Below are 105,397 nucleotides of genomic sequence, written 5' to 3' on the forward strand. Positions count from 1 at the left end.
TATCGCAGCCCATCCATATCCCTAACCCAATCCCAATCCCGATCCCATCCGCACCTCCGCCAGTCCCCCAGAAACAATTCCAGTCTTGTGGGAATCGGGGTCACGCATGAAGTTGCGGACGTGGAAAGTCTGGAGGATGGCAGCCGGACCGCGGGAGATTAAAGACCCCGATGAGGTACTCGGAGCCGAGTTATGGCCAAGACAAAGTAACTGCAATGATGCTTAATGGCAAGTACTTAAGGCGGAATTTGCACTGTATTAAGGATAATACTAATAGGTGGGGTTGAATCAAAGTTGGAATCAAACGAAATGGCTTACATTAAATGGTGGGCTATTAAAAGTATGTTACGATCGGCATTATTATTAATAGCTAGCCCATAGATAAGCTCATTGTCGGTATAGTTACTCGTTTAAAGAAAAAGGCTTTTTTTTTGGAGAAATTTAATTTAATGGAAAAATGTTAGTTCTTATAAGATGTTCTATTTAAATTACAGCATTTAAAGCATAGCATTTAAGTATTTATAAAATTACGTTTATACACTCAATTAATAAAAAAGCATACATCAAATTTTACTCAATATTACTTAATTAAATCCATCCTACTTCCATCTCAATACTTCCCCGAAAGATCTCCATCTCTGCCTATCAACGAGTTCATAAATTTCCCACCCGCTCCCGTGGACAAAGTCTAGAGTTAGCGACAAATTTATTCAGATTGTTTCTGCTAACATTTAGTGGAGACCAAGAGGAAGTTAAAGGAGCTGGAGGAGGGGCACCACTTGGCCACCCATGTACGCAGTTTACCGCGAGATTCGTCCGGGCTGAAAGAGAAAATTTATTGTGTTAGCTGCGGCACGAGTTTGCATTTGCTGTTGCTGCCGTTGTTGCAACTAATGTTGCTGCTGTGCCTGTGGCTGTTTTTGTTGCTGCTTTTTGGCACTTGGCATTGTCCCCTTTTCGCGAGTGCTGCAGAATTTGTGACACGACCTTTAACGAGATTTTTCCTCTCCACTTGGCGCATCATCACGCGACTATCCAGCTGCAGTCGGTTGCCGATTTGTTGCAACACATGTTGCAGAAGCCGCCAACAGCAACAGCAAACATTTGTTGGGGAATTAGCAAGCGACAGACAGCGACTCCAGTCTGCAGCTTGAAGCTTGGGGCCTGGAGACTCCGGCTTCGTTATGATGGGAAGGCTGGGGAGCATCATCAACGTCATTTGAGGCCACAGATGCTCCTCCTCAGCTTCATCCTCATCCTCCTCCACCCCGAAATGCCAGGCTGCTTCTGCTTGGGGCATTGCATGCACATTGAATTCCAATTGGGTTTGGCAGAGTGGCGCAAACTTAATTGTCAAGGTTCGTTAGTTCTTTTTCCTTTGCAGCGTTTGCAGCTCAGCTCTTAGACGTCTTCTGCTAATGTTCGTTTCTAATGGTCGGTTTGAGTTACGGCTATGCCACATCCAAGACTCAGACCCAGACTCTAACCGAGATGGAGTCCCCGTCGAAGTCGCGGCTAAGGAATTCTCAATATTTCCATTACTTTGTGGCCAACGTCTGGGATTTGTTGCGTTTTTAGCGGCATTTGAGCTCTCTGTCGCCTCTCTTTTGGCCAACTATTTAATTCACATTGGTGGAAACTCGATTGTGCTGCTGGCCCGTTGCTCTCGCCCCTGGCCCACCAGTTCCATCTGCCCCACCTGCCCCATCTGCCCCACCTGCACCACAGCCATGCAACCACACAAAATGAGCAGCAACGCAGAACGTTGCATTTCTTCCACACTTTGTTGTGCGCTACATGGAGGTATTTTGGGTTCCTCGGTTTCCTAAGAGGTTCCATAAATAATGTCAATGGAGGATCAACACAAAGTATGGGAGTTATGACGTGGAGAGAATTTATTCTGGTTTTCCAGTTGAATTATGTCAAAGAAGACGTTTAATACACACTCAGGACTTAATCACTTGCGATATCTTCCCATGATTTTGTAATATTTTTTTGATAGAAAAACAGTAGATCCCAAAATAATCAGTATCAAATTAAGTTACTAGAATTTTTCAATAAGGGAATATATCTAACTGAAAAACCGTTTGAAAAACACTGGGCAAACTAACATAACTTCTAAGAGATCTCTTCTTTTCTCTTCCAAATGCTAACAATAGCAACTGTTACCCGAGATCTCCAATCTTTTGTCTTCCATCACTCTTATAGGGTGGTCCCCCCCCATTCGAGCGCCACTTTCTTTGGGACCTTATAGATTGATCTTGAATTCAGGCGGGTTTCCTCCGTTTCTTTTGTCTTACGCAAGCGAAGTTCATTTGGTGGCTCCGGGAAAGCTATTGATTCATTGGGAAGGCCCGAGATCTATTGAGTGGCCGCCTTGTAGAGCATTTCTCCGGACGGCCACAGCCCAAGCCATAAATTCTGCACACAGTTCGGTTCGGTTTGGCTTAGTTTTTTGTTGTGCTTGTATCATTCGGTTTTATTTATTTTGTGAGTAAGCCGCGACTCGGGTTGGGAATGCAGTTCGCTGCCGACGTGGACGCCGCAGTCGAAGTCTGCGCCAGCGCCGGCATTCTCCACTTGACTTTCAGTTGAAATGCGTCCGATCAATGGCGATCGAGTTAGTTTTGTTAAGATCTCGTCCAGGCGAAGAGTTAAGTGCAGCCGGCCGGTACTCGTATCTGTGCAGTATCTGCGTCTAGTGTATCTGTATATCTTCTGTTCGATTCTGTGCGTGTGTGCGAAGGATCCCATCCCAAGCAGGATGCGAATGTCGCGATCGCTAACGGTTCTCCAGCGGCGCTTTTAACCCGGTTCGGGTCTTTCTGTCCCCGGTCTGGAAGGCCTGGAAGTCTGGAAGTGTGCTAATGTGATAAGCCGCTTTAACCGCAAACTGCCTTTGGCTGACACTCGCAGCCAGCTTGGAGTTCATTGTGGGCCAACAATTGCGGCCCCACCTGACGATCACTTTCTGGTATGTATCGGACACGAACTCTGCGGTTTGTAAAGCTGCGATCAATCAAAGTTTTGGCCGAACTTGTAGGCAGGTGTTTTTTTTTTATAGATTCTACATTCTTAAGTGTAGTGATTTTCCATCTTCCTGTGGTTGTAGAAATGCCATACCAACAAAATGAAAATCTTATGTTGAAATATTCTTTTGAGACCCATATATTATATTTGTGAATAATTGTTGGATTTTAAGGATACTGTTTTTATATGGGAATACAAAATTATTGTTCTTAGAAAATAAAAATCAATTTACTTTTCGCTTATAGTTTCCTAAAGTTATTAAACCTGATAACTATTTGTTTATGTCGGTTTTAAACCCTCATCACTCGATATTTTTTTATATTTTTTTATCTCCTTAAGGTGTTATTTATCTATCCCTGCTGTTTCTATGCATAAACTGACATACTGCTGAGAACTCAGAGAAGAAAGTAATTCACCGCGAGAATGTTGAGAGTAAATTCATTCTTCGGAAAGTCGGTAATTACAGAACTGCAGCTTCCGTTCGGAATATCTTTCGCCTGCTGCTTTTATGGGAAGTTTGGCAGAGGTGCTCAGGGAACCGCAGTCACTCACACTCATTGCGACCCCGTGACAGTGTGTATGTTCCATCCCATCTACCCATCTACCCATCTACCCATCTGCCCATCTTCCCGTTGTCGGAGTACGCATATTTAAGGCCCGATATCATTTTCTTTCGCAGGAATGAGCAATGACACTTAATGGCATTTCGTGGCCAGCTTCTCGACTCGGTGCTGAAGTTCCAACTCCACGTTTTGGCTCCGTTTTATGGCCAACTTCCCCGAGCACGGTGCATTGCATACCCTAGGTCTCAGACAGCCACGACATTGCCTTGTTAAGTGTTAACGTTAAGTGCCTTGTTACTTAATTCGCCTCTCTTTTATCTCCTCGTACATTTTTACCCACTCTAATTCCATGTGTGTGCGCGAAGGAGAGACAGTGGCAGCAAAAACAAAAGCAGAAAAGGAAGCAACAAAAAATGCTTTTACTCTGCGATGATCTTATTATACCCTATCACTGGGTATATGATTTTATAAACCAATTAGCGAAATAGTGTCCCTCACAGTCACAATTTAATTTACATATGCTCAACAGTTTACACTAAATTACCAATGTTCTCTGTATTGGATACCTCACTTAAGTTGTACACTATAATTACAGCAATTAATTGTTTTAAGTAGTTAACAATTCTTAACTTGGACCTATACTCATCTAAGCTATAAAAATTAAAGTAGAAGTAGTAAGTTAGTAAGTTCATTTCCGACCCTATATATTCATAATCAACATCAACTGTCCGTCTGTCCGTTCCCAAACTGGTCTCTCAGTTTTGATGCTACCTGTAAGAAACTTTTCGGCAAGGGTATATAACCTTCGACCTGCGGAAGTTAGCTTCCTTTCCTTAAAAAAAAACATAGAATTAAGTAACTTTTATAAAGTGTCACCTATTGGTTTGGGTATCCCCCGCTTCGGCTTTCCACCAAGTCTCGCTTTGCAGTGTCGCGTTGAGTGCCAGAGAAGATCTGCACGATTATCACACGCGACATTAAGTGCAGCCATAATGTTAGCGAGCATTTTCTTTAATTTACAGTTAATTGAGTCTTATGGGGTAATTATGCAAGCAGCCGGATCCATCGACCAGCCCCTCAGCACTCTTAATTGTGGCACTCTCCATCTCACTGTCCCCGTCTCGAGGCGGTTTGCAGGCGTAAATCAATCAAAGTGCTTTAGTTTGGGCCTTAATTAAGTCTCGCGGGGTCATTAAGCCGCGTTGCGTGCGTGCGAGTCCTCCGTCGTCCAGCCTCCTCGCTTCCTGGCATAACTCTACTTGTTGAGGTCCACTCTAACAGCGGGAATCGGCACCACCGGCAGCAGCCGCGCAAACAAATTGCACAGGTGCGATAAGCCGGCTCCACTGACAATAAGCGAGTGGCCAATCAATCTGGGACTGGCGGCCGTAGAAGCCACACGCAAACGTGCTGCTGCCCAGCCACAGTATAGCCCCGAGGAGGACGAATCAAAAAGGGTAAAAGATATAATTAAATTTCAAAAAACGATTTCCCACACATAAAAAACACATTATTATAAAACAAAAAATTTATTACTTATCCGTAGTGTTGACTTTGCTTGTTTATTTTGTGAAAAGAAACCATTATTCTAAAAAGTTATTAGTGCCTATTATTATTTAATTTTTATACCCTTGCAGAGGGTATTATAATTTTGGTCAAAAGTGTGCAACGCAGTGAAGGAGACATCTCCGACCATATAAAGTATATATATTCTTGATCAGGATCGCCTCCTGAGTTGATATAAGCATGTCCGTCTGTCCGTCTGTCCGTCTGTCCGTCTGTCCGTCTGTCCGTCTGTCTGTCCGTCTGTCTGTTTCTACGCGAACTAGTCTCTCAGTTTTAAAGATATCGAATTGAAACTTTGCACACACCCTTCTTTCCTTTGCACGCAGTATATAAGTCGGAACGGCCGGGATCGGCCGACTATATCCTATAGCTGCCATACAACTGATTGATAGGAAATGCCATAACTTAAGTGCTTGTAAAGTTAGGGAGTTGAGATTTTCTATGGGTTTTATTTTTGGCCAATCAATTCGACCTAGCAAATTTTATAAGGATCGGCCGACTATATCCTATAGCTGCCATATAACTGAACGATCGGAAATGCCATAACTTTGGTGTTTGTAATATTAGGAAGTTGGGATTTTCTATGGGTTTTATTTTTGGCCAATCAATCCGACCTACCAAATTTCATAAGGATCGGCAGACTATATCCTATAGCTACCATATAACTGAACGATCGTAAATGCCATAACTTTGGTGTTTGTAATATTAGGAAGTTGGGATTTTCTATGGGTTTTATTTTTGGCCAATCAATCCGACCTACCAAATTTCAAAAAGATCGGCCGACTATATCCTATAGCTGCCATATAACGGAACAATCGGAAATGTCATAACATTGGTGTTTTTTAAAGTTAGGAAATTGGGATTTTGTATGGGTTTTTTATTTGGCCAATCATCCGACATACCAAATTTCGTCAGGATCTTTTCAGATTTACCTTTAAACCTAATTTAGAATTGTTATTGAGCTTCTGGTACATATAAGAAAATTTGTACTTAGTCATAGAATATGTCATAGAATATGGCTATCATAGCTATCATCATCAATAAAATCAATCAATAAAATTCAACCCCCTCGAACTTTTCCTTATTGGCATTAATATAGAAATAGATTTATTAAATATTATTTTGAATCTGTCGGTGATCCATCTTTTTATACCCTTGCAGAGGGTATTATAATTTTGGTCAAAAGTGTGCAACGCAGTGAAGGAGACATCTCCGACCATATAAAGTATATATATTCTTGATCAGGATCGCCTCCTGAGTTGATATAAGCATGTCCGTCTGTCCGTCTGTCCGTCTGTCCGTCTGTCCGTCTGTCTGTCCGTCTGTCTGTTTCTACGCGAACTAGTCTCTCAGTTTTAAAGATATCGAATTGAAACTTTGCACACACCCTTCTTTCCTTTGCACGCAGTATATAAGTCGGAACGGCCGGGATCGGCCGACTATATCCTATAGCTGCCATACAACTGATTGATAGGAAATGCCATAACTTAAGTGCTTGTAAAGTTAGGGAGTTGAGATTTTCTATGGGTTTTATTTTTGGCCAATCAATTCGACCTAGCAAATTTTATAAGGATCGGCCGACTATATCCTATAGCTGCCATATAACTGAACGATCGGAAATGCCATAACTTTGGTGTTTGTAATATTAGGAAGTTGGGATTTTCTATGGGTTTTATTTTTGGCCAATCAATCCGACCTACCAAATTTCATAAGGATCGGCAGACTATATCCTATAGCTACCATATAACTGAACGATCGTAAATGCCATAACTTTGGTGTTTGTAATATTAGGAAGTTGGGATTTTCTATGGGTTTTATTTTTGGCCAATCAATCCGACCTACCAAATTTCAAAAAGATCGGCCGACTATATCCTATAGCTGCCATATAACGGAACAATCGGAAATGTCATAACATTGGTGTTTTTAAAGTTAGGAAATTGGGATTTTGTATGGGTTTTTTATTTGGCCAATCATCCGACATACCAAATTTCGTCAGGATCTTTTCAGATTTACCTTTAAACCTATTATACCCTTGCAGAGGGTATTATAATTTTGGTCAAAAGTGTGCAACGCAGTGAAGGAGACATCTCCGACCATATAAAGTATATATATTCTTGATCAGGATCACCTCCTGAGTTGATATAGCCATGTCCGTCTGTCCGTCTGTCCGTCTGTCTGTCCGTCTGTCTGTTTCTACGCGAACTAGTCTCTCAGTTTTAAAGATATCGAATTGAAACTTTGCACACACCCTTCTTTCCTTTGCACGCAGTATATAAGTCGGAACGGCCGGGATCGGCCGACTATATCCTATAGCTGCCATATAACTGAATGATCGGAAATGCCATAACTTTGGTGTTTGTAAAGTTAGGAAGTTGGGATTTTCTATGGGTTTTGTATTTGGCTAATCAATCCGACATGCCGAATTTCATAAGGATCGGCCGACTATATCCTATAGCTTCCATATAACTGATTGATCGGAAATGCCATAACTTTGGTGTTTGTAAAGTTAGAATGTTGGGATTTTCTATGGGTTTTATATTTGGCTAATCAATCCGACATGCCGAATTTCATAAGGATCGGCCGACTATATCCTATAGCTGCCATATAACTGATTGATCGGAAATGCCATAACTTTGGTGTTTGTAAAGTTAGGAAGTTGGCATTTTCTATGGGTGTTATATTTGGCTAATCAATCCGACATGCCGAATTTCATAAGGATCGGCCGACTATATCCTGTAGCTTCCATATAACTGATTGATCGGAAATGCCATAACTTTGGTGTTTGTAAAGTTAGAATGTTGGGATTTTCTATGGGTTTTATATTTGGCTAATCAATCCGACCTACCAAATTTCATAAGGATCGGCCGACTATATCCTATAGCTGCCATATAACTGAACGATTGGAAATGTCATAACTTTGGTGTTTATACCCGTTACTCGTAGAGTAAAAGGGTATATTGTATTCGTGCAAAAGTATGTAACAGCTAGAAGGAAGCGTTTCCGACCCTATAAAGTATATATATTCTTGATCAGGATCACTAGCCGAGTCGATCTAGCCATGTCCGTCTGTCCGTCTGTCCGTCTGTCCGTCTGTCTGTCCGTCTGTCTGTCTGTCTGTCTGTCTGTCTGTCTGTCCGTATGAACGCTGAGATCTCGGAAACTATAAAAGCTAGAAGATTGGCATTTTGCATGTAGATTTAAGAAGTTCCTACGCAGCGCAAGTTTGTTTCAAAATGGTGCCACGCCCCTTTAACGCCCACAATCGCTTATATACGATTTTAAAAATTTAAATATTTCGGAAAAGTAAAAATGCAGTTTTATTGTGTTTATCAATACCTATCGAAATGTAGAAGAAATTTTTCAAATCGGACCATTCGTTAAAAAGTTATGCGTAATCAAAGTTTCTATCTCCATCTCCCTCGCACTCCCTTTACCTGAGTAACGGGTATCTGATAGTCGAGGCACCCGACTATAGCGTTCTCTCTTGTTTTAAAGTTAGGAAGTTGGGATTTTTTATGAGTATTAAGAATGCATCATATGAATAATTTTGGAGAATATAATTTACAGAGTATTCTGCAAGGGTATATCAACTTCGGCTCCGCCCGAAGTTAGCTTTCCTTTCTTGTTTAGAATTGTTATTGAGCTTCTGGTACATATAAGAAAATTTGTACTTAGTCATAGAATATGTCATAGAATATGGCTATCATAGCTATCATCATCAATAAAATCAATCAATAAAATTCAACCCCCTCGAACTTTTCCTTATTGGCATTAATATAGAAATAGATTTATTAAATATTATTTTGAATCTGTCGGTGATCCATCTTTTTTTTTTATGAACTAGTTAAAACAAAGGATTGATGCTGGTTTCCGTGATATTTATTATGAATCCTCACATACTCAGCCCCCTCACCACGACAAGGTCTCAAGCCACGAGAGGGAAATATTATAATCTTAATCTATATTGCACTTTATAAAAAAAAATTATCACAATCTTGAAACAATATAATAATATATTTCTATTTTACCTAAATATATACAATTCAAATAAATAAATAAGTTAATAAATTAATAGATAAATTAATAAATAAATTAATAAACTAATCATAATATCTATATTTAAAAAAAATTCCATCATGGCAAGCCCTGTGTTTCAGAGGTTTTCATATTTTGAGCATATCTTAACGTGTTTTCTCTGTTTCGTGTAGATATGTTCGCAGTTTTCACTGTATCAACAGCAGTGGAAACCAATTCCTCCGTCCCAATTCGCGCTAGTTTTAGGGAATTGTAATTGTTAACTTCTTCGTTAGAAGAAAATAAATGAATGGCATCATCAGGAACTTCGCTGGGTGAAACAACTCTTTGTTTAAGGAGCTCCATATCTGCTATTGTCATGCAAGCCTCAGATAAATGATTTAGGGCTTGAGCAAATGCATGGTCGCCTCTTTGGCGCATTATTTCAGTAAGCTCAAAATACTTAAAGTTGTTCCATAAGCTATTTCCTGCTAAAACGCTATAAGGATTAATTGTCCTCTCCGAAAATATCCAACTGTCTCCAACTGGGGAAAGTTGCTTTAGATCTCCAAAAACTATAATTGATTTTCCACCAAAACTTAAGTCAGGGCTTCGGAATATTTGACGAAGCCGTTGATCCAAAAATGAAAGCATTTTAGAACCAACCATAGAAATTTCATCAATTATAATCAGTTGGAGATCAATCAACTTGCAATGAATTGTATTTAAACTATCATTGCTTAACGGTCTTAAGGGACCTGAAGCCTGATTAATTGGAAGAGAAAACACTGAATGCAGAGTCAGTCCTCCAATTCCAAAAGCAGCTTTTCCAGTCGGAGCACATAATAAAACCTTTGCTGAATCCGTAGCACCAGGAACCTTATTTGCTCGCCAAGTCACAGACTGATAGATGGTAGAAATCAGTCTGCTTTTTCCTACACCGGCCCCTCCACCAACATATTCGTAAAAAATATTTTTACAAACAACATTATGCATCACATGTGCATAATATAGTCTTTGTTTGTAGTTGAGGGACCGAGTTAGCGAGCAAAGGTCATCATTGGAAACTAACGGGGGGAGTCTAATTAATTGAAGTTCGCCGTCTTCTTCAGGGTTGTTTATCGCATTGTCATCCTGAAGAATATTTACGTTTCGCTCTATATTTGGTACAGCCAAAGCTCTAAACTCTTCGTCTAAAAATTGGGAGGCAGGTTCTTCCGCATCAGGAGCATTATCTCCCCTATCCTCTTGCAAATCTTCCAGAACTCTCTCTAACTCCATATCATCAAACACATCATAGTTCCTTTTCATTATCTTAATGGCTTCATGGTTTACTCGGAATGTGTTTGCAATGTCGTTGGAAAGAAGTTCAGCTTCTTCATTTCGCCAAGGATAAAAGAGCATTAAATGCTCTCGGAAATAATCGGAAGGTGAAGAGTTTATGCTAAAGCGAACCCACCTTAGAATCAGGGGATGCCTACGTTTCTTAACGCAACCAGACCCATCCAACAGTGGATAACTTTGCTCAGCAACTTCATCTTCGTCATCTACCTCCACATCATTTGCTTCATCATAGTCTTCCCTATGATTAGCGGCAGATCGTGCAATCCGCTTGACAAATCTGTACCAAGCTGCGAAATCTGCTAAACAAATTCCTTCCAACTGCTCATGCCTTTGCACATATCGGTCAAGAATATTACGCTCAAAATATCCACCGAGTTGTTTGGAAGTCGCTCTAATTCTTCATTTGAGCGAGCCAATCGAACTCGTTTGTCTGGATGGCAAGTGTTTACAAAAATAGTACCTTCACTTGCCTCCGACATATGCAGCCCCAAAATATTGTAAGCTGCTTCTTGGGCCGATATTTCTGTAGCGTTAATAAACTTATTCCCTATGTGCTGTAATTTCCTTTTAATAGAAATATTCCCATGGCTTATTTCTGCCATGGCTTCACGGAGCAACTGCGATACGCCTCTGTTTGACTTGTTTATGTAGTTAATGATATAACTACAACAGGCGTACGCATCTAGGATAAATTGAATATCCATATTAGCTCTGTGTAAGCTTAGAATATCTCTATTATAAGCATTGAGCAGTCGGTCGGAGAATTGTCTGCGAAGAAAATTTGTGGCTTTTTTAAGCTGGAACGTAAGGCTAGCTTGTAGGCTTCAAAATTAGTTTCAAGGTGGGACAGAAAATTATCAAAATTGTTAAACAAAGCTGCGTCTTCATTTGAAATAGTCCTTAAAGCTTCCTTAATTTTTTTTAAACAAAGTTTTATGATCTTCAATATTGACTTCGTTTTCTTCTATTGGATGCAAAATAAGCGTTTCGGGCATAGGAGGATATGGCATATTGAATCGGCAGAACTCCTGTCCGCGTAACTCTCTTAGGCAAGAAGCACTATGCTTATGGCGTTGATACTGAATTACTTCTTGTAGTTCAGTATCGTCTCCATTTGTAGTAATAAACCTATCAATAAAGTTTATTACTTGCTCGGTATTTTCGGCGTCTTCGAGCTTAGGAGCACCAGCAAGCCAGTACATGCCATGAGAATGCGGAGATCCTCTGTGCTGGAACTCGATTCTCCAATAAAAATGAGAAAGATTAAATTCCCCAAAAATATCGGTTTTGAACAATTTCATTAATTGTCGCAACCTGTAATCGAAGTATCGAGAGCACGTCACTGGATCAGATCGGATTAACCGAGCCTTTTCGGAGCTGGAAAGAGCTGCCGCTTCTTCCTCGCTTATAGCCCTATTATCCAATAGAAGAGACAGGATAACTAAAAGTTCATTCCACTTAGTTTCAGCAGCGGAAAGAGTTATGAAAAACGTTGGCAGCCCAAATTGTCGAATCATGGCTATAACTTTTTTTTTCTCAGCCTCCCAATGAGCTGGTGCAGACCGTAAGCCTTTTAGGATGTGGTAGCCATCATCATGTTGCACAAGACGGTCAACAAATGATTCATCCCGCAGATTACCAGCGGTAACCGCTCCCGACTTTTTGCGTAAAGCAATTGAAATTGAATTTTGTATGCGCTGCATTTCGTAAAATTTATACATGTATAAAACTTTTGGAACTACAGCGCAACGACGGTCGTAAAAACGGATTTGGGATCTGGCTTTTTTCGCATAGGTTGTATTTCCTTTAAATATTTCTCCGCAAGAAATAGTTGGAAAGGAAAGTTCCTCTGCGTCTTCGTCAAGCGTTAAGCTTGTTGGCCGGCGGCCTTCACCCGGTGCCAATGCAATGCGCTGAATTGCAGTATCATTATTTTCCAATAATGTTTCATGGCCTCCGGGATTTAAATTGTCTTCGAGCTCTGCAGCATTTTGGGAGTGGTGTTGCTGGTGAAGAAGTTGCTCTACTGCTTCGCGATCAGATTCGTCAGCAATAAAAGGAATTTCATTAATTCCTTGAAGTTCTGTTAGCCAGGATTCGTTTAGTGAAATGTTGTGCTTTCTGTAGAGCTCGGTATTCACTAAGTACCGTACAGCTTCAAGAACCCGAGCGGGTCTAATAGTTTCAGTCATGAAATTGTGAGCGTACTCTAGTCTCCTTTTTTAAATGGACTTGGATGACATGGGTAGAGTCGAAAGAGCGTGGAAGCGCAGTCACAATATCGGGAACTGAAATTGGAACATTCACCACTGCCCCTCTGATTCCACATTGCCTTTCATAGCCGAGGGAAATAATCCTCATAAAAGGGATTCTCGGTGAAATAAGGCGTTCTTCGAGGCAGGTGAGTCCATTTAAGCACTCAGGGATTTCTGGGAAATCGAACCCATTAGAAAGGCAGAGTGATGGGAGTTTGCCAAGAGAAATGGCACGACGACAAGTGTGGCAAAAGTTATATTTGCCGGACGGATTTGGAAATTTTCTTGACAAATAAAAGGCGTTGCCAACGTTTAGGAGAGGAAATTTAGAGGAGATAGCCAAGATGGATAATCCACTTACCTGCGAACGGAACCATGTTCCTCCACAGCAAATACAAATAGCCGTTGGGCCTTCCTTAATGTTCCTGTGGTACAAATCCCTCGCTGATGATCGAATCCTATTTCGCTGTTGTCCTCGTTCCTGTTCCAGTTCATCCTCCGAAAGTTGAGCTCTTGCGTCCATGTTTCTTTGCGACTGCCTTTGGGAGGCATCGAGTCGATTTTGTGAGTCCATCCTAAAGTTTAATAACCGATCCTCTGCCATTTGCCGAATTTGTTCTTCCCGAATCCTCCGCTGTTGTCGTGTTTCCCGGCGTTGTGATGTGTTTATCCGTTGCTCCTGTGATCTAGCGATGGGATTTCTCCTGGTTGCTCTCCTGTTATCGGCGTCCCTTTCCCGTTCTCGCTGCCTGTCTTCCATATCCCTTCGTCGCTGTCGGTGCTCTCCAGTGTTCCTTTCCTGTTCCCTTGCACGTTCCTCTGGGTCCTCGCGATGAGCAGCTCGTGCTGCGGCATCCCGAATTCGCTCTGAAATTCGAAATTCGGGATTGTTCCTCCGAGAGGCATGGTCAGCAGTATTTTGCACCTGCTCTTGTCGCCGTTCCTCGGTGACCTCTCGACGAATAGCACGCGCTCCGGCGTCCCGTACCCGTTCAGGATTTCGGTACTCCGGAATAGTCCTCCGAGTAGAGTGCTCAGCAGTGTTTCGCAACTGCTCTCGTCGTCGCTCCTCGGGGTCCTCTCGACGGATCGCGTGTGCATCCATGTCCCGAACCCGTTCAGGATTTCGGTACTCCGGAATAGTCCTCCGAGTAGAGTGCTCAGCAGTGTTTCGCAACTGCTCTCGTCGTCGCTCCTCGGGGTCCTCTCGACGGATCGCGTGTTCATCCATGTCCCGAACCCGTTCAGGATTTCGGTACTCCGGAATAGTCCTCCGAGTAGAGTGCTCAGCAGTGTTTCGCAACTGCTCTCGTCGTCGCTCCTCGGGGTCCTCTCGACGGATCGCGTGTGCATCCATGTCCCGAACCCGTTCAGGATTTCGGTACTCCGGAATAGTCCTCCGAGTAGAGTGCTCAGCAGTGTTTCGCAACTGCTCGTCGTCGCTCCTCGGGGTCCTCTCGACGGATCGCGTGTGCATCCATGTCCCGAACCCGTTCAGGATTTCGGTTCTCCGGAATAGTCCTCCGAGTAGAGTGCTCAGCAGTGTTTCGCAACTGCTCTCGTCGTCGCTCCTCGGGGTCCTCTCGACGGATCGCGTGTGCATCCATGTCCCGAACCCGTTCAGGATTTCGGTTCTCCGGAATAGTCCTCCGAGTAGAGTGCTCAGCAGTGTTTCGCAACTGCTCTCGTCGTCGCTCCTCAGAGTCCTGTCGACGGGTTGCACGTGCCTCCATATCCCGAGCCCGCTCAGAAACACGATAGTCCAGGTCCTGTCGACGATTCGAATGTCTTGCAGCATCCTGAATACGCTCCTCAGAACGGATTTCTGGGTTAGTCCTCCGAGATGCATGCTCAGCAGTGTTTCGCAACTGCTCTTGTCTTCGCTCCTCAGAGTCCTCCCGACGAGTTAAATGCGCTTGTGCGTCCCGAATCCGTTCAAGGTTGCGAACCCTTTCGCTTCTTCTCCGCTGCGCGCGTGCAGTGGAATCCTGAGCACGACTTTCCTCCCGAAAGTTAGGGTTATTGCCTCGAACATTGGCGATATGTTCGAGCTCTTATTTGGGACGCATTCCTTTCATAGCGGGCTCTACTGCGGCTTAAAGCTGCTTGGCGGCGTTGCTCCTGGGACAAGCGTGTTACACGTGGCATTTTTTATAGCGCTGCATGAAAAAATAGAAATTATGGAATGATAGCATATAAAATCACCTACATGGAATGCCGTCCACGGGTATAATAGGATTTTAGGAGTTAAAAAGTTGTTAGCGAAATATACTTACCAAAGTTTGTGTTTCAAATATTACTCGAAAACAATTTTTTAATTTTACCACTGATACAAATTACTTTCTCACACTTTTGCAATGTTAAAAAATACTTCCGCTCTCTTTAAATTTTTGCACTTGAAAAAATACTTTTCACTTACTGGCAGAGTAACGTCGTCATCGAATGATCTACGAATTATAGGATTTCTGAATATATAATCAAGTTAGGTAATATCCCAAATAAAAATGAATTGTCCCATGACCCTTTTAAGGTTCTCTAGTTTGACCCTTTTCAAAAAGGCAATGAAAATGCATTTTTTATGTACCTGTCTACCTGTTGTGCAATTTAGGTCATAATTTGTAGTGCTATTTTTTCCGATTCGACCATCAAAAAAGGTTATACCTGATATTGTACAGTTACAAAGCCACTCCATAAATTACACTCATACCTGCGTTACCGGTTGCGCAATTCAGGTCCTTTGCACAATTCTTGCCCCTTGCACGTGTTCATTGAACCAATTAAGGGTTTGCCAAATTATACCTGCTTATAATGGAAAAATCCCGTGGATTTCTTTGAATGAAATGTCTCTGTTATCTAAAAAGTAAAGGGTTGTAAACTTAAGCGTTACTGTCACTCCTTTGCATTATAAAAGAGGCTGAAAGGGTAGATATGTTAGAATGCATCATATGAATAATTTTGGAGAATATAATTTACAGTATGTTCTGCAAGGGTATATCAACTTCGGCTCCGCCCGAAGTTAGCTTTCTTTTCTTGTTCTTAGATTATTTAGTAGTCATTTAAATGGTTATTACTCATACGAAGTGTTGCCTCGTTTTTTACTGCGATTTATTGGGAATTTTTTTTATAATTTAAAACTTTTTTTTTATTTTTATATTATTTTAAAATAAAGCTATAGTTTATTTCAGTTTGTATAATTCATAAGTACGAATCTTAATAATTTGTTTTTGATAGAAAACTTACTTGTCCTACAATTTGTTTTTTATATTACGAATCCATCGCTCTTCACCTGACTGTGCTGCAGATGAAGTGCGTCGAGTTCTGCAATTTGAAGAGAGTGCCGTCGACTTGGGCGTTGCATTGGTAACCGCTGGCTTCCTTTCCGCAGCCGCAATCGAAACTGCGGCAAGTGTCTGTGGAACCGTTAGCAGTCATTAGCAATGGAATCAATTGGCGGCCCATATCCAAGTGGCCGGTGGTTAGTCGTACTTAAGGTGGTAAGGTGGCCAAGGTTCGTGGATGTGGATATCGGTGGCCATGCGGTTGCAGTAGATGAAGCCACAGGCACGCAGGAAGTTCAAACCGATTGTGTGAGCCGGCTATTGATGGATGATTTTATATATTCGATTTGCCATTGTGGTAGGAAATCAAGATGGAAATTTCGGATTGCGTTTGGAAGTCTATTTCCCATCACTAGTCCAAGTAAAGATATTTTTTATATATTTTAACTTATTATAGGCGTTAACTATATTTAATTGAATCTAATCCAATTGCTGCCTGGATTTCACAAAATCATTCGAGACTTTTAGAGATCAGAGCCCTATCCTTATAATACCATTATTGTTGAGGCTGATCAGATCGTGTGCCTTCCAATCTACAGAATAATTTTGGTTTTCTTGGGGAAGGCCTTTATTATCTCCGGTCGGTAGCTTCCTTTAACTGCTCTGCTTCGCCATAGATATTTTTCGTTCTATGAGGGCCGTGCCCCATCGCTGATTACCCATGCTAATACCCACACAGAGCGAGAGCCACTTGGCACTTGGCTATCATTCCTTTCCGCACTCTCACTCCAGGGGCAATCAGGTAGCTCGTTTTGGTAGCGGACCCCGGCCCAACTGCTGATTATCTCCGGGAGCGGCTGGAGGAGCACTCAAAATGTTTGCCCAGACTAGGGGAATGATTTGGCGAACGAATTGAGCTGGAAGGAAATTGCGTGCAATAAAAGATAGATATGTTTGGGGGCCAGGCTATCAGCCGTTGATCATCAGCAAGAGCGAAGAGCAGCGGGAATACGTATAAATATTGGCATACGCTCTGCTTATCTTGGCCAATTTATTGCCACGTTCTTTGCGCACCCCAGCAGAGGATACTTTCATTTAGGACAAAGTATAATTGGCACTTAAAAACCTACTAAAGAAGTTTTATTTCGTGAAATTCTTAGAAATAGAGGGGCTTTAATTTATTTGTGTGTTTTATTTTATTTAGTTTTCCTGTCTAAGGTACTTAAGCTGGTATATAAATTATCTTTAATAGACTTAACAGTCCTTCAGAAACTAATACCAAATAAAATACATTTTAAATGGACTTTAAATGAAATGGGTATATTGTTGAAGTCCCCTATACTCGGTATGGAAAATTCGATGCCCCCGAAGACAGCTTTTCTTGTTTTCTTTTTTGTGCTGCCAAATGACTCAATAGTCGTTGCTGGTGGAACTAGTTCTGCTGCACGCACTCGTCACGAATCTAATGTAATTCTCAATTACGAAACGAGTTATGCCACAAATTAAGCGACAGAGATGGCGATAGGATGGGCGACTGGGAGCGCTTGGCTAACTGGACTTTGTGGCCAAAACTCCATGCTAACAAGCAAGAATGGCAGAATGGTAAGTCCAATACGAAATCGAGCCAGAAAAGGGCGTCAACATTGGGGCGCCACCCCAAATTAGGAGCACCTGCCGCAGTTGGAGGGAAAAGTGGGGCCCAGACAAAGGTGTTTCGCTGTTATTAATTAACAACAATTCGATTTGTGGCCACACTTTGAGGCACGGCCCAACTGGCCATATGCAACTGGTCCAAGACGGGAGTGGGACTGCGTCTGGGGACTGTGGACTGCGACTGGGACTGGGACTAAGACTGGACTTGGTCGCTCGTGTGGTCAACCAAGCACTAGGCATAAAACAGCAAATAGCAAACAGCAAACACGTTTCCGCGGAACGAGTTCGAGTGGCGATCTGCCGAGCTCCATGGTGCAACAGCAACATGCCTCCAGACCCGTTCCACCCTTTATGTTCTCCACCGCAACGGCGATGAGGAAGCATCCGTTAAACTGCGCTGTGGGCCATTGTCCAACTTAGCCCGCTTAGCATTGGGTCAACCGCGAGTGGTTTCGCTGGGAAATGGGACCACGCATGGCCCAGACAACTGAGTGCAGCGCACCACCAAAGTCCACGGCAGGCCCAAGTCCACTCGACAAGTGGTGGCGACACCGACACGGACCCGATCCCATCCGATCCTAAATCTGAGTCTGTGGCTTATTTGAATAGAGGTGTTGCTGCCTCCGCTGATGGCCGTTGTTAAGAGGCTCTCATGACAGGTGTCTCTCCAGCTCGTAACCGTTTTGTGTGTTCCAGCGGTTTGGGTTTAGGTTTGGGTTTGGGTTTTCTTGGATTGGATTGGGGTCTTGCCGTCTTGCCATCCGTCCCAGTCTCTTTTGCTGCCTCTTCTCGTGGCGGGCTTATTTTATTAGTTTTCCTGCTGCCTTTGGCCAAATTGCCAGGCTAATAAAAATAGATGCCTACCACAGCGGAAAATGAAGTTGTTGCCATTGCCAAGTTACTTTTAAATGCGGCTGTGCTTAAGGTTTGCTTAAATGTATGAAGTTTACTAAGGGAGTTCTTGTAATGATGATCTAAGTCTCTGAATTTTAAAAGACTTGTTAAGATTTTGTTTTAAAAATTATTAAAAGTTTTAAAAGTAGCTAATGCTAACTAACTTTATTTTCTAGACAAAACTAGTTTTTGATTCTTATTTTATACCTCAAAAATTAACGTTGGTTTTTTGAAGATTTTATAAATTTACCTTGGTCTGCAAGTATGGACACAAAGTAAAATTTCCATATTAATAAAAATACAACACTGATTGGATCCAACTATTATTACCAAAACTTTCTAACTACAAATTACAAAGAAAATAATTCAGTCCGTGGGACCGTTGGTTATTTGTTCATGTTAAAATTAAACAGCCAATTTAGTTGAAAGAACCTGTCTAAAAAGTTAGGAATATTTCCCAATAATCAGATCCACATACTAGTGCAGAATATCCGAAAAATGCCGAACAGGAAATGAGCGATCAAGTGTAAGCGGCCTGGATCAACTTTTCCGAGAGGCATTCGCCCGATGACCAAATCGCTCGCCAAGCCCATCCCCATTTGGACAATGGTACCACTGGCGAGTGTTGAATTTCACTCGGCTAATTGCCCAGAGTGGCGTTGAGTGATGGGACCAACATGGATATGGGGCCATATATTCATACCTGTGTTTATGGCAGCTCCCCGGCTGAGCTTCGTGCTGGAGGCGCCTCCACAATCCAGAAGCGGGCCCAGGAGAGTTCAGGAGTTGGTTGTTAATGGGTTGCGATGCTGTAAACTTATGCATATGCCAGTGCCACTTAATTTGAAGTAATGGCCTTGCACTTGGACTAAGGATCGGGACGGGGAAAGGGGAAAGGGAAAGAGGAAAAGGGGAATAAGGATCCGGCACACCAGCGGATGCTTCAAACGATGGGAATTGGATTTGGGTGAGCCATCGCCTGGGATCTTTCCTCTTTGACCATAAATTCTGTAAATTCAAAGCGCGAAGGAATGCCAGTGGCCAATTATTAGAGAATGTCAGCTTGTCGCTGATATCTTGGCCATGTTTGTATTGACGATCTCAACTCTGGCTTCAACCGAGCGACAGAGAGAGAACGCTCCACTTATCGCTGCCTCATATCTAATATAGACAAGCAAACAGGTTCCCCACTTGCAGTTCAATCACGTCCGTCTTTTGCAGTTCGCCTCAGCCTCAGCCTCAAGTTCCCAGTATCCCAACATCCCAACATCCCAGCATCCCAACATCCCAGTTCGAATCCCAGTGCTGGACTCTCTTCTATTTCTTTTTTAATTGCTGCACTGCATCTGCCGGTCGGTCGGTCCATTGGTCGGCTCGTTGCTGGGCAAAACGTTTGACAAATGCCAATGCCAACAATTACACGAGCAGCGATATCTCATGGATGCAACTGTGATTTGAACTCATTACGCTGCCCCGCCGCCATCCCCATCATCATAATCATCATCATCAACAACATTATCATCATTATGAGCGGCGAAAAGGAGATGGCAATGAAGATGTATCCGGGCAGGTTTTCCCGTGCCAAAACATCTCTCCTCTGGCCCAGAACATCTTCATCTCGCCGCACAGCTGACCTTGTGCCACTTGATGTGGCTGGCTGCGACCCAGACACAAGTGAAAACAAAATCCCTATTCAAATCGCTCCCTCCATAAACCCATCGTACCCCAACCTCCCCGCCCCCTCTCCGCGCCCCCGAAAAGTGGCCTGGCCCGAACCTGAACTTGAAGTGCGGAACCAGATGCATGTAAGTAACGGTCCTGCGGCAGATGCCGCGTCTGCCTCGTGAGAAATCAAACTGTAAAGTGCGACGCGGTCTCTGACTCCAACTCTCCAGCCTTAGCCCCATCTCCAGCTTTGGCTCCATCTGCGGCTCCATGGCCTAAACAGGTTGCTGTGGTCGTATACCATTTTCGGTTTGCTGCGCTTCCTCACACATGCATCTGCAGCAGCAGCAGCAGCAGCCGCATCTGCAGCATCAGCATCATACAAGTTGGCCGGGCGGTTGGCTTCTCCTTGTGCCTGGCATTAGCCCAAAACCAATTGCACAATTTGTAACAGCTTTTGACGCTTGCTGCCCCTGCCCCCGTGGCACCTTCCGTTTTGCCTTCAGCCGGGAGCTGCAACTGGAACTGCCACCGAACCACGCCCTTCCCTTTTGTTCCCGCCCTGGCCAAAACCCATTTCCAATGGGCTGCTCCTGCTCTGATAGTGATGTGTCACCTTTGGGCCTGGTGGGTGTTGCTTTGGCTGTTTTTTGTGGCACGTGGAATGCGGTTCTAGACATGAGAATACTTTCTGCAAGAGGAAGTCTTTGAGTATGAATTTGAAAGGGGCTAGATTCTCTGCAATCAACTCTCACAACACTCATTCAGATTTATCCAGCGCATTTTTCACCAAAAGAAATAAATACAAATATTGATCCAATGTAACAACTTAAAAATGTATTTAAAACTTGATTTCGTACTTTTAGATCACAATCATCCGATAAAGATCGAAATACCTATCCAAGAAGCCTGTTAGAGCTTTCAAAAACTCATATATCTCAGATCTGCCACTATTTCTCACAGCGTGTACAACCTTCAATCAACTCTATCATCAATCTAAGTGCGCTGATAGATACTTCTAAGAAGAAGTCTTAAGAAGTCTTACATGCAGATTCTCTTAAGTATTTCTAATTACCACTAATAGAAATTAAATATGTAAAATTACGGGCTTACGATACGGGGCTATCTGATTATCTTTACAACTAGCCTTCATGGCTCCGTAAAGTTCTATGTTGGCCATTAGAGATAGAAGTTGGGAATTCAGCAGACTTGCTGGGCACATTTAAAAAAAAAGCAATGCCTGCCCAGGCATCCCTTCGCTGCCTGTTAACTTTCAATCAACTCTATCATCAGTCATCAGCTGCCCCCTCCGCCGGTCGAAAACTGGGCGTTCACCCAATTGCATCAGTGTTCTCCCTCAACTGGAGCTGTAGCGTGGGGATCGGAGTCGGGATCGGGATCGGGATCGGGATCTCATCCGACTTCACACCTTTCGCGCCGGCCACCACACACCACACACACCTGTAATTTTCACCCGACTCCAAAACACGGATCGCGACGATGGCAATTTGTAGGACCCTCTGGGGCTGAATAAGACCAGCTGATTCGGGCAAACTGATTGCGATTTCTAACTGCAACACACCACACGCTGCAATAATTTCGTAATTTCTCACTCACTTAATTTAGCACAATTAATCTCAATTTCAGACGTCAACCGGAGAAGGAACCTGGCAGCGCTCCACTTCAGGTTGGATCTGGTTGGGGCGCACGCATGACGATGCGGGGCAGTGGGAAGATTCCCATAAATATTGGACTGCCGTTAGAAACTCATGTGTAATTTGTCACCTGAAATTAATCTGCGTCCAACGCCAATCCGCCGCACTCTTGTCCGGGGTGTTGGGTGATTTGTTTGAGTCTCTGTTCGGTCTGACACCCAAATTGAAACGCATGCCAAAGCGCTGACTGCTGACTCCGTCTTCCCTGACATGACCTGGCTTTAATCTAACCCATCTATCTGCTCTAACCCGGTCTCACCACTCCTCCTTCTCTATCCTCTATATTCGCTGGGACCGTCTTTGTTTATTATATCATCAAAACGCCAACTGTTAACTGACTGTGACCGTACGCCTCTGACTAAGAGTTCACCAAGAGAGTCACTGCCCCGGCGGTTATACTCTGGCAGTTCGGCCTCCGATCTGGGGGTCTGGCCCATGGGATGGGGGTTCTGCAGAGAGAGGTGGTCTTATCAGAACTAGAACAGCCTGGATGTAATTAATATACCTTACTGTTGGACATTAATCATAGGGTTGCGTAAGGAAAAGATACTTGCGTAAGAATCTTTAGCGGTCTTTCCTAACTTCAAATATGTTATTTTAAGTTTTCTATATAATTAATATGGGCTACATTTATGATATGCTTTAAATCTATTATAAAAGATGTAAACAGATATTATATAGTTTTATTTCATTTTTACTTTAGGCACTTTTATTTAGAAGCACTGGTTAGGGCATCCACTCGTCGTTTTCTTCCACTTCCACTTTGTCTTCCTGTTGTCATTCCCATTTGGATGCTTATTCCCTCGCATTGCCACACATTTTGGGCCTTTTGTATTCTTTTTGGCCATTAGACAATGTTTAGGGTTACATTTGTGAGTGCTTTTAATTTAATTTGCCTCCAGAGTTCCCTGCCATTTTATTGTTGTTATTGTTCTTTTTATTGTTTCTGCTGCTGCTGGTTTTCCACATTGTATGTTTTTTTTGTATTTTTGCCACATTTTGCGGTTTTGGCTTATGTTTTCAACATTTCTCTGCTGCGGTTTAACAAATTTTCTAGAGATGTGGCTTGGCCTGGCCTGGGTCTTGTCTTGGTCTTGGTTTTGGTCTTGGTCTTGGTCTTGTCTCTCCATACAGGTTCTCCCCGTCTCTTTTGCGCTGCCAGTGTTTTTCCTGGGCCGCCGTACACTTGCTTAGATATAGATATGGTCTTGAAACGTTAGCAAACTCGCACACACACCGGAGGGGGGTCGCTGTTGGTGGATAGGTGGGTTCGTTTCGTTTGCAGCGAGGCTCCATAGCCACAGCCACAGCTACAGCTACAGCTCCAACTACAGCTCCAGCTCCAGCTCATGTCCCGGCTCCATCCCATGTCCATCTCCATTCCGTCCACATTTATGGCAGTTGGCAGCCACAGCCGCAGCCGCAGCAAGGTGTTATTTTCATTTCTGGGTTACTGACCCATGTCACATGTGTGTGCGGAAAATTCAATATTGCTGTGAAAAATACTTACACAACTATTAAATAAAGACATGGCCAAGACGGCCAAGAGAGGACGGCGGTGGGGGCTTAGTGCCCAGCTGCCTGGCTTGTACTTAATAATTACGCTCATTTCATGCATGCAATGTTTGGATTCTCGGGAATCGACCGCCCACCATGTCCCACCCTTCGTCGCCCTATCGCTGCGAAGCTTCGTGGCTTTTCCAGCTGGAAATGAAAGAAAAATTCTTCGACGGCTGACGTTGGCAGTTCCTGCTTTTGGCTTAATTAATTACCGCATTCCATTGACTTTAGCCATCGCGCCATCCGACGATCCGTTTCTCTATTTGCGGAACCCAAACGAAAGACTCAAGGCACAAACTCGCCTCGCTTTCCACTTCCTACTCGATAATCGATTGAGTTCGTACATGTCATTTGCAGCGCTTTTGTGGCATTGTTGACAGCACAAAACGATTCCGAATGAAAATGACATGATGTGCACGCCAAGATCGGGCTTAACCAGAGCACCGTCTTCTATCGACCATAAGACCGACTGGAGACTGGAGACTGGAGTGGAGTGGAGTGAGGCCTCATTGGCATGACAAATTGCGACCCATTAATCTTGACACGGACTTTCACTTTGCCCCAGCCCAGACCCAAAGCCCGTAGTTCACACACGGCTCACGAGATCTTCCGTGGGTTCATATTATGCAAATGTCAATCAGAGAAGCGTTGACAGGATGCTAAAAGCCAAAGCCTACACTTTGATCAAAACTAGACTACAACTTTTTCAGTTAATTTTTATTTTTGTCCAATAAGGTAAAACTTGACTATTTGATAAAAAGGTATCAATAATGTATTTGTGTTTGTATTAATATTTTTGGAAATGTATTTCCTTAAATTTGTCTTAATTTCAAAAATTAGCAATTATTTTTTTAAATGTAATGCAAACTTTGTCTGCATCGTTGGGAGCCAGCATAATTGGCAAAAATATTGGCAGCACTTTGTTCCCAACTCCGTCCATTGTGTTACCCATTTAAATTAACGATTCGAGATTTGATTCACGTGTAAACGATTAATCAAGTCCCAAACAGCGATTCCAACTGGCTCTGCACCATCTCCTGCCTCCTGCCTCTTGCCTTCTGCCTCTTGCCACTGGCCACCACCTCTTTGCCAGTCGAAGAGTGCCACTTGCTGCGTTTTGTTAGCCAGCCGCGGGGTTGAGGAGCTGGCTAAATGGGTCAGTAAGGTGGAATTCGATTTTCGGCTTACATCGAACGCTTAGAGCCAAATTAAATATTGGTAAAAAAAAAGATGTCATGGGGAGTTTTTATGGCAGAATTGAGATATTTTAGTTTCGGGCTAAATTGGCAGACCCATAACAGTTGGAATTATAAAATGGCAAAATGTGGGTAGAAAGAAAGAGCGTAAAACCAGACCCATTAAACTGGATAAGCTAAATTAGTAGTCGATAAGTTTATAAGTTAACAATATATATACATATATTTTGTTTAATTACTAAATGGAACGATTAAAAATCTGTTAAAGATTGCCGTAAAATGCCGGAGCTAAAAAATTAAGTTTTTTTAAAGAACTTTTCAAATCCTCAATTATATAAACTTTCGCTCCTTTCTTTCCCGAAACGCAATCTCTTATTTTCACTGATCACCCTTGATTACCTCTTATAAACAACTTTATTCTCAGCTGATTTATGATCGTTTAGCGATGACAGTGTTAAATGATCTTGCCTCAATCGATGTCTGAGTAATTCAGTAGTAGGATCCCAGCAATCGCCATGGATCCACGATCCCCAGTTCGTCGACGATCAACGATCAGTGTGGAGTATTCTGTCATTGAACTGCTCTGCTGTGCAGGAATCCACTCGAAGATCCATTTATCAGAGCGCAGTCAGGCATGAATGAATGTTTTTCTTCATTTCGCCAAGATCAGCGATCGAGAACCCATCTACGTTCGTTGAACTGCACTAAGCTGATCGCTAGGCCATTTAAAACGTTCGAGTGTTAATTTTTCAAGCCGGTTAGCTGATTGTGGGCAATTTGAGCTAAATTTGATAGGAATGGGCCGATACCATCATGCAAATTGTATTAGTTCGCAGTAATCTGGAATGATCAGCGATCTGTTTGAAAACATAAACATCGGCTTGTTGGACTAGCGATTACTAATTACCTATGCTTTTGATTAACTGAATCCGAACCTTAAAGGTGTTGCGACTTAGTATTTATTTATTGATTAGCTTTGAAGGGAAAATGATTATATAAACAGTGTAGTTATTCAGAAAGACAAATCCTAACTAACTAAGACGAATTTTCTTTTATCTGTTCCTTGGAAAACGCATTAAAGTCTCCAGTGATGGATGATCCACAACAAACACATATATTTGCTTTAATGTATTTTGCTACCAATATTTCAGCATCCACGCGTGAATCGAACTGAATCATCGGTTCGAACGTTTTTGGCATCCCCCGTAAAACGACAACAATGGGCTGCACTCAGTGTTATGTAACAGTTATACTGATAACTCATAAAAATTCCCAGCAAATGCGGGGCAAAATATCTTTAACACTGACCCACTTTCAAGAGTCGGTGAGTCAATAAAGAAACCGCACACGGGTCGAAAATAAAAGAGCTTGCGCTAATACGGAGATTAAATAATCGCCGGTCCATGAATCACTATCCAGAAGATGAGGGGGTGAGCTTTTCGAGGCGGTCACTACTCAGTGACAATGTCTGGGAATGGGCGGGAAAGTGGCCAAAAGCATTCGGGGCAAAAAATTGATGGCCAAATGTGTGTGTGCGCACGGCTATTTGTTTACCTAGCCAGCCTAGGGGGTCGAGGTCGACGCGGCCGTAAACATTTGTGCACTTATCAATTTGCCAGCCAAAGAGCTCGCAATCAGCTGTTCAAACGAAAGACTTAAGGCACAAACTTGTCCGTCATAAATCTCTCTTTGGAGTCTAAGACCCGTCTTCGGTTCTCTATCTTGGCTTCTCTTTTTCCGACGCTCTTCGAGCGGGCTTTTCTCTTGGCACCTGGCGCAGTTTTATGCGCTGGCTGATGCTTTGCCGGCCGCAGTTTGGTTTTCACAGCGCTCGAGTGCGGTTCAGATCGGTTTCCGATTCGGATTCGGTTTCGATTTCGCTGTTTGCTGTTCGCTTTTCGGTTCGCACACTTGCAGTTCCATTCTACGACAAAAAAAGCAGAAACCAGAAGAAATACACAAAAAGGTGCCTAATTTTGTTACACACTTTAACATTCAGCCCAGAGGCTAGAAACCAAAAAAAAAAAAACAAGAAAAAAAAAAAAAAATCAAGAAACAAAAAAAGAAGTAACCGAAACCGACAAGACATTTCAATCAATCAAAAAGACGCAAAACCTAATCGAAATTGTTAATCGAAAATTACACAAAATGGAAAAAACTGTTAGGACATAAAGCCATAAGCTCGAGCCGTCGAAAAAGTGAGAGTTTTCCACGTTCGTGCCCATGTTCGAAGTAATTTTGCCGTAGTTTCTTCATCTTGTGCTCCCTCTTCTCGATGCTTAAACAAACTTGCGACTCAATCACGACTAATTGCGCATGCGAGGCCGCTTTGTGCGTATTTAAAGCGCCGCCTCGTATACATACTCGCATATTACAAAACCGGAGCTCCGGAGTCTGCTTAATATGCGTGTCACGTTGCCAGCCATCAAGTTCAAATTGCATTCGCTGTCAACGCATTGCAGCAGCACCAACAGCAGCAGCAACTTCTGCTTGCGGCACGCGTTGAGATTTTGAAATTAACACCCCGAGGGGGCTCAAACTGGAGCACCACTGGCTGCTAATTAAGAAATAAAGCCTTATCAGCCGCAGCAAATGTTGACAGCAGGATAACAGCCTAGCCAGGATAATGACCCCTGTTCGGCTGCCAGTCGATAACTTTTGGCAGGCGACATGAGCACTAATTAGTCGCAGCCCCTGTTGCAGTTTGCATTGCAATCGCCGCTCAACTTGGCACTTGTTGGCCAGCACACAAAAAAAATAAAAATCACGAAGCGAGAACAACGAAAAACGCTTCGGCTTTTCAGCTGCAAATGCAAAGTGAGTTAATGCCGCGGCAGCCAGTTTTTCCTGCTCCCGACACTGTCAAATGCCAACTCGCGGGCTGGGCGACTTGCTCGTGGGGCATTTAACTGCCAAGCTAATGCACTCACTCACAGATACTCACCAACACACTCGCAGGTGGCCGGACAGGGATCTAATACAAGTGCAGTTAATTAATTTCTTTGTTGTTCTCTACGGTAAATCATGCCGTGTGTGTTGGCTCTTTGGTTCTTCGCCAGAAGTTTCGCACAGAGAGCACGAGTGGCATCAGGAAAAAATGTTAATGTTTTCAAGTCTGTTTGATATTTTTCTATTCGTAAATGGTTCATAGGAAAATATCGAATTAGAGTAAAAAATACTTTTTTTTAAATGTTTTGACGTTAATATATGTGTTGATTTTTAATTGGCACTCTACAATCATTAAGAGTGTACAATTATTAGGAAGTTATTAAAATTCAAAAACAAAATAGCAGTTCCAATTTGTTTGGTTACAATTGTCGTTAGAGCATTTCGAATTCGATTAAAACAATAATTTCTTTATACTTTTTCATAGACTCATAATTGGTAGACACTTGCAGAATTTGAAAAGAAATTAAATAATGTTGGTTTGTTTGTTTTCACATATTAAAAAATGGGCTTAGAACATATTATATTATTTTATTCTATAAAATATTATCCCATTTTTTGCTGTGCAGCAAAAGCAGAAGAACTCAGATCAGAACTCTGCCCACTTTCCAGTGTTTATTGAAGACTTTTCCACCACCGAAGCTGGTGCCGTGAATTTTCCACCAGGGACTTTACTCCAACGTCTTTGACTTTGTCTTTTGTTGCAGCTACTTGAACTGCATTTGCATATAAATTAGTTTTGATAGCGCTCCACGGAGTCCCCAGCAGCAGCTAGCAGTTTGATGTTTGTTCTGCGAATGCGTTGCGAAAAATCAACTTGCGGCTGCAACTGGCTAACGGGATTCATTAAGTGAAGTACAACACGGCAGAGGCAGTGGAGAAGTGCGAGGGCAGGGGGGAAATCAAGCGATAAGTCGGCAATAAAAATTGGCAGCACTTTGGCACAATTAAGGCAAGGGGCTGGCAACAAAAGATCTGGCCATGGCCGAGAGCTAACTGGCCATCAGCGAGTCGGCTGGGCTCTGCACCAGTTAATTGTTGGCCGTTGACAACTTCCACTCGTCGTCGTCGTCGTGCCACAAGGAAGCATACCATTAAGCGGCAAAGAAGTGCAAATTCACATTTAATGAGCCACTGGCTCGGGGGGGCGGGGAAAAGGGGAGTGTGGGGCAGGAAGCTGCGGTCTGAGCCAGCTGAAAGTGATTCTTGTGGTGTCTTGGAGCTGGGGAATGTCAGCGGTCGCAAGTGCAATTGCCAAAGAGAAAAGATAAACAAGGGAAATAAGTGGTAAACTGCAAATTATTATTATGAAGAAAATTAATCATTTTAAAAAAATTCCATTTTACCGATGCTTTTTTACCGTTTTATTATCTTTAATACTTCTCTTGTCTAAGATGCAATTATAAAAATAGAATAAGCATACAACTAATTATTCAGCTCATCAGAATAAAGTACCATCGATTTGTTTTGATTAAAATGGAAAAGTATTATAAATTAACATTTAAAATCCAGTTCCTTTACGCTCAGTTACTGGGCTTTAGTTAACGTCAATTTGAAATTAATTGAATGGAACAAGATAATTTATGTTAAAGTAAATAACACGAAACCATATTTTTGTAAAATTAAAAACATTACAATAAACTTTCCACCTATATACTATCTCACCTAAACATAACTTATACCTAATTCACCATTAAGTTTATTTGGGTTAGAGTTTTGATTGCTCTTTGTGAACCCCACACATTTTCCCAAAATAAATCAAGTTTGTTTTTTTCTGTTGCTTTTATTTAGACTAATTTCCCCAACTCAGAGAAAACTCAATTTGTTAGCCCAATTACTGGTGTGATAATGTTCCTCTCACCCAGTTAAGCATCTTTGAATTTAAAGACCATCAATTGGGAGGGGACCCCCTTTGGTTGTCACTTTCGAATCACAGATCCGAAATTATAAACACGAAACATTAATTCGTTAAATCGTCGTCGCTTTCAACTGTCAAGTTTGAGTGGTCCGCGAATGTAAAATGCAATTTCCATTTCCATAACGCCTCATAACTCAAGATAGCCGTCAATTTGGGTCTTTGGCTAACTGGCCGATTGGCAGCCTGGGCAGTGCCAACCTGTTCGGTAGATCGGACTCCCCACTAACTGATATGCATCGATTTTTGGCAATTCCGTTCGGCTACCAACGGATCGAATGCAAATAGGGTCCGCTGAGCGGAGCGTGTTTGGCCTAATCACATGGCTGTCGAGGGCTTTTTGCATAAATTTCGGCAGGCCAAGAGTGAAGCCGAAAATCGATGCTGGTCATGCGGTTTCTATTTCGATCGTTGGCCCATTTCCACTAACAGCTCTACTTCTGTTTTGTTTTACAGCCCACAAACGCCCACGTGTGAAAGGTGCTGAGAAAATAAAAAGAAATCAAACGAAACAAAAGTGAAAAACAATAAAGGCAAAGGAAAATCGCGGTGCAATAAAAGCTTAACCTAATCACAGGCGAATTAAATATTTTCAGTTCGAGCCGCAACAATAAAGAAACAAATAAAGCCCGAAAGAAAAAAAGGTCTCAGCAACAATTAATTAAGACCGTGCCCGCGATTGTTGTTGGAGCTATAATAAAAAAAACGCGCTCACATATATTTACAACAGTTTTTTTACGGCTTCGAAGTGAAATGCAAATCAATTAAACACATTATTGTTAAAACAAAAAGAGAAACAAAAAATCCGAAAACAAAAACGAAATTTTCGTTCAAATTGGATTTGCCATTACCAGAGTTAATGTGTTTTATTGACCATGAAAACGATGAAAAGTCAGCGACTGTAAAAAAAGAGAAATATTAAACAAGAATTCTCCAAACTGTGCGTGCAAATATTTAAAACAAAAGCAAGAAGAGATAAATCGTAATTGGAAAAACCGCCAAGTGTCCAAAATGGCAAAGAGTGAAAATCAAATTTAATAACCCATCAAAAGTTGGCCGTTTCATATAGATAATTAAGCAATAAACAGACTCTTTAAAGAAAACGCAAGTTTAACGATCGCAGCCAGATAGCACAACCGAAACTGAGCAGAAAGCCTAGTAAGTAGAATTATCAATTATTTTTATTGTCTAAGCTTTCACCTGAAGCCAAAATTAACAAAACTTTTCTCTCGATAAGAAAAAATGTATTTTAATTTAACCAGAAAACATATTTTAAAGAAAATTCATGTATCACCTGGACTAATATTTTCCAAACCTCTCTTCGAAAATCGTATCTTACTGTTCTTTTCCCAGGCGAATATTTTAATGACCCCTTCTATTTTTTCTAGCCGCTTAATTTGGGAATAGTCCGTTAGGTCGGATACCTATTTTACGAACAATTCTCGAGACTGTTGGCTCTTAAGAACCCCCTAAATATATGTATTTACCCCGAAATTAACATCAACATTTGTTTTATGAACTTCCCAAATGGTTGGCACCTTTAGGAGGTGTAATTTTCCCAACTAATTTGATAGTGCTGTTGGCCTCGTTTAATTCGCCCAGCCATTCTAATTTCGCAATAGTTGCCGCATCAAGACATGTCTGTAAATCAGAGGCCCCCAGATTGCAGGCGATTATACGGCGCGGAGTGTTATAAAATCCCCAGTCGAAGTCATCTCCAGCTCCACCAAGTCTGGGTTGTGTCAACCTCGGGCCGTCTTCTGCCGCACCGAGAGTCGTTTTATTAGCGAAAGTCATCGAGCAGAATAATTGTTGCAATGTGGATGTCTTCCCCCTGCGGCTCCACAGTATCCATCCCATACAGTCCCATAACATCCCATACCATCAAGCAGCAATCAAAGCACGCTCGTAAAGCGCAATTCACTTGCGCGGAAAACCAAATTTGTCCTCTTGCTCTTAACCAATTTCGGAATCTATGGGCCTTTCGGCCCAGTGTTGGCAAGTAGCAAGCAACAGTCAGCAGTCAACAAACTGTGACCGTCTTTCGGCTGCTTCCAGCGGTTATATAATTTTCCGAACCCATTATTTCATTTGTACAACTTCAGGCGCAAAATTATTTAAATGCGTCAAACATTTCTGTCGCTTTTGGGAAATGGTGAAATAATATCAGTGCGATAGTTTAATTTCTGATTATTACGGTGATTGTGAAAGACCTTGGCTTTAGGGGCAGTTATACAATAAAAGTGCAGTGGCCTTAGGTCGCAATTGGCTAAAATGATTGTTTGCTTTTTAAATGGATATAAGAAAAAAAAGAAAATGGCAGAAACAGCCTTCGTTAACTTTCATAAAACAAAAATAAATTGTGTGCTTTAAAGAAAATCTTGTTTATAAAATGTAGTTCTAAAGCAATTGAGCAAACAATCTTTATGACTATCATTTATGGGAGACAATATAGTTGTCCGCATATATTTCCCATCATATATTTCGTTTCTACAACTTATCCATGTCATGCTCAAATTAAATCCAAGTGAAATTCAGAACTTAACATATATGAGGCAATCGTTGCGGCACTCTGCCCTTGAGCATAATAAGGGGGATATTATTCAAGAGTTAACCAAGATATTCCCACCAAAACAATGAAAGTATAATCAGGGTCAAGAGAAATTCCCCCCTTTGATAATTATCTAAGTGACTCCATTGTTACTCCATAAATGTCGTTCGCAGTCAATCAATAAACGAGAACAACAAAAGAATTCAACAGACTTGGGTAACATAGAAACACATATCACAGTCGCTCCAAATCGAACATAACTCTGGCCTTCGATTAATATTCATTAAGCTGATTTTATAACATCAACATAGATTCAGTTTACAGCTATAGACCGCAATTAAAGTCTAGACAACGAATGCAATCGCTGAATAAATCATTGGCCAACCGAGCGGCTGAATAAGTGGCAAAAGATGGGAGTAAATGAATGAATGAACGAACGGACGGGCTGTGATTATGAATGGCAAACATTCAGCGGCAGATGTGTAATTAATTTGGCATTAATTGCAGACACAGCAATTAACACTCTTCGCCGGGCCAGAAATCTAGTTTAAATGAGTCTGGAGGGGAGAATGGATCCATCGGTTCAATTGATGTGATGGCACTCCTTCTTCAGCACCTTCCACTCTATTTTCGACACTTTTCTTTTCTAACTTTCTGCAGCTCATCTGCCCGGAGGCCTTTTTGCTGCCACTCGAGTTGTCATCTGCGAATGGGACAAGTGAATGCTGATTGACCCACTGCGTCCACATCCATGGGACTTCGCTCGGGGCGTGCTCAAAGTGATGGCAACGTGCACTTCATGCAAATTAACGATAAGGCCACAGCCATCCCTTTACCAGCACTTAGGGACATTTACTTCGAGCTCTTTTCACTTTCAATCTGTCAAATTGTCACACACCGAACTGAAGCTAAAAAGTGATTGCGCTTGCACGACTTTGGTTCAAAACATTTTTAGCCAGGTATTTCGCTGGCCGAAAGTGTTACGATTGCGCTGCAGAGACTGTTACTTTTTCGCCTCGATTGGGGCCCTCATTTACGGCCAAATCGGAGCGTTACGGTTACGCACGTGTTGCCGTAACTTCCTCAAGGGACTGGAATTGGGACCGATCCCATGATCGTGCCCGAAATGAGGTCTTTCAATTTACCAATCCATTCAACTTGCGAGCCCCCAGCGACCGTTATGAAATCGAAAATGAAGCTATTTAGAATAGGTGCTGGGAGAAAAGCAAACTGGAAATGAAAAACCGAATTAATTATGCCGAGGAGTGGAAAATAAATTACGAGAAGTCACTTTAGAACCCGACCTCAAAAGCGGCAGCGTCATGCCGCTTGAGCCTGGGCCAAGACAAAGTAAATATTTGGACAATGGGCCAGATCACCCCCTTTTTCTCGTTGGCAGCGGGAAAGCCCACAAAAGCGAAGAAAGGAAGGAAAACAAATAAACAAACAAACAGACCAAACGGACAAAACAACAATAACAGCTGGGGGCCCTCTGCGGTCAGTCAGTCAGTCAGAGGTGCAAGTGCAGCAGAGAGGCAGCCACAGGTTGCATAGCACTTGACCATGCCCACTGGCCATTGGCCACTAGGTTTCAACCATTAGCCATTAACCGCGCGAGGTTAATAAACCAGCCAAAGCAAGCCAAGCCAAGCCCGCTCTGGCGGTGATTTATGTTTGTGGCCCAGTCTCGGACACTTAACAGGTTGGAAACGTGTTGGTTTTATTTAGGCCCGAACGACTAAAGCCGAAATTAATGCCCCGGCAAATGCCAAGCCGTAGGATGCGTTCCACATTGCGTATGCGTAATGCTCTATCAGGCTGCAACGCAATTAATTAACGCTCTCCGCTAGCAAATGTTTTCAATCAGCCAACAGGCGCCAGGCCATAAACTTAGTGCTGACGGGTTGAATACAAAAAGAAAGTTGAGATATAAACAGCATCCTGCAATATTTACCACTTGTTAATGAAATAATTTTAGGAAAATCGTGAAAAAAAGCGAGAAAATGCAAAACTAAAATTTTATAACTCAATTAGAAAGTCCTCAGGGGCAATAATTTATGCCTTTAAACTACGATGTTAAGTCAAAATTTCTTAGTAAAAGTAATGCCATGTTTATTGATCCATTAATATATGTATGTTGTGTTCCACTGATGTGAGCATACTCATAAAATCTGCATTTTTCCATTAAAGTTAATAATCTTTGTAAAAGATAATTTTAGTTTAGTTTACGGTCCCATTACTGCGTACAAGTTAGCATATATAAATAGCCGTGCCTATTAATAATACTCACTTAGAACTTTTTCTTGGCGCGTAAAACGGTTTCTGGCCATTAATCCCTATATCAAATGAATGCCATTTATCATGCTGGACTATAGCTCCATATTTCCTACAGCTTTTCCCAGTTATAACGAGATTTTAAACACTTCTTTCAATTTACTGCGCTGCTTCCGCTGTTTGAGACTCGTTCGCTTAGCTCTTTTGATTTTCACATTGATAAGCGGTCGGCTCAGGTGCAGCGACTTTTCCCCCTCACTGTTCTCAGTACTCACACGTCGCACTTCCAGAGATTCTCTTACTGGTATTCCCAGTCCGAGGTTGTAGTCGCAGCATCGAGTGACCGCCTCCAGGTATGGATGGAATGGATTTCACATGGTCGGACCACTCAAAATATGTGTTTGCGTTACGCGCAGTGATTATAACAAGCTCCGAGCCCCTTCTTCACTTTTTCTCGCTCACTATCCCTCTTTCACTATCTCAAACGATGCCGCCAGCCCCAGCTTCATCTGGAGTTATCCCCTGCCCCTTCGAAAGAAGCCCTTCTCATCTTCACTGAGACAAAAGCAGGGCCATTATTTCTAAATGTCAATATAAAAGCCAACATTGTTCAGCATTCTTCTTAAAACAAATTTATAATTAAATGGCTTTATTATTCAGTGTATCAGAATATATACGCAATTTTAAAACCGTTTATGTTTTTAATAGAAGATTTAGTTATATTACAATATTTTATATTATGGAAAAAATGTATCAGCTTTTTGACATGATTGCATAGTTTTAAACATATAAAATATCAATTAAATTATGTGAAACTATAATTTTTGGACCGTGTATCATTGGCTGCGTGTCAGGCTGTTTAAGTGGCTCGTGGCTTGTGTGATCCAGTTGTTTATCTTTTTCATTAGCCTGGGCGGCCTGTCATCTGTGCCGTCGCCTGTCGATCGCCAGCGGATTGACAAAACGCCTACCGGGCAGGGGTCTTCCATCCTCATCCCCATCCTCCAAAGCCGATACCCGATGCTGCAGCTAGATGCCGATGCCCCCAGCCGGGAGTGCTCTTAACTAAACGGGCTGAGACTTTTCCTCACTTTACCACACGCCAACAGCGGTGGAAAAAGGGCAGGAGGGGGTGTGGGGGGGAGGGGCGGAGGAAGTTAAGTGACTGACGCAAATTGCGCAATTGTTATTACAATTACTCTCTTCCACTAAGTTGGCTGCTGCAGGCCCAGCTTTAAGTTCAGCTCAGCACGTACTTCCACTGAGCGAAAAGTTTAGTACTACTAAAAAGGGCAGACAAATAGTCGATATTTTCTTAAGTCTGATATCTTTTAATACCAAAGAGTTTCTGTTAACTATTACATAAACTAGGTTTATTTTTAATAGAAGTCACATAATATTTATAAAGTAAGTTGAATCCAGCTTGAATATTAAAAAAAAAAGTTTTGAACTTTCTTGTTTTCAGTTAAAAATTTTATTAAGTTAGAATAAAAAGTTCGTTAAGTAAAAAATCCGTTAAAAAATATTTGAAAGTGAAAACCAGAGCAGAACCAATTATCAACAGCTACTTGTAAATAATATTTGAAGAAACTCCCGCTTGCGCTTCAATGCTGATTAAAAAAACAAAGAAATCTAGTTAAAAGTCTTAGTTGTTAGATCCACCATTTTCACTTCTTACTTTTAATTATCAAAACGTAGATAGACCATTTTTGGCAGTGAGCATGACTGAGTTCTTAAACTCAAGCCGAAACCCAGCCAAGTTGGGCTAACATTTTTCTAATAGTTGTAGCGTTTTGCTGGAAAATTATTTGGCCTCTGGCTGGATTTGAGTCTTTGTCTGTCTAGGCCTGAGTCGATGTCTGGCCATTTGACTGTTTGTCAGACCGCTGCTGCTACCCGTCTTTGGCTCGTTTTGGGCTCCTAAAGATAGTCATTAGCACGAGAGATTGCTGTTGCTACTTCGACTTGCTACTTTTTCCCCTGCTTCTGTTTTGGGGTAATTACATTTTGGGTATTTTTCGACCGACTCTCTTGCGAAAAAACCAAGCCCAAAAGTACAGAAGGCAAAAAAGTCGAGAAGAAGTAAAAACTAGATGCTGCTGCTGCTGCTGCCGCTTTCGTTGAGGAAATGAAAACGTAACGAAATCGATTTCGAACGGTTCAAGCGTTGAATGGATCGCTATGTAGCAGGCGTGTGGCAGGGGCAAGCACATCTTTACCCCCGCTTCCAATTGGAAATAGAGTTATTAGGAGTGAGCGCTAGCGTTAACGTTTCGTTTGCGTTTCTGGCTCAATGGAGTCCATTGAGCAGTCGCAGTCCCAGTCTCAGCCGGGCTGGTCAATTGATGAATCGATTCGAGAGGCTCACGGAGAACTCGGCACGAAGTCGGCCATGATGTGGGGAATATGTTCGGGGCCAAAGCTGAAATTAATCTCGAGGCACATGTTCATCCGCGGCACAGCAACCGCCACATAGACATATACATCCACATCAACTCCAACTCTAACATCAATATCAATTTCGGTTTCAATCAACATGGACATGAAGCGTTTTCCAAGCCAATGATGTGCACAAAGTATTTGGTATCAAATTGCATTCAAACGATTTGTAATTATAATCAACATTAAGATGATTAGGCGATAAACGGGATTTGGTTGGGGCCTGCTTTGACTACCTCTTGTATGAGTTAATCTTGTATGTGTGTCTCGAATTAAATCTTTTTGTGTTATGCTCTTTGAAGTAAACGTGGGATGAATACCATTAAATTGTTGATTACAGTTTGGGGTAATCGAAATGGATAAGTGATGTTTATCAAAATTGCCACCATGATACATTTTACTAATAGAGAAATTAACAATAAGTGTTGATTCTTTAAATTAATGTTTTTTAAGAACATGAATAAGATCAGTAGGTATAAAATATTGCAAAACAAACAAAAGAAAATATAATTGGCCTAAAAATACATTAAAATGTAGAATTTTAAATTCCAATATTCATAACATTTTGCAAAGTATCTTCGAATTTCAATCCTGGAAATGTATTTTCCGTCATAACATCACCTATCACTTAATTTAGCTTTCTAGATGAAACCATCAGTGTCGATAAGACCATTTAAATATGATTCTGTTAATCACTAACCACTTACTCCCCCGACAACCACTTTCCAGTATCGCAGCTTTCATGAATAGCATAATACCCCCAAGTGTCGCATAATTGCCCTGATCCCGCCCCCAAAGTATGGTCCGCACATCCACGGAGGCCCCAACTCCTGACACATTTCCTTCCGCGAAACCCCCATTATCATCTTCACGTACATAAGGATATGACCATCAGCGTGATGATGGCGATCTTGTGATTACGATCTGTTGCCGGCTAATACCGCAATCTCGTGAGTGTGGGTTGTCTGGTGGGTGGGCCGGCTGCACCACCAGCCAGTGCATCACCGAATCCACCGGCACCACGGTATGCATGACCGCATATGGTTAGATATCTCACTAATTACAGCTGGGCACATTCCGCCCGGCATTCTCGACAGCATAAAGCACAGCCAGCCTGGCACAATAAAAAAGCATACGATTTAATAACAACCGACTTCTGCTAACCATACTGATTATTACTATTCTCCGTGCTATCCATTGCAGACATGCGCCCGGCACGTTACCGATGAAGCAAGCAACTTTAATCAGCCCCAGACTCAGACACAGGTGAGTTGACAACCCGAGCAGGAGGGGGTTGTGGGGCTGGTGCAACAGAAGGCAGCGATGTGTGCTACCAGTTTAGGCTACAAACCATAAAGGCAAACATCTAATTTGGCCAGCAATGGATTGGCTAAACTTTAATTAAATTTGTTAAAAAAAGAAAAAAAAAAAACAAAAAACGAACACAACGATTCCGCTTTGATGAGCTGCAGCTGGAAAGAGAAGGGGTGGGGCAGCAGTGCACTTGCTTTTGGGACAAGAAATTATTAATTGTAGCATGTGTCGTTAGACGTCGTCGTCGTCGTCGTGCGATCGCAATAAATTTTTTCAAGTCTTGTTCAACAATAAAACAAGACAACAGCCACGAAAAAAACTGATTATGAAGCAAAAGTGAAAAGTTGTAATTAAACCAGTCACTGACTGCACAGCAGAAGCACACAAAAACAAACTGCAGCGACAGCAGCAACATCTGCAACAGCAACAGCAACAGCAACAGCAGCAGCAACAGCAGCAGCAGCAACAATCATAAAGAGTAGAAATCGCTGCCTGACTTTGGCTTTTTTTGTTGCCACTTTTTGTTGCGACAAGTGCGCTTAATTAGTGGGGGGCCAAGCGGCGGGGGGTGGGGGGCCCAAACAGGGTTCTGGTGGATGGGTTCCGGCAGGCGAAACAAGACTAATGTCCGAAAACTGTCATGCCCGTTCCTTGCAGAAGAAGCACAGCAGCGGCAGCCACCAAGATGTGTCCCAAACGGCATTGGCTAGTCAACAACAACAGAGCAGCGGGCTCCGGAGGATCTGGAGGAGCTGCGGCGAGGAGGAGCAGGCGCAGTCTAGACCAAATAGTAGAAGTATTAGTAGCCTTAATCTTAGTCAATTGCCTGGCCACGGCGGCAGCGGCGCTGATCACACCGCCCGACAGCCTCGAGTCGCTATCGCTGGCCGACTCCTCCTTCTCCTCCCCCGCTGACGAGGACGACGACATGGCCGGCGGCTTCTACCGCAGCCCGCACCGCCTGGAGGGTTATCCCCAAATGCAGCAGCTGCAGCGCGGCCAGAACTTCAAGATCAGCCCCAAGCCCTGCTCCTTCGGCCGCGTCGAGGGCACCTGCATGTTCGTGTGGGAGTGCATCAAGTCCGAGGGCCGGCACGTGGGCATGTGCGTCGACTCCTTCATGTTCGGCTCCTGCTGCACGCACAACTACACGGACAACATCGTCCTGCCGCAAACAGCATTCTCCTACACGAGACCCACCAAGCCGCTCACGCTACGCCCGCGACCTCCTTCGCCCTACAAGCCCATGATCAGGTGAGCAATCAGATAATTGAAGGAAAAAATAGCAATTAATTTATAATATTATCAAATGATATTTATAAAGAGTTAAGTAATTCTGATAAATACTTGTAAATGTCGATAAGCAAATGTTTTTATGCATTTAATACTTGTATAACATACATATGTTATAAGCTAACTTTCTTGTTGATTCAAAATATTATAAATGCAATTATTTTAAATTAAAAACAAATGTATAAAAGGAAACACATATTTTATGATTTAACATTCATCATATATTCACAATAAGTGTCCACTTTCAATACTATTTACAACTATTACTATTTTTATCAGTTCCATTTAAAAATATCTATCTATTAAATAAAAAACATTATTATAACCATTTGTAATAGTGAAGAGTTGATAAGAAAAATGGACAAATAACTAATATGTGTCTTTTCTATGTTCCGTTAAATCACCTGCAGCGGTATGACCACCATAGAGCGTCCCCATGGCGCTGGCACCCTCGTGATTCGTCCTTCGGGTCCGCACCACCAGGGAACTCTGGCACGTCCGCATCCGCCGCCCTACCAGAGCAAGCCCACCACGGCCTCGGATCTGCTGAGTTCCGCCTCGCATCCCAGCTCCAGTTCCAGCTCCAGTTCGAATCCCAGTGAGTGGAAATAGGGATGGGAAGGGGACCTGGCGCCCCCGCCCAGCGGTGGTGCATTGTTAGCAGGAATTGTAACAAACAAATACCATCCGCAGATAGCATTTGGCATACATCGACCCAGCAGCAGCAGCAGCAGCAGCATCAGCAGAATCAGCAGAACCACTGGCAGATGACCACCGAGCCGAGCTTTATTACCAAGCCGCGACCCACCGGCTGGACCAAGCCCGGCATAGTCAATTTGCCAATGCCCGCGCGACCCTCCAAGCCGTCGAAGCCCACAAAGAAACCGATTGTCTACGAGCGGACACCGCCGCCTCCGTCCGCCGCGCCGTCCACCTCGACGACATCAACGTCGCTGATTTGGCCGGGCCAGACGCATCCCCCCAGCCGCATCGCCCCACCAGGCCGCAGGTATGTAAATACGAGTACAGGTCCAGGCTCGGGTTCAGTTTCACGTTCATGTTCAGGCTGAGGTTCAGGTTCTGGGTCTCAGTCTCAGTCTCAGTCTCAGTCTCAGTCTTAGTCTGGGTGATGCATTGATGTCGAAAGCGAAACAAACGAGCCACGAGGTCATTTACTCCTCGACTGGGACTGGGCCTCGGCCGCAGCCCCATAATGGCAGGCCACAGCCTTGGGGGACATTTTATTGTTTGCACAATGCGGAGCCGGAGCCAAAAGTTGATGTAAGATTCGCCTGCCGCTCTCAGGGGTGTGTGTGGAATTTAGGACTCTTCCAGGAAAGGGTACCTCGAGCAGACCATGCCACTTGCTAATGTGAAGTCCGGGAAAGGATTAAGTTCGGTTTCGAAGAACGCACTTAAAGCAATAAAATTTTACTGTATTAGTTACCCATTAAGTTACTTACTCAGGATTAATGACAACCCTTTTAGCGTACTACAATGTTTTATAAAAATATAAATGAAACCGTTCTGCATTTTTATTGAAGGTAATAATCATAATAATAAATGGTTTTAAGCATGTGCATGTCTAAGAGATACAGAGAACCTAAAAATAAAATGGTTTCTGTCAATTAATTTAAATAAATGCCGAAATTGAATTTTTTAGACCGATAGCCAATAAAATGTAGGCAAGTTAGAGCATCCAGACTTCAATTGAAACCTTTCGAAAGTTTCCCACTTAATGCAGATTTAGCGGCGAAATGAAAAATTGATTCTTTGTGTGGAATGGGAATGTAAATGGGGAATGAGGAACGGGAATGGAGAATGATTTGCCGCTCCAGCCCATTCGAGTATTTTAGCATAATGTTTACCACTTTGGCCTGCCTTGCAGCTGTCGCCGGGCACATCATTAGCCGGATCCTCGTCCTCGGCTTGGCCATCGCCAACCACCTCGACGACAACCACAACAACGACAACCACCACTCGTCGGACAACCACACCGGCGAGCACAACAAGGAGAACCACGACAAGCAAGCCCACAAGGCCCTACCAGCGGCCCACCACGGCGATCTCCAGCTCCACTTCGGGCCAGACACCCACCACGACCAGGCCGATCCCCAGCAGTTCCAGCAGCAGCAGCGGAATCGTCACCAGCAGCACCAGCCAACGGCCAACGCAGCCCACGCACCGACCGCCGGTCCTGGCCACCTCCGGCATCGAGACCAACGAGATAACGGACTCCTCCTCCAGCCCCGACTCCGGAGCTCTCGGTCATGTGAAGACCATTTCGGCGGCGCGAAGTGGTAAGTGACAAGCCCCTGCACTCACAAAAATCACACACAGTTCCCATAAATATCTTAAATGATAATTCTGATAAAATACTTAATCGTTTCGGAAATAGTATTCTCTGCCGAACTTCAGAATAGTCTGTTATTTAAAATTCAGTTGCATTATTTTATATCGGGGCAAGCTTAATAATAGTCCCAAACACAACAATAAACGTAGAATTTACTTTGAAGGGCTCTGGTCTAAACCAGAGAAAGTATAAATTTATTTTGACAAATCCTAATGCGTTTTTCCCAGATACGAGTATATATTGGGTATAAACTAACATACTTTGTTAAATTTTCAAATTATAAACGAATTTTATTTAAGTACAGGTAGTTTGATTCGAATTTTTGATAATTGATTAGAAACAAACTTAAATAACATTCGTTTGGTTAATTTATGGTCACTTCGGGTGAAATTCAAGTTAGATTTTTTTGCGGACTCGTAGTTCATTAGACCGATAAAGATTCAATTTGGGAAGTTCGAGATACAGAATCCCAAACCGCGAGACACCACCGAATTGATACGTATGTGCTGGCCTTTCCAAGCAACCAACTGACAATGCAATTTGTTATTGCTGCAATTGCAGAGTGCGGAGTGCCGACGCTGGCGCGTCCAGAGACGCGGATCGTGGGCGGTAAGAGCGCGGCCTTCGGTCGTTGGCCCTGGCAGGTGTCGGTGCGGCGCACCTCCTTCTTCGGATTCTCCAGCACCCACCGCTGCGGTGGCGCTTTGATCAACGAGAACTGGATAGCCACCGCCGGACACTGCGTGGACGAGTGAGTGGATTGGCCCAGGCCGCAGCCCAACTCCCAAACCGGACTAGATCCAGATCCAGATCCAGCTAATCTCTGCCCCTCTTCCATTTGCAGCCTGCTAATCTCGCAAATACGCATCCGCGTGGGCGAGTACGACTTCTCGCATGTGCAGGAACAGCTGCCCTACATAGAGCGCGGGGTGGCCAAGAAGGTGGTGCATCCCAAGTACAGCTTCCTCACGTACGAGTACGACCTGGCGCTGGTCAAGCTGGAGCAGCCGCTCGAATTCGCGCCGCATGTCAGTCCCATTTGCCTGCCCGAGACGGAGAGCCTTCTAATTGGCATGAACGCCACGGTCACCGGCTGGGGTCGCCTCAGCGAGGGCGGCACCCTGCCCTCCGTCCTCCAAGAGGTGAGTGTTACTTCAGTTTGAGCTCCATTTCCAGCTCCAGCGACAATGAGAACCATAACGAATGGAATGCAGGCAAATGAAAATTGGTGTGGGGTAGGATGGGGAAATAGCAATTAGGGATAGTCAGAAACATCATAAGGGATTTCCATGGCTAAGAAAAAGAACATACTCTTTAAACTTAGATACAAATAACTTTACGAGTGATTTAAATATCAATAGTTGAGGGATTTTAAGCCCAAAGTCATTAAATGTATTTAAGGAACTTACCTTCATTATATTTTTAATATTTTTAATATTTTAGCTACTCTATAAATGTTTATTGTTAAAATAAGTACAGAAAACGACTCGGAAAAAGTCTAGTAAAAAGCTATTGAAAATTGTAATCTTCAAAAAATATGTTTCAACCTGTTAATATCCTGTTTTTTTATCAGGCATAACAAATTATTATACAATTTGTAATCCTAATTTTTACCATATACTAAATTTTCTTCTAACAGGTTTCAGTGCCGATTGTGAGTAACGACAATTGCAAGTCGATGTTTATGCGAGCCGGTCGCCAGGAATTTATTCCGGACATATTCCTGTGTGCGGGCTACGAGACGGGAGGCCAGGACTCCTGCCAGGGCGATTCGGGAGGACCTTTGCAGGTGAGATCTGGAATCTAGAAACCCAAATCAAAATATGCTAAGGCACAATCTTGGATATTTCCAGGCCAAGTCGCAGGATGGCCGCTTCTTTTTGGCCGGGATAATCTCCTGGGGCATTGGCTGTGCCGAGGCCAATCTGCCCGGAGTCTGTACGCGCATCTCCAAGTTTACGCCCTGGATATTGGAGCATGTCAGATGATGATCAGCCCGGAAATAATGGCGATTATGATAATGGCAGCTCGACTTTTGTTATTGTTTTAATTTATCAGTTGTATCTTTAAGTCTTGTGTGATTTATCTTAAAGGAATGTTAAGCGTAGTTAGCTTCAATTTAACAATTTTAACAGCATTGACCTTGACTTGGCCTTGTGGGCCGCTGCCACGCCCCTGTCCGCACTCACACACACGCACTCACCCACACACAGTCAACGCCCACTAAGTTAGTCTAGCGAAAATGTTAGCGCCGTAAGTTGTCTAACACGGAAAAAGATGGAATTTCAAAGGGATTATCTATTTGTACATAGCCGAAGGGATCGGGGGATGGGGAAGGGGGGTATGGAGAGTCATTTGCATGTCCACAAGTTGTTGGTATTTTAGTGTAGTAATATTTAACAATTAACTAAATCTATATTTATTGTAAACAAATGCATGCAGACATCTGAACGTTGTTTGTATCTTGCCCAAAGAACAAGTTTATCTATAGCGATGCGAAAGCTCGAGAGCAATAAAAGATTACTGAAAATATAGTCTACTAATAAATAACGAAGCCCTCGGTGAAGTGGTCCAGTCGAGATACCCATCTCCATAAGAGCCGATTTCCTCCACAGCAATTGTAGGCCCGGAGGGCCCAACGGATGGCCAAAACCATTCACACAATTTGCAGTCATCGCCATGTTCGGCTGCAGGCCATTGAAGATGATTGGCACAATCGATTTGCACGTGGGGAGATGGGAGACATCCGCAGTCGCCACTTTCCTCCGGATTTCACTTTTCAACAGCTCACTGGCGTGACATTTGACTTGACACCAACACCTCTGGTCAGCCAAACAATTAATCACTCGAAGATTCATGTGAGAGCGGGTTCTGGCCACGGCCCACACACATACAAAAGCCAAGATATACCGGGTTTTCACTTTTGCGACGCGAGGCCAATTTATTTCTGGCAACAATAATAGAGATAACTACTTCCAGCTTGATCACATAATCGGAAAGAATCCAAGCTCCATTCAACTTAAATCGATGCACACTTCACGGCCGGATGGGGTGGTGGTTCAAGAGTTCGCTTAGGAGCAGGACACCTCTTACTTCTTCTTGGGGAAGATCAGATCTTTGGCCTCCTCGTACAGGTCGCCGGCCAAATACTTGAGGTCCTCTAGCGATGTGGGGAACTTCTGGATGGGCTCGATGGGCACCTCCTCGCCGGGCTTGACGCCCTTGATGAAGTTGTAGGCCACAGCGAAGATCTTGCGGCCCTCGTACAGCACTACGCGGCAGTTCTCCTCCGCCTGACGGGGGTAGCAGAGGGAGGCCACCGCCCCCGCTCCGATGCCGGTGTACACCACCTTCTTGATGAAGCCGCCGCGAGCGGCGAAGATGAATCCGGCCAGACCGCCCACCACAATGGCTCCACTGCGGTGCAGCGAGTTTTGGGGCTCATTGAGGAGGTCGATGGTGTGCCGCGTGTGTGCCTTGGCCGTGTCCACGTAATGGCCCACAATGCCGGCCTGGTCGGCAACAGCTTTGTATCCGGACTGGACCTCTTCGCGGACAAATCGGACTCCGGCCTCCAAATTCTTGTGCAGCACCGAATCTTGTGGAGTATGCCGCTCCGGCTTGGGTCTTTGGGAGAGTAAGAATTAGTGGACGATATTATCCTGAACCAAAACACTCACTCTGTCTTGCGCAAGCTGCCGTAGATGGGCAGTTCGCTGGGCCGGCACACCAGGCTGCAGTCGGCCGCGCTGGATGCAGGTTTTTGGGTCTCGGGAGCCGCTTTCACGGCCACCGCAGCCATGATACCCATCGTCGCCGTCGTGCGCAGCATCTCGAAGGGGTCAGCGCTGGATGAAGTGCCTCGCTGGGTCGATCGAAGTGTGTGTACACACGTAATTTAGTCAACTGTTAGGTAAAATTGCTTGTGTTTTACATCAGTTGTTAGGCATTGCGTAATTTGTCAAGGCACGATACGACTGAATGACGTATGAAGCGGAATGACGGCAGCGGGTGATTCGTGCAACAGATGTTCGCAGCGGTCACGTGTGGCTGGTCAGCTGCCGATATATCGGAATTTCGTAAATCAAACAAGTAAAATTTTAATTAAATATAACTTGTACATTATAAAAACACGCGAAATAAAAAAAATTAACATTTTAAAAGAAATGCATAATTCATAAATAAAATTCCGTTTAGTTCTAGTTTTCACAAATAATATAAAAGTTATTAAAATCGTTTATTTACCTAGCAAGCAAGGCCGAAAACTAAAAAAAATTAAACTATTTACATGGAACTTGTTACTGTCAAATATTTCAATTTCTAGAAAGGCCATCTTTATATTTGTACATTAATTTAGCACATCGATATATCGCATAGCGATTATCGCAGAATGGAACTGGTTCGTCTTGTGGCGTTTTCCGCGTTCCTGCCGCTGGTCTCACCAGTCACAAGACGCGAATTTTTGTTCGCCTTGCAATAAAAACAAAAATAAACCAACTTAAGCCCACTGATACGAGGACCAGTAATCTTCAATGAAATCACTATTATTAGATAAACTGCCATCGACCACCTGCAAGCGCGCGCCCAGCGGATCACCCCCATCCGCCAACGCACACCACCACCACACCTGTGTGTCGGCCGCCCACCCATTTTGGTCGTCGGTCCGTTAATGTTATCAGTTCAGCAGCAGAGGCAGCAACATCGAGTGGGCGCGCACAAAAGGCCACCCACCGCTCAAGGACGAATCGTAGGCAAAGGTAGTGCTCGCAAGGCTAACTTGTCTTATAAATAAATGAAGGGCCAAGTTACAGGCAATGTTTATTGACTTTTAACGCAGATTCAATCCGCTGCAGTTGCTGCAGAAGCAAGGCAGCGACGTAACCAAGAAACGTGCTTTGAATACCAAAACTATTTATTCGGACCATGCCAATGCCACGAACGTCGATCGGCTGACAGGATTTTGTGGCGAGTGAACAACAAAACCACACTTATTCATTGTGAGCAATAGAAAGTCTAGTCATTAGTTCATATGGATGCTACCGCAAGTTCAAAGTTTAGGTGAGTAACCAGTTATATTTTGCATTTTCACTCATTTTTAATAATTTCACTATCTAACCGCACTTGGTTAGCGATGTGGATGAGTATGGCTTCAAGCGTGGCGACCACTTCGACTATAACAACTACTCCAAGTTCATGGATGGCTATTTGAAAACGCTGACGCGACGGCGCATGAAATGGGAGGCTATTCTTCAGCAGAACACCGATCTCACCCAGGTGGACGCCAAGCTGAAGCGGTACATACGAAAAGGCATACCTGGTCCGTACCGTCCCGACGTCTGGATGAAAATATCTGGCGCCGCCGCCGCCCAGCGACGCTCCCCGGATCTCTTTCGCAAACTGCTTCGTACTGAGCCCTTCGACAAGGAAATCAGCGATTCCATATCAATCGATCTACCTCGAACCTTCCCCGACAATATTCACTTCGACACGAAGAAGCAACGCCTATACAACATCCTCATCGCCTACGCCCACCACAACCGGGATGTGGGCTACTGCCAGGGCCTCAACTACATAGCTGGCCTGCTTCTGATCGTCACCGACGACGAGGAGAAGTCCTTTTGGCTGCTTAAGCATATCGTGGAGAACATCGTGCCGCAGTACCACTCACATAACATGGCCAATCTGCTTAGGGATCTGGCTGTGTTCCGGGAGTTGGTAATCCGGCGGATTCCCGCTGTGAACCGGCATGTGGATAACTTGGGTAAGTTTACAAAATTTGATTTAAGGCAATGTGGGGTTATTTAACGTTACTAAATCATTTATAAATCCGCAAAACTGTAGGACTACCCTATCCGGTGATCGCCAGCAAATGGTTCATCTGCATCTTTGCCGAGGTGCTGCCCGTGGAGACGGTGCTGCGTATCTGGGACTGCGTCTTCTCTGAGGGCTATAAGATCGTTTTCCGTGCTGCCCTGGCCATGTTCGTCACCCACAAGAACGAAATCCTGGCCTGCGACGACATAGCCGCCTTGGCCAACTTATTCCGGGACATCATGATCCAGGACAGCATTGTGACGGACTGTCATGGCTTTGTGGATGCCATGTTCAGAATGCGCCTAAAGCGAAGCGAGCTGGAGAGCCTCCGCAAGGTAGCCGTGCTCAATCCGGCCTAAAAAGACCGAAAGAATGAGGGCTTTATGACCAACGGATCAAACAATAGCAACAAAACCAAAAACAAATTGGAGAAGCAATCGAAAAATTCAATTATTAGAAGCGTAGTTCACCCGTGTCATTGTTTTTATGTCCATGATTGTGAGTGTGCATTATGTAATCGTTTCTATATAGTACGTACCTATATGTGCGCGCATTTGTATTACCATTATAGCCCAATTGTAGTTAAGAGCAAAATAATTCGTGTATTAGCCAACGAAATCAAATCGAGTTACCAAAGCGAAATTTAAAATGGAACAGAAAAGAACAGATTAGTTTAACTGAATGTGTACCTACCTTTTGTAGTAGAAGTAGTAGCCAAAAGTTTATAGTTAATATCTTCCGCATGTAGACTATATAGAGCATAAACATACATATATATATATGCCTAACCAACAGCAGCGCATTTAGCCCACGGTTCACCCAACAACAAACCATTTTTGTTCTAAGTTATCTTGTTAATCAAAGAAGTATTTATTTTTGAGTATATGTACTTTGACAGGAAGCTATGTAAATGTCTACTAATAGTTAAAAATTGTATTTACTTTTATATATATAAATGCTTTTAAAGTTGTTACATAGTTGACTACCTGTAAAACGTGTGTTAGCCGCAACCGATTTGTCTCGAATCGGTTGCCCAATACTCAATACTATTTACAAAAGATTTATCCTGAAATATGATTTGAGGAATTGATTTGTAAATGCATTATCCCGTCAGTCATTGAACCCAAAACCTATTTCCTTACGTGGAAGAGGGCTTCAATGGCTAATGGGTTTTGTATTTGTTGCAGCCGGCATGCTTTTTAAATAAATCACTATTGCTAACTGTTAGTTACTGTAGAAATATATACAGCCTTAAACTTAATTGGGGGATCTATACCATAAAGGGAAGACTTTGGTATTTTAGGTTAGGATCTACAGTTTAAGTGGTAAGTGCTTTTAGCAGTCGAAAGGCTAAGCCTGTAATTTTCAGATCATATTTATGGCATTCCACAGTGAGCCCCGCAAAGTGGCTCCGAGGATAAAGCCAACGATGTCAGCAGTGTTCGCCTACCCGGATGAACCCCCAGGTTCTCCCAGTTGATCCAGGAAAGACGAGCGGTTAAATCTGCAAAGCAAACAGTTTATTGACCATTGATATTCCGAAGAACTCCTCTACTCACCACTCGTATTCCAATTGGCCCGATCCGCTTTGATCTCACCGCGCAGACACTTCTCCACATAGGTCAAAGGATCATAGTCAGTTTGGAGCACTTCTCGGAGCAGGGATATATAAGCAATGGCCAGGCGCAGAGTGTCGATCTTGCTCAGACGTTTTTCGTACGGAAAGGTGGGCACATGGACCCTTAGCTCATCGAAGGCCGAATTGATACTACTGCAAAGCGCAAGGAAAATTCGAAAAAAAGAAAAGCTCGTTAGTTACAAAATCCAAATTATTCTTCGGGGTTTAGGAAGTTGTAAAATGGAAAAGACCATTTGGTGTACCCAGTTGGGGCGGACCTCTGGATGCGTTTCCTTTCCCGCACATTGGCCGCCTGTCGCTGCATTTTGTAGCTTGACGCCGCTGTGGCCCCCACGGATCCGTACCCAGGATTGGGACCAACTGCTCCGCCTGGAGTGGCTGATCCTCCGTTGGCGCCTCCGCCGCTGCTGCTTGCACTGGGACTGTTGCACATCAAAGGTGCTCCACCCCCAGAATTGTGCACCCCCATGGGATTGGTTGAGGAGTCCAGGAGGTTATCTGGTAATATTAAATTGTAATGATGTAGATTTAATGGAAAATATATATCCTTTTCTTTATACCTCCGCCGTGCTGCATATAATGCTGTTGGATGTGGCGCAGATTATTCGAGCTGAGTCGCAGCCCGGTGTTGCCACCTCCTGACCCTCCGCCCCCTCCCCCGGTGGCGCTACCGCCCTGATGTTGACCCGCATAAATGCAGGAAGGCAGATCATTAATCAGATCGTCGTCAAAGTTGTGAAAGGGTAAATGACTAAAGGGAGGATTAATAATGGTGTTATAATGAAAGCAAAACGTTGTTTTAAATAAATTAATTTTAATCTAAAACGAATATTAATAAATTCTAATTAATCTTAGACTTTTGCAAATCATTTTAAATTGTAGTCACCTAATGGGAAATTCATGTCTCTGATATGTACTTTGTCTTACAAAATGAATTTAGCATACGTTTATTTATTTAAAAAATTTAAAAATTAATATTTACAATTAGTTTTTTATTCAAAAACTCATTGTTACTTATTTTTTACTCACTGCAGTGAGTCAAGTTACCGTCGGCACATACAAAACTCAATCAAATTTTAGGGCGTGGCCGCACTTCTGTATAATGATGATATTAGCTTCTTATGTTTATATTAATTTTAATTAATATAATGTTTTACAATTATATAATCAATGTTGTTCGAACATTTAACACTAATAAAATTGAGTTCCAAATGTTTAGATCAAGGAAACAGTGTTACGCATGTCGCATTTTAATCTCCGAATTATTAAATATATAATATATTATTTAAAGTAATATGCAGAACCACCGTACCTTATGGGTGGCGAGGAGGATGAGTCTGGCAATTGGTTTCGCGACATTTTTTTCAATTCTTTTCACTAAAGATTACTATTCTGTATTTTTAAATGTTAACTATTTCTGATTTTCCCGACACCTTCACGCACTTCCGTTGTCCAATAAGTTAAAAACTTTAATGAGTCCATCTCCCGGGAATTGCGAGCCTTTTATAGTGCCACGGATCCAATTGGAAATGCCACAACTCTGGCCAGGACCTCAACAACCCCTAAGTGTCCTTGCAGCCAGTCGCCTTGCGCCCTCAACTCGATGGGCGGAGCTTGCCAAGTACAGGGTGTTTGCCCAAGTGAAAGCACGGATGCTGTGGGAAATTCGTTGGACTTATTCGCCTCTGACTGTCCTTCGATTGCTGTTAGTAGATCTGGACTTGGAGTTAATTATGATAATCGATGTGTCGGGTTACTTAGATATGGAGCCTAATATTGAGATAAAATAAATGCTCGGAATAACCAATCTAAAAAGATGTAAGTGGCCTTGAGTCATCTTTATTTATTTTAATTTCCAATAAATTTAGTTATTTAATAAGCATTTTGTTGTATTTTTTTAAGATTATAAAGTAAACTTAACTTCAATTTAAATAACGAATTTCCAGTTATAAATGCACATCTTTCATTATATATAATCTTATATATCCTTGCTAATTGGAGGGTATCTTTAAGTCTCCCTTACTGAGAAATCACAATTTCAGCCACTCCCCTTCAGTTTTTGCTTCTGCTCCAGAATTCTCTTTGAGCTTCCTTCACCTGTTTTTGACATTCTGCCATTATATTTCGCACAGCAGGAAGCCGCCATGTTTGTGTCCACCACTTTGGTGATGTGGGAGTACAAAAGTAATATTCGAAAGATGGGGGACCTGCCAAGCCCTACCCCAGATAACCCTATCGTACCCTTCTTAAAGGTTATTTTAATTTTTGCAGACATATGGCTGTCTAGGCTCTCAATGAAATCCGGTCGCGAAGTCTGCCAGTAATGGGAGTACGATATAGGGGTCCAGGGACCTGTTGATCTGACTTTGCTGGAGTTTTATTCCCACGGGATGACAACAATGCAGAACCAGGGCAATTAGATCCAAGGCAGATAGAGCTGGTCACTACATTTTACGGATCATTTAACCTAACCAAAACCAGAAACGGGATCAGGAACCACTCGAAGCCGCGGTCTCTGTCAACAGACGTCACGGGGCAATTGTTGAAATTGAATTATGTTTATTTGATGTTTTGGTTTGCTCTCAAATTAGCTACGTCAGCCACGTCAGGGCGGAGAAGTCCCCGCCCATCCAGGCGACCAGGTCACGTGCCCTAACCCGAGGCGCGAAAATCCCGAGCAGTCCGATCCCGAGAACAAAGAGCCGGCAATATGTCAGGGCGGATGCGCAAACCTTTTCATTACCAGACAAATTTGCTTGTATCACGCGTCGGCGCACACTTCGCACACCCCTCGCACCCAGTACTCCATGGTCTGATGACAGTAATCAGGTTTGATGGAGGGTAAGTGCCCGAATCCAGCGCAGAATTCGAGTCCAAACCGATTGAGCGGCAGATAGGAATGTGGTGCCGCGAACAAAGCTGACATCCTTAAGTGAAATCTTGTTACCAACCAATGTAAACACGATTGTTAATTTAACTTTTGCAATTGCCGCAGGAAAACCGCCCTATTGACTGGTACTTCCTGCATAGCCTCACCCTAATCCTAACCCTTACCCAGTGAGGTGGACTTGTCATCGCACCACAATTAAATTATCGCATTTCAAAACGAGTGCACCGAAAGAAGTGTAAGTCGCGGACTGTGGGAAAACCAAAAATAAATAAAATAAATATCCAAAGTCCATTTGATTTGCATATAAGAGTATTACTGGAGAAGTCCATTGTAACCCTAAAGTGAGGTGGCTAATTGAGTTGGAAACTTTGTGGGAATATGCTAAAATAGGTTGTCTACCTTGATTCTCAGGCTCACTTAAATAAGAAAGACAAATTCCATTTGCCTTTTGATGATGATCTGAAATTGTATTTCTGTTTATAAACATAAGCACCGAAAAACAAATGAATCTTTAAATCTTATCTTTAACTAATTTAGAACTATCTGAATCCACCCACTATAATCAAAGCAACTTTGTACTTTGAAATCTGATTACAAATTGTTTATTTTCGAGTTGATTAAAACATTTATACTGCTGACGTAGTAATTAATGGAGGCAGATTTGCCAATCGTTAAAATCAAGATGCAATCGTAATCAATGTTGGCACTCCCTCAGCTGAAAGCCTTTATATTGCAAAGATTTTTTTGCGAAAAACCCAAGATTATCTGAGATCAGTCAGTTGGCATAATTGAATCAAATGGTTCTCACACACTGGATAGCTACAGAAAACAGATTGATAGTGTCAAGGAGCTGCAAACGCAGCCATCAACCGCAGGCCACCCCAGTTGGAGTGGCTGACAGGACGCAGGACCCTTGTCTGGTACATATCGATTAGCGCTTTGCATCCAAACCAGAGCAAATCCATTCTGTGAATCTCTGTAGCGGCACACGACCTAAGCAAAGCAGCGAGCACTTTTCCGCAGGGATAATCCCATTCCACCCTTCGTCCTTCGACCGCAATTCACTGCGGCTGCTTCAAACTGTCTCGACGCAATTGTCTGCGAAATTGTTTGTTTATTCGGATGTTGTTTAATGCGTGCTAAGTCCCTGCCATTTCATGTACTCCGATTCGCCGTGCCACAGTATCCTGGGAAAAGCAAACATCCTTGGCGCCAGCGGTTGAGGTGAGTTTCAACTTGAAAACTGAAAGCTTTTTATGGAGCTTAAAACGGAAAATTGGTTGGAAAATTGTCTTCTGCGTTTTCTCTGAAGCTTTCCATGCAGGGGTTATTCCTGTGCTTTTTGGGGCAAATACTCGGCTCATGGCACGCAATATGAACTAGAAAGTTTAAGTGTCTAAATATTGGTTACCGTACAAATGCATCAGAGAACTGCAAAAATTCAATTCCGCATTGATTTAATTCAACACAACCAAACTTATTCAAAAATTTAATAATAAAAGCCCATAACTTTTCTTACAGACATCCGATGTTAAATTGGGATGCTTCTAAATGATCGTGGCTTCATTCTCTTAAAATCTGGGTTTAAATCTTGGTTTTTATTTTTGGGCGGATTTTTCGTCATTTTTAATGATGTTACCCCTTTCCAAATTGTCGGAAAATGGCTTTGCAGAAAAGTGACCAAAAACCTGCACTTCTGAGCCCATAACTTTTGTTACCGACATCCGATTTCAAAGTGGCATATTTCAAAATGATTGTGGTTGAATTCTCTAAAAAACTATATACTCAGTTTGATTTGTAATTTTGGGTCAATTTTTCATCATTTTTATAGTTTCGAATTTTGGAAAAATGACTTTGCAAAGTGTCCAAAAACTGCACTTCTAAGCCCATAACTTTTGTTATCGACATCCGATTTCAAAGTGGCATACTTCAAAATGATTGTGGTTGAATTCTCTAAAATACTGTATACTCAGTTTGATTTATAATTTTATGTCGATTTTTCATCATTTTCTATACCCCTTTTCGAATTTTGGAAAAAAGGCTTTGCAGAAATGTGTCTAAAAACTGCACTTCTAAGCCCATAACTTTTGTTACCGACATCCGATTTCAAAGTGGCATACTTCAAAATGATTCTGGTTGAATTCTCTAAAAAACTATATACTCAGTTTTATTTGTAATTTTAAGTCGATTTTTCATCATTTTTATAGTGTTACCCCTTTTCGAATTTTGGAAAAATGGCTTTGCAGAAAAGTGGCCAAAAACTGCACTTCCAAGCCCATAACTTTTCTTATAGCCATCAGATTTTAAAGTGGTATACTTCTAAATAATTATGGTTTAATTCTCTAAAAATCTGTGTTCAAATCTTGGTTTATATTTATGGGTCGATTTTTCGTCATTTTTCAAATTTTCGAAAAATGGCTTTGCAGACAAAAAATCGCACTTTTAAGCCCATAACTTTTCTTACAGAAATCGGATTTTAAAGTGGCATACCTCTAAATGATTCTGGTTTAATTCTCTAAATATCTGTATTTTTACCTTTGTTTTTAGTTTTGGGTCGATTTTTCGTCAAAAAATGTCATTGCCGAAAATTGTAAAAAAACTGCACTTCTAAGCTCATAACTTTTCTTACAGTCATCCGATTTCAAAGCGGTTTACTTCTAAGTGATTGTGGACATCCGATTTCCAAGCGGCATGGTGATTTGATTTGATTTTGAGGCCACTTTTCGAAATTTTTTAAAAAAGGCATTGCCAAACTAGCCTTATTAATTTAAGAAATAAATATAGAATATTTAATGTTCGTAACAAATTCCAGGGTATATAAAGCATCGACCAGCTTTTTTACTTGTTATAAAATAAGATTGACCAGCAAAGATTATTCTCAGTCACCCCTGGCAATTCTCTGAAAAACATCTAAATTATTATTAGCTATTATTATTATAATTAAGATAAAATGGCGCAATGCTACGTACATATTTTTAACTTTAAGAATACAAATAAAGTAAAAGAAAAACGAAACACGAAAGAAAGAAATATAGCTAAAATTTGTTTGAATGCATGTGCAAAATATCATAATTCAATAGAAATATATTGAATATATCGCGCCGTTAAGGTGGATTAACCTGTCCTCGATGTTGGCAAACTTGGACGTTCTTCTCTAAAATTTGCATATCTTTCGATAAAGGCCTGTCAAGTCGCGATCATTCGTACTACCTGAAAACACAGGAAAATATTTATGCCCGGGTTCAATGTGGTTCACAGATTCACTCGAGGATGACATTCAGCTGTCACCCGCATACTTCACATCACTTCTCAATAAGCAAACCTGCAAGCTTTCATTTCGAAACTAGTGATCAATGAACGTGTAAATACATTTTAATGAACCCCCAAATAAACGAACTTGCTGCTGTTCTTTGTGTTGTTAATTATAAAACAAAACAAACAAGACGTGCAAAAACAGTTTGTGCACCTCGAGTAGTTGCCGAAGTTTGAATACTCTTATTTAAATGAAATACAAATTTTTAAATTCAATGAGATTAAAGATCATTGTCGAAACCATGATTTTAGTTCTTTTATTTTATGTATATGTATAAATACTTCTAAATGATTGATTAATATTAGTTGGTTCTTTATGGTTATTTTTTTTAGACATTTGGGAAATGATGTTTAAATTATTATAAATCTAATAATCTCATAAACCGCCTAAACTAGCAGTAAATGTCATGGGCGTACGACACATGTAAATGGCATTATGCTATAGACATTGCTGAATACCCTAGGTGAATTTAATTGCACAAATTTTTTTAAAGAATTTTGGATGAGGTGCTAATAACCCAGGCTGTCAGCCAGGTTTCGATACGGTGTGCTGCAAGCATATGAAAAATCCCATAATACCCATACCCTCTGCAGCGGCATGTCGCCGTTGAATCGTAAATTTCGGTAGCCACAGCCGAAGGCGACGCCAATCGCTTCAGACTCTGGGGCTTTTGCTGGCCGGCCAGTCAGTTAGCCACCGTCCGCCGTTCAGTTCACACGTCGCGCCAAGAAACAATCCCGCTTTCCGATCCCCTAGTGCCTGGCTCATCCGAGTTTTATCGGGAACCCATTGACCCATTGTTCTGGAACTACTGGATAGTAATGCCAGGGAATGCCAACACGTCTGGCCAATTTCGGGTAATTGGAACGTGATTTATGTGGGCCAACGGAGTGCGGTTCCGATTCCCAGTGCCCCAGCAGAGCTGCTCAGTCCCCAGCGGAATCCAGTCAATGCCGGGTTGATAAGCGCCGCGAGCGTGATAAGAGCGGGAAAAAGGCGCCAAGTCGTAAATTAAGTGAGCTTCTGCTTCTGTTTCTGCTGAAAATAGAAATCGAAATCTAAACGGCACTGGCATTGCCAATGCCATTCCGCGTATCACAATAATTAGTATATGATCATTAATCAAAGCCAATATTAAAAGTATAAACAGAGCGTCTAAGAAATACGATGTCGAAGCGTACAAGTTCGGGCTTAACCCACGACAGCCCGGCGATGGAACTGGAGCTGCCGCTGTTGGCGCCGCAGGAGCGGAGTCAGCGGAGCAGGAGCGGGACAAGTGAGTATGCCACCACTGCCGTGCTCCCCCCATTGGGCCATTAAACCAGTTAACTTGGTCAAAACAAGCTAACTGGCACACCACACACACGCTCACACTTGGCCATAAATCAGTGACACTTGCACGTTGCAATATAGCCGGAGTTTTGGGGGCAGGGGTTTGGGGGCTAAACATACTGCTGACTTTGCTTTTTATTCCCCCCGATCGAATGTGTAAGCGAATTATTTGTATGCCATTTAATTTATGGAAATCGTGTAGCGCCAATCCAATTAGAATATTAGAATAAATCAAACAAAACGAAACTCTCGCCTGAAATTGAAACTGAATCGCTTGGCAGTTGGATGAAGTCGAGCCCCTCCCTTATTGCTTTTCCTATATCGGAACACCCCACCCCTTTTCGTTTGGTTCATTGATAAAAGCTCGCTGTCATTTGTTTTCCCACTCAATGGCTAATTATTTCTGTCGTTGCTGAATTATAAATAAACTCAGCACAATTTGCATATTATTTGCCCAGCTACAAAAACAACAGCCAATGGAATAATAATGTTTATTGTATGAGCACTTTGAAGTGATAAGGGAGTATTTTTTATCGCAGGCAAAGCGGAAAATCGCATGCGATAATTTGTGTTAGTTGCTTTTCGAGCTGTGAATGAAAACTTGAAAATGGTGGTAAGAATAGGAAGTAAATAAGCATTTGGTCTAGTTTAAGTAACGGAATAATTACTTTTTATTAAATATTAAAGCCCCTTAAAGATTAACCACATGGTTTTAACACTTCAATTTGTAATATCGCTTAATATTAAAGAACATATGGCAGAACTATACATCTACATTTTTGAACATTTGAATTAAAGCGGCTAAAATGTCTATTTATTAATTAAAAGCCAATCGATCATCATACAAAATTCGTTCAATTATAATTCTTCCAATGGTTCGTATTTTATCTTGAGTTCTAAATATAACGAGTCAAATCACTCAAAGTTTCCTATAAACCATCTGTCATTGGCGATGACAAATTTATTACATTTTTTAAAGAACATTTCCGCCTTTTTTGAAAATATTTACCGTCAAAGAGGGCGATTCCGAAATCAACAGGATGCATGAGTCATGGCTTTATTTACGTCTAATTCAAGTGGGTTGGTCTAAAATGTGTCATAAATTCAATCAAACTATTGACTTGATTTGAAAGAAAGACTGAAAGCACACAAGCTGATAGCCCTTAGAAATATTTAATTAAGATAAACAGCCTGAAGATATCCTAATCTTTTTTGCTAATAATAATTTAGACTTCAGGCTTGATTTCACAATTAGCACCATTTATAGCTATCAATTAGCAACAATTCAGCCACCGAACAAAGAATCTTGTTTGTTATCTTTGACGAGAGCGGAGCTGCCTCGGCAACTTTGTCTTCATTCGTTTTATTCAAAGCAAATAAATAACAAATTTTCGCGTAATGAGACAAAATAACAATAAACATGCGGCAGACCCCACGAACCCCACAGTCATAAATCAATCATAAACCGGCACACTCAGTTGCCGAATTCCGGCAACAATTATTCGGGCATCGCCGAGAGAAAAATGAGGCACAAATGATGGGGAGATCTCTCTGTCAATAATATAATCATAACGCCACGAACAACGGGGCACAGTAAATTGCCTTTAAACAATCATCGTCAACTAACCACCCCAAAATAAATACGAGAAACAAAACAAAAGGCCCAACTACTAACAGAAGTGTCGACAAATTGTCAGAATTATATTTGATGTGATCTATCAGGCAAATTGTTCGCAACTGCCGACCGACAGATACATTAGCCTTAAACACCCCTTGATCGCCGAGTGTCGAGCTATCTATCGGCACGCTCCGCCGATTTGCCACCGATCTCCGATCTCCGCCTCTTTCCGCTGCTCCAATGCCAGTGCGACTGCAGTTCACACATCGCAGATAGCTGTAGTAATACCCATTTGATCAATTGATTTATATCATTACACCTCAGACGGAAATGCAAGAGGCGAGCAACCACTCTTTTGTTGATGTGGAAGTTTCCACACTCTAACTTTTCGTTTTCGTGGAATTCTATATCCTAAAAAGATCTTGGTATTTACTTAATAATATCTTTTTCTTTATTCTTTAAAAGTGTGTTTCTGCGGTTTTCATATCGTACAATAGTGATTTACATTTTCATGTTAAAAACGATATCCACGTTACTTACATACATATTTTAGCTTGATTTTAAACCTTCCTTTTAAATAATGTAAGGGTTACAATCAGTATTAAAAATAAAACGAAATATTGGAAGCTTAAAATTACAAGTTAAAAGTAATGATAAATAAAAAGTAACTAATTTGAGAATTACTTTAATTTATAATAGCCAAAAAGTCGGCCTAGTTTTAATGAGGTATGAGTTCAGGGATCTATACAATTTTGAATAATTTTGGTTAATTAGTTTCTGGTCGAGAGCGTCAACAATTCGGGGGACTCCCCTTTGGGGGCAGTGTATGCCAGTAATGCCGGCGTTTAATAACAACAGCAACAGTTTTGCGCGCCACGCGAAGCAAGAGCCGAAGAGAAAGCGTAAGAGAGATTAAGAGAGCGGTGGAAGAGAGCTCGCATCAGGTGCAGCGGGGGCGGCAGCGGCAGGAGCAACATCAGAAGCACACGACGGCGTTGTCGGCTGGCAAAGATTGGTCCAAGCTGGCAGCATCCGAGCATCGGCCTCTGCCGGCGTCGCTGCTTGCGTCGCAGTCCGCTGGTGGGCGGTGGGGATAAGGGGGCGGCGATGGGGGGAAGGTTATAAAAGTTCTTCGCTTTGGAGACGAGCGCTCAGTTGCTCTTGGTCAGTCGTTGTGTGATGAACTTGAACGCCGCAACAGTCGCCGTCAAAATCGCCATCGCCGTCAAAATCGCCATCGCCGTCGCCAGTCGAATCGCATTTTCAGCCTCAGCGCCTAGGAAATAGTGCGAATCAAGAGCAGGAAGCGTGTTTTGTTGTTGCCGCGAGCAGCCAAAGAAAAGACAAGCGGTACGGTACGAGTGCGGTACGAGGTCCGAGATCCCCGAGGTCCGAGGTGTGGGTGCGTGAGTGCGCATAGTATAAAATTAAATAAATGAAACAACAGCAACAAATGCGAGTGGCAACAATGATGCTATATATACTGAGTTCAGATGAGATATATAGACACTGGGACCTATGATTCCGTCTGAAGACGGTCCGCCAGACAATGTTTGGACAACCCATAAATAATGCGAGCGGGCAGCAGCCCACACAGAACCGCTTGAAATTTCATAATATCACCCTATTACTATTATTATTAGTTGACGTTATTATTTACTAGAGTGCTGCTGCAGCTGCTGCTCTCTCTCTCTGCCTCTACTTTTGCGGTTGTCCAAATTGTAAATTGCTGTTGGTTCAGCGGGAAACCCGCGCGAATTATTTTCCATGACCGCGTATCAAGTGTACCACGCTGCGTATGAGCAATCTCCGAAATGCATCGAAAATAAACTGATTTGTGCACCCCACCTGACCACGTGTCGAAGGCGTAACGCCGTTAAACGTATCGTATATTCCCCAGAGACAGCCATAGATGCTCGTAAAATCAGACAGCATTTTATGTGTCAGTTTCCGTTTAGTGCGCTTCAGGCCGTAAATTTATTCCAAACGTAAAAAAGAACAACGAGAAACGTGCGACGGATTTCCGCGCCAAGACAGACAGACAGACACCATCAAAACAAAGCTCCAGCAACAGGAAACGGGGTAGGAAGTCGCCATCAGCCGTGCCAATTGTGCAGCAGGACGCGTGCTGCAGGATTGGCTGCGCCCAAGTCTGCCACAGCAGCAACACCAGCGGCAACACAGCAGCAACTTGTTTTGTCTATCCATAAGGTAAGCTCATTACGCACACTGGCTGCCTGGGAACGTTGGCAACGCGGCAGGACTCATCTGAAATCAGTGGGGGAATGTGTGAATATATGCCACTGTGTGTGGCAAGAGTCCTGGCATCCTTGCTCGCGGACGTGCCGCCAGCGACGTTTGCTTTGCTCTCCTTTGTTTGTTTATTTGTGCGCCTTTTTTGCTTTTTCCTTTTTTTTCTGTGTGGAACCGTGTTTTTTTTTCGCCGCCCGCGTCTATTTGTTTGGCTCTTGCAACAACAACTACAAAAACAGCAGCAGGATAACAACAATGAGGATAACAACAATGACAACGACAATGACTTTATCCTGACAGATTGTTGAAGACAGCTTTAGGCCCTCTGGTAAAATCTGCGAGACCCACTCTAAGCATCCGAATTTGCCTCGAGGATTTTCATGTAAATTGTAACCATAAATGGCATAAACGGAAATGGCCTTTAAAAGAAGCTCGGTCCATACCAGGAAATACACAAAATATTTTATGTTTTTATGCACCAATAAAGTGTAATGGATGCATTGGTTAAGTGCACTATTGCAGAAAGAGAAAACTTTCTATAAAAAATATATAAATCAAATTATATGTAACGGAAATATATTAACTCGAATATTACATGTCTTACTATTATTTGTTTTGCTATCTACATTTTTTACTTACCACAAGAAGTTTCTTGAACAAGTTTTAAAAATCAAAAGAACTGTCTTGTTTACCATTACACAAAACATTTTGAATTTAAAAGAACTGTCTTTTCTTAATTTGCAAAAAAATCGGCATATTTTACTTAAAATATTAAAAATGTCGATGTTGTGAACAACAAGAGTATATTTTAAATTAAGATAAATTTAAGTTAAGCTGAATAAATAATATAGTTCATACATGTTATACAGTTTGTTCTGGGCAAACAACAGTTCTCTTCGACGTCCATGGATTCACATTTACATTCCTCTAAGGAAATAAAGGTTACTCAAGACGAACGTCTAAGTAGTCAGAGACACGAGCTGGGACCCCATGAAAATGAAATTGAAAACTCCACATGGCTGAACGCCAAGCCTCATAACCAAGCATTGAACATATTGAGTAGCTCATAAGCATATTCGAATGAGCATGGGAATCCTAACAATGCAGGCGAAGGATTCGCAGGCGGAGGTCAAAGGGGGGACAAACAAACATAGCTGGCAATCACCTGGCGCCTGTCCCGCCCACTCTTTGCCGTAAGGTTATGCTAATGGCGGATGCTTTGACTCTCGACTTGCCACTGATTGGAAGCGCATAAAAGTAGCAAATCAGTGCGCACTTTGAAATGGAAATTCTAATCAAAAAGGCGCGCTTCCCCACAATAGATGGGCGGGGTTGCATGGGGAGTCGGAGGGTTTTCGCTGCTGCTTAGCTGGCTAAATTTGAAATTGCCAAACGATTTGCTATTCGATTAACAAGACACAAGTCGCGGGGCAAGGGAGAAGGACCCATCATCACAGCCGACAACCGACAAGTCGAAATGGAAATAGATTTGTGAATTCATGTTGACAACAATGGATCAGCAGCAGCATTCACTTAAACATTCATACAGATTTACATTAGGAGTGAAGCTAAACAGAAACCAAATATGATTCTATAAAAGTCTGGCTAACGAAATTGGGAATACCCTTTCCAAAAGTAGAGTTTGATTGACGGTCTGTAAATAGTAAGACACTTGATCATTTTCAGGAAAAATGTGCTTGTTGTTTAATTTATTCAAAAATGCAGAGTTTAATAATTTAATTTTCAAATAGCATAGATAGAACCAAACAAGACCCATCAAAGTTTACATATTTTATAGATTGTATTTTAAATTCTGAATGAAGCACCCATTTACCTTTTGTTAGCGCAATTTCGCCCATGGCTGATGACCTATATTCTTTTGTGTTGCGCTACAACACTGGACCGATTCCGGCTGCGAGTCCGGCTGTATCCTGTGCATCTCTGACTTTGTTTACAGCAAAATGCAGCTAGGGCCGGACTCAACTGAACCGAACTGAACTGAACTGAACTGAACTGAACCGGGCAGGACATACCAGCAGCAGCTGCAAGGTAGGCGGCAAGCGGAAGGAAGCCAGTAAAGACCCTTCAAATGTGAACGAGAACGAAACGGAATTGCCATATTGCAATGTTTCTACCTTTCCTTTGCTCCTCCCTTTCTGTTGGGTACGTAATTCTTGCTAAATAAAAGATATCCGCAGATGAACGGTTTCGAGATGAATTGGAGGACGATGATGGAGGTGGAGCCAACCGAAGGTAGCTAAAATTTGCATAATATATCAGCAAACAAACAAACACGCACACATGTGGAAACGAGAGGATGGAGCACGCCCACCTCATGAAAACTGTAAAATACTTTGTGGCTGCCTTTTCAATTGATTCGAATTGATTTGATCCTTGTGTGTGCATGTGGAGGAGGGAGCCTACTTCATTGTAATGATTTTGGCATTTGAAAATTTGTGAAAATGTGCCATTTTACGAAATCCGATCACAAAAATTGTCAAGCTGCCGCCAATTTGTGGCAATCAAATGTGTTCGAGGGGTTTTGTGGCTTTGGCCGGGCTTACAAAGTTGCAAATGTGTTCTCGAATTGATATGAAAATCGCTGACAACTGGTCTTTTTTGTTGTTTTGCCTTCATTTGCCGGGATTTTATGGTATTTTTATAGCTCATCAATTTGAGAGTCTATTCAGAAAGACATGTTAGTTGTGGAATATTTATAAGTTTAGTTTCTTTAAGACTTTTGAATTGTATTCACTTGCAATTAGTCAGCTCGGCTTCTGTAGGATTCATTAAGAAATGCCAGACTACAATTATTTGAATATAGAAATCTCGACTGGTATACCTTGACGAAACAATGAATCTCTAAAAATACCCATTAATGTTCATATGTAGATTTTATAGAAAGAACAATATTTGAACTGACTTGTTCCTCTCAAAGTATATGATGCCAACAATTTGCCTTTTAATGACTTTCAAAGTTTTCTTTAGACGGGGAACAGGCCTATTGATATTCGATTCGTATATTTTCTTTGGCCTTGTTTTTCTCAGGAAAACAGTCATAAAACACAAGGCCTGTGCGAAAAATTGAGAAAAAATAGGTCGTCCACTGGCTGATTTACTTCGCAATTAGTCGCATTAGTTTTCTGGCTCAAGCGGCCGGATCGAATTCGTGTTGTATATAAATTCGTTTTCAAATTTGTTTACCCAGAGCCAAAATCAATTGTGTTAATGGCAAGGCGTGAAATCGTAAATTTCACCCACCGAAAGATCCAGCCATGGATGGTCAGTTCGAGCACGTACGTGCGCAAATCGGTGATATAGAAAGTTAAAGTTGAATTGTTTACAATTAGGATGGTGCGTTGGTGTGCGAAAATCGAATTTGAATTGCCATTATTTACAAACGCCACGGGCCGCCGTATTAAATGCAATTCGCCAGACATTGCGCATACGCCCCGTGGTCCACTGGTGCTGTTACTTATCCGAAAGCGGCTGTCATACAGCTGCAATTAGTCTGACAAGTGATGAAGTGAGGCTGGCCAATGCTATACGATGACGGGCCGTCCTCCGGCGGTATTTCTTCACCACCCCCTGCCTCCCCCATCCCCCTGCCATCGTCATCGCTCATCCGCACTGAGGGCACTTGTCGGCGCAACGGAAGCGCAGCTCGTTGCTGCGTGCAAGTGTCTGAAGATTACTATTACCCACTTGGCAGCACTCTGTGTGCCATGCCGCCGTTTCCTCCCCTACTCTTTTCCCCCCGGAGGCGAATGCATAATAAACAAATCAAATCCTATAAATGTGCAAATTAGCTGGCAACGTCACCGAGCCATGCTTGCACAAATGCAGATGCAGGCGTCATCATTATCATCTACCCACCAGCCCATCACACCTCACCCCTCACCCCCCGGCATTCTATTTATTTTTTTTCTCTTTTCTATCATGGCATGAAAGTGAATGCACTTTTATATGCATGACGGCTAATTACAGCGGCAATTTGTCTGCCTCTCACATCCGCAACCACCCAGCGCATCTCTTGGCTCCCCAGAGCTAAACGCTTGCCTTTGTATTAAAAATATTTAGCACATTTCGGCTTTTGTGATTATGACGCTTGTGAGATTCCTTCCCATTTCTGATTATTTTCACTCGGCCAGTCGTAATTGTCTGGGGAAACCCCCCTCAATTTGTCATTGTGCTGCTTAAACTGCCACAGAATTTGACTGAACCATTACGAAGCAGTAATATAGAGTAGTTGGGTAAATGCGTTTTTTAACACCATTATTTATGGCTTTAGTTAAGTACACCAGTTTCTAACCGAATTATTGGGCAGTCATTTTTATTATCAGCTCTTATCTGAACTATTTGCAAATTTCTTTGATACATTTCGTGATAGTTTCATTTTCTTGAATATAATATTTAATGAGAACTTATGAAAATAACAAAATAAGGTGTATGTCTTATATTTTGGATAAGTTAAACAAAATTAATAAACAAAATATAGTTTGAACCTTACTAATTACTAATCTTTTGAGGGTTTACTAAGCTTTGAGGCATAAGATATAAAAAAGTTTATGAAAGGAACTCATTAATTTTTTTTCATTAGTTTTTATAAATATTTTTCTAGGTCTGAAAGCTTTACATGACTAAGAACTTTAATTGTTTACTAGAGTGTTAATCATTATGGAATTTCCCCAATATATATGTTTCATATTTTAAAAAAAATTTTTTTTAATAAAGTGGTGGGTATTCTCTGTGAGTCTTAATATCCGCTGTGTAAATTCCTCCACTTAGTTTAAATTTGAATATGTGTGTGAACAACAAAATGACTTAAATGTGAGGGAAACTCCGCTTCTACACACTCTTGGTTAATTAAATTTGTTATTCATTAATATTTTACGACCAGCGGGAGCAAGTTCTCGCATATTTATGCAAATATGAGTAACAAGAAAGCCTCGCACTCTCTTTCACCCATTGTCAATTGTCTTTAGCGCCGTTTTTTCGTTGCTATTTTTAATTAACCACGAATGGATGGAAGCTAAGCAAATTATTAATGGCCAGTGGGAGAGGGAGCTCTGGCATTGACTTTTCAATTGAAACAAATCATTATTAGAGGAGCTTGTGTGGACCGTGTTCAATTGAGGCGCCTGGCGCTGGTGGAGCGTGTCAAGAGATCGCACCCGGACGCATCCGCCTCCAGAGCTGGTACATCTCCCTGGGAACCCGCCGATATGTGGACATGAGGGGGCGCGGGATGAGCATGCATCTTTATGAACGTGCATGGCATTATAATTCCTTATTTATGGCTGCAATGTAAACGTAATTACCAATTGGACATGGGCCATTGCAGCTGGATTTGCATGGGCTGTGAAACTGTCTATATAGTTTATAGTATCTTTGGTAGTACAATGAGCCCCTGATATGCATACAAATGAGACCAAGTGGGTATTGCGTCAGTGACCAGTTGTACTTGTTATGGATAGCTGTCGGATAGATAGGTAATTGATTGAGTGGAACACATTCACCTAGTGCTGGAATAACTTAATGGAAATGAAAATTATTAAATATTAATGTAAGCATTAAAATATAAAGTTCTATAAATTTAATAGCTTTATCACACTTTGAAAGTGAATTATTAACTGCTATACCAGTAGTTATGGCTTTCCTCTAATGAACTATAAGTGCAAAGTGTATTTGAAGCTGTTTTCCTTGCTCTCATGTTAACTAAGAGTTTAAGTCAAATCGGAAAACCTCAATATTGTTCTTAGATTACCAACTAAGCAGATAGATCTGCGATTTAAAACCCATTTAATTGCATTGAAATCGTGTGCACAGACAACATATAAAAGTAGTCCGTCTTCGACAGCTTCCAATTATTTTCTTAAATTAATTTAGTCTCGCAACCAGGAACCTGTCGATTTGTCAAATCAAAGCAATTATTAGCGAAAGGGGACCGAGCAGGAACAGGGGCAGGAATGGGCAGCTGGGGTGTGACCAGGGCGACAACAGCTGCAGAATGCAATTAGCGTTATTTTCAGCGTGCCATGATATTGCACATACGCCATGTGCGCCGCGAGTTGAAGGTAAACGGCGCCGACGTAGTTTATAGCATTGAAATTGAGCCGTTGTGCCCACACAACATCGCGACGACCTTCGGCGGACACCAGAGCAGCAGTTGCATCTGTGGCAGCAGCCGCCCAGTAACTCCGCCGGCCAAAAGCTAAGCCCAACTGCAAATGCAGGGGAGCTGCCTATAAAATTGATAATTAATTATCCTGCCCGGCAGCAGGATAGGGATCCTAACTATGGGAGTGGCACTGCGTCGTGGGGGCGCGTCCCTCCAGCCAGCGGCTTTTCGCGGACACGCTTCGCTTATTCCTGTTTACAAGTGCGTGAAAATGTGCGCTCAACTGCTTATCACGTGCGGCGTATGGCGTGAATTTTACTGCCACTACCACTGCCACAGCCGCAAATTCTGCTGCTGCTGCTGCTGCCACAGTGGTGCGGTGCGGTGCCCAGTGGCCACATATGCCAAATCCCCTTCTAAATGGAATATCTCTTCCGGGGGCTTGGACACACCCCCCGGCACTTGGGCATATGCAAATTTAACACTCGGCCCACAGGACTTCTGCCATAAATGTTGGCTTCGCAGATTGATATGTGCGAGTATTTGATTCATGGGAAGCATAGCGACATCCATGCTGTTGACAAGTCATGTGAATAAAGGAGCTTGAAATAAATCAGCAATAAAGTTTTGTATTGAAATAAATACTGTAGGGCTACTTCACATTTAAGAACTTTATTTATATGAAGTTTTATGTTTAGTGGAATAGCTATACGCGTGGACTCATAAATAAGCAATAAGCAAGTGATTTAAGCCAAATACTTTTTTTTAGTTATATGTGTATTTTATATTAGCTTCCTTTATGGCAACTGCTTATATATAATATCCAGTATATCATTGGGTAGTGTTGATAATTTTTTCTTTCATATAATACTCACTACAAACTAGTTGAAACAACTAGTTTCAGAAGCTTAGGTCTCCTTAGAACTTAGTGAACAGTTCACAACTGTTTTTCGCTTCACCTAATGCTCCTTTCGCATCTTTTTTGCCGTGTGGTAAATCGCTTAATTTGGCTTAATAAAACCTCGCTGGTAAATCAACTGAAAAGAATTAACCATTTAAGTCGGGCCAACTAAAGTCGAAAAGTTCGTAAGTCTGTTGCCTACTTTTGGGCATTGATACCTTAGGCCACTCTGCCCCCGGGCTTAACTATACTACATCTGTATGTGGACCCATTCCGGACAAATCCCAGACAAAGCCAATGCGCTACAAAGGACCCGCTGGCCAGTGGCCACAAAAGAAAACGCAAACAGAGCAAAGCGGAGAAAGGATGCGAACGGAGAAAGGGCGTGGGAGGATGGGAAGAAAGTTCACTGAGCAAGCAAACTGAGCAAGGGACACGAACGTGGCAGGAGCAACCCCCTCCGTCCGCCCACCCCGACGCAATTACATTAAATCTTGGCTATTATTCTTTTACTTTGTAGAGCTGGCTCAGTTCGGTTCTCGGTGCTCAGCAGCAACTTTTGCCGGTCTCCGGCTGCTGTAGTTAATCGCCTCCAACGTGATTGAATTCCATCGAACGCAGGTTGACCAATGACCGGACTCGGGCATCCCTAAAGGGGGGAGAGCGGGGGGTTGTCCTAATAAATGAAATAGAGCCGCTTGACTTGACTGCATTTGGACTGTTTCTGAGAGGCTTTCGCCTCCTCCGACTCCGAATCCGACTTCGAGTTGGTTTATGCCCAGTCACTGACCACTTAACTAATTGCTCCTTTGTGTGCTCCTGACACGGGCAATAAAATTAATTCCCCTGCCCGCAGAATCCGTTCTGCTTTCATCTATCAAGTCAATTATTTGCATGCTCCCTTCTGAAAAATATGCAACCTGGGCCTTTATCTATTTTTCTATTATGGCACTTGCTTCTGTGGTTACATAGTTGACTAGTTTATTGAATGCTCAAGCCATTATTCAATAATTCAATATTCAATTCAACGCTGATCGATACATATAATTCCTTGATCCACTTCTTCATTCTTTTTTTAATCGCAATGTGAACCTTAAAGACTTATAATTGTCAACACGTCTGTTTAATACGTTAGCTGATTTTTTCCTATTTAATTTAGTTGTTTAATAAGAATAGGTTTCGCTAAAGGCATGGTTTACAGCAAGCACTTGGCTAGACAAGTCCCTCAAAACATCTAAAGTATTATTCTATTAATTAATTTTTCAATTAGCTATGATTTACTTATTTTAGTTCCTTTACTTGTTTCAGTTCCTTTGTGCATCATGCACGACTCCGGCAAACCGTCCCCCACCACCGCTACCAACACCACCAGCCCCACCATCCCGCCCAAACAGCAGGCAGCGACGCCCCAGTCGCCGGCAGCGGCGGCGGCGGTCAGCGGACTGGATCCGGCGGACGATGAGGACGAGACCGACGTGATCGGTGACCTGATGGGCCACTACGGCAAGTGGCAGCTGCTGATGACGGTGCTGCTGTCGCTCTTCCAGGTGCCAAACACCTTCCACATATCCTCGTCCATCTACCAGGCGGCCAACAAGGACTTTTGGTGCCAGCGGCCAGCGCAACTCCAGCACATCCCGGTGGCCATTTGGCGCAACATTAGCGGCTCCGTCGACAACTGCCAGCGATATGGGGGCATCGACTGGAGTCAGGTGGGCAATGACACCACGTTGCCATCTGAGTGGAAGGTAAGATCTGGCTATGGCATGCCCATAAAATAAATAAATATTAATTACAAAATGTAAGCTTAAAGTTATAAAGTAATAGTTCATTTGCCTTTTGACAGTCATTACTTATTCGAAACTCAGCATTGTTAACCATAGACAGATAGAATAAAATGTAACCCTAATTTAACAGAGATAATTTCTATAACAATATTAAATAAATATAATTAGTACTACACCCGATATCAGACACTTTTTAAAGAACAGTAACTAATCTTTCAGATACCCCTGGAAGCGGATAGAAAGATGGTGGCCTGCGAGAAGTGGGAGTACGAGACAAACGACAACGTCGGGAACACCTGGACATCGCAGTGGGATCTGGTGTGCGAGAAGGAGCACCTGAAGAACGTGGCCGAGATGTTCTTCCTGCTGGGCGTGGCAACAGGTGGCATCATCTCCGGCTATTTATCGGACAAGTTCGGGCGCAAGACAATGCTCTTCATATCGGCCGTGCTGCAGACCATATTCGGTGAGAGTCTCTCGGCGCACAAAGGCCATTCCATCCCATTCCGTGCACATGCCACCCCTTGTACACATACCCCTGGACATACGGAAGTCACTGCGACATTGGCCCTGACGATGTCCTCCTCCGGTGACTGTGAACTTGGCCATGTCGGGGGTCAGCACGAGCACATCGAGTGGCTCTCTGTGGGTTCTGTGGGGTCGGGCTGTCACTCGAGCTGCAGTTGTGGCTGCCAGGCTCTTGCCAGCCTTGTTGTCCTTGTTGATTAAATCTCTCACAATGTATAATTGAAATTTGCATTCGAAAGGACATTACTAATGAGGGACTGAAATTGAGGGCGGGCACGTGTGCGAGCTGGCTTTTGATTGCGAGGATAGATCGCATGAGGAAAATTAATGAAATTCCCCAAAATGTGTGAATGGTTGAACTAAATTATAAGCTTATTATCTCCTTTACTTCCTTAACTGTAATTGTTGTTACAGAATTAAACACTTGTTAAACCACAGCTGAAACATTAAATTTTACAAAAACAGTCTCAAATTAGTCCAACAAGGCGTATGCGCAATATCTAAAGTGCCCTTCTGAACTCCATTTATTGTACTCCGTTTCCTAATTGAATTCTACAAATTATAAAAAAATGTAAAATTAACCAATTAATCTCTTATATCCTGAACAGGTCTCTGGCTCTATATCTGCAACTCCTTTGAGCTTTATCTGACACTTCGCGCTCTGCTGGGTCTGGTATCGGTATCGGTCACTTACTCGGGCCTGATCCTGGCCATCGAGTATGTGGATGGCAAGTGGCGAACCATTGCCGGGATGTACAACCTGTTTCCACTGCCAATCTCCTACATGATCATCTCGGGCCTGGCCTACCTCACTCAGGATTACCAACGCCTGCAGTTGTGCATTGGAATTCCCGGAATCTTTCTGTGCTTCCTCTGGTAAGACTTTGATCGATTGCTGAGGTAAACAATCATCATAAATTTAGAGCAATAGAAACGCCATGTGTGTATAGATCACAGACTTGTGAAAAGATGGGTAAACAGAGCGTGGGTGTTCCCCCCACTATAAACAGAGTGGCGTATTTAGCGCGGCACATGTTTCCTATCCTATATTTTGTTTGATTTCTCTTGAATTTTTCGCGTTTTCTTGTCTGGCAGGTTTGTGGTCCCGGAATCGCCGCGCTGGCTGCTGGTCAAGGGTCGAATTGACGAGGTGCGTCGCATCATCGAGGCGGCCGCCAAGTTTAACGGTCGCCAGCTACCCGCCGATTATCAGCTGACGCCGCCGACGCAGGAGAGCAGCTCCCAGGACGTCACCTACCTGTTCCGCTCCAGCTACCTGCGGCGCATCTCCATCTGCTTCTTTTGCATCTGGTTCACCATGAATCTGGTCTACTACGGCATTATACTCAACATGAGCTCCTTTGGCGGCAATGTCTACTTGAATTCGGTGAGTTTTGCTTCTCAGAATTAAGTATACGCAACGTGGACGCAAATGCCACTTAGACAAATCATCAGCGACGGCATGGAGAACTTCATCCGAAATCTTGTCAACATATAGGATCAATCAAGCATTTAGCAAGCAAGTGGCAAGTGGTCCACAATATTCGGTGGTGCTGATGGCCGCCTAATTGGATTTGTCAGCAATTCCATCAGCCGATGACTGAAGATTGTCTGTTCGATGTCAAGTGTTCTTCGGCCGTCGGACTGTTGGACGGTTCGAAAATGTGTTTGCAATCGAATTAAGATGTTACTGGCCCACGTCCACCCCCTCCCCACCCTCTTCATATACTGTATAGTAGATAAATCCTGTCGCGCCCGCAGCGCCAGCCGCAGCTATCTTAGCCCCTCCATCTGGCAGTTGGCCAGCAGAATGTTGAGCACAGTGCTGACGGGCCTTGGAACACACAACATGCCAAACATGTTTGGCATTTGTTCGGGATTTGATTGTTTTAAAATGCTAAGAAGCTTAATGTTGTCTGATCTCCATGTTTGTTTTCTTTTGATTCGAGAATTTTGATGAAATAAGTGGGGTGAAGATTTTATACTAGAAAATTACACGTCGAAAGATTTTCGTATGCATAGGTAAACAGTTTTTAAATACATTACATTTTTAATATATATTTTGTTTTCTAAAACAATGTTTCCTTACAATTTTTAAAATTTTTTTTGATAATCAGTTCGCACAATTATATATGCTGAAATAAGTCGTAAGCCATATATAATACAAATCTAAATAAATAACTCTGAGCTATATTTATACAATTAGCATCTTCGATTTTCTTGAGTTTTCCCAGCCAATTGCTCACCACTGTCCAGCGAGCGACAATGGGCATGCCAGCGAGCTTTTCAGCTAATTTATTGCATAATTTATTTTGACAACGCCGGGCGCACCTTTGATGCCGTTCTGATTTAATGCGCCCCGCCGACAGTTGACATCTTGTTCACTTGCCCTGCTCCGCCTCATCCCCGTATTTGTTCCATCTTCTCCTCCACAGGCGCTAGCTGGCCTAGTCGAAATACCCGCCATCGCCGTGGCCATGTACATCATCACCAAGGTGGGCAAGAAGTGGCTCTTCTGCGCCACTTTGATCTGTGCCGGCGTCGCCTGCTGCTGTGCGGCGATCACCGAGGGGCACGCGGACCTGCTCTGGCTGAAGATCACATTCCTGATGATGGGCAAGTTCACCATTAGTGCGGGCAACACCATAATGCCGGTGTACACGGCGGAGCTTTATCCCACGCCCATACGCAATGTGGGCGTGGGCGCCTGCAATGTGGCCGCCGGTTTGGCCCTGATCCTCACTCCCTATCTGTCACTGCTGGTAAGATAACAGAAAACTCCTTAAGGATTTTTATTAACCCCGAATTGATCTCCTACAGAACAAGATCGAGGGGCACCTGTTGATGACCCTACTGACCGCCTGGAGCATCTTCGGCGGCTTTGTGGTGCTCTTCCTGCCCGAGACCGCTGTGCGTGCAAAGGCAGCCAATCAGGGAGGAAACAATGCCAATGCCAATGCCAGTGCTGCCAAGCAGGTGTAATGACCGCTATTGCCAATCCCAACCTGTTCAGCCCCCAGGAACAAAGTATTTTGGCTGGTCCAAAGTATGCCGATTTGAAGTCAGATTAGCCATCGCCGCTGCTGTCTCTCTGCCCCCCACTTAACCCCCAACCTGCCACGCCCCCCGACATATCCACCGCCTGAAGCCACCTTAAATTTATGGTATCGATCCGATGATTGTCCAAGAGTAATGCCAATTCGCTAGAGAATGTCACATGTCAGGCAGGACCTTGTTTGCGTAGCACGTAGTGAGTATGTATCTTAACAATTAACTAACAACAATGGCTTGTAGCTTATGTCATAGTCTAAGTACTGAAAACACACACAACACCCGAAAGTCACCAGAAACACTCGAAGTAGCTTAAGTTCTTCGGTTCCCATCGAAGGTAATAAACTCGACCCAATCTTAGGGAGGTTTTCCAATTTTTAAATATTAGTTATTTTATGTATGGCAAGCTCAGTCTCCTTTTTATATTTTGTCTTTGCTTCTTTTAAAATCAATTACTTGTATTAAAAACAATTTAGTTTTACCCTGTTTCTCAATTTCATATTAATTTATTTTTGTTATCAAAATACTCCAGCAATAATGCTTACCTGCCTAAGAGAGTTTTATCTTATACAAGTTTTTGAAATTTCCCAGTAAAATACCCTGAATATAGAGCATAACAATTTCTGTACTGCTACTATAGTTAAAAACGAATCAAACGAATTCGCTCAGATAAACACAAGTCAATGAAAAACACAAATTATAATGTTGTCAATGTGTCTTGTCAATATCTCAACGTATGCATAATCTCGTCGTCGTCTTCTTGTTGTCTATTAATAAATGTTTTCCAAATACGAGATAAATAAGAAAAGGAGCTAAATCTTCCAGAGAAAAGAGAGTGTCACATTCAAGCGACAAATTGTAATCTCTAGTAATTGTAGTCAATTAATCCTTAGTCTATCCGTACCCCTAAACTTATATACAAAAGATCAGTTTCTAAGTATCGGTCAATTATGGATTTGTATATATGTGTGTTTGTTTATAGGGACACAGAACATACAAGGAGTTTTATTGTTTGGAGTCATCAAGAAATATATGTATATGAAATGAACAAAATAAATTTCCAATATAATGCATTTAACAATGTATACAAATATGTGTATATGGATATGTGTGCGTTTGTGTATGTAGTGAAAAAAACAATCAAATTAAAAAACAAACCTGTTGAATTACTTGTTGTACTTACCTACCAAGTTGTTATATGCTCATTTGTATTTCGTATTATTTTCCGTTCTTTTATTTTGCTCTATTTTAAGTTTATTTTTGTTGCCTATTGTACTTACCCGCTAAGATCAAATCAGCTTCGTTATGTATTTGTCATAAGTAAGAGATTTATTTAAGCTTCAAATAAACGGAATACCCGAATCTAAAACCAAATTAAATTAATTGTTAAGTTGGAGTAAGATCACCTGCTTAACAGTGTTAAGAGAAACACTTGAAATAACTTGTTGTAAATCAAAATTACCAAAGCCATCGCAATTATAGTGTCAAAATAAAATATAAATAAATAAATAAAAAAGATTTGAATTAATGTGTGGGCATGAAAGGCTTCCAAGGAAGTATTAAAACTCACTCAACTCGATCGATCGTGGGGTAGTCGAAGCTTTCAGTTGAGCTTTTTCGATACTGGCAATGCCCTGAGCCATAGCTTTCGCTCTTTTGCAGATTTAGAGACTGCTTATAACAGCGCCGCCGCACATTTAACGGTTCCAGATCGTCGCCGACGGTTGAGATAGTAACGATCGAGGCGGTTTTATATTTATTTCCAATCTATCGAATCGATCGCTGCTAAGTTAAGTGGAGTAATACAATCGGAAGTCTTGGGAAATCGTTAGATATCGTCTATAGACCTCCTCGAAATGAGTGGCGTGCTGCGTCGCGGTTCCTTGAATTTCGACTGTGTGGGCGGACCGCGGGACAAGGGCAGGGGCAGCCTGGAGGCAAACCTGTATGGCGGATATCGCGAGACAAGGCCCGGCCCAAAGACTCCGGAAATCAGTGTCATAGCATTGGACTTTCGTCGCTACTCCGAGGACCTGAAGAAGCCCCCCGCGGAGCAGAGTTCCACCGATAGGGACCAGCCGCCGAGCAGGGACCTCAGCCAGGATCCGGACGGCGACGTGATATCCAATTTCCTGGGCCACTACACCCGCTGGAGCTTCCTGTGGACCCTGCTCCTCTGCCTGTTTCAACTGCCCACCACCTTCCACCTGTTCATGTTTGTCTTCCAGGTGAGTTTCAGTTTTATGGCCTGGTAAATATTTGCCCAGTTGATTGCGTCGCCGAAAACATCAATATCAAATATTTTGGTAGGTAAGTCTCCCAACCCCATCCAAAACTGCCCCGGATGTGGGGCAGTTGGGGTTTAGACCGGAAAAAAACATTGTGCAATTGATTGATTGATGGATAGCTGTAAAGTCTGTGAGTGATTTGCACTAATAATAGGCACCTAATTGGTTGTGTATCACTTTAATGCAAAGTGTTGACAATGTAGTAATTAACGAGTGAAAAGTAAAAGAGAGTCTGAAATTAAAAATCGTTATCAGCGTTAGCAAGAACTGAGTGACGTTAAATTATAGCCAAACAACATATAAGCAAAACAATTGATAACGCTCGACAGAGACGCCACTTGAGTTGGCTGGCCGACAATCACAGCAATAACACGCATGCCTATTTTGGCCACACATTTTCAGGCCCACTTGGCGCAACCTTTTCGCCAGTGAATTGTTTGAACTGCCCCTCGAAATCGACTAGCGACCTTCGAGCACCTTTGACCAACTTTCGGGGAGGCTGTCACAGGCACTTAGGAGCCATTTATCGGCGAGTGGGTTGCGGGTGCATCATTTGCCTACGGTTTGATGCCCCGATGATGACATGGGTAATCGGTGCCAATTGATAAAAAGTAACCCATGTAAAACACAGACCTTGAATGGTAGCCAATGTCGGATACAAGTAGTAAAAAAATTAAAATTACAAAAAAATAAAAAAAAAAAAAAAAATATTATTATTAAAATATTATTTTTAAAATAATAAATAAAAAATTTTTTTTTTTTTTTCTGTAATAACAACTTGAAAAAGTTTGAGACGAAGTCGCTTTTTAATAGAAATTAACAATATTATTTTTAAATGTCGTTTGATTTAAATATCTGAGCTCAATCAAGCTTATCAACATTTTTAAAAACTTTTATCAGCTCCAACGACAAAAATGTTTTTTAATCATCTTTTGGGACTCAATTGAATAGTAGCGAAATATACTAATAACTAAGCACTTATGATAACATTAAATGCATAATACTTGGCCAACTTCAGCGGTCCTGATTTGATTGCTTCTGTGCTATTTTTTCCTTGATAAGCATAATGTTATCTTGGGAAGACAAACAATAACCAATAGTTAAAAATGTAATCTTGGCAAACCATCGTTATATTTACATGAACCAATCAAATATAGACAGTCGTAGATAAGATTACGCCAGTCGAACTAAAGAAAGTTCGGTTCTATAAAGATATCTTTATGTTGGCACAGTACACCAAATGAAATTGACTTGTCGAAGAGTGTGCATCAACCTTGTGGGAGGAGCTGGTGGTCAAGGCACTCCCTAACAAGGTCGCCGGTCCAAAGTAATAAAGTCATCAAGTGGTTCTTTAATGACTCACTTAATCGGGTGTAAAGACAAAGTTAACAAGTCATTTTGGCTATCGTAACATCGCGGTGTGTTGGTCACTATCTCAGGGCCCCCACGGAAATCTGAAATAACGCCGCGCCTGCATAAAACCTGAGACCCGGTCGAATCTCTCAGGCATACGCACTCTCGGCTCTCGACACCTCAGAGCAATACACCGGCCTGCCAAAAACTTGCATCTGAGACCGATTTGAAATTCATAAGATACATTTTTGAAAGCAAACATTCTAAATCAGTTCACTTGCATCGCAAGTCGCAAACGGTTGCAATTTGAGGCGGTTGCAAAATGGAGCTAACGGATGCGGGAACCGGCGAGGCCTCGCCCATGCTGGAGTCCAATAATATCGAGGAGCTGGACCAGTTGCACACCAAGTTGCTGGAGCGACTCTTGGGCCGCTTAACACCCTGGCAGGGTCTCTGGTGCGGTCTGCTCTCGATCTTCCAGGCCATCTGCACCTTCCACATATTCGTCTACGTGTTCCAGGTGAGTGGGGTTGATTGCCTCGGCCTCAAGCCACGCCACCACCACATTAGCCATCGTTGCGCTCCATCGCCTGCCACATGTGCACCATGGCACCTCCACCTCCACCTCCACTGCCAACGCCAACTCATGCTGGCCAATGCTCAGGCATCGACAGCGACAACTACATCGCAATTGACAAGGTTCTGTTTGCCCACCTGAATATTACCTCCCCCAATGTCAGTTATCAGCAAGTACTCGTGATAACGTGAATTCGAGGAGTCCGATTGCAGGTGTGTGCGATTCAAACCTGTTGCCTATGCTCGCGCTCTCGCTTGATTGCGAGGTGTGCAGCTACGTACTAATCCGCAAAAGATACAATTTCATTGAGCGAATTTAGGAGTGGAATATCAGATACATTTAATTACCTCCCGATTAATGTGTTTATTGAACTGGATGTATAACAAAGATTGATGTGTAGAAGAAACAATGAAGGCCTAAAGTTGTGTTTTATAAAATACAAAGTCATTGTTGATATATTACACATTTATGCGACCTTTTATATATTTCAATTCAAATCTTAAAGTGGATATTTTGCTTTTAATTTTATAAACACTTTCAAACCAGAAAAAATGATATACTTTATATTATTTTACTAATTAGCTACTTATACTCATTAGACTAAAATACGCTTTGGATTCGTCCACTTTAATTGTTCCACTTTTGGCATTAATTATTGACACACAATAATTGCCAGCGGAGTAATAACAAATTTGAACTGGCTTAGGCCGAAACGAGTTTGCTATCTGCTCACCCTGCAACCCAAAAGTCGTTGATTTGTTTACACAGATTTAATGGCATATATTTGACACAGTCTTCGTGTTGGATTACCTTATCTTAATTGGCTAAATCCGCAAATTGCACGCTTTGTGTTATTTATTAGAAGACGACAGCTTTGTGGATTATGCTCTGTGGTTGGACACCATGACAACACGATTTCCCAGCGAGCTGGCAAGACTTTTCAATTAGTTTCCACTCCCAACTGATCCATATCAGGTGGTGCCGGTGGTGTCAGTGGTTTGCTCTGACTTCACGTCAGCTCCCAAGGTTGTCTTGGAAAGGTTAGTCTCTGCCACAGGCCAATATTGACCGCTAACTGTCTAAATATATTAATTAAACAATAATAATAAAATGCACAGAAATACCTCTGTGAGCCACACTCAGCCTGGCACATTGGTCTCCGATCCGCTGGATAAACTAATTCGAATTGGAATTCAGATTTGAAACGGCAATTTAAATACTTTCTTACCTAGGGTCAGTAGATGACCCTGTAACAATTAACTTAACGATCACCCATGAACACCTGAACCACATAGACATTGTACTATATTTAATAGTCCGGTTACGCCTAATCGGAAAATCTCCTAGAAGGCTAGATGAAGAGTGATATTTTAAGACAAGCCTTTTTTCAGGTATTTACCTTAATAAATCTAATTAAACTACAAGGGAATCATCACCTTGTTTTATTTTAAATTGTATTCAAAAATTTATGACAACTTCAAGGTGTAGGAGATGTTGATAAGCAATGACGGAGAAATACTAAAAGGCATAGGTTATTGGCACTACAATAACTTAAATGCGTTATCCACATTTAATTTATTTAAAAAATGAGTAACATTAAGAAACACAATGTTATAATTTCATTATGCTTCTCAAGAATTTCGAGATACGAAAAATAATTTAATGCAAATAAATCCAAAACTTTCCCCGGATATGTATTGTCTTTTGTTAGGAGCAATAGTTTGCTAAGTTGATTGACCTGGTAAATCCCCTAACCCTTTTATTGTTAAATTAAATTAAAATTAAAAGGCTATGAGCAAATGAATTAAACGGATAAAAAAATGTATTCAAAAACCCATTACTAATATTCTTCTTAAGGATTCAGGAAATTAACAAACTCAACTAACGTTTTTCTAAGCCCATTGAATGCAAATTTTATTGAACTTCACCGAACCAATCAATTACTTATATGCCACTATTTTAGTCAGAAACAATAGTTCATGTATTGTCACTAATCGTGCTATTAGTTGAATATCTAAATTGAGATTTCCATTATGCAAACATTTAGCTAAGGTGCTTGACCTGGTAAATCCCCTACATCTTTGACTATAAAAAGGTTGTCATTCCAGGGCAATACAATTATAAAAAAAACATTTCTAAATCTGATTGTAATGAAAGGATTGGGGGTAATTTGATCCCTAACCAGTGTGCGAACCTGTCATTAGAAAAAGCGCACTCTCAGGTGCAGCAAACCAATTTATCAAGCGAAATTTATGTGGCTCATGTAGTCGAGACCTGCCCACGTTGTGCCACAGAATTCCATTGTTGGCCGAGAGTCTGTTTTGCTATGCAAATGCCTGAAACGTGACATGTAACCGACTGGCGACAGAACAACTGCCACGGCGGCCACAAATGACATCAGAGCCTGCCACGCGATCAGCGGTCGCCAGACTTTTGGCCAAAGACCAGGGAAAAACTTGGGAAAAAACCTCACCGAAAACATAACCAGAAATGCTCGGCTTTTACAGCCGCTTTCACTGACCATTAATTATTGAAAATGTTTCGCTTTCTTGTTACACTTCAACTTGAACTTGAAACCATTTCCTCGGAACGCATACTAAATGTTTAATTGCGGCACGTTCAATGTCGGCCGAGGCTATCAACCTGCTGTGGGTTGTAGTTGTTTACGGGGCGGGTTTCGCCCCCCCGCGATTGATAAGCCGCTTTCATTGATTCGATCATCAATCAGATGGCCGCACATTTCTGTTCGTGTTGTAACAACACTCAGTAATTTCAGCCGTGTTAACCTGTCACGAAACATTCGCAATCGAAACCCAAATGACAAATGGGACTGCTGTAAACAAACTAACTACGAGCAAACCGCAATCAACATGCGGAAGAAATTTAAACGGTTTACTACCGATTTAAAATGTGTCTGGCAAAATACCCGAACTGCCCGATCTCCGTTCGATTTATAGCTCCGCACTCGAACTTTGATTGGCTGAGTTGGAAGTAAGGAAGAAGTTAATGCCTTATGTAGTGCACGTAATTACAAACGTGAACCGAATTCAAAATTGTAATATTCCTATGGAAAAAAGTTACCAAAATTCTACGGCAAAAGTTTTTCTTCAAAACTCAATAAGAAATTTATATGCACAATAACTTTTGTGCCTTTGAAAGTTAACTTTTATAGAGTTGGAATAATAAATTTATAAGTTTTGAATGCTCCATTCACAAGACAATTAAAATTCATTAAATTATTTCAGTTTTGCGCAACAAGTTTGAAATTTGTTTCTTTAAATTAGCAATCAGCATGTTTTTTAAAACAAGTCGGTGAGATAAATTCTAGCTCTTATCAGCAATTAAAAGCACAATCATGAGAACCAGTTTATTGGTCAAAATAAAGATAGATATGTTATGAATAGGTCTGCTTCCAATTAATGTCATAATTTAAGAGTTCTCTAAAACGTATCATTAATTGGGATTAGTATATTAGAAATGGTATATCTTGGTGTCATAAAATTTAAAAAGGATTATGTATGTATATATACAAGCTTGCATAAATTACTTTCTTCTATAATTTTGCTTACTCTTTTTCATTAAAGACCGCCCCCAAAGACTTCTGGTGTGCCCGGCCAGACAACCTCCTGCAGATGAGCATTTCGGAATGGCGAAACTTGAGTCAGTCCTCCAATGGTTGCCTGCTTCTCGACCTGGACTATTCCCAAGTGATGTACGAGGATAACCAACTGATCAATTGGCCGACAAATGCCACTCAGTTGGGCTACCGACAGTGCCGGCACTTCGAGTTCTCCGACGAGGAAGGAACGGCCAAGACTCTGGTGCAGGAGTTCGAACTGGTCTGCGGCAGGGACATCCTTAGTCTGGTGGAAACCTGCTTCCTGGTCGGCGCTGCTGCGGGAGCGGTACTTAGCGGCTGGATATCGGACCGCTTCGGCAGAAGGCATACGCTGATGGCATTTGTCACTATCCAGAGCGTGTTCGGTGAGTAAAGCCCGTTTATTATTTAATTAGGTTACTTGAAGTTCTAAAAATATCTAAATGTAGATTAATATTTTTGAGAATCCCAACTTGCAATGCTTAATTATGAAATCAATGTTTTTCCTAAAGATGTAAAGTTAAAGCTCATTTTTGCCTGTGTAGATTATAGTGGGAAAATTGCGACTGTCCCAAAAAGGGTTCCTCTGACCATGGCAATTTGAGTGGAATTCATTTTCTAATTGTCATTTATATGCAGCTTTGTCCGTGAATCGTTGGGCTAACAGCTGCATTTGCATTTGTCCTGCTCTCTGGCCCGGCTGGGATTTTAATTGACTTTACACTCTTATTTACGTGCCCGACCTTGCCACTGACATTCCGCAACCCCGGCACCCTTTTGGCCACCGCCTGCGTTCTCTGCTCTCCGTTGCAGGTGGAATTTTGGCCTTCTCAACATCGGTGGCCATGTTCATGTCGCTACGTGTTATAATTGGATTCGCATCAATGACCGTGACTGTTGTGAGCTTCGTGCTGGTGGTGGAGCTGGTCTCCGGCAAGTGGCGCACCGTAATCGGCATTCTCAACATTCTGCCCGTGGCCATATCCTACGTCCTCTCCGCCGGACTGGCCTACCTCATCCGCGACTGGCGTCACCTGCAGCTGGCCATCTCCTTTCCCTGGCTAATCATGCTCAGCATTTGGTAAGTGGGGCGGGGTATCCTGGGGAATGCATTTATCTCTGCATTTATGTGGCGTTTATTTGGTAATCAACAATTTACCTAGAGGGAAATCGAGGTCTCTTTATGCATTTTGCTTTAAGCTCTGATTTCATAAATGCCCTAATGATATTTTACTTAATTAAGTAAATTATTATGCATGGATAAACATTTTGCATTTAATTCAATTTATTTTCCTATACAATTCGTTTAATTTTGCCATTCTTTAATGATGTATTTATTAATTCTTGGTTTGACCTTAACTTGTTGCTTTTGAAAAGGAAAACAAATATAATTTTTTTTTAGGTAATTTATTCATTTTAAATTTGGAAATTGGTGGTAAAATTGCAAGTGAAAAAACGATTAATATTAAATAATTATAAAATGATTATTTTCTAAGATCAGCCTTAGCTGGAAACTAAATTCCATAAGTTACTTCAATGGGTTAGCTTTAGCGAAACGAATTTGAACTTCAAAGCGTAAACATTTTTAGCAGGCAGTCAACTAAATGAATTGACAACAGAAAACCGAGCACAACACAATGCTCGGGATCAATTAGATTTCGGCAGGGACAAAGCAACCACTGTCCAGGAAATTCCTCAGTGTTTATCCATGGGTGCCAAGCAGGCCAAAGGAAGCCACATTAGCTGACCGCTTTTGAAATCAAATGAAAAAATTCCTAACAGCCAATAAATACCGGGGCATGACATTGATTCTCACCCCCCTTTCCATCGCATTTAGGTTCTGGCTGCCGGAGTCGCCCCGCTGGCTTTTGGCCCAGGGACGGTTGGATGAGTTGTGTGAGCTAATTGAGCGAGCGGCCCGAATGAACGGCACCAGCGGCATCCTGCCCAGCAACTATCGCAAGACGCTCGAGGCGGCGGTTCCACGGGCGGTCGAATCGACACCAGAGCCAGCCGGCGATGATGTTAGGACAGTCGGAACGGATGCACCGGATCCGAGCACGAGTGGTCCTGTGAATCCACTGCTGGTGGTGTTCAGTGCGAAGTATTGGCGCACCACATGTCTCACCCTGGTCATCTGGCTCACCCTGATCATCATTTACTTTGGCCTTACCCTGCATCTGAGCAATTTGGGAGGAAATATCTACATTAACAGTGCCGTGGCTGGAGCCGTGGAGGCCGTGTCCATCTGCATCAGCATCCTGGTGGTTCTGAAAGTCGGAATCCGGCGGAGTCTCATTGGTTACATGCTGCTGCCGGGCCTCTGCTGTCTGGCCACGAACCTGGTGCCGAGTCAGACGGGTGTGATTGCATTGGCCACCATAGGTGAGTTATTCCCGTGACTGCATCTGTAATGGTCATCTTTTAACGATAGTAATCTCTTCCAGCCAAGTGCCTTATTGGAGCGAACAACGCCATCATTCCCACCTACACTGCGATGCAATATCCCACAATCGTCCGCAACTTTGGTGTTGGCATGGGCAACCTGGCATCGGGCATTGCTCTAATCCTTGTGCCCTTCCTTTGGCAACTGGTGGGTCCTCATATTGTTTACCCTCATTACCTTTATTTTACCAATCTGCTATGAACAGGAGCACATTGATCCCCTGCTGCCCTTGAATGTTATGGGAGTGAGTGGCCTGATTGGCGCCATCGCCATCAGTCTTATGAAGGATGTGGTATAACCTAGAGCCTGAATTGGAATTTTAAGAGGGACTGGAGCTGACTTTCCGTTTTGACATGCCTAACTGTGATATATATTGGACCTTTTTGGGGACTTTGCGCACCCACACTAAATCGTTTTTCTCATTCTAGCATAAACTATGATTTTATTTTATTTATACTTTCATTGCATTAAAAACGCAGTATTTTTATGATTTGCAAAATGGATTGCTTTTTAATTTGGATTAGGTTCTTAATGGAAAAAGATTTTCAAAATATTGATTTTACTAAAACACATATTTTTAATATGTAATCCATTTATAATAAAATAAAAATTTTAAAAGGTTTCCATAAAACAACGCTTGTGTAAAAAGTTGCTATAAAAAGAATGGTGACGAACCATGCTAGCGTTCCTATAAGCCAACTTAGTCAATGCACCTACCATTGCGCATACGCTCCGTTGGATAGACTTTTGAATTTTGAAACGAGTCTTAAAGCTTGAGTTTAAGCGTTGCCAGGCTAACAAATTATTTGAGCAGACCGTTGAGGGCGGTAAAAGTAATTTAAAACTAAATCACGTTTCCGGAGGTGATCGAGACCAACCATTCTCATGTCCACAAAAGAGTGCAAAAAAAGTAGGCTGCCCTGTCACTTTCGTTACTTCATCGAGAGATGCGCTCCACTTTCGGCTTGGTCATTTATTGCATCGCCATGCCAAACACATGCCTCACATAAATTTTCCGCTGCTTGCCAAAGCTCCGATTGGCGATGGAGCTGGAGCTATAAAGCCGCCTGCGCACCTGGCGGGCCCAGCATTTGAGCGATCAACGGTTGGCCAAGAAGTACAAGGTGCCCTGCGGATAAGTCTGTTCTCCCCGACATTAACAGTGATTTCTTTTCGGCTTGCGGAAGTGTAAAAAAGCCCAGAATAAAGAAGCGGAGTTACCAAGACCAGATCCATCATGAAACTCCACCTAATTGCGGTAAGTGGGAAGCGAAGCCCAGGCCAAGGATCAATCGCGTTAGTGTTCTCGGTCATGTCACCTTTTAAGCATGCAAGTGAATCATAAATATGCGACTATCAAGGTCGTTCGGTTGCCAGCTTAAGACTCATAGTCGATCTCCGATTGAGACATTGCTATTTACGAGTATTTGCATTTTATAGAAAGTGCGCGAGCTGTGTGTGCCTGTGTCTCAATGCAACGCAATTAGCAATTAATGTTGGCCAATTGACATTTCATTCCATTTGGCATCATAAAACTTAAGATCGAGCCAAAGTACAAAGGAACTCGCATCATAAATATGCGATACAATCACCCAGCAATTGTATTGCACTGTGTGGCCAAAGAATTCCGTTTGAGGAATTACCAAACCAAGCCCTCGGGTCAGAAATTTTAACGAGCATTTGTTGGCTTTAAGCCCAGCTCCGCCTTAACTTTGCAAAATTCCTTCCACCTCCATTATTAACCTGAATATTGGGCTCTCGAAATTGACTTACAATTAACTTAAGTTCAATTTGCTGTACACCTAAAGATTATCAAAGGCCCTCGCTACTGCTCAAAGCTGATTGTCAGTTATAGGATAAATAAAATGAATTATTTGCGAACAAATCGCCAAGATCAATCATAACAAACGGTTTAAATAAACCTTTATTTATTTAATGAGACTTTAATTCAATATATATCAAATCAAATAACTAAAACTTTAATCTTAAATAATAACGTATTAATGTTTTTTTTCAATTTATTATATTTTTTAAAATTAAATATAAAAAATGCTCTACTTCTTAAGTTTCCTAACCAAAATACATAAGTCTGGAAACACCATAAATCAGCGTCTCTAATCAGATTTTCATGCCTTTGCTTGATTGATTGATTGACTTGGCAAATTATGGATACGGCCTAATGAGTTTGCCAAAACTCGGACCAGAAAATGAATTGAAACACTTAATTTACCGGCAATTTTCGGAGAGTATTGTTCGGGCGCAGCTCGTCACGACACGTTGTTGTGCTAGCCCCGATTATGTGTATCAAGGTCGTTGGTGGCCGCAGCTAATAACTAGTTATGGGCGACTGGGATCCACTTCCATACAACGCACCCAAGGCGATGCAAATTCTCGGCACGCACACTCAAAGTGTCTGCAGCAGATTTAGCTGCAGATACATTTACAGATACTTGGCCACAGCGCGACGCATTTGGGCGTAGTGTGCTGGGATTACGTAATGAACGGGTATATATGCCTGCATAAATAAGCCTTTATACATGCATAAAGTGTTACATATTTGAGACCGAAGCCGGCTCGAAAGTGCACTGACAACTATTCCAGCTCAACGAGTCCGGCCAACTCGCAAAAAAAGCCGCGAATGCCTGGTTTGCATAGGACACATATTTTCGATTTCATTCGTTTGTTCGGTCAATGGCCATCGGTCAGTCAAGGCCGGACCAGAAGTCCTTAGCCAAGTTATTGTTACTAATGACCAGGAGCGTCATTCAACGCATAAACATCTTTTGTTGTCTTTCACTGATGATGATATTGATGGTGATGATCTGAAAGAGGAACACCCACGCCTGCATCCAGCTGGGCTTGGCTTAACTTGGCTTCACCTGGTTCGGTTTCGGTTTCGAGTTGGGAACACCTTCCATTCCACTTACACATGCCTACGAAATTTTCGGTTTCCTTGAACTGAGACGCAGACGCAAGGCGGAGTCATAAAAGCAATTAAATCAAATCAAGTTCCCCTGCCGAGCAATGCACCCAAATAAATAGCTGCAAGTGTCTGCCAGGCCTTGTTGCTCAGTTTCTGTCTCTATCTGGCTTGGCTTTTCATTAATTTTAAAGCCAAGTAGTTCACTTGACCAGGTAGTTGGGCAGCCAGCCAAGCCGCTGGCCACTGGAATGTTCGGCTTGAATGGTCTCCGCACACAAACAAACAAAAAACAAAGCCAATGGCTCAGAGTCAGGAAAGTAATGGATAATAATAGCACAGCAACAACAGCAGAAAAATGTGTTGACTCTATGCATAACAAAATCTGCATGAGCCAAAGGCTCCATTGATTCAATTGATTATTATAAGCTGTAATAGTTATTTATGTTTGAACAATTAAATTATGACCGCTTTTATTGGTACTAGGAAATAGTTACTTAATATAAGGGATACATTTCCTAATGTTGTCATATAAACTGATGATAAAGATTAATAAAAATCTTTTTTAACTCAAGAAGCCCAAAATTGTTAAATAAAAGTATAAAAAAGTAAATCTATAATGAAGCACTCTTGCAAACTTAATCCCATCTTAGCCATATTAAAACCATAAATATCTTATCTTCAAAAATTAAAAAAAATTCTTTATAGACTATAAATGAATACCTAACACCCAGCTTGGGTTTCCAATCGTGTCAAGAACTCTAATGGAAAACATAATTCCGCATTGACGTTTATTTACTTCCCCAGCCATTAGTTCTTTTATATAAGCTACCTCGCAAAGTGGGGTAAAATGTTATCTGATCTGTGGCCAGATGGAAACCGAAACCGAGGGCGAAAAGCCATAAGCCGGCTATATGCCCCCTCGTCCCCCTTTAGAATTGTGCAATTGCAGCGGGTACTAATTAAAAGTTGACACAATATAACGTAGTCGACTACGCGGTCGGTCACTTGTCCTAGACTTTGACTTCTTTCGCGAACCGGAAACTTTTGGCCAATGTGCTTGCCACATGCTACATGCTGCCACGAGAGTCGCATAACTCCGGCCATGCAAATTACGCAACCCAGACGGCAAGACTGAAATGTTTTCGTTTTTCTTCTGTTTTTGGTCTCGCTTTTGGCTTTGGCGCGGCTTGTTTTGGCCTGGCTTTGGTTTTGGATATGGCTTTTATGATCGATCGGCAGCGAGGCGGGGCAGAAATCGCGATTTGTTTTATGTTCCACATTTACAACCATTACAGTATTGCCACAGTTGTTGTTGCTGCCGCCACCACACCGTTACAATTACAAATTGTTGGGGCAGTACATAAGCGGTTGATAAATTTTAAACCAGTTTGCCGAAGTGTGAGGTGAGCAGCTAACCAAGAAGTGCCACAAAAGTGTGACTTCAAGTGGAGAGTTTTTAACGGATACCGAATTTGGTTTAATTAATAATGCCCCATTTTTGTTAAAGTGTGATGCCATACAAAACTTGAGGAGTTGGTCCCAAACTTGTACAAGGCTTTCAACAAAGTCAGGAGCAAATTACCATTAAGAATTTCAAATAGCAATAATTCGTCTAAACCAAGTTTAACAAATCTGAAAGCAACTTTTGCATATGTTTAAAAATAGATCAATCAATGGCATAACGGGTAAAAAATCCGCTTGGTGTTTCTGTTCTTGCGAACTCATTGACCAATTAAGTTCCACCCAATTATACCAAATTCGACTGGGATTTCCACCCCCAAATCAGTCGAAGAGTGATGAAAATTCTATGAAGTCGTTGGGCGAACAGCTGGCCAAAAGTGACCATATAAAAATAATTAAGAGGGGCACAGGCCATAAGTGAGTTACCAGGTAGTGGCAAATTGGCCACGTGTGGCATGCTGTTGCCAAAGTGACTGCAACGCCTTGTTCCGGCAATTGGCACAGTCGAACCTTATATGGCACCCACTAATGACTCCCATTTTGCAGCTTGTTTGTAGCGCCCTCGCCTTGGTCGAGGCCCAAAACTATCCCCAGCGCTTGAGCATCCCCGGAGCGGTGGCATCACCTGGATCACAACCGCACCGCCAGCCCGTACTACGGGTCCGTCGTCCAGGACCTTCGCTGCGCCAGCAAAATGCTATCCTGCCAGCGGTGACGCAACGCATCGCTCTTGAGGAGCCACGTCCAGTGACAGAGGCGGAGGAAGATGAGCAGCCAGAGCCATATCTCCCGAATATTTTGAGGGAGCAACAGCTGGCCCAGGCTCAGCAATCGCAGTTCCAGCAGGCAGCCGCCGCCTTTCTGGCTGGCCAGCAACCCGTTGAGCAACCCTCGCCGGTGCAACAATTCCTCCAGACCGAGGACTCCCAGCCGGCAGCCATCCTGCCCGCTCCTGCTCGCTTCCCTGCCGAACGTCCCTCCATTCCGACGCCTTTGAACCGTCCTTCCGCCTTCAACGACTTTGGAATCGGTCGGTTCGAAAACTCACAGAGATTCGGTTTGGAGCGACCCACGCCTACGGCAGCTGCTCCTCCACCACCGCCTCCACAACCCCATCGAGTTGCCGTGGTTCGAACGAGACCAGCGTCCGCTGCAGTCCTGCGTCCTGAGCCACTAGCACCACAGCCTGTGGCCAGGCCACGCCCTAAGCCCGTCCAGCCGCGTCCCATCATTGATCAGAATCAACTGCAAGACGATCGCGCCGAGCAGCAGCAGCAACAGCGACGCCGGCAACCTGTTTCCCAGACCATTCGCAAATGGCGCGAGGAGAACGAAGATGGAAGCATCACATGGGGCTACGAGAACGACGATGGATCCTTCAAGGAGGAGTTGATCGGCACAGACTGCATCACCAAGTGAGTAATGCTAACTATTGGTTTTAAACATATTTCAATTCAATAAAGTGTAAAGCAATAGAAAATTTAAAGAACAATTATTTCAAAACATTTTAAACTGATTGGAATCGGAAAGCTCAAAAATGAGTAGCTGTAAATAATAAACTGAATAATTGTTTGACCTTTTCTTCTGAAAGTATGAGATTTTTCATACCATTTGATATTTTTAAGAATACGTCTTTAACTCTCAACTCACAACTCTTTTTTCACCAGGGGCACCTATGGATACATCGATCCTGATGGCAACAAACGCGAGTACCACTACGAGACGGGAATCAAGTGCGACCCCAACAATCGAAACACTGAGGAGGAGCTGCAGGAGAACGGGTTCATCAACTACGAGGAGAACCGCGCCGTGCTGCCCAACGGTCTGGAGATCGACATGACGCAGCTGGGCAAGAAAAAGTCGAAGCGCCCGAACGGCATCTACAGGAACTGATCATTCCCAGAACACATAGTCCCTTAAGTCAAGCAGCTCATAGGTCGTCTTACTTGTATTCCACTTATAATTATGTCCATACTCCATTGAGTGTCAAGTGAAAGATTAAAAATGATTAGATTAGACTGTAATGAGGCATCAGTAGGGGCGCTGGCGTCTGGCGGTGGGTGGTAGACGGTTGGGTGGCGTTATGGAGATGTCCAGGAAGTCCCCAATGCTGAATTTGGCCTGGGCGAGCGTCTTATTATCATCGATTCCCTTTTGGCCCGTGCAGGTCACTCCGATCTCGCGCATCTGGAAATGGTTGTTCCGGAAGTTGGGAAACACCACGGCAAAGTCGAAGTAGGTGCCCTTCTTCCGGGTATCCGGATTGACATCTCGCACCAGAGAGGTCAGTTCGTGGAGTGTGGCATCTTGCCAGGTGTAGATCTGCAGCTCGTTGGTGGGCACATTGCCGAACATGTACTCGGAGACGGAGTGGTGCCGACCCGTGGAGCAGAAAACTCGGAGCAGCAGCGGGCAGGTCTAAAAAAAAACATAAGACTAGATAAATATCCAGGGGAAACGCGAGGTAAACATTGCCGGTCGACCAAACAAACCTTCTCACGGTCAATCTGTTTGACCTGCGTCTTTTCCTCTACTATCATAGACTCCACGTTGGCCATGTTTGTCTTATTCGCGAGTATTTTACACTATTTCCTGAGTTTTAATACAAAATTTACTAATATTCCACAATGTTTGGGCTTCTCTTTGCTACTCCCGAAAAAAACAGTGTTGGTAAAAGAAACGATGCTTGCATCGATGTCTTCATAACATCGCAATATCGATGTTTCGTCAATGTTTTTGCATCCCTAACGACTATTGAATCCACTGCTTGCTGAAAAAAGTGTTAAGCAGCACACTGCTTAAAAGATTAAGCTGTTGTTTTAACAAAAGACTCTTGGTTTTAAAATGTTCTTTGTTTCCTTTTTTATATTATGCAATGTAATGAGCTTCTTGACGGTCAAAATTGTTTTGCTCCTTTTGGTTAGTTCGTCTTCTGGGTATAACGACGTAAAATCGTCGGTCCCGTGAAAGTCGCTATAACCGGATTCTACTGTATATTTCATCAACTTAAGCATATCTATGCCCCATCAACATTTTGCAGTGAATTAAATAACCAACCTTATTATACCCTTGAAGAAGGTTTATTAAAAAGCACACAAAATTGGTTCTGAACTACTTTAAATTTGGTTTGAAAATACCGTTAGATATTGGTATCCCAGAGCTACATTCATATCTTATCGCCCGAAGTTAGCTTTCCTTTCTTGTTTCAATTTAACGTTGATCAAATTTTTGACCAATTTTCATGTCAGTTATTTCTAGTTTTCCGAGGACTTGTAACAGAGTGACTCAAAATTGGACTTAGAGAGTCCATAACTTTATCAAACTTAAGCCGATTCCAAAGTGGCATACCTCTAAAGACTTCTGATTCGATTCTCTAAAAAGCTGCATTCAAATTTTTATACCCTTGCAGAGGGTATTATAATTTCAGTCAAAGATTTTGACACGAAGAGAGGGACATTTCCCCCCCTATAAAGTATATATATTCTTGATCAGCATCACCAGGAGAGTCGATCTAGCCATGTCCGTCTTGTCCGTCTGTCCGTCCGTCTGTCCCGTCCGTCTGTCCTTGTCCGTCTGTCCGTCTGTCCGTCTGTCCGTCTCTCCGTCCGTTTCTACGCAAACTAGTCCCTCAGTTTTAAAGCTATCTTGAAACTTTCGCTCTAAAACTTCTTTGCGTGTAGTATAAGTCGGACGGGACGAGCCGTATCGGGCCACTATATAATATAAACGATCGGAAAAGTCATAACTTTGGTGTTTTTTTAAAGATAAGAAGTTGGGACTCTCTATGGGTATTATATTTGGCCAATCAATCCGACGTACCAAATTTCATAAGGATCGGCCGACTATATCCTATAGCTGCCATATAACTGATTGATCGGAAATGCCATAACTTTGGTGTTTGTAAAGTTAGAAAGTTGGGATTTTCTATGGGTTTTATATTTGGCCAATCAATCCGACCTACCAAATTTCATAAGGATCGGCCGACTATATCCTATAGCTGCCATATAACTGAACGATTGGAAATGCCATAATTTTGGTGTTTGTAAAGTTAGAAAGTTAAGATTTTCTACAGGTTTTATATTTGGCCAATCAATCCGACCTACCAAATTTCATAAGGATCGGCCGACTATATCTTATAGCTGCCATATAACTGAACGATTGAAAATGCCATAACTTTGGTGTTTTTAAAGTTAGGAAGTTTGGATTTTTTATGAGTATTAAGAATTTTTTTGTTCTTCAGGATTTGTTAATATTTAAATACTATGGAATTACGGTTTTAATTTTATTAAAATCGGATGACAGTATCGTATAGCTCCCATAGGAACAATCGGAACAATTATATGAAATAAATGACTAAAAAATTATTACTTCGATGTTTAATAATTTAAATAAATATACTTCAAGATATAGTAATTCTTGAATATTTTAGATTTACGTTTTAATTTTTATTGAAAGCGGACAATAATATCATATAGCTTTCATAGAAATGACCGAAAACTTGAGAGTAAAATCGACCTAGCTTCATTGTTATATAAGGCGATTCGAATTAGACACTTCCGTCAGTTCGTAACTATAACTTTGTCGTTTCCTAAAATATTTCCATATACTCCAAGATATAGTAAATTTTAGCAATCTCAGAATAATAGTTTTAATTATACCCTTGCAGAGGGTATTATAATTTCAGTCAAAAGTTTGCAACGCAGTGAAGGAGACATTTCCGACCCTATAAAGTATATATATTCTTGATCAGCATCACCAGGAGAGTCGATCTAGCCATGTCCGTCTGTCCGTCTGTCCGTCCGTCTGTCCGTCCGTCTGTCCGTCTGTCCGTCTGTCCGTCTGTCCGTCCGTTTCTACGCAAACTAGTCCCTCAGTTTTAAAGCTATCTGCTTGAAACTTTCGCAAAACTTGTCTTTCTATTGCAGGTAGTATATAAGTCGGAACGAGCCGGATCGGGCGACTATATCATATAGCTGCCATATAACTGAACGATCGGAAAAGTCATAACTTTGGTGTTTTTAAAGATAAGAAGTTGGGACTCTCTATGGGTATTATATTTGGCCAATCAATCCGACGTACCAAATTTCATAAGGATCGGCCGACTATATCCTATAGCTGCCATATAACTGATTGATCGGAAATGCCATAACTTTGGTGTTTGTAAAGTTAGAAAGTTGGGATTTTCTATGGGTTTTATATTTGGCCAATCAATCCTACCTACCAAATTTCATAAGGATCGGCCGACTATATCCTATAGCTGCCATATAACTGAACGATTGGAAATGCCATAATTTTGGTGTTTGTAAAGTTAGAAAGTTAAGATTTTCTACAGGTTTTATATTTGGCCAATCAATCCGACCTACCAAATTTCATAAGGATCGGCCGACTATATCTTATAGCTGCCATATAACTGAACGATTGAAAATGCCATAACTTTGGTGTTTTTAAAGTTAGGAAGTTTGGATTTTTTATGAGTATTAAGAATTTTTTTGTTCTTCAGGATTTGTTAATATTTAAATACTATGGAATTACGGTTTTCATTTTATTAAAATCGGATGACAGTATCATATAGCTCCCATAGGAACAATCGGAACAATTATATGAAATAAATGAGAAAAAATTATTACTTCGATGTTTAATAATTTAAATAAATATACTTCAAGATATAGTAAATCTTGAATATTTTAGATTTACGTTTTAATTTTTATTGAAATCGGACAATAATATCATATAGCTTTCATAGAAATGACCGAAAACTTGAGAGTAAAATCGACCTAGCTTCATTGTTATATCAGGCGATTCGAATACATCTTCCGTCAGTTCGTAACTATAACTTTGTCGTTTCCTAAAATATTTCCATATACTCCAAGATATAGTAAATTTTAGCAATCTCAGAATAATAGTTTTAATTTTATAAAAATTTTAAGACTATATCATATAGATGTCTTAGAATGATCATTAAATAACAGGCAAATCAACACAGCTTAAGCGTTTTGAAACATTTACTGACATTTTTGGAGAAATCATATGTTTTAAGATTGTATACAAATCATATAGATCTTGCAAATAAGATTGGCATACTGACATAATCTTTTCCTTTCAACAGATTCCCAGATTTCAGATTCAGTTATTATTTTTTTTTATTTTAAATATACAAAACATCTGTCATCTATTTTACAAAAGGTCTTTTTTTATATATTAAAGTTTGATACCCCACGACTGGTTAAGGGTTTCTCTGATAGTTTTATTTTATATTTATTTGTAACCCTACATACTAAAACTTTTACAAATATTGCCGAACACTATGCAGGTTATTACGCCCCTACAGAAAGTCACCTTAATTTACTTTTACATTTATGAATCAAGGGCAGGTATATACAACCCGATAGTTTGATTTCATATTGCAACCCAGTCTACCTAGACTTTTCCAATTCTTGATTTACATCATACAGGTCAAATGGTAAGGTAACTGATTCACTAATGTACACGTACACAATCCTTTAATTGCATAATCAAAGTAGTTACCTGCACCTTTCTGCACTACGGGATTCTTCGTGAGAAAAAGGGTTGACCTTTGTGCTGTCAACAGGTAAAATACCAGCCTTTATATTGACACGTATGCCTAATCCATGGATTAGTCTGTAAATAACAGTCGCCGTATAACAACCTGTTTCTGTGAAGCCTATATTACTTGTATTGTGTACTTTTTGTTATTCAAAAGTGAAAAATTAAATTAAAAAGTGATTTAAAGTGATATCTCCTACAATTGATAATTGGTAAGTTTCCGTTAATTTGTTAAAACTGTCCGAATTTTCTGTCTCCCTTTGCTGTTTTAATACACATTATATTTTCCACAATTTTCCACAATTAAATAATAACAATTGCAGTATTTTGTCTATCTATCAGAAAATTATAAAATTATGTATGTATCAACCGTAAACCAAATACGGGGCATAGTACATAAATTTATCATTTTATCACAATTTCAAAATTCCCTGAATTTAAAATTTTTTAATAACAAACACGTATAATCCCTTTAAATTTTTATTTTTACGATTTTTTAAACAGCAAAAAAAAAGAGAATGCCACGCGTATCTTCTTTATCTCAGGAACAACGCCGCCAAGCCGCACTGAGGCGCAGCCGAGCCCAATATCGTCAAAATGCACCGCAGATAAGGACCCGGAATGCCTTACATATTGCCGAGACCCGCGCAAGTAATTTGGAACTAGCTGAGGACGCACGCACGCGAAATACGGCAGCACGCCTTGTCAGAAGGCGAAGTGATCGAGTTCGAGCTAGGGAACGCGCACTGAACACTGCTAATCGCGCTACCTGGAGGGCCGATGAAGAAAATCGCAGGCCAGAGCGGGAACAGGACGCTATAGCTCACGCTCAGGCCAGAGCTAACTCCGAGGAGCGCCGACGACAGCAGTCGCAAAATACTGCTAATCGCGCTACCTGGAGGGCCGATGAAGAAAATCGCAGGCCAGAGCGGGAACAGGACGCTATAGCTCACGCTCAGGCCAGAGCTAACTCCGAGGAGCGCCGACGACAGCAGTCGCAAAATACTGCTAATCGCGCTACCTGGAGGGCCGATGAAGAAAATCGCAGGCCAGAGCGGGAACAGGACGCTATAGCTCACGCTCAGGCCAGAGCTAACTCCGAGGAGCGCCGACGACAGCAGTCGCAAAATACTGCTAATCGCGCTACCTGGAGGGCCGAAGAAGAAAATCGCAGGCCAGAGCGGGAACAGGACGCTATAGCTCACGCTCAGGCCAGAGCTAACTCCGAGGAGCGCCGACGACAGCAGTCGCAAAATACTGCTAATCGCGCTACCTGGAGGGCCGATGAAGAAAATCGCAGGCCAGAGCGGGAACAGGACGCTATAGCTCACGCTCAGGCCAGAGCTAACTCCGAGGAACGTCGACGACAGCAGGACCGAAACACTGCAGCGCACGCGTTAGCCAGGGCAAACTCCGAGGAGCGCCGACGACAGCAGTCGCAAAATACTGCTAATCGCGCTACCTGGAGGGCCGATGAAGAAAATCGCAGGCCAGAGCGGGAACAGGACGCTATAGCTCACGCTCAGGCCAGAGCTAACTCCGAGGAACGTCGACGACAGCAGGACCGAAACACTGCAGCGCACGCGTTAGCCAGGGCAAACTCCGAGGAGCGCCGACGACAGCAGTCGCAAAATACTGCTAATCGCGCTACCTGGAGGGCCGATGAAGAAAATCGCAGGCCAGAGCGGGAACAGGACGCTATAGCTCACGCTCAGGCCAGAGCTAACTCCGAGGAACGTCAACGACAGCAGGACCGAAACACTGCAGCGCACGCGTTAGCCAGGGCAAACTCCGAGGAGCGCCGACGACAGCAGTCCCAAAATACTGCTCATCGCGCTACCTGGAGGGCGGAAGAAGAAAATCGCAGGCCAGAGCGAGAACAGGACGCTATAGCGCACGCTCTTGCCAGGGCAAACTCCGAGGAGCGCCGACGACAGCAGTCACAAAATACTGCTAATCGCGCTACCTGGAGGGCCGTTGAAGAAAATCGCAGACCAGAGCGCGTAAGGGACGCTGATGCTCACAGGATCGTTAGGAATAACCCCATAACTCGTGCGCATCAGCAGCACTATAACACATTGCGTAGCCGGGAGACACGCCTACAGCAGAGGCTTCGAGAGCAACAAATTCAGGAAATGGCCGCGGAAAGATTAATCACATATAGGAGCAGTACCTAAAATCGTCAGGCGGAATCTTTAAGGCAGTCGCAGCGAAATATTGCTGCTAGAGCTGAACTTTCCGCAGATGAAAGGGAGGATCAACGGGAATTACAGCGCCGGAGGAGCCGAAACACTGCGCGGGAACAATATCTTCGAAACATTAAGGACGGACCAACAAAAATATGTACATGCTGTGGAGGAACATGGTTTTCATCCCAGGTAAGTGGTTTGAATCAATTTCTTATATCTTCTAAGTTCCCCAATATGAACGTAGGCAACTCATTTTATTTAAGTAGGAAATTTCCGAGTCCGTCCGGTATATATCTATTCTGCAGTACATGCCGTCAAGCTGTTTCCAAAGGCAGACTACCATCTCTTTGTCTTTCCAATGGCTTAGACTTTCCAGAAATTCCGGAGTGCCTTAAAAACTTAACGTGTCTGGAAGAGCGCCTTATTTCTCCTCGAATTCCGTTTATGCGCATTATCTCCTTAGGATATGAAAGGCAATGCGGAATAAGAGGAGCGGTGGTAAATGTTCCTATTTCTGTCCCAGACACTGTAAGTGCGCTTCCCCGATCGTTTAATTCCACACATGTAATCCAAGTTCACCTTAAAAGGAAACTGGAATACTCCCATAATTTTATGACAGAAACTATTCGACCAGCTCGGGTCCTTGAAGCTGTACGGTATTTAGTTAACACTGAACTGTACAGAAAACACAATATCATATTTGATAATGACTGGCTTAACCAAGTTGGCGATAGGGAAGAATTACCTTTTATCGCAGATGAATCTGATCGAGAAGAAGTTGAACAACTATTGCGACAACAGCTTTATTCTCAACAAATCGATCAACAAGAAGAAGAGCTAAATCCAGGCGGTCATGAAACTTTATTAGAAAATAACAATACTGAGCTCGAACGTATTGCTTTGGCCCCTGGGGAAGGCCGCCGTCCAACAAACCTAACCCTAGATGAAGATGCGGAAGAACTTTCGTTCCCAACTATATCTTGCGGTGAAATATTTAAGGCCAATGTGACCTATGCAAAGAAAGCTAGATCACAGATTCGTTTCTACGACCGTCGTTGTGCAGTGGTACCTAAAGTCCTTTATATGTACAAGTTTTATGAGATGCAGCGAATTCAAAACACAATTTCCATCGCCCTACGAAAAAAGTCAGGTGCGGTAACTGCTGCAAATATAAGGGATGAATCATTTGTTGACAGACTTGTACAGCATGACGACGGGTATCATATTCTTAAAGGTCTACGTTCCGCCCCAGCTCAAAAACAAGTTTTGGCCATAATAAGACAATTTGGGTTGCCCACATTTTTCATAACTTTTTCCACTGCTGAATCTAGATGGAATAAGCTGTTAGTGATTATTTCTCTTTTGGTGGATGGCAAAAATATAAATGAGGACGAAGCGGCAGCTCTCTCGAGTACCGAAAAAGCTCGCTTACTTCGATCTGACCCAGTAACATCCTCCCGTTACTTTGACTACAGGCTCCGACAATTGCTGAAAGTTTTCAAAAGTTCTGAGATATTTGGCGAATATACCCTAGTCCACTATTATTGGAGGATCGAGTTTCAGCACAGGGGATCGCCACACTCTCATGGCATGTACTGGCTTTCTGAAGCTCCAAGGCTGGACGGAGCAGAGAATTGCGATCAAGTTATACGTTTTGTTGATCGGTTTATTACTACTAGCGGAGAAGATCCTGAATTGCAAGAATTTATTCAATACCAGCGCCATAAGCACAGCTCTTCATGTTTAAGAGAGCTGCGTGGCCAGGAATTCTGCCGCTTCAATATGCCATACCCTCCAATGCCTGAAACATTGGTGTTATATCCATTAGAAGAAAACGAAACCAATGTTGAACATTCTAAAGAATTGTTTAAAAAAATTAAAGAGCTTTTAAAGTCTAGTTCCGATGAAGAAGCAGGCACTTTTAATAATTTTAACCTTTTCCTGACCCACCTTGATACTACATTTGAAGAATATAAGTTTGCCATTCGCTCCAGCCTAAAAAAACCTCAGATATTTCTTCGTCGCAAATTTTCCGACAGGTTGTTAAATGCTTACAACAAAAATATTTTGGGCTTACATAGAGCAAACATGGATATTCAATTTATCCTAGATGCGTACGCGTGTTGTAGTTATATAGTTAACTACATTAACAAATCCAACCGTGGAGTGTCGCAACTCATTCGCGAAGCAATGACTGAAATAAGTCACGGAAATATTTCAGTTAAAAGAAAACTGCAGCATCTCGGGAGCAAGTTCATTAACGCTACAGAGATTTCTGCCCAAGAAGCAGCCTACAACATTTTGGGATTACACATGTCAGAGGCTAGCGAAGGAAATATTTTTGTTAACACTTGCCATCCAGATAAAAGAGTGCGGATAGTGCGATCTAATAGGGAAATAGAACAGCTTCCTGAAAACTCCACTGATATCTTTGAGAAAAACTTACTTGATCGGTATGTACAAAGGCATGAACAATTAGAGTCAATATGTCTTGCAGAATTTGCGGCTTGGTACAAATTCGGCAAGTCCAACTCTCGAACAGAAAGGTCCAACGAAGATTATGATGAACCGATCGACTTGGAACCAGATGAGGAAAACGCCATTGCTGAACAATGTTTCGCACTGCTAGATGGGACTGGTAGTGTGAAAAGGCGTAAGCATGCCTTAATTCTTAGATGGGTTCGCTTTAGCTTAAACTCTTCCCCATCTGATTATTTTAGAGAGCATGTAATGCTTTTCTTTCCGTGGAGGAGTGAGGAATCGGAACTTATTTTAAATGACAATGAAAGTACATTCAGAAATAATTTTGAAATAATCAAGGCCAACAAAGAGCAATATGATGTGTTTGATGATATGGAATTGGAGAGGGTTCTTCAAGAATTGCAAAATTTTGATAGAGAACCAAACAGTCATCTTGCTGAGGGGCTTGCCTCCCAATACCTAGATGAAGAGTTTAGAGCCTTGGCAGTACCAAACGTTGGGCAAAACGTAAATGTACTCCAAGATGACATTGAAAATAACCCAGAGGATGGAGAACTTCAACTTATTAGACTTCCTCCTTTGGTATCTGAAGACACACTTTGCTCCCTTACTAGGTCGCTTAACTTTAAGCAACGCCAGTATTACGCCCATGTAATGCATAATGTTGCAGCAAAGAACATTTTTTATGAATATGTTGGTGGAGGTGCTGGAGTCGGAAAAAGTAGGCTGATTTCAACAATATATCAGTCTATAACGTGGCGGGCGAATAAGCTTCCTGGGGCAACTGATTCTGCAAAGGTTTTACTTTGTGCTCCTACTGGAAAAGCTGCTTTTGGGATTGGAGGACTTACGCTTCATTCCGTTTTCTCCCTTCCTGTTAATCAATCTTCGGGTCCGTTAAGACCCTTAAATAATGATTCTTTAAACACTTTGCATTGCAAGTTAATTGACATCCAATTAATTATTATAGATGAAATTTCCATGGTCGGATCGAAAATGCTTGGGTATTTAGATCAAAGACTTCGACAAATTTTTAGAACTCAAGATCTAATTTTTGGTGGAAAATCAATAATAGTGTTTGGAGATCTGAAGCAGCTTAGCCCAGTTGGGGATCGGTGGATATTCCTAGAAAATAGTAATAACCCCTATAACATTCTTGCCGGAGCTAACCTTTGGAATAATTTTAAGTTTTTTGAGTTAACTGAAATAATGAGACAACGGGACGATCACGCGTTTGCTTTGGCATTAAATAATATGTCCGAGGCTAATATGACAGACGCAGATGTAGAGCTTCTTAGGCAAAGAGTTGTTTCAGCCACCGAGGTTGCTGATGACGCAATTCATTTGTTCTGCTCTAATGATGAGGTTACCCATTATAATACCTTTAAGCTTGCCCAAATTCAGACTGAAGAGTTCTTTTCAACTGCCATAGATACTGTTAAATCAGCAAATATGTCAGAAAGCAATAGAGTCAGGACGTTAAGAATGGCCCAAAATATGAAAACCTCAGAAACCCAGGGCTTACCATATATTCTTCAGCTAAAAACAACGGCAAAGTATATGGTTACCGTCAATATAGACACAAATGACGGACTAGTAAATGGTGCAACTGGCCAATTAATGCAAATTGACCATTGCATGGTTAACGGCTCCCATATAGTTACAGGACTGTGGATAAAGTTTTCAGATCCTACGGTTGGGGCCATAGCCAGGTCAAAAGTTCGAAGGAATGATAATCCCGGTTGGACTCCCATTCAGAAAACAGCCCGAGTTTTTCAGTGCGGAAATTCAGGACATTCTTCGATTGATCGTAAGCAATTCCCAGTTGTTCCTGCTGAGGCTATTACCATCCACAAAAGCCAAGGAGCAACCTACAGCAAAGTCGCAGTGCATCTTAAAAGAGGCATTAAGCGAGCTTCGCTTTACGTAGGATGCAGCAGGGCAACATGCGCATCGGGTCTTTTCCTTTTAGGAGACTTTGTTCCTCCAACTAGATTTGGAGCAACAAATGTCCAAGAAGAACTTCAATGTTTAAGAGGGGAAAAGGCTTTGACTACGCAATACGAATTCTTGTTCAATAGAAATGATGCCATCTCATTGTATTACCACAATGTTGAGTCTCTTCGTGCTCATCACGAAGATATTGCCAACGACAAAATTATTTGTTCCGCAAACTTTTTATGTTTTGTTGAAACCTGGACTCTTCCACATGAAGAGTATAATATAAGAGATTTTGACATTATAAGGAGAATAGATAGCAATCGTTTGAATGGTATTGGGAAGAACGGAATACTCATCTATGCTAAGCAGAGTATTTCGCAAAATGTTGTATTTTTGTTCGAAACAACTAAATCAATAAGCCCGATGAGCACCTATCAATCAATTGCATTTAAATTTCTTGACACGTCATTTTTAATTGTATATAGGAGTCCTAGATTTCCTATTACAAGATTTCGAAATGAAATTAAAGCTGACGTCGAAAAAGTACGCAGAATAGATAATAATAAAGTGGTAATATTAGGAGATTTTAATATTTGCAGATACTTAAGAACTGATTCTCTGGAGGCAATTTTAAATGCGTATAACCTTTTTGGAACAAACAGCTCTCCAACAACAAAACACCTTACGCAGATTGATTGGATATTTACTGATGCTCGAATTCCGGAAACCCTCGCCCTCATATATGAAACACCATATAGTCATCATGATGGAATTTTCCTCAGTTATAGCTTGTAAAGAAATATAACTATTATATAATAAGCGCTCAATTGTAAATAAATAAAATAAATAGATATAATATAAATTGTAAAAAGATAATTGTATATATATTCTAATTGTATTTATCTTTATTATTTAAGCAAATATAGTTTCCCCCTCGTGGATTGAGACCTTGTCGTGGTGTGGGGGCTGAGTACGTGAATTTCGAAATAAATATCACTGAAACTAGCAACAATCCGATAAAATTAAATAGGTTCATTTACTATATATTAACATGATAAAAATATAAGGCCAATTTACGCGATTTGATGGCTGTCATTTTCTTTCTGACCAAATAAATACACTGAATAATTATTATAACTGCAAGGGTATATAAACTTCGGCATGCCGAAGTTTGCTTCCTTTCTTGTTAAGTATTAAGAATGCATCATATGAATAATTTTGGAGAATATAATTTATAGAATATTCTGCAAGGGTATATCAACTTCGGCTCCGCCCGAAGTTAGCTTTCCTTTCTTGTTCAATTTAACTTTGATCAAATTTTTCACCCATTTTCATGTCAGTTATTTCTAATTTGACTTGTTTAACTTTGACCCAAAATTGAACTTCGAGAGTCCATAACTTTACCAAACTTAAGCCGATTCCAAAGTGGCATACCTCTAAAGACTTCTGATTCGATTCTCTAAAAATCTGCATTCAAATATTTCAATTTAACTGTGATAAAATTTTTCACCCATTTTCATGTCAGTTATTATACCCTTGCAGAGGATATTATAATTTTGGTCAAAAGTGTGCAACGCAGTGAAGGAGACATCTCCGACCCTATAAAGTATATATATTCTTGATCAGGATCACCTCCTGAGTTGATATAGCCATGTCCGTCTGTCCGTCTGTCCGTCTGTCTGTTTCTACGCAAACTAGTCTCTCAGTTTTAAAGCTATCGAGTTGAAACTTTGCACACACCCTTCTTTCCTTTGCACGCAGTATATATGTCGGAACGGCCGGGATCGGCCGACTATATCCTATAGCTGCCATATAACTGATTGATCGGAAATGCCATAACATTGGTGTTTGTAAAGTTAGGAAGTTGGAATTTTCTATGGGTTTTATATTTGGCCAATCAATCCGACCTACCAAATTTCATAAGGATCGGCCGACTATATCCTATAGCTGCCATATAACTGATTGATCGGAATTGCCATAACTTTGGTGTTTGTGAAGTTAGGAAGTTGGGATTTTCTATGGGTTTTATATTTGGCCTATCAATCCGACCTACTAAATTTCATAAGGATCGGCCGACTATATCCTATAGCCGCCATATAACTGATTGATCGGAAATGCCATAACTTTGGTTTTTGTTAAGTTAGGAAGTTGGGATTTTTTATGGGTTTTATTTTTAGCCAATCAATCCAACCTATCAAATTTCATAAGGATCGGCCGACTATATCCTATAGCTGCCATATAACTGAACGATTGGAAATGCCATAACTTTGGTGTTTTTAAAGTTAGGAAGTTGGGATTTTTTATGAGTATTAAGACTGCATCATATGAATAATTTTGGAGAATATAATTTACAGAATATTCTGCAAGGGTATATCAACTTCGGCTCCGCCCGAAGTTAGCTTTCCTTTCTTGTTTCTAATTTGACTTGTTTAACTTTGACCCAAAATTGAACTTCGAGAGTCCATAACTTTATCAAACTTAAGCCGGTTCCAAAGTGGCATACCTCTAAAAACTTCTGATTCGATTCTCTAAAAATCTGCATTCAAATTTTTCAATTTAACGTTGATCAAATTTTTGACCAATTTTCATGTCAGTTATTTCTAGTTTTCCGAGGACTTGTAACAGAGTGACTCAAAATTGGACTTAGAGATTCCATAACTTTATCAAACTTAAGCCGATTCCAAAGTGGCATACCTCTAAAGACTTCTGATTCGATTCTCTAAAAATCTGCATTCAAATTTTTCAATTTAACTTTGATCAAATTTTTCACCCATTTTCATGTCAGTTATTTCTAATTTGACTTGTTTAACTTTGACCCAAAATTGAACTTCGAGAGTCCATAACTTAATCAAACTTAAGCCGATTCCAAAGTGGCATACCTCTAAAGACTTCTGATTCGATTCTCTTAAAATCTGCATTCAAAGTTATTTCTAGTTTTCCGAGGACTTTTAACAGAGTGACTCAAAATTGGACTTAGAGAGTCCATAACTTTATCAAACTTAAGCCGATTCCAAAGTGGCATACCTCTAAAGACTTCTGATTCGATTCTCTAAAAATCTGCATTCAAATTTTTCAATTTAACTTTGATCAAATTTTTCACCCATTTTCATGTCAGTTATTTCTAATTTGACTTCTTTAACGTTGACCCAAAATAGGACTTAGAGAGTCCATAACTTAACCAAACTTAAGCCGATTCCAAAGTGGCATACCTCTAAAGACTTCTGATTCGATTCTCTAAAAATCTGCATTCATATTTTTCAATTTAACGTTGATCAAATTTTTCTAATTTGACTTATTTAACGTTGACCCAAAATTGGTTTTCGGGAGTCCATAACTTTACCAAACTTAAGCCGATTCCAAAGTGGCATACCTCTAAAAACTTCTGATTCGATTCTCTAAAAATCTGCATTCAAATTTTTCAATTTAACGTTGATCAAAATTTTGACCAATTTTCATTTCAGTTATTTCTAGTTTTCCGAGGACTTGTAACAGAGTGACTCAAAATTGGACTTAGAGAGTCCATAACTTTATCAAACTTAAGCCGATTCCAAAGTGGCTTGCCTCTAAAGACTTCTGATTCGATTCTCTAAAAATCTGCATTCAAATTTTTATACCCTTGCAGAGGGTATTATAATTTCAGTCAAAAGTTTGCAACGCAGTGAAGGAGACATTTCCGACCCTATAAAGTATATATATTCTTGATCAGCATCACCAGGAGAGTCGATCTAGCCATGTCCGTCTGTCCGTCTGTCCGTCCGTCTGTCCGTCCGTCTGTCCGTCCGTCTGTCCGTCTGTCCGTCTGTCCGTCTGTCCGTCTGTCCGTCCGTTTCTACGCAAACTAGTCCCTCAGTTTTAAAGCTATCTGCTTGAAACTTTCGCAAAACTTGTCTTTCTATTGCAGGTAGTATATAAGTCGGAACGAGCCGGATCGGGCGACTATATCACATAGCTGCCATATAACTGAACGATCGGAAAAGTCATAACTTTGGTGTTTTTAAAGATAAGAAGTTGGGACTCTCTATGGGTATTATATTTGGCCAATCAATCCGACGTACCAAATTTCATAAGGATCGGCCGACTATATCCTATAGCTGCCATATAACTGATTGATCGGAAATGCCATAACTTTGGTGTTTGTAAAGTTAGAAAGTTGGGATTTTCTATGGGTTTTATATTTGGCCAATCAATCCGACCTACCAAATTTCATAAGGATCGGCCGACTATATCCTATAGCTGCCATATAACTGAACGATTGGAAATGCCATAATTTTGGTGTTTGTAAAGTTAGAAAGTTAAGATTTTCTACAGGTTTTATATTTGGCCAATCAATCCGACCTACCAAATTTCATAAGGATCGGCCGACTATATCTTATAGCTGCCATATAACTGAACGATTGAAAATGCCATAACTTTGGTGTTTTTAAAGTTAGGAAGTTTGGATTTTTATGAGTATTAAGAATTTTTTTTGTTCTTCAGGATTTGTTAATATTTAAATACTATGGAATTACGGT

General features: G+C 42.0%; 8 protein-coding genes across 16 annotated transcripts; 5 read left to right on the plus strand and 3 right to left on the minus strand.

Moving 5' to 3' along the window:
- The first annotated feature begins 2,853 nt into the window (after positions 1-2,853).
- LOC108052081 (serine proteinase stubble) lies at positions 2,854-44,352 on the plus strand. Its single transcript, XM_044458535.1, is given in 12 exon segments — positions 2,854-2,974; positions 30,051-30,752; positions 38,062-38,124; positions 38,830-39,426; positions 39,876-40,063; positions 40,159-40,446; positions 40,449-40,474; positions 41,354-41,765; positions 42,380-42,569; positions 42,663-42,960; positions 43,458-43,607; positions 43,672-44,352. Coding segments are annotated over 10 exon segments (2,325 nt in total). The 5' UTR covers positions 2,854-2,974; positions 30,051-30,752; positions 38,062-38,083; the 3' UTR covers positions 43,807-44,352.
- A 373-nt stretch (positions 44,353-44,725) lies between these two features.
- LOC108052083 (MICOS complex subunit MIC27) lies at positions 44,726-45,806 on the minus strand. Its single transcript, XM_017134406.2, has 2 exons — positions 45,499-45,806; positions 44,726-45,445 (listed from the first exon to the last, which is right to left on the minus strand). The coding sequence occupies exons 1-2, from the start codon at positions 45,648-45,650 to the stop codon at positions 44,908-44,910; spliced, it is 690 nt and encodes a 229-aa protein (XP_016989895.1). The 5' UTR covers positions 45,651-45,806; the 3' UTR covers positions 44,726-44,907.
- A 427-nt stretch (positions 45,807-46,233) lies between these two features.
- LOC108052084 (growth hormone-regulated TBC protein 1-A) lies at positions 46,234-48,876 on the plus strand. Its single transcript, XM_017134407.2, has 4 exons — positions 46,234-46,575; positions 46,656-46,876; positions 46,948-47,579; positions 47,660-48,876. Exons 2-4 carry the CDS (start codon positions 46,848-46,850, stop codon positions 47,989-47,991), a joined length of 993 nt encoding a protein of 330 aa, XP_016989896.1. The 5' UTR covers positions 46,234-46,575; positions 46,656-46,847; the 3' UTR covers positions 47,992-48,876.
- A 109-nt stretch (positions 48,877-48,985) lies between these two features.
- LOC108052085 (twist-related protein 1) lies at positions 48,986-50,752 on the minus strand. Of its 3 annotated transcripts, none has more exons than XM_017134411.2 (5): positions 50,584-50,752; positions 49,832-50,022; positions 49,529-49,769; positions 49,192-49,403; positions 48,986-49,136 (listed from the first exon to the last, which is right to left on the minus strand). In XM_017134411.2, the coding sequence occupies exons 1-5, from the start codon at positions 50,628-50,630 to the stop codon at positions 49,009-49,011; spliced, it is 819 nt and encodes a 272-aa protein (XP_016989900.1). In that variant the 5' UTR covers positions 50,631-50,752; the 3' UTR covers positions 48,986-49,008. The 3 variants fall into 3 exon arrangements, with proteins under 3 accessions (XP_016989900.1, XP_016989899.1, XP_016989897.1); XM_017134410.2 differs by having other exon boundaries at positions 49,514-49,769; XM_017134408.2 differs by having other exon boundaries at positions 49,502-49,769.
- Positions 50,753-56,336: 5,584 nt separating this feature from the next.
- LOC108042293 (organic cation transporter protein) lies at positions 56,337-74,581 on the plus strand. Of its 6 annotated transcripts, none has more exons than XM_017120495.2 (8): positions 59,610-59,830; positions 60,325-60,635; positions 69,008-69,447; positions 69,706-69,952; positions 70,623-70,890; positions 71,110-71,401; positions 72,450-72,776; positions 72,835-74,581. In XM_017120495.2, exons 3-8 carry the CDS (start codon positions 69,022-69,024, stop codon positions 72,994-72,996), a joined length of 1,722 nt encoding a protein of 573 aa, XP_016975984.1. In that variant the 5' UTR covers positions 59,610-59,830; positions 60,325-60,635; positions 69,008-69,021; the 3' UTR covers positions 72,997-74,581. The 6 variants fall into 6 exon arrangements, with proteins under 6 accessions (XP_016975982.1, XP_016975984.1, XP_016975985.1 ...); XM_017120496.2 differs by having other exon boundaries at positions 59,610-59,820; XM_017120497.2 differs by having other exon boundaries at positions 59,610-59,774.
- A 223-nt stretch (positions 74,582-74,804) lies between these two features.
- LOC108042292 (organic cation transporter protein) lies at positions 74,805-83,815 on the plus strand. 2 transcript variants are annotated; one of them, XM_017120492.2, is made up of 7 exons: positions 74,805-75,293; positions 77,035-77,226; positions 80,868-81,267; positions 81,695-81,962; positions 82,719-83,266; positions 83,329-83,474; positions 83,533-83,815. In XM_017120492.2, the coding sequence occupies exons 1-7, from the start codon at positions 74,922-74,924 to the stop codon at positions 83,623-83,625; spliced, it is 2,019 nt and encodes a 672-aa protein (XP_016975981.1). In that variant the 5' UTR covers positions 74,805-74,921; the 3' UTR covers positions 83,626-83,815. The 2 variants fall into 2 exon arrangements, with proteins under 2 accessions (XP_016975981.1, XP_016975980.1); XM_017120491.2 differs by lacking the exon at positions 77,035-77,226.
- Positions 83,816-84,433: 618 nt separating this feature from the next.
- LOC108042290 (proline-, glutamic acid- and leucine-rich protein 1) lies at positions 84,434-89,620 on the plus strand. Its single transcript, XM_017120489.2, has 3 exons — positions 84,434-84,585; positions 88,258-89,126; positions 89,379-89,620. Exons 1-3 carry the CDS (start codon positions 84,565-84,567, stop codon positions 89,602-89,604), a joined length of 1,116 nt encoding a protein of 371 aa, XP_016975978.2. The 5' UTR covers positions 84,434-84,564; the 3' UTR covers positions 89,605-89,620.
- A 24-nt stretch (positions 89,621-89,644) lies between these two features.
- On the minus strand, positions 89,645-90,390 carry LOC108042291 (histone deacetylase complex subunit SAP18). The gene is made up of 2 exons (XM_017120490.2): positions 90,204-90,390; positions 89,645-90,129 (listed from the first exon to the last, which is right to left on the minus strand). The coding sequence occupies exons 1-2, from the start codon at positions 90,267-90,269 to the stop codon at positions 89,743-89,745; spliced, it is 453 nt and encodes a 150-aa protein (XP_016975979.1). The 5' UTR covers positions 90,270-90,390; the 3' UTR covers positions 89,645-89,742.
- Positions 90,391-105,397: the final 15,007 nt, after the last annotated feature.

The sequence above is a fragment of the Drosophila rhopaloa genome, unplaced genomic scaffold (assembly GCF_018152115.1).
Source record: "Drosophila rhopaloa isolate 14029-0021.01 unplaced genomic scaffold, ASM1815211v1 contig_167, whole genome shotgun sequence".
In the NCBI taxonomy this organism is placed as follows: Eukaryota; Metazoa; Arthropoda; class Insecta; order Diptera; family Drosophilidae; genus Drosophila; species Drosophila rhopaloa.

Excerpts from the sequence above, each read along its gene's own strand:
- LOC108052084 (XM_017134407.2), top strand. The coding sequence starts at position 46,848 with ATGGATGCTACCGCAAGTTCAAAGTTTAG. Across the intron at positions 46,877-46,947 it reads ACCGCAAGTTCAAAGTTTAG|CGATGTGGATGAGTATGGCT; the intron begins GTGAGTAACCAG and ends GCACTTGGTTAG. Across the intron at positions 47,580-47,659 it reads CCGGCATGTGGATAACTTGG|GACTACCCTATCCGGTGATC; the intron begins GTAAGTTTACAA and ends GCAAAACTGTAG.
- LOC108052083 (XM_017134406.2), bottom strand. The coding sequence starts at position 45,650 with ATGCTGCGCACGACGGCGACGATGGGTATCATGGCTGCGGTGGCCGTG. Across the intron at positions 45,446-45,498 it reads GGCAGCTTGCGCAAGACAGA|ACCCAAGCCGGAGCGGCATA; the intron begins GTGAGTGTTTTG and ends ACTCTCCCAAAG.
- LOC108042291 (XM_017120490.2), bottom strand. The coding sequence starts at position 90,269 with ATGGCCAACGTGGAGTCTATGATAGTAGAGGAAAAGACGCAGGTCAAA. Across the intron at positions 90,130-90,203 it reads AACAGATTGACCGTGAGAAG|ACCTGCCCGCTGCTGCTCCG; the intron begins GTTTGTTTGGTC and ends GTTTTTTTTTAG.
- LOC108052085 (XM_017134408.2), bottom strand. The coding sequence starts at position 50,630 with ATGTCGCGAAACCAATTGCCAGACTCATCCTCCTCGCCACCCATAAG. Across the intron at positions 50,023-50,583 it reads TCCTCCTCGCCACCCATAAG|TCATTTACCCTTTCACAACT; the intron begins GTACGGTGGTTC and ends TCCTCCCTTTAG. Across the intron at positions 49,404-49,501 it reads CCAACTGGGTACACCAAATG|TAGTATCAATTCGGCCTTCG; the intron begins GTCTTTTCCATT and ends TGCGCTTTGCAG.
- LOC108042290 (XM_017120489.2), top strand. The coding sequence starts at position 84,565 with ATGAAACTCCACCTAATTGCG. Across the intron at positions 84,586-88,257 it reads TGAAACTCCACCTAATTGCG|CTTGTTTGTAGCGCCCTCGC; the intron begins GTAAGTGGGAAG and ends CCCATTTTGCAG. Across the intron at positions 89,127-89,378 it reads GGCACAGACTGCATCACCAA|GGGCACCTATGGATACATCG; the intron begins GTGAGTAATGCT and ends TTTTTTCACCAG.
- LOC108042293 (XM_017120493.2), top strand. The coding sequence starts at position 56,642 with ATGTCGAAGCGTACAAGTTCGGGCTTAACCCACGACAGCCCGGCGATG. Across the intron at positions 69,448-69,705 it reads CGTTGCCATCTGAGTGGAAG|ATACCCCTGGAAGCGGATAG; the intron begins GTAAGATCTGGC and ends CTAATCTTTCAG. Across the intron at positions 69,953-70,622 it reads CGTGCTGCAGACCATATTCG|GTCTCTGGCTCTATATCTGC; the intron begins GTGAGAGTCTCT and ends TATCCTGAACAG.
- LOC108042292 (XM_017120492.2), top strand. The coding sequence starts at position 74,922 with ATGAGTGGCGTGCTGCGTCGCGGTTCCTTGAATTTCGACTGTGTGGGC. Across the intron at positions 81,268-81,694 it reads CACTATCCAGAGCGTGTTCG|GTGGAATTTTGGCCTTCTCA; the intron begins GTGAGTAAAGCC and ends TCTCCGTTGCAG. Across the intron at positions 83,475-83,532 it reads TGCCCTTCCTTTGGCAACTG|GAGCACATTGATCCCCTGCT; the intron begins GTGGGTCCTCAT and ends TGCTATGAACAG.